The sequence below is a fragment of the Lytechinus pictus genome, chromosome 10, assembly GCF_037042905.1.
Source record: "Lytechinus pictus isolate F3 Inbred chromosome 10, Lp3.0, whole genome shotgun sequence".
In the NCBI taxonomy this organism is placed as follows: domain Eukaryota; kingdom Metazoa; phylum Echinodermata; class Echinoidea; order Temnopleuroida; family Toxopneustidae; genus Lytechinus; species Lytechinus pictus.
Window position 1 is genome coordinate 36615696 of NC_087254.1, and position 144179 is coordinate 36759874.

General features: G+C 35.9%; 7 protein-coding genes and 1 long non-coding RNA gene across 11 annotated transcripts in view; 2 read left to right on the top strand and 6 right to left on the bottom strand.

Moving 5' to 3' along the window:
* Positions 1 to 5193: 5193 nt before the first annotated feature.
* Positions 5194 to 13859, bottom strand: LOC129270582 (uncharacterized). The gene is made up of 3 exons (XM_054907941.2): positions 13564 to 13859; positions 8510 to 8902; positions 5194 to 7993 (listed from the first exon to the last, which is right to left on the bottom strand). The coding sequence occupies exons 1-3, from the start codon at positions 13745 to 13747 to the stop codon at positions 7917 to 7919; spliced, it is 654 nt and encodes a 217-aa protein (XP_054763916.2). The 5' UTR covers positions 13748 to 13859; the 3' UTR covers positions 5194 to 7916.
* Positions 13860 to 17066: 3207 nt separating this feature from the next.
* Positions 17067 to 28698, bottom strand: LOC129270624 (uncharacterized). Of its 2 annotated transcripts, none has more exons than XM_064105994.1 (4): positions 28397 to 28698; positions 20642 to 20857; positions 19175 to 19819; positions 17067 to 18467 (listed from the first exon to the last, which is right to left on the bottom strand). In XM_064105994.1, exons 2-4 carry the CDS (start codon positions 20835 to 20837, stop codon positions 18364 to 18366), a joined length of 945 nt encoding a protein of 314 aa, XP_063962064.1. In that variant the 5' UTR covers positions 20838 to 20857; positions 28397 to 28698; the 3' UTR covers positions 17067 to 18363. The 2 variants fall into 2 exon arrangements, with proteins under 2 accessions (XP_063962064.1, XP_054763952.2); XM_054907977.2 differs by lacking the exon at positions 28397 to 28698 and adding an exon at positions 20995 to 21394.
* On the top strand, positions 24678 to 66211 carry LOC135155770 (uncharacterized). The gene is made up of 4 exons (XR_010294956.1): positions 24678 to 24867; positions 27302 to 27463; positions 61285 to 62097; positions 62884 to 66211. It is a non-coding gene; the product is annotated as an uncharacterized LOC135155770 (long non-coding RNA).
* LOC129270584 (uncharacterized) lies at positions 31295 to 45178 on the bottom strand. 3 transcript variants are annotated; one of them, XM_064105993.1, is made up of 4 exons: positions 44944 to 45178; positions 38359 to 38580; positions 36338 to 37192; positions 31295 to 34754 (listed from the first exon to the last, which is right to left on the bottom strand). In XM_064105993.1, exons 2-4 carry the CDS (start codon positions 38555 to 38557, stop codon positions 34651 to 34653), a joined length of 1158 nt encoding a protein of 385 aa, XP_063962063.1. In that variant the 5' UTR covers positions 38558 to 38580; positions 44944 to 45178; the 3' UTR covers positions 31295 to 34650. The 3 variants fall into 3 exon arrangements, with proteins under 3 accessions (XP_063962063.1, XP_063962062.1, XP_063962061.1); XM_064105992.1 differs by lacking the exon at positions 44944 to 45178 and adding an exon at positions 38837 to 39295; XM_064105991.1 differs by lacking the exon at positions 44944 to 45178 and adding an exon at positions 38760 to 38809.
* On the bottom strand, positions 56368 to 73434 carry LOC129270585 (uncharacterized). The gene is made up of 13 exons (XM_064105990.1): positions 73326 to 73434; positions 68473 to 68815; positions 67406 to 67663; positions 65788 to 65897; positions 64894 to 64985; positions 63546 to 63575; positions 62876 to 62971; positions 61978 to 62085; positions 60455 to 60481; positions 59377 to 59471; positions 58571 to 58715; positions 57894 to 58142; positions 56368 to 57243 (listed from the first exon to the last, which is right to left on the bottom strand). Exons 2-13 carry the CDS (start codon positions 68803 to 68805, stop codon positions 57125 to 57127), a joined length of 1662 nt encoding a protein of 553 aa, XP_063962060.1. The 5' UTR covers positions 68806 to 68815; positions 73326 to 73434; the 3' UTR covers positions 56368 to 57124.
* Positions 73435 to 101069: 27635 nt separating this feature from the next.
* On the top strand, positions 101070 to 132640 carry LOC129270575 (uncharacterized). The gene is made up of 22 exons (XM_054907935.2): positions 101070 to 101142; positions 101685 to 101749; positions 103504 to 103574; positions 104359 to 104516; positions 105440 to 105546; positions 106225 to 106288; positions 106938 to 107113; positions 107708 to 107911; positions 110076 to 110132; positions 113895 to 114078; positions 114490 to 114517; positions 114901 to 115004; positions 115520 to 115707; positions 116538 to 116773; positions 118441 to 118603; positions 119176 to 119403; positions 119933 to 120070; positions 122231 to 123110; positions 123906 to 124059; positions 125090 to 125164; positions 126004 to 126047; positions 132540 to 132640. Exons 1-22 carry the CDS (start codon positions 101070 to 101072, stop codon positions 132638 to 132640), a joined length of 3498 nt encoding a protein of 1165 aa, XP_054763910.2.
* Positions 132641 to 136004: 3364 nt separating this feature from the next.
* Positions 136005 to 137209, bottom strand: LOC129270619 (uncharacterized). Its single transcript, XM_054907973.2, has one exon. The coding sequence runs from the start codon at positions 137108 to 137110 to the stop codon at positions 136088 to 136090; it is 1023 nt and encodes a 340-aa protein (XP_054763948.2). The 5' UTR covers positions 137111 to 137209; the 3' UTR covers positions 136005 to 136087.
* A 5533-nt stretch (positions 137210 to 142742) lies between these two features.
* LOC135155827 (uncharacterized) overlaps positions 142743 to 144179 on the bottom strand; it is a 2934-nt gene continuing 1497 nt past the window's right edge. Inside the window, exon 2 of the mRNA XM_064106099.1 lies at positions 142743 to 144179. This exon is cut by the window's right edge and continues 473 nt beyond it. Coding sequence (XP_063962169.1) covers positions 142743 to 144179 — 1437 coding nt within the window.

A 144179-nucleotide genomic window follows, 5' to 3' on the forward strand; every position in this document is an offset into this window, starting at 1 on the left:
TGAAGTAGTGAAAACATTTACATTTTTCAGCGCCTTTGATTGATTTTATTTTATAATTTTTTTTTACAGATAACTGGCGGTATACAAATGAATGCTGTTCACTAGCGTACCTACGGGGGGGGGGGGGGGGGGGCACGAGCCACAACCCATGCAAAGGACGTATCCCTGCCCCCCTGACGAGCTTGAAATACCTTTTTTGCCACCCCTGACGAGCTTGAAGACCTTTATTGTTCCCCCTGACGAGCTTGAAGACCTTTTTTTTTTTTTTTTTTTTTTTTTGCTTGTCAAATTTTTTTTCTGGTACAAATGCCTTTATTTGTGATTGAAGACCTTTTTTTTTTTTTTTTTTTTTTTGCTTGTCAAATTTTTTGGCGGACGGTTTTGCCCCCCCTGTGGAAAATCCTAGGTACGCCACTGATGCTGTTCATCATAAATTACCAATATATATATATGAAAAGGACGGTTCTGGCTCATATAAATCTATATTACCCCCACTGGCAGATCCAGGGGGCACAGCCGACCTGTGCCCCCCCCCTTGAGAGGCACAATTAAAATTGGTAATGTCCAAATGCCTTTAAAACAGAAGTGTGCCCCCTCCCTTGAAAATGAAGACTTTTTTTTTTTGCTTGTCAAATTTTCTTTGGGGAAAATGTGCCCCCCCCCCCTTCGAAAAATCCTGGATCCGCCCTGAAAATCCTTGTAATTAAATCGAGAAATAATCACGTCATAATTAGGTCTCTTGCCACTCCCACTCCCCCCCCCCCCCCCCCCCCCCCATTTAAATACCCTGGCACTGCAGTTATGCAACCAATACAGGCCCGGGAGATGTGTGCATAATGGTAAGCCTATGGAGTCTTGTAGAGAGAGAAAAACAATTGCATTGCGAAACACCAGTAACGCCTCATATTCATTGTTAATTTGGCTTTAGCCATATATACAGTAAAAGGCACGAGGGGCAGAATTTGCACACTACCCCAGTGCAGATATGCAAAATGTCATAACTTTCTTATTTCACATCCGATAATCAAGGATTGTGTCCTGGCTCATCATGAAGACAATACTTTAGCAATATATGAGACCGTGAACATAAACTTTTTGTATTATTCGTTTCTTATAGTCCCCATGCAAGTTTTCATAGTTGTAATAATGATATTAATAATATTGAAGTAGAGTTTCTAAGCGCTCTTTATACGAGATTGAAGAAAGAATCATTACACGAGGATGAAAAATACAAACAAGAAATACATTACCTATTGCAATACAACAAACTATCTCGAAAACCTATAGATAGTCAGATAACGTAAGATAACAACCCTAAAACTGTGATTTACCACTGCGAATCCACTAGTTTCATATCAAGGTATTGTTACATTCACTGTCATAAATGTCCATGTGATATTTTGATAAGTCTTTTCAATTTAATAGTGAATAAAACTCCTATGCACAGAATCAAAAACTATTTTCCCCTTTGATGTGATACAAGATATACATATTTGAACTTTGATTATGGGTGGGAGTTAAATAATCTTTGTTCGCATCGTTTCTATTATTGAAATTCGTTCGACCTGAAACAAATTTTTAAGGACACCTGGTACATTTTTGTGGATTACACATAAAGAAATTGTTGAATATGATTTATTCAAATACAACTTATCCAAATTTTGCATTGTAGGATATAGAATAAAAGAAATCACTTTTTACAAATGAATTAGTGAAATAAAAATTAGGAAACTCTTTCGTAAGAGACTGATAAAAAGAAAAGTGGAATGTATGCAAGTGTGAATTCATTTATTATTATTATTAAATCAATATCGATATAGTTCAGTAAACCTTTGTGAGTATATACAAAAACTTTTAAGCAAGAAAACAAAAAATGACCTTCAGATCCTCTGCCCCACGTTTGCAGATTTCTTTTCAGCCCTCAATTATTGATATACTGTGTTTACAGTAATGTTTCCATGGTTACACACCAATCTAGTGATTGACAAATCCGACATTGTCGTGTTTTGTACTTTACTTATTTTTATGTTGCGAGTTCCGCATATGCAAAAAGGACTTTTTATTGAAGATAATGCTAAAATACTTGGCTTATATAGCGGGTTTAATGCATTTGTGCTACCTTTGGATATGTACGACCAAACAGCTCATTTCTAAACAGTTTCACCGAACAAAAAACTTTGCCTTAAATTTCACCTTAAGTAACTATTTGATTTAATTTAGATATATACCTTTTTTAAAATGACAATGTGATCTTTATTTCATCATGTCACCTGAAATGGGTATTGGAGAAAAACCATAAGTTTACTCTTACAATCAGAACAATAATTTGAATGTTTACAGTTTCATATACAGATTTTACACTTATTCAGTAACAATTGTTAAATAGATATATGAAGACAAAAATAATTATAATAAATAAATAAATAAAAATAGGAAATGAAACAAAAATAAATGAATTGACAAAAAAGTAGCCATTCACAAAAACTACACCAAATATTATCTCAAGGTCCGAACATTTTAGTGTACATCTGGTATAAACTAACTTACGTACACTAAAAAAAGTGAAAAATTATTTAATGTTAAAATAAACATTAGACATCGCATACTATAAAATCGTGATGTCATACTCATGATTGTTGCATTCACTATGATACAATTATGTACAAATCGAATAAACCTGTCTATACGTTGAACTGAATTGAAGCATCATTATTCTACAAAACTTTGCTAAATTCGCTAAATCTTTAACATTACCAGTATAAATAATTTATTAAACTTCAACGTGTTCGGCCTATTTCTGAAATACATTTCAGGTATTTCTTCTTTCATGTTTTAAAAATATTCCAATGGTGCTTTATTGATACTTTCAATAAAACATGATATAGATTAATAAGGATACATCCATACTCTTTGTGTTTATACATAGTTATGTATAGGCGGGGTAAGTTGTGACACTTTTTGCATTTTGCATGTTAGAATTGATATGACTAATAATATTGTAGAAATAAGAACCTAGCCTTAAAATTTGATTCTTGGGAAATATTTTTCACCTATGTATAACTTTCTACCCCCACACTGAAAGTCATTGTGACCTTTGAAAAAAAAAAAACATTGTCAAATGGCTCAACTTATATTGTGCTCTGATACTTCCATATTTCTCGTATTGTAATATTATTTGGGCCAACTCCTGTAAGTCTAGCATCCTAAAGCTTATAATACTGCATAAGAGGATTGTTCGTATTATATATGGATTACATTTTCAATCTCACACAAATCCTATATTCAAAGAGTTAAAATTATTGAAATTTAGCGATATTAATTTGCATCAGCAAAGTATTTTTATGTACAAAAGCATAAACAACATTTTCCCCTCTCAATTTAGCAATCTCTGTCATTTTAACTGCAATTCGGATATTCATAAGTATAGCACGAGAAGCGCTACCCAAATTCATTTACCAAAACATAGAACCCGAAGATTTCAATACGATATTCGCTACTCTGGGCCAAAATTTTGGAACAGTTTACCAGCCCGCCTACAAAACTATCGTTCTTTGCAATCTTTCTCTTATAAAATGAAACTTTATTTAAATGCTCGCACTGACAGAGATCATTGACATGTTGACATGCTTGAACTACCTTCCATTTCTAATGTTAATTAATGCACATGCCTTACCTGTTGCTCTGCTAGACAAATGTCACTCAAGCTCTTTATACATGTACCAATGTTACGTAATTGCGACCAGTTTACTCTGTTATTCAAATGAACTTATCTTCTAATGCCTACATTTCTTCTCCCTCTTCTCCATCTGTGTTTCTTTTTCTACTCTTAACTTTCTTATTTATATGCAATTACATATGATGTCATTACAGTACGTAACTTGTTATTTATTTGTATCTGGCGACCCCAACTCAAGCTCTGCTTTCCGGGTTTTCGCCTCCTTCAAAATTGTGTCGAAATATATACTGTATTCGTTACTATGTCAAATATTATTTTGTATCTGTTTGAAGGAAATAAATGTGATTTTCAATCAATCAATCAATCAAAACTTGCCCCATCTATGGGGTAAATTGTGCCACCTTCTGGGGTAAGTTGAGCCACAAAAAATATGTACAAAATGTATGCGGGAAGAACCAGCATGTCAATTTTTTTATCTAAAGTCTTTTTACTTGCTAATTCTCTATGAATACTTACATCCTCTAATAGTAAAAGAACTGTCATGTGAATTTGCTCCTTTCTGCCTGCATATCAATGATTTTTTAAAGATTTGTTTGTTTTTTATCATACATTACCATAAGAATTACTATGGCTCAACTTACCCCATGTTCGATGGCTCAAATTACCCCAGTCCGAACTTAATGCGATATTTTCACATCCACACATTTCTTATGCATCCGTCATGTAAAAGACTATGACAAGAATGTGAATCCATACCTGGACTAACAATATTGTTCTTATTTCTTAATCATATTTAAAGACGTGTGCGGGTAAAAAGCACTTATCTATTTCACGCCCTTTTTTACTTTTTTTGCTGAAATTTGTATTTTTCCCTCTAAAAAAATACTTTATGTTTCAAAGTTTAAAACAAAGTGGTGTTGATAAGAGTTATGCAATGGGCCATCAATTCATGACACCACTACATTGTCTGACTCATTCATTATTGGCCTGGGGGTGGTGGCTCAACTTGCCCCTATGCTCAACTTACCCCGCCTTCCCCTACACACAGTAAGTACAAGTAAGTTGTGTCCAATTGCATATGTCATATAAAAGGTAAGTATATATAAAAAAAAAAGAGTATGGACCCCAAAAGTCACAATTTTTTAGCAGTGATTAGAAGTAAATAGTGGTATAATACATTTCCATTTTCTTTGGTGAAGATTCATCTTTCCCTTCTTTTTAGCGAGGTGCATTTCTTCTATGTACGAAGAAAACACAGCATTCTTTTAAAAAAGTCACTTTTTGGCTTATTACCAATTATACTTGTGTAAACACACCTCTTTGCTATAAGTATAACAAAGATAGGATTTTTTTTATTTTAGCATCCTGTTGTTTTTCTAAAAATCCAACAATTCGTCTCGTGTAGAAAAATCCATTAGGCCTACTATATATTGTCTTTAAAAAAATTAATTTTGTGTACATGAAATTAAATTACATTTTGATCACTATTTAAATATATACCAGTCAAATTACATGTTCCATTTGCAAATGATTTTTATTTCAATCAGACATTGTGTTCTAAACGTCATCCCTTTATAGTGGGGTACAAATTCCAAACGCCATTCCAATTGATTCTTTGAACTATCTGTGTACGATTCCCGTTTAATACGTACAGGCATTTTCTTGGGACCATATTTTTGCCTCGTTCCTCCGTTCCTACAAATTGAGTTTGCGACCATGCACACCTATCAAAAGTAAGTAAAGTTTGTGCGAACTTATATATTCAATTATCAAATAACTCGGGGAATCACAGGTGTGTATTTCGCAAGTCTTTAACTTTAGGGACTTTTTGGCTGGGGGTTGCGAAATGTCAGTAGGTTGGCGCTTTTCTGCACACAGAGAACATTAGTGCATAAAGACTCTGCACAAAATACCGTACAACACCACCGATATAAGCTGGAGTGATGGTGTCCGATCATGCTATATCCAAGTAATGGCCTGGTCATGCACGTTTAACTTTATGGTCAGGTTCTAAAGATGTTTATGTAATCGAGGAATATTTTTTTAAAATGTATAAGTAAAGAACCGACACTTTTCTCTTTTACATTACAATTTAAGGGGACGTTCACTCTGAAGAAGATTTTGTTATAAAAAAAATTGACGAAAAAATAATGAAAAATATTGTTGAAGGATTGAGGGAAATAGTCATCAATGCTTAGTAAAGTTGTAGAATTTGAAGTTTTTTATTTTTACGTCATTTTCGAGCACCTACTCCATAGTTATAATATAAAATCATACATTTCCATTTTAATGGTTTATGATGACTAAAACATCAGGAGCTGGTGTGAAATTATTTGTCTGTTGATATACTGGAAGTGCAATAAGAAATATTTTCACCTTTTTTAAAATGAAATTTCATTTATATTTTTTTTCATTACAGGATATATGGGAAACATTGTCGCATATGACGTCACAAACAAACAAAAATGAATAAAATGCTTAAAGCTTTTAAATCTTTGATGGATTTTCCACAAACCTTCACCATTTTAAAAATATTTTATTCTGCGAAATTATTATCAATAGACATTTCGTCAGAGTGAACTTCCCCTTTAATGCAGCTATACTCTATTTTTCTTGTATTACCAATATTAATTTCATTATTGGGCCTATCATTATTAGCATTGGTATCATTAAGCCTTATGATTATAATCAATTTGCCATCGTTCTATATTATCATTATTCTCATTCATAATGTTATCGTTATTCAGGAATGTCACTTTTCAGACCTAAGTCTTTTTCAATATATTTAAGGCCACTGAAAACCTCCTTTTTTCATGTAGGAAAGGGGTAATTCCAGATATTTTATTTTATCAAGCCTATAAGAGGCATCCCTGATTATGATAATTAATATCATCACCATCATCATCACCACCCTCCAACATGAAATGTTTCCAGATTGTGCTACTCTTAACCATGTTAACCCAGGGGAGATGAATGGGTACTCAGCACTGTTGATGAAGCGGTAGCTCGAGCTAAAGCCGGGGTAATGATAGTTGCGATTTGTGTACTCTGGTAAAAGGCACTACATAAATCCAACTGTGATTTATGTATCTGTTTATTTATTTATTTATTCATGTATGTCCACAGAGTATTCACATGGTCGACTATGTGATTTACAGTGAATATGTAATTCACACCGTTGAAATGCTCAAATTTCACAGTGTGAAGGTGATTTCACACTGTGTTCCATATATTGTGAGCACACTGCGGCAAGCATTGTGTTCTATCGAGTAAGGATACAGAAATAACAGAAATAAAAATATCTATGGATGGCTGTATGTTCAAATACAAGGGTAGCAAATCAAGGTCACCAATTACATGTTGGGATTTTCTGTCTTTTTTTTTTTCTCGCTTGTTATGTATAATTTGCTCACAAAAGATAGTAACTGTTTTATTTCTTTGTACTGGGTTTATAATAAAATATATTTTATTCTATTTCATTATAATGAATCACGACTTGCTTTACTTTGCAATTTTGTTGACAATTGAAATTAAAAATTCGTTATCAATCACTCAATAAAAATATCTAAGTTATGCTATAAGTATTAATTTAACCCAAATCACCTTTATTTGTAGTGAAGACTTCTCTTTTTGCTTGTCAAATTTGCATTCCAAGCCAGCACTCCCAGCCAAAAATTGTTCCCAGGGCCCTGGAGGACCATAATGAACTTTGTCATTTGACATTTCATATCTTAATTTTGGATGCGAAAAGACGAAAATTTAAGATTGTCTGAAATTCATATCTGTATTGAAATATTGCACGGTAGATATTACTTGCAATGTAAAATTCCAAAAGTTCCTTGCATTTGTATAAGGAAATTAAGGTAAACTAATCGGCTCTACTCGCATATACATGTTCAAAAATGTGATTTGTAATGATAGACCGATGTTCATTTTATAAGTGAAATCTGTATCATATCATAAAATTATGGCTCATAAACTGTGTAAAATGGGGTTTACATCGGTCAAAATCAAAGATATTCGAACATTTACCCAAATATTGAGCGTTTCTGGAAAATTTAGGGGTGAGTTGAGAATAGACCAAAAGCTAACAGCGGTTGTTCCGCTGAACTACGTTGGCTACACTTAAAGATGTCAGAGATTGTTAATAAATCCAAGAAAAGACACATATTCCTGTCTAGGTTAGAAGTAGTCTTTGGAGTCAAAGTTCATGGTGTTTAATTACACCATAGAGCATAGATTAAACTGTTGACTTTGTGCAGGCATCTGTTTGTATGGTATACTGTAACGGGGCCTTCGTCATTGGTTCATCGTTTTCTGCATAGATCAAATCATATGAAAAAGGAAAATAAATATCGTTAAGATTTTACTTTTTTCTTCAAAATTTCTATTAGAAACCGCAGGTTAAATAATCAAGGGAAATACACTATTTAACAAAGTAAAAGGGCGTCCTTTTTATATGACAGTGTGATCAACTGTTTTTTTTTTTTATTGTCAGAAGATCATTAAGAAATTGATAAAATTCCTCCACCTCCCCCCCCCCCCCATCCTTGATATCTAGATCCGAACCTGCTCGTACTTTCATACTACGACTGCGTTTATTCTGCTATTACCATCCTCTTCTTTAAACATCTTCTCATACTTTTTAGGGGGCAAATTGCGTCATTTTGGGGAATAATTCAGATAAACTGTATTTTTATTAATTTTTTTTCATCGTCGAATCATTAAGAAATTGAAAAAAAACTCGTCCAACCCACCCCCCCCCCCCCTTGAAAGCTTATATCCGAGACTGCTCATACTTTTGTAATCTTGATAATATGTTTGCCTTTTTACCTTTTTGGTATATTCCTTTTGAATAAATCCCCGCCATTTCGTCTAGTTCTCTCATAATCCTCTGTGACCGACAGCCGAGTGGATGGCAGACATAGATGTAAGCCCCCACACAGATCACCAAGATGCCTCCACATAGAGCAAGGGTTGCGGGAAGACTATCCTCCTCCTTCTCCCGTTCCGGCTTCTTTGTTTTATTGTCGATTTGGTGAGAAGTGGATGGCCACCGTGTCTCGGATATCTCGGTGACCATTGGTATCTGACCAAGTTCGCTGGTTGCGTCAGTATTGCTCAAACCGTTGTTTCCTGTGGATATCTTGGTTGCCATTGTTGTCTGATCAAGTTCGCTGGTTGCATCAGTATTGCTCAAACCGTTGTTTCCTGTGGAAAGAAACACTGTGGAAAGAAACATAAATTTTATCTTCAAAACATACATCTGTTTATACATCGCTGTTTACTGTGAACCTTTCAGTAGTCGTTTAACAGTTTAAACAACCATACTTAATTGATTGAGAATTAGATAATGAAAATTAAACTTTGTTGTTTAAAATTCCATACTCTTGTTTAATCCGTTAAAAAAAACTACTGTAAGGTTCATATAGTTAACAGCGTTATCAAAAAATTAATCAGAATTTTCACTGTGTATGTAATTTCAAGTTTAATATATATGGGCCTGATAGGTCAAGCGTAATTTTTCATCATTTGATATTTATCTTGGTATGGATTTTGATTCATAACATGTAGACCTTTATAGTAAATGTGACAGTTTGCTGCAACAGAAGAAAACATATTTTAACACAATGTATGTCAGATCAACTAGAAAAGTTTCTTTTAATCAACACTCTCACTTCCATACGTTCTTTAATTCATATTCTTACATACCGGCCCTTATATCCTATCAAACAGTATTACCCACAATTTGGTAAAGACAGTACATACATTTTCGTAAGATAAAATGCCGCCAAGTGTTGCATGAATTTTTACACAACGTTGTATACAAATTCAAAATATAAAACACGTTTTCTACCCAATACTCTGCCTACGAAACATATTCCTTTTTAACCATGATTTTGGTAAGGTTTTATTCAACCTTCATTATAATGTTGGTTAAAATTATCCTGCACCTCCCATGAGTTAAATACACAGCAAAAAAAAATTATGCAACGCTGTTACTATATGAACCTTACAGTTTAAACTAGTGTTTAAATCTTAAGCAACAAAGTTTAACTTTCAATATCTAATCTTCAATAAATTAAACATGATTGTTTAAACAGTTAAACAAATATCTTAAGGTTCATATAGTAAACAGCGTTGTATAAAATCTTAAACAACATTTTTTTCTGTGTAGTGAGTCCTTTTTACAATATAAAACATGAATTAGTCTCAACAAATTTCGAACCTTTGTTCATCCATGACAAATCGAACTTTAATTTGATTATAATCCGATGACTTTACAAAATAAATTATGCAGTGCAACATTTAAAAATACAGCCACAGCTTCTGCTCTACCTATACCATGATTTTCTGGGACTTTTTACTTCCTATACAATAAAACAGGTTTATTTAATATTTCTACAGGTTCCCGAATAAAATAAAACAAGAAAATGCTTATTGGGTAAGAAAATATGGTAACTTCGTTCTTTACTTTATTTAATATAATTTATTGGCAATTGACAAGCAAAGTATAGTTATCCTCCTACATGTCTTTTTTTAGCCATTTTTCTCCGATCAGCCGCTCGAACATGATTTTTTTTTCTTTGAAGGGGTAGTCGTAATAGTTACTTCTTTGCTTTGTTCTTACAAATCAACATAAGCATGATAAGTATACTTCATAATCCTTATTTACATAATGCGATCGCGAAGCGCGAGCAATTTTTTTGAAATTTTATGTATTTTTTCCTAAAATTTTGACATTCTGGCAATGTTTGTTAATCCTGATTTTTTTTCAGCCATATTTTCCCCGATCGGCCACTCGAACATGATTTTTGTTTTGTGTTTTGAAGGGGTATTCGTAATAGTTACTTTTTCACTTTATTCTTCTAAATCAACATTAATATATATTATAATCCATATTTACATGATGCGAGCGCGAAGCGCGAGCAAACAAATTTTATGTATTGTTTCCTAAAATGTGGACATTCTAGGCAATGTTTGTTATCCTGAAAAAGGTGCATATGCAACTATATATGAAAAATTTGATATTCCGATCTTAAAAAATAAGGATTAATTTCAGCTCTATATCTTAAGCTTTGTAGGAAAATTGTGAGGTGGATACGGATCGCACTTAATAAAGAGCTGATATTTTCCATTAATATTATTTTGAGTTTTGACATAGGACCGGGACATCCTTAGGACATGTCATCGTATGAAAATGATGACTATCTTTCTATTCCTCTTGCTAAGCCCGAGATGAAACAAAAGGGACAATTTTATTATTAAATTGATATCTTATTTATTAATGCATAATAAGGGCGCGGAATGAATGCGAGTGCAAATCGTGAGCCGAAGTTTTTTTTAACTGCCATGAAAAAGGGAATTTTAAGTAGTTTGTTGTGTAATCAATATTGACACATACATAACTCCTCAATCAAAATGCGAGCGTGCAGCGCTAGCTGATACGTTTAGACAATCAGACCTTAAAAGGATATTTTGAAAACTTTATGGAATACACAAAATATAATAAGTACCTGAAAAATCAAAATTTGCGAACGCACAGGGCGAGCAGAAAATGTAAATATTCAGACCATATAACTGACATTTTTACAGAGCACTTTATAAAAATCAATTCGTAAATCACACAAGATAATGAAAGTTCGATTTCCAAGGTGAAATATATTTTGTATATATAAACTTCCAAACTTGATATTTAAGCTCCATTTTGAACAAGTTATGTAAATCACCTAACAGGCAATGCGAGTGCGAAGCGCGAGCGAAAATTGTATATAGTGACATGAAAGATTCTTTTTATTTTCCAAGTCTTCCCCTCATTTTAATATTTTTTTCACTCGTCTTCCTCCTATTTTTTTTCTCCTCTCTTTTTCCTTTTTTTCCCCCTTTCTTTCATATTTTTTATGGGGCTCCGCCAATAGGGGGGGGGGGGCGGGCCCCTCGCCCCCTGGATCCGCCTATGCAGATTAGATCAGGGGCGGATCCAGGATTTTCCCAGGGGAGCAAATTTTCCCGAGGAAAATTGACAAGCAAAAAAAAAAAAAAGATTTTCACCTAAAATTGAAATTGATGGTCATTTCGAGAAGAAGAAGGGGAAGGGTTTTCACCTTCAATAAAATTGGCAGTAATTTCGTCCGCCGGGAAATTTTGACAAGTAAAAAAAAAGGAATGGTCCTGAATTTCATTTAAGAAGGGGCACAATTTTTTATTGGGTATTTTTTGTTCATTACGGCTCTCAAGGGGGGGGGGGGGGGCACGTTGATCCCCTGCATGGATCCACCACTGGATTAGATACAAATGTGGGTAGAGCTTTGGGTTTGTGTTATTATGCTTATGCTGTGAATTGTTGATATTCCATCACCTAAGCAAGATTAAAGTGATTTTGAAATGAAAATTCCATAATTTGATTCTGTTTCATAGCATAAATTAATGCCAAAAGATACAGTGCATCGATTATACATCATGTAAAATGAGAGTTGAAAAGAACTCTACTGAAGTATTAGTGCACATGTTTTTTGGTGAATCTCAAAGGAAGTTCACCACGAAGAAACGTTTCTTGTAAAAATACCAGTTAGTAATAAAAAATAACGGTAAAGATTAAAAACCGTCAAATATTTATACAGTTATAATAACGTCAAATTGTTGATCTGTGACGTCATATACATGTACGTGCTGCTGACCCCCCCCCAAAAAAAAAAAATAATAATAATAATATCAATTTTGTAATTGTTCATAATGACTAAAGAATATCAGTGTTGATATACTGAAAGTGCAATAAAAACCATTATATATATATATATATTTTTTTTTTTTAAAGAAAATAACATTACTTTGATTTTTTACTACGCAATATATGGCGAAGCTTCTATCAGATAACGTCACAAATCAAACACATTTCGGTTCTAAAAACTTTTTACATCTTGTATGGATTTTCCTCTAACCTTCACCAATATTTTTAAAATATTTTCTTGCTGTTATTTTCACCATAAGAAGTTCACCCTGAAGAAAGATTTGTTGTAAAAATAGGTGAAAATTAATAAAAAATATTACCGAAAGTTTGAGAAATTTTCCATCAAAGAATAAAAAAGTTATTTGAATTTTAATTACTTGATTTGTGACCTCATATGCAAGCAGTTTCCCTACATATCGTATGGTGAAAAATTCAATGAAATGTCATTTTCTCCGAAAAATGAAAATGTTTTTTTTACTGTACCTTCAGTATATCAATAGACAACACCCGTTGCAAAAAAGAAAACAAAATATAAAGTAATCATGAACCATGAAAAAATTGAAATTTATGCATTTTATATTACATAACCTATGGGGCAGCTGCTCGTTTATGAGGTCACAAATCCAAAAAGTAAAATTCTAATAACTTTCTAATCTGTAATGAAATTTCCTCAACCCTTCACCAATATTTTTTTTCCTGCTATTTTTGCAATGATTTTTTTCAGGGCGAACTTCCCCTTTATCTTAGTGCGATACGGTTTATGTGTGGTTTGTTTGGAGGTTGATGGCGTTTTTCTGCGCCTTGCAGATTGCATGCATATGACACACCCAATCATCAATATTCCCATATTTCATAGAGAAATGTCTTCATAAACTGAATCGTAACAAATTCCGATTTGAATCGAAATGTTTGCCACAAACAATGAAGGATAAAATGTGTACTTTATGTTGGTTATATATGATTATGCCAACCTAACCATATAGGGTGGTTGTAGACTGGATTATAGTAAAAGTTTGCCATAAGATTTTGACTAAAAGAACAAAGGTCTCAAACATACAACAGAATCACGTTGAGAACTTAGGTACAGCAATATTAGGCTATACACAAACATACCACCCACCCCCAAAACACATATAGACTCACAGTTATGGAAAATTACCTTGGCAATCTTGTATTGCGCAATCCAAACAGACCCCTTTGTCCTCATCGCAGAATTCATTGACGTCACACGTCTTGTTTCCACAGCCACGGACACCTACTTCGTGGTCGCTTTCAGGCAAGGAACTTACAACGACCACCATGAGAATGAAGAGAACAAAATGTAGTGTGGTTCCTACCGCCATTTTACATCGTGTGAAGTTACTAAGTGTGGATCTTTGTTAGTTATAATGCATGACACTTAAAATCACTGAAACAAAACCGATCTTTTGCCAGAGCTTATAAGCACACAATAGTGTCGTAGTTTCATTTTTTTTTGTTCCGTCTGTTTACAAGTTATACAGTCATTACGTTATGCATTTCAATACATATTAATTTGGAATTGTGCCAAGTATTTAAAGTTTTTGACATCAATTCTTACTCTTGAAACCGCGTTTGAGTTACAAGCAACATCTAAGGAAAATGGTTATATAACCAGTTGTCAGTGTATGCATTTTAGTTTACACAGGGCTCTCGAACTTCATTTTTTCTAATTACAGAAGAGACCATTCTGACTAAAGAAAACAGAGATTAATATTTAATAAATAAACAAGTAATTATTATGATGCTTATTTAAATAGTCATTACATTTTATATTCAGTATTTAGTAGTCGAAGTAGCATCAGTCATTATTGTTATTATCATAATTATTGATATTATTATTATTGTTATTGTTGTTGCTGTTATCATCATCATCATCACCTCCATTATGGATATCATCATTTTTTACACGAATGTAAGTAAAGTCTATCAAAGACATAGGCGTAATTTCATTTTTTTTTCTTCAAGATTAGTTGGCAAACAATATACTCATGTTCAATGCTTTAAAAAGACTATAATTGATTACTCACTTATTAAAAAACTCACTTCTGGAAAAAAAATATAACCAGAAAGAGTAATAATATTCATTTTATGAACGCCGTTGAACTACAACAACATCTACTTCTCTTTCAATCAATATTTATAGTAGCTGAGTTCTTTCCATGCCTTGAGGAGTTTAAAAATATTTCATTTAAGAATGTGACCACGCCAAAGCAAATATCGGGAAATACATGAAGATAAGACTGTCGTATCAATAAAGGATTTTTTTCTCGTCTTGAATTTTATACTGATGTAAACTGCTTGATGTGATCCTCTGTAAACACCTGTGGTGTAGTTTTAACACCACCGTTTTTATAGTTTTAAGTCTACCAGAGGGGACTGAATCGAGAGGAGGAGACAATAGATGAGAGAAAAGGGGGTGATAAGATGTCGGATTTGGGTAGATAGATGGAGTCTTGATATTTATAAGGAACAATCAGAAATTGAAAAAAAAATAGGGTATGAAAACAAACTTATATCGTAATAACTCCGTGGCATTCGTGATATTTAATTTGTGTTACGTTAAAATTGTACATATAATATGATAAGCGAGGAGGTGGGCAAAAGGCCAAAATGCCTTTGTTAATGACAAGCCAAACTGCGAAATAGAGGCGTATAGCCCGCAATGTTACTTTTCACGAAGATTAAGTGATTTTCCATGGAAAAGTACTGCATTCATTATAAAGGCATATTTCATGATGAGGGTAAAAAGGGAGAAAGAGAGAAGAGGAGAACAGAGACGGGAGAAAATAAAAATCCAAAAGAGGGGGGGGGGGGGGGGCTAGAGAGAGAGAGAGAGAGAGAGAGAGGGAGAGATTGTGGGGGGGGGAGAGAAAGGATGCGGAAATAGACACAGGGGCATTGAGAAATAAAGGAGACAGTGGCTGATATACACAATGCTAACAGAGGATTTACGCAGACACACATACACAAAGATACAGTAATTTTCCATGACGTTATGTTATTCCCTACGTCATAATATGTTAAAATGAAAATTTTGCATGTCGTTGAGACACAATAGTATACAAGAGAGAAAGAGAACAAACAGCAAGAAAGAAAGAAAAAAGAAAGAAAGAAAGAAAGAAAGAACGGAAAAAGAAGAATTAACATGTATTGTGCATTTTTTTATTCGTTAATGATCGAAATAATTAGTCGTTATAAGAAAAGAATAAGTTTTCTTTTGTTAATTTGAAGATCATGAAACCAAATAAAAAAGTGGAATGTGTGCGGTTGTGTGTGAAGGTGTATGGGAGGGTGTGTATGTGTGATGGTTTGTGCGGTTTGTTTATTACCCTTTTAGATGAAAATTTCCTCCCACTGTTTTTATATGCTTCTGAATATAAACCTGACATTATTCAAATGTGGAATAGTCTAACGGCCATGTCTACACTAAAAACAACTTGATTTGAATTTTTTTTTTATACTACTACTACTACCACGGCTATTTTTTACTACTACTACTACTACTACTACTACTACTACTACTACTACTAGAACTCAAAGAATAATGCCGAATTTAGCACCTTTTTTTATCTTATACAATCATGTAGTGCAACAGCATTCCCTCTTTGTTACCAAATTTATAGTTTTAAATGTTTTTCACGGAGTTAAGAGTCAGTTATATTAATTTTAAAGGGGGTACTCCAGGCCAAAAATAGTATGATTTGAAGAGATTTAGGGCCTTTTCACACGTGAATCTTGAATCATCATTGTAATGATGATTGCTATTGTTATCGTGACTGTGATTAGCGTTGTGTGATTCTAATCCATTTCTATTTTGTTTTTACACGTGCTAAATATTCGTCATTAGCCGCCGTATTTTTCACTGGAATCATCATTCAAATTACGATCTTTAACCGTTTGAAGGGCGTGAAGTAAAATCAGACAAACAAAACACTGAAAATTTGATCAAAATCGGACTAAGAATACCAAAGTGATGACAACTTAAAAATTTGCATTATTTCAGTTAAACGGTTTTGTGAAGTCTTCATGAATATTCAATGAGCAAACTGATGATGTCACATCCCCACTTATTCTTTTTGTTTTTGATTATACGATATTATGTTTATTCACACTTTCCCCCCAGAACTAAAAAAGTTGGATTGACAACTGATTTAATGCATTATAGATAGCAACTGCTGCAACTTTCGTTGCAGCAATTGCAACGAAAGGGACATATATCATTCATACATAATGTGCAAAAATGAAATAATTAGGATTTCATGTAATAACGTATATAAGAAAAAGAAAGTGGGGATGTTCACAAAACATTGTTCAATTTCAAAATTCATTGACTTTATTTGTTATGAGATTTTGATAAAATTCTCAGCATTTTGCTCGGTAAATTTTACTCTATTTATTTACATATAAATATTTTCAGCCCGGAGTACTCCTTCAAAGGTATTTTAAAGGCATTTTAAGCACAGTTTTATAGGGCTTGATAAAAAAATGATAGGCAATACAATGGTAAGGAGGTTTGGTGGACCCTTACTCATGTCTTCTTTTTACGTTTATTGAGACAAAGATAATGACCACACTTTTTTTTTACAGTATACACACCAACAAAAATATACTTTTACTCAAACAGAATACCATAAATACATATTAAAGGTTTTTTAATTAATATATTTTAGCAATATTGTTATCGTTGTAATGTAGAGATAATCCATAAAGCTTATCCAATCCAATCTAATAAATATTTGATAAAGTGCATTTTCCTTTCGGTTTAAATCACTGCACACACACACTACTCCATGTTTGGGCCACTGAAACAATAATTCAACACCTCAGAAGAATCAGCTTAGTACATGCAATACACTTTCCTATAGCTCAATGCTGTAAGCAGTTAACAATAGATAGATAGGATTTATTGGTTTTCTTGAAATGGTCAACAGATGAGGCAGTCTTGGCTGCAGCTGGTAGATGATCCCATAGTTTTGGATTACTTTCCACAAATTCTGCAACACACTTGATTAACAATATTTACATTGTCATACAGACTGCTTCTGCCCACTTATTTATCTTGCCTTCGAATTTGCCATTATATAGTAATTTCATGTGGGGAAAACTGAAAAATTCAACATATGTTAATGAACAAATAAAGAAGTAATGAAATATTAAATTCACACTGGAAATCCGTGTGATGACAGTAAATCAACTATATACAATTAAACCTCCTATACCAACTTCAGTGAATTGAATGAAATCCCCCCCACACACACACACACACATACACCTTTCTAAATCGTAATCACTGGGCAACACCGTACTGAAAGTAGGTTTGGTCCATTTCGTCTCGGCTACGATGGTGTGAAAGTTACATTGTGGGTAATGTTGCGTTGTAATGGTAAATAATTGTGATTTCTAATCATCCACACACAGAACATTGAAAACACAAAAACTCGTCCAAATATGAATGGAATAATAACCTCTTACAGCTTCTTAAAAAAAAAAAGTGGCTTATGTAGCCGACTTTGACAGCTCGTATGTCAGATAAACTCTTTCCATCGTGTTGACTTTCAGTGCACTACACAATGCAGAACATTTTTTAAGAAGTGGCAATAGTACAGTAACAAATTGTCAATTTCGATTACCAAATTCCTCTATTTCATTTTGAAGAAAGGACATAAGATCTATCCTAACAGAAACGTTCAGATTTCGTTCATTTGATCATTGTAATCTATAATAAAGGCATAATTTGCCGCTCTCATTGTTTTGATTATAATTAGCTTATAATTAGCCATTGATATACCATATAGTTGCAAGACATCATTGCTATTCTTTCTTTCGATCGATGTCCTGATCACTTGTATTCTTCTTGGCGGTCTTCGTCGTGGTCATCTTCGGCATCGACGTGCTACTATCAGCTTCTAACAAGAAGCCATCTCGTTTTAAGATACTGTCAGTCCCCGTGTTCCGATTGGTGATTCCATTGGATATCTTGAACCATGTTGCATGGTGGATGGAAACAAGAGGCTCCAATAGTCACCACCCCAACTGTACCATCTGGAACAGGAAGATGAAAAATAAAATTTACTCAACTTATAATAATCTATCGATAATGACAGAAGTGAACACTAGCTTGATCACATTTTTGCGAAATAAAAAAGTTTGAAAATATGTTTTAAAACACATGTATCAAAATAACACGCTTTATAGTCCAACAAACACACATGGTCACATTTTGCCTAAAATGTAAATGCCTACACGTGCCAATGTGTTTGACGGTATCGAATAGGGAAATTCACTCTGATGATTAGTTGGTTTAATAAAAGAAAAATCGAGAAAATAAAAATGAAGGTTTAATGAAAATCCATAAAAAGAATAATGGAGTTATGATTTGTTTTATTGACTATGTGACGTTAGAGAGCGACGAGAAGCCCCTCAACATGTCATGTTATAAATTCCACAAAATTCCATTTTCTCAGACCTAACATAATTTTGCTGTTTTCTATCGGATAATTCCAAATTAATGTCGTTCAGAAGAGAACTGAATCAAATTCTTTTTCGTCTGTTTGAAATAGAAATTTGTATCACTATTATCAGGGATATTGTCATTTCTTTTTTTATCATGTTTGAATCATTTAGAATACATCACATTATTTGAAATATGGTGAGGTAAGTCGGTTCATTTCCCAAATAGCATGAAAACCTTTTAATTCGTGCTATTTTTGGTATATTTGAATGCGAAATGGGTATCTCTATTTGCTCACCGGTTATTTTCCTGAGGGTCTCCGGAGTTTTCTGTGAGGATGATTGTTGATGAGACCCCTGATCAGATGGACGTGCTCCTCTGTATGTTTCGCATTCCCGTACAGCTGTACCGGATGGTTGTATGGTTGCCGACTGGAAGGGGCGGACCTCAGGAAGGCCTGTGCCAACCTCTTGAGAACATTCTGTGGAAATAAGGCTTTGTCTTGAGAGTCCTGGTTCATCCAGGCCATGAACTTGGACAAGGTCATCCTCGTCAAGGTGGGATTGCTGGACTAGGTCCAACATGTCCAAGGGGTTTGTCCTAATGGTCATTTCACCTAGCTCTATATCATGTATATCGGCTGACCTACTAGAAGACCGGAAGCAGCACAATTCCGGCATCTTCATTTTCTTATGATAACGTAGACATACGTAGAGTAAAATACTCAAGACAGTTAGAATAATGAAGATAACTAGAACAAGCCAGAAAGGAAGTTCGTAATGTTCTTCACCTATCTTTGGGAAAGTGATGTCCATTCCTGGTGTTGCCTTTGAGTTACTGGTTTGTAGAACAAAATTGGTAGAAGGTAGGACTGTCTCACTGGACTGTGGTGGAGGGGTCGTGTTAACAGCCAATGTTGGCGCCGGTGACAAAACGTCCGTTTCTGGTAAAGAATAAGATAAGATAATATAAGATAAGATTGATTTTATGTATACACGGTTAAAAAGCTCAAGCAGTTTTCACTGATTTCCATTGGGGCCGTGTGGGCCCTTCAATGGTGGGCATATCAAATACAATAAAAAAAGAAATTGAAATTGCGATTCAGCATCTTTCCAAGAAATATCCGGTGACATTCCTTTAACTGTTGTTGCTGGTAAGCTGTGGTACAAACTACCAACCTTCCTGAAATTGTTACATCTGTCATGTCTGTGGAACAGCTGAAAAAAAAAGCTCTTGAAAGGTCATCTTCATTTCTCCACTAGTCTCTTCAAAAATGTTATAGTTGTTGGGTGGCCAATTTTGTAATGGAGCAAAAACAGTAAAGCGGGGTTTTTTTTAACAAGGAAAAGCATATCAAGATATCTCCTGAACTGGATTTGATTAATTAAAGGTGGATCTCCATGTTTACATACATGTATGAAACGTCAATGAATGAGAATACAAGTGTATTTAAGACAATTAATTCAACATGTTCAAAGGAGATAAGGTCTGTTAATCATACCCCTCATATTCCCATATGAATTATCATAAAGTAATTTCGATAGCCTTATGGTTATGCCATATTTGAGAAATAATTACCATTGGATTTTCGTTATGCTTGATCATAGATGTTTGCACAGCGGAAGATAACTCTCTTTACAAAGAGTGTCACATCCCAAGACCATTACATCTTTTTTTTTTTTTTTTTGTCTTTGTCTGTGTGTGAGAGTGCGCGCGCGTTTGTGTGTTTATCAATAACCAACATAACCAATAATTTGAAACTCACCAGTAGGCGTATAAGGACATGATGTTAGGCACTCATCAGCGCCTGGGCAGTACCTTGAGCATGGCAAGCACAGCCCCATGAAATTGCTGAAGAACTCTCCTTGTTCACAATTCTCCACTGCTGACGAACACATTTTCAAGATACTACAGAAAATCAGCATGCCCGGTGGGAGATGCTTGAACGAAATTACGGCCATTTTGAATGGTACTTTTTCACCTGCATGAAATAAACACAAAGTAATGGAAACAAAATGTCGGCAAATGTAGAAATTGAAGGCAAAAAGGGTGCTTAATAACCCGTTTAATTATCATGTGAAAAAATGCAGTTAATCAATTAAAAACAAAGGGACATACCCAGCATGATAAACATTTTACAGAGACACGTGCACGCACCAAGCAGAACTATAAACACCTGATAGGCCTAATCGTATAACCATGCAAGCGCAATTGAGAAATAGACATCAATGGCGGGCTTCAGTGCGATGAATTCCGATCCAAAGGAGAATCTAAACCAATCACAAACAGGTAATGAATTCTGAGCGGATGTAAAACGAACTTGTCACAGATTAAGCCAATCAAAATGCAAGAAATCAAGTCAACAACCGCTATTACGCAAGGATGATTGAAAAAACGCGGGAAGTCAAAGTACAGGCCAGCTCAAGTACACAATTTCTTTCCAACAGTATAAACCAATCATAATCGAGTATGCACGCCTGTACCCGTGTAATCGAACGTTGGATATGAAGGAAAGTACAGAGAGGAAGGGAATTTACACACACTAACGTGAGCCATCTATTGTAGCTAACTCACTTATTTCTATGAATAAAGCAAACAATTGTATACCGACAAAAAGGGACTTCTCGCCCCCAAAATGTTCATTTGTTCATTGTGTGGTATTAAATACAAACCAGTGGTCCACCACCATACACACAATCACCCCTTCACACACACACACCGTCCAAAAAGATTTGACAGGCTAGTATTTTATTCAAAGATTTTTTTAAAAGGAATTGGAACAAACATTCTTATAACTCATGTACTACAATTCATTTTTGTTTACATTGGCTGAGCAATCTTAGTTTAAGATTAGATCACTCTTCACGATTTGAATACGACAAATTCAGATTATGCGTTATGCTGGAATAACTTCATTGTCCAAGAAAGATGGTGAAAATGAATACAATTTGAGAGATCGCTTTCATTTCCAGTATAGACATTGGAATTGGGAGAGACATTCCTTTTAATATTTATATTTCACTTGTTCTTTCTTCGTTACGTCGTATAAATCAAAAATATTTTACAAGTCCAATGGAGAGGAAATTTTCATAAGCCGTGCATGGTGGCTCAGTGGTAATGTGTCCGCCCTCTAAACGGGAAGTAGTGGGTTCGATCCCCAACCCTAGTCACGACAAAGATTACAAGCAAAGCTCAGGGACCTGGGAACGATTTTTTCAGTGGGGGTGCTGAAATCTCTCCTCAGAGGTGGGGGGGGGGGGGGGGGAGGACAGACACAATTGAGTTTTCCATAATTACACACACATCACACACACACCCCAACACACACACATATATATATATATATTATATGACAGTCACTTCTTAGCTTTCTTCTTATAAAAGAACACAAATATATAATTAGATAATTGGAGCGCGAAGCGCGAGCTTTTTTTGGTATAAATTTCATGTATTTTGTCCTGAAAATTGAACATTTTGAGCAATGTTTGTGGTCCAAGATGCGTATTTAACAATTTATGTAATAATAATTGTGAGCGCGATCAGCGCGAGTAGATATTTTTATATACGCTCTGGCCTGATCGAAAGGGACGTGTTATAAGGACTGTTTGCAGTTACCCATGAAGACGATACATATATCAACAATCAAATAATGCGAGCGCGAAGCGCGAGCTGAAAAATTTGACATTCCGACCTAAATACTGGACATTCTAAGCACGTTTTTTAATTATGAACAGGATAGGTATATATACAATTGATGCGAGCGCAAAGCGCGAGCGGAAACAAAAGTAAGATTTCAGACCAAAAAAACGAGAGATTCTAAGTACTTTTCTAATCATGATGAGGATAGGTATAAAACTATACAATTGATGCGAGCGCGAAGCGCGAGCGGAAATAAAAATGAGATTTCAAACCTAAAACGAGACATCTTATGCACTTTTCTAATCATGAACAGGATAGGTAAATAACTATACAATTGATGCGAGCGGAAACAAAGTTGAGATTTCAGACCTGAAAACGGGACATTCTATTCATGTTTTGTAAATCAAGAAAATTATGGGTAATTGGATATATTCTTAAATTAATAATGTGAGCGCAAAGCGCGAGCAGAAAATTTTTGATATTCCGATCTGAAAGAGGGTGAATTTAAACACTATTTCAAGTAATGTGTCGGAAAATTCTGAAGTGGGGGGGGGGGGGGTTCTACAAAACGTCGTTCATTTTCATTACATTTCTGTCATTTATCATACCTACCACTAGATTTCCAGGAGGTGCGCTGCCTATGGAAAATAACACACAGCACCCCCCAAATTTTGGGGGTGCTTCACCCCCAGCACCCCCGCTTCCCAGCCCGTTGGGACATGGGGCAGGGCGAAAAAGACTGTAAAGTTTGATTTCTATTGTCTGACTTATAATTATAAGTATACATTACACGGGCGGTCGGGCGCCCGCTCACTTAATTGATTCGAACCTGGAAGTTTCAAGTCCAACCATCCCATGTCCCTCCCTGCTATCGAAGAGTGTGTATGGTTATCACGTATTGCGCGCGACCACGTCTGTATCGGAGTGCTGCCCCGCTTGAGCTTGATTGAGTCGCGTTATAGGAGGGATGTTATTGGAATATGTGAAAGACTATTAAATGATTTGCGATTGTCGGATGTGATAATTATGTACATTATAACATATTTAAAAAAATACAGGGGGAACCTGGTTTCGTGGGGGTGCTGTCAATGGAAAATAATACACGCAGCACCCCCAGGATAATTTCTGGGGGTGCTTCAGCACCCCCAGCACCCCCGCTTCCCAGGTCCCTGGCAAAGCTATATGCAGCGCATTATTGGGGAAGCTAATTAAAACGTCATAATTTGCAGTGATTTGTTATAATGCTAATGCTAATGTATAGGGCAGAAAGGCAGATTCATATTAAAGGAAACCAAAATCTAAGAAGAGGAGCAATCTTATTGGAAAGAGTAAAATGAGAGGAACAATTTAAAACAAGTTTCATCAAAATCGGTTGTGAAATAAGCAAGTTATGGAAGTTTGAAAAGTCTTGTTGTACTTTCTATGGGGATCCTCAAATTGGCAAACGTGCTTCAAAATTGCTGATTTTGTGGACAACTCTCCATTTGTTTTGTACACAAATTTTCAGATTTTCCTCATTATCTTTCAAATTGCATCTTGCCTCCTTCTGAGCACAACATATGTCATGGGAATATATAATTCACAGGAGGAGATAATGTGAAATATGTAAAATAAAGGGGGAAATCTGAAAATTTGTGTACAAAATAAATGGAGCGTTGTCCACAAAATCAGCCATTTTGAAGCACGTTTGCCAATTTGAGGATCCCCATAGAGAGTACAACAAGACTTTTTAAACATCCATAACTTGCTTATTTTATAACCAATTTTGATGAAACTTGTTTTAAATTGTTCCTCTCATTTTACTCTTTCCAATAAGATAACTTCTCTTCTTGGGTTTTGGTTTCCTTTAAATATATTATTGTATAATTACAGAACTATTTTTTGTTTTGGTAATTATCATACATGATTACTGTATGCATCTTTATTTTTATCTTCCGATTGAATAACAAGTTTTTGCTTTTGACATCATTGAGTCTTTATATTAATTTCATGGTTTCCATGTTGCCTCTCGCATGTCTCGTTTGCACATAAAACAGGAGAGCAAATGTATTTTTAAATACCGAAGATGATGCCCATTAAAAAGAATGAATCAATACCATAGTGATTTAATACACCCAATTTGTAAAAAGAATGCTGTGTCATTTTAAAAATTCGGTTTATTTTTTCTTATCTGATTTATTCCATTCCCAGATCACTGGACTAACTTAAATATGCATTGATATCTACTCAAAAGACCATTACGTCCATCTGAAAATGACTTATACTAAAGCATCTCAGGGCCAGTCAATGGTCAGAGCATATTGATTATTGTCGGAAACTGAAGATGAGGGAAAACATCGAAGGCCTGATTCAGTAAGTGCGAACTCGTCATGAGCATTTATGTTTGTCTTTACATTATTGTCAATATAGTTCTTGTGTACGGCTCATGAATCATTTTTCTTGATAAAGCAAAAGTAGAATTAACTGCAATGGAGAGAAAAAAAGCAAATATGGTAAACGAGTCATTGGCAAAACAGGAGGGGGGTGGGGTAGGCTTTTATATGCATGACCGAAAGGGAACAACAGGGTTGCTTTCCAGGACTCCAAACGCAACTTTCTTTTTAAAATTCGGATGATTTTTTTTTCATATAATTTTTTCTTTTGGAATAATATAATATTCAAAATTTATTTTAGTCATCATTTTGATGGACCTACATTATAAAAGATAGTACTTTCTCGTGGATCCATCTCTTTTAAAATGATATATGAATTAGCAATGTTCTTGTACTTTTTATATGAACTTTGCTTTGCCTCTCAAATTGAAACCGAAGCTAAAGTCAAAACTCACTTGTAACCACGGTATGAACTGCCCTAATAAAGTCGATACTGACGATTATTATAAGGTGTCTGAACAAGACAGTGTATGCGCAGAGTGACAACTAATCACTGAAATCACTTCAAACACGTAGTAGTGGGTCCATGCTTCAAAGAAGCAACAAATATGGCCGATAATACTTCGGAAGCTGTATCGCGATCTTTCTCTATCTCTCTCCTCTCTATCTCTTTATCTCTATTACACGCCTGTACCCGTGTAATCGAACGTTGGATATGAAGGAAAGTACAGAGAGGAAGGGAATTTACACACAGTAACGTGAGCCATCTATTGTAGCTAACTCACTTATTTCTATGAATAAAGCAAACAATTGTATACCGACAAAAAGGGACTTCTCGCCCCCAAAATGTTCATTTGTTCATTGTGTGGTATTAAATACAAACCAGTGGTCCACCACCATACACACAATCACCCCTTCACACACACACACCGTCCAAAAAGATTTGACAGGCTAGTATTTTATTCAAAGATTTTTTTAAAAGGAATTGGAACAAACATTCTTATAACTCATGTACTACAATTCATTTTTGTTTACATTGGCTGAGCAATCTTAGTTTAAGATTAGATCACTCTTCACGATTTGAATACGACAAATTCAGATTATGCGTTATGCTGGAATAACTTCATTGTCCAAGAAAGATGGTGAAAATGAATACAATTTGAGAGATCGCTTTCATTTCCAGTATAGACATTGGAATTGGGAGAGACATTCCTTTTAATATTTATATTTCACTTGTTCTTTCTTCGTTACGTCGTATAAATCAAAAATATTTTACAAGTCCAATGGAGAGGAAATTTTCATAAGCCGTGCATGGTGGCTCAGTGGTAATGTGTCCGCCCTCTAAACGGGAAGTAGTGGGTTCGATCCCCAACCCTAGTCACGACAAAGATTACAAGCAAAGCTATATGCAGCGCATTATTGGGGAAGCTAATTAAAACGTCATAATTTGCAGTGATTTGTTATAATGCTAATGCTAATGTATAGGGCAGAAAGGCAGATTCATATTAAAGGAAACCAAAATCTAAGAAGAGGAGCAATCTTATTGGAAAGAGTAAAATGAGAGGAACAATTTAAAACAAGTTTCATCAAAATCGGTTGTGAAATAAGCAAGTTATGGAAGTTTGAAAAGTCTTGTTGTACTTTCTATGGGGATCCTCAAATTGGCAAACGTGCTTCAAAATTGCTGATTTTGTGGACAACTCTCCATTTGTTTTGTACACAAATTTTCAGATTTTCCTCATTATCTTTCAAATTGCATCTTGCCTCCTTCTGAGCACAACATATGTCATGGGAATATATAATTCACAGGAGGAGATAATGTGAAATATGTAAAATAAAGGGGGAAATCTGAAAATTTGTGTACAAAATAAATGGAGCGTTGTCCACAAAATCAGCCATTTTGAAGCACGTTTGCCAATTTGAGGATCCCCATAGAGAGTACAACAAGACTTTTTAAACATCCATAACTTGCTTATTTTATAACCAATTTTGATGAAACTTGTTTTAAATTGTTCCTCTCATTTTACTCTTTCCAATAAGATAACTTCTCTTCTTGGGTTTTGGTTTCCTTTAAATATATTATTGTATAATTACAGAACTATTTTTTGTTTTGGTAATTATCATACATGATTACTGTATGCATCTTTATTTTTATCTTCCGATTGAATAACAAGTTTTTGCTTTTGACATCATTGAGTCTTTATATTAATTTCATGGTTTCCATGTTGCCTCTCGCATGTCTCGTTTGCACATAAAACAGGAGAGCAAATGTATTTTTAAATACCGAATATGATGCCCATTAAAAAGAATGAATCAATACCATAGTGATTTAATACACCCAATTTGTAAAAAGAATGCTGTGTCATTTTAAAAATTCGGTTTATTTTTTCTTATCTGATTTATTCCATTCCCAGATCACTGGACTAACTTAAATATGCATTGATATCTACTCAAAAGACCATTACGTCCATCTGAAAATGACTTATACTAAAGCATCTCAGGGCCAGTCAATGGTCAGAGCATATTGATTATTGTCGGAAACTGAAGATGAGGGAAAACATCGAAGGCCTGATTCAGTAAGTGCGAACTCGTCATGAGCATTTATGTTTGTCTTTACATTATTGTCAATATAGTTCTTGTGTACGGCTCATGAATCATTTTTCTTGATAAAGCAAAAGTAGAATTAACTGCAATGGAGAGAAAAAAAGCAAATATGGTAAACGAGTCATTGGCAAAACAGGAGGGGGGTGGGGTAGGCTTTTATATGCATGACCGAAAGGGAACAACAGGGTTGCTTTCCAGGACTCCAAACGCAACTTTCTTTTTAAAATTCGGATGATTTTTTTTTCATATAATTTTTTCTTTTGGAATAATATAATATTCAAAATTTATTTTAGTCATCATTTTGATGGACCTACATTATAAAAGATAGTACTTTCTCGTGGATCCATCTCTTTTAAAATGATATATGAATTAGCAATGTTCTTGTACTTTTTATATGAACTTTGCTTTGCCTCTCAAATTGAAACCGAAGCTAAAGTCAAAACTCACTTGTAACCACGGTATGAACTGCCCTAATAAAGTCGATACTGACGATTATTATAAGGTGTCTGAACAAGACAGTGTATGCGCAGAGTGACAACTAATCACTGAAATCACTTCAAACACGTAGTAGTGGGTCCATGCTTCAAAGAAGCAACAAATATGGCCGATAATACTTCGGAAGCTGTATCGCGATCTTTCTCTATCTCTCTCCTCTCTATCTCTTTATCTCTCACCCTTTCTTTCTCTTTCTCACTTTATCCCCCCTCTCTGTCCGTCCATCCTTTTCAGCGTTAACCTCCATCATGATTTCTGTAGTGCATTGATGTGATTACCACTTTTTAAAGTTCATTATCCGATATTGTTTTAATTCAAACTTGGAGAAGAATATGATAACCTGGAACTAACAGCAAATTGCGAAACGTATAAAATCATTGGTCTCACTGAAAAATACTATGTCTTCTCACCTTGAATAAAACCTTCCAAACATTCGGTACATGTACAATGGATATGATGTGTAATCCTCTATTTGGAAATAGGTCCTCCGCTTTCGTAGTTACAATCGGCCTCACAATAATTCCAAAATACAATCTCTGCTCATTTTGAGTCCGGTGTTTTTTCGCTTCATCAAATTATTTTTGCGCCAAAAGTCTAGCATTCCAGTTCCTACCCATTTACCTGCATACCAGCACTGAGCTCTGAGCTAGGTACCACCATGGACCTACTAGCAAATTGTAGGTCCATGGTACCATAAAGGCTTCAGGTAGGTGAATCCCCATTACATCATCCGTCTATAACAAGGTATGAAATAGTCGGCTTCTATTTGATGAGCACCCGCCCTTTATCTTTGTCGATGTTTACACATACATGAAAACCGGATCTAAGTATTTTTGGTGTGTGTGTGTGTTTGTTTAAATTTATTTACTCAACGTGCGTTCGAGAGGTAATTGAACTTCTCATTGTCTGCTACAGGGACAGCTCATGAGCGAGCTGGACCACGAAACCGATTTTCCTCGTATCGCAATTATTTAAGTTTGTCAGTGTCAAAGGAAGACTTTCCCCATAGTTTTTACTGCAGACTGGGATGTATCGTCATGGATCATTTAACATGTTGTGGTTGGTTAAAATAGACACTAGTTATTGCTATCAGGGAAGTATAGGAACCTCCCACTTCCCTGTTGGGAGTATCATACATTCCACAGAGTACATAACTTTTTTAAAAAGATATGCACTCCAGGGCTGTGGCTGGCGACCAATGTGAAGTTAAAGGTTAAGTCCACCCCAGAAAAATGTTGATTTAAATAAATAGAGAAAAATCAAACTAGCATAACGCTGAAAATTTCATCAAAATCGGATGAAAAATAAGAAAGTTATGACATTTTAAAGTTTAACTTATTTTTCACAAAACAATGCTATGCACAACTCAGTGGCATGCAAATGAGACAGTCAATGATGTCCGTCACTCACTATTTTTTTTATTTTTATTGTTTGAATTATACAATATTTCATTTTTTACAGATTTGACAATAGGGACCAACTTGACTGAATCATATATGAAGCTGTTAGAGTCGTGTACCCGTGATGATGATGAGTTTTAAGCAATGCTAGTTCCACATGTTCATGGAGGAATCAATCGTTGTTTCACTTGACAATGAGGAGAAAATTAGAATATTTCATATTTCATGTAATAGAATACAAAAGAAATAGTGAGTGGATGACGTCATCAGTCTCCTCATTTGCATACCGACCAGAATGTGCGTACAACTGTTTTGTGAAATTAAGCAAAACTTTAAAATGTCATAACTTTCTTATTTTACATCCGATTTTGATGAAGTTTTCAGTGTTTTGCTTGTTGGATTTTTCTCTTTTTATTCAAATCAACTTTCTGATGGGGTGGACTTGTCCTTTAAATCCTAAAGATTTCTTTCTAAATATCAAATTATTTATGTAGATTATTAATTTTAGAATATGACACATCACAATGCACAGCCCACTGGATAAAATACAGGGGATATCGCACAGTTTCTTTTTTTTTTGGTGGGGGGGGGGGGCACCCCCCTATACACATTTTTTATTACAGAAACGTTAGTTTCTCACTATCAAATGATTAATATCACAATTTCGATTGCTTTAAGCCATGAGTGAATGCCGGTGAAATGCTTAGACTGGAAAAATTCTGCATTATAAAACCGCAAATCATTTATATCATTTGTAATTGTTATTAAAATGCTAAAATGTGCCAAATAAAAAGGCTACAAGATTTATTACTGAGTTCGCATTCCATTCAGAGCACGATCGATGCGTAACAGTACCTCTTCATCAATTTTGTTTTGTGCCAAAACTAGCATTATATTTGCAAGTCATCACCTATTACTTCACATCACTGGCAGGTATAAGGGGAATCTCAGTTTCACAACTGAGTATTGTGTTAATTTTTTGTTAATATCGTGAACCATCCGAGGAAACTCATTTATAATTTTCATGGACCAATATTTGAACTGCCCTGATGATAAAAGGGATGGTTCGGGCTAAGAATATTTATATCTAAATAAATAGAATAAAATTTTCCCGAAGCAAAATGCTGAAAATTTCATTAAAATCGGATAACAAATAACGAAGTTATTGAAATTCAAAGTTTATCAATATTTTCTGAAAACAGCTATATGAACACCGCCATGAATATTCATTAGGTGGGCTGATGATGTCATATTCCCACTTTTCTTTTTCTTATGTTATTACATGAAATCGTAATTGTTTCATTTTTTCATACATGTGTAAATGATGTGTCTCCATTATGATAAAATAAGTTTCAGCAATAAATAACTAATGCACTTAATCAGTTGCCAATCCAATTGTTTTAGTTCTTGGTAGAAATTTTTTGAATAAACCTAATTTCATATGATAAAGTACAAAGAACAAGTGGGGATATGACATCAGCCCACCTAATGAATATTCATGAAGACACAGGGATTATCGAGAACCGTTTTACCGGCATAATGCAAATATTTAAAATTCAATAACTTCGTTTTTTGTTATCCGACATTGATCAAATTTTCAGCATTTTGCTTTGTGAATTTTACTCTATTTATTAAGATATAAGTATATGTCTCCAGCCTGGACTATCCCTTTACGTCATCCACTCCTCCCTTTATCGCAGCATACACATACTATTGTTGATAGTTGTGTTGTGCATTAAAAAAACGATCGTTACGAAATGAACTTTAATCAAGTGTTTACTATCTTAAAGTTTGATTTCGAAATATTTATTATTCAATAAATATTTTTATTAAGCGATTGTTAAACTGTTAAACATCGAGGGCCTACTACAGTAAAACGCGTTATAATAAAGTCTTGGGTCTCGGGTGTTTATTTTCTTCGCACTAGGTTTAATCATGGACTATTAATAAAAATATGTTATGCTTGACATTTCTTTTCGATGCTTCCGTAAAGTAATCATTGAAACGAAAACAAAATCTTTTGTCAAAACTTAAGCACAGCGCACACTATGCGATTCGTTGCGATCCGAATTTTAAAGAAATTGTAATAACATTTGAGATGAACATTCCAGCCAATGAAATCTTAGCGATCAGAGTTTAGAATAGTGGCAAATGAAATGGAAATTAATTCTAGTTCGGGCCTCCCTGTAGGAATAGGCCTAAAAGCAAATTCACTTCCAAATCGTAATGACGACATCATCAGCTGCGACTTGAAGCCGATTTTGATTTTACTTGCCAAAAAGCAAAATTATGATTTTATTATGCCAAAATTCAAATAAAATGATTTTACTTCTTGGAATCTTCAATTATTTATTTAAAAAATCGCGTTGCATCAAATGCATAGTGTGCGCTGGGCTTTTTGTGTGCTCTGTTACCAGTCATTCATTCATTGATTACGAACTGCGTGTCAATTTATTAGTTTGGATGCGTGCCAATTCTTCTTCCTCTTGAAATTACACATCGGTAGCAGCAGAGGAGAAACGGGGTCTGTATAGTTGTGTAGGTTTATTGATGATGATTGAACTGTGAGTCTGTCATCATTGTCGATATTATTTAGTTTCTTATTACTACAATTGCTGTTTAGGTTGACGTTACTTTCATTATCATTATCATCACCATCATTATGGATATTATAATTTTTATGTCTATTATGTTTGTAACGTCTATGTAAGACATATTTGCATGGTACGTAAGGGCGTAAGTTGCTACACGTATTTCTACCCGGTCTGAAGAATAACGAAAAATGTACTCTTGTATAAAAAAAAATATAAAAGTCAAAATGTAGGCCTTTCACCGATACCATCACCAATACCGCTTCTCTTTCATTTTAATTTTTGACTTCTGTTATGAATGTTCTATCATTGCAATTGGAGGCATTGAGGCCTTTAAAAAATTTCGCAGCCTGCATTTTCCTTCTCATTATCACTTGTAAATTACTAGATACAGCGCTAAACATCATTTGGGTGTATGAAATAGAATCCAAACAAGATGATACACGTGACCAACACCGCATTCAGACGAGAGTTTACGTAGGCATTTGATGCTTCTGAATACGTCCATAAATTGTTTTGTTTTTCTAGGTGCGTGTATGAGGGTTTGTGGGTGGGTTCGCGCGTGTGTGGGAGAGGATGGGGTGAGGGTGTGTGTGTGTGTGTGTGTGTGTGTATGGCAAGAAGTATGTCTTGGGGATGACGGTTTGTGAGGCATGTGTGTGATGGACCCGGCAAGCGTTTACCCCTTTCCCCGAGCAATTTCGATACACTCATCATATTTAGTCACGCTTCTATTAGTTTATGATTAATCAGTACTTCAGTTCAAGCTGATTTTTTTCTATAAACAAATCTAACATGCTTACAACCACATGTATTGCTCTCTTTTTTATGAAGGGGCTTTAAAAGGGAGTGTTAAAAATAGGTTACATGGGCCTTGCCAATCATTGTCTACAAAGTTGTATCAGCAATCAGGCAATTGGGACAAAGACATTTATCGTACTCTTGTTTACCTACCAAAGAGAATTACAGTTTATTCATACAGGATCCAGAAAAGGAAACATTCTAAACATTACATGATTAAACATAAATTATAACAAAAAGATAACATAATACATATTCTGATAATTAATGTGAGAATAATCATATACAAACAGTTTAATTAATTTCTAGTGCTTACCCAATGACAAAAAAAGAATACACATTACAGGTAATTTCCTTTCATTTTCAGTGAATAAATCCTTCATATATTTTTTCATATATATTTCAAAAAATACCTGCTGCAAACTAGAGGTATCTAAATTATCATAGAGGTGTGTTTATTAAATGAAAAGAAAGTCCTAAACATCCAATCCCTCAGCATTGATCTTAGGCTATGAAGATGTCACATTTGGGGACTAACAGCAATACTGAACTATTAACTGCAAAACAATGGTCTTAAAACTACACCACCAGAGAATCACACCAACCATTTTACACCATTGCATAAAAGGTGTTCGTTCAACACCCCGTAATATAACACATTATGTTTGTTATTTTAACACTAATCATTATTTGTTATTATGTTAAAACTCCATAGTGTATTTTAACACCTGACCGTATTGTTCTCTCAGAACACTGACTGGTGCTGTTGTTATAAGACTATAGTTTATACATACAGTGTATAATAATAATATCAATAACTATAATACTCATAATTCTTATTGACTCAGGGTAGCCACTTCAGCTCTAATGAAGTGTTCTTCCAATGGGCCCTGTATAACATCATACATGTTATTATTATCCTTTTCCAATGTAATACGTCGAGCTCCAGACAAGGCAGAAGATCTCATCTTTAAAGTCTTTGGTATGACCCGGCCTGGGATCAAACCTACCCTGACATTTTGAATAATTGAAATATGCAAGATTGTTTCTCAGTCATTATGGGATTAAGCAACATTGAATTAAGCTGCAAAATATTTAACACACAATCAAGAAAGCATGATGATTGCTTGTAAGCAAGCAACCAGAGGACCAACGGCTTATGGTCACTACCTTAGATAAGATTATTCATTACATTCTGTTTACCTCAAGAAATTAAAGACTTAAGGTTTTAATTTGGCACTTCATGATCAACATGAGTTTCGTTCAAAAGATCATGCATTATCTCGCGGGAGGATGTGTGAAGCAATTCCTCAGGTTTGTTTTCGGTAGAGGTGCCAAGAATATTGATGTGAAAACAATAAAGGTTTCTGGGCGTCTCTTGTAATCTTTTGCAAATGTATTTGTAATCTACAGTTTAATTACCTTCATTCTTTCTGTTCTGAACTGTTTGAATAAAAAATCATGAAATAAAACAAACTGTAATTAATCATAAATGCAAAAGGCATAGTAATGATAATTATTTACAACAAAAATACAACATTACACAAAAGGCACTTTTGATCACGTCCAAAAAATTACAACTTTACACAGGACAAATTTACATGGGATTTTGTAGAAAGGGTTGGTGTTGGTAGCTTAACCAATGCTTTGAAAGACTCGCTTTGCATTCACCACCGGCATAGTCGCAAGCCATCACTGTTTGGATTTATTTCTCGAGTTTCCCTTTCCGATGCAATGTCCAGAATCCCACCATGCGCGTACTTCAAGGCGGCCATTATCTTCGTTGGCATTATGTTGATATTACCACTAATAATCAGCAAGAACGCTTTCTCACCAGGCGCCATTTATGCGTTGCTTTGACTCTTAAAATAGTCAGTCCCCATGTCCAGACTGCCTTTTCCGTTGAATGTCCTCTACCATGTCGCTGGGTGGATCGAAAATCGACGCCCCGATAGACACCTTCCCATAGGTCCCATCTGAAAAAAAAATGAAACACAATGAAAACAAACACGATGAAAAATAACCAACATGAAATCTCGATCGACATTTTCAAAGATGAATACTCTTTAGCTGATATTTGATTGGAATCGTGGATAGGTAACACTATTGTAAAAGTTCGTCCTGCTTTGAATGGATAGAGGCTGCATGATTGTTATATAAAAACAGATGATCCTAAAGCAGTCAGTTAGTAATACTAACTCCCAATGATGAAAGATTGAGATTTCGAATAAATGTCTTTTAAAGGGGTCAAATCAAATCAATTTTCATTCGTATGTTATATACCTAGCTATTGAAGATTTATCATTTTCATCATTCGTCTCCTTGGTGAGCTTAGGATACATCAGTTAGAAATAAACACAATGGTCTGTATTCTGAACTGAAGGTTTAAATTAAATCCTGGCTGTGGTTTAACTATGGAGAGCCAATTGGGGCACAAATCCCGAACAGTGCACATCCAATTTATTGACTCATTTGACATACAAATTGTTCATACTTGTCTGGGAGTGATAACTGAAGTGCTTTGAGGTATTTTTCTTCAATATGAAAGCAACAGGAAACAAAATAGTAAACATTAAGAGATATACAATATAAACAGATTTTTTTTGCTCCCCATAATTCTAGCAGAGTTAGACTGTGGTCTAAGTTAACCCTAAAAAGACTGGGGGGGGGGGGCGGGCTGATTCAGCCCCCCCCCCCCCCCTCGACATTTTTCGCGATAAATCCGCCGCTTGAAATTTTTTGACCGCGTCGCTCGCTGACTTTTTATTTTTAAGTCTCGCGCAACTTTTGAGACCAAGATTGTGACCCCCGGGTACGCGGTTCCGAAATTACGCAACATTTTGTAAGTGCATGCAGACCCAAAATTACTCAAAAACGTGAATTTGTGTACAAATCCAATGCAAATATTGTTTTTAGCCAAAATTCATAAATGTATCTTTATTTTTCCTTTTACTGCTTAAAATCAATTAATTTTATCTTTTTAATGGTCAAAATAAAGTCCCTGACAATTTCCATTGAAAAAACAATTAAAAACAAAAAGTCGAAAAACAGAGAAATACATAAGAAATTTAGAAAACAATGAAATACATAAGAAAATAAATGTGATGTTGACATTTTTTAAATATGAATTTGATCAGATGCCTATCTAGAGTATGTGAAACAAAAATTAGCATTTTAGGGGCATTATTTTATTAATTAGAGCAAACTTATGATTTTACGCATAAATTAGCATAATTAATGAGCAATGAGATTTTTTGCAGAATTTGATATTATGGTTTTGTAGATAATGCCATGGGTAATGCGCGTGCCAATTTTCGTCGCGATCGCGCGGTCGACGGCCGGGATCATAGGGGGGGGGGGCTGAATCCGCCCCCCCCGTCTTCTTAGGCGTCGAAATAGCCCAGTCTATTTAGGGTTAAACCTGACTTCAGAATACGGGCCAATATCCTGGTATTCTAACCAATAATAATCGGAATTTTTATATTATGTTCTCAAAGTCCAATGCCATTATCAGTTGGATAAGAGATGTATACGTAAGATCCAAAAATTCTCTGCTTACCTGTTATTTTTCGCAGAGTTTCTGGGGTTTTCTCCGGGGGAGGCGATCGATAAGTTGTTGGACGAGCTTGTTGATTCCTTTCAAATTCCAGAATAGGGGCACTTTGTGACACACTTGCTGATTGATATATGGAACCTGATGTAGATTGGGCAGGGGCAGCTGTAGTTTCTCTAGAGGGCCGTTGAGATCGACGTGCTGTTTGCCTGGAGGGGCCAGGTTCTTCTGGGTCTAGAATGCCATCTTCTGGAGTCTCCTGGCAACCTGTTGTGAATTGGGCATGGGCAGCCGGGGCTTCTCTAGAGGGTCTTTGTCTGGGGGGTCCTGGTTGTTCTGGGTCTGGAATGTCATCTTCTGGATACTCCTGGCAGCCTGGTGTAGAATAGGCAGGGGAAGCAGTGGCTTCTCTAGAGGGACGTTGGGGTCGAAGTGCTCTTTGCCTGGAGGGGCCAGGTTGATCTGGGTCAGGAATGCCATCAACATCTTCAACCTGTACAGCCGAATATGTCCCAGACGTACGACGTTGTATGACACGTAGCTCGATGTCTCTGTTGTTACTATCGCCCCTCCTAAAGAAGCAGCATATCTCGGGTATCTTCAGTGTCTTATAATACTTACGACATAAGCAGGTCAACAGTAATGTAAAACACAAGCTAATCAAGAGCCCGAAGACGAGTTCTGCAGACAATATCAAATATTCGTCACCATTCGTGTTGGCCACTCCGGACGGTCCTTTTGTGTTGCTCGATAGTGAAAAAGTGATGTCTGAGGAATTTGAGATGGGTGGCTGATACGTGGTGTAAACCGTTGTCGTTGTTGTGGTGGAGATGGTTGTCGTTACCAATGGTGTTGAAATATCTGACAATAAAAGGGAATGGCTGTAATTAATTGGAATTCATACATTGGATTTGACTATGTATCCATTATTCTCACATGCAAATAAGGAACGTGGTATATTCGAATTTCACAATCACATACACAAATACTTACATGAATATCAAAACTGCATAAGCCTATCATATAACACATGAGAGACACACATACATTATTGTACCATTCAAAGCGTTTTGAAAAAACCCCACATTTCCAGAGTGGTGAGATTTTTCATGACTATCATTTTTGTCATCGTCACAACTAATTTACAATTATCATTATCAATTGTCATGTTCATTATTGGTGATTGGTGGGGATTTTTAACCTGATTGCTAAGAAAGCAAGAATGCTTGTAAGCACAAACCAGAGGACCGGCGGCTTAAGGTCCTTTTCGAAGGACCTAGTAGTGAGGATTGATGCGTTACCAAAGGGCACTAGCGCACCAAGTGGGAATCGAACCCTGTGGAGTGTTTCATCAACATTTTCATCCGACAAGTTGTCAGATCTGACATCTTTCTCTGATGTTGATTGGCTGAGAGGTACTGTTACTGTGGTAACTGTCGGATATAATGGGACTTGTCGGATAAAACGTCTGACAAGTCTTTTCATGAAACGCCCCCCTGGTCACCGGAATCTGAAACCCCCGCTCTATACCGACTGAGCTTTAGCGCCTGCTATTATTACTACCATCTATGTAATTATCATCGATGCTGTTACCACAGTTACTATTCAGTGAGTGGGGGGGGGGGGGGGGGGGGGAGGTGTCCTTTATACTCAATGAAAGTACAGGCGTAATATAATATATATTTACAAGACCAATAACTACATTTGTATGCTCTACTTATACCATCTTTCCTTCTCTTCCTATTTTCTTTTTGTTTCCTCTTTCTGTTCTTTTGGGGTTTTTTTTCACTTGATAAATCAGAGGGAGGCGATCATCCCCTGCCCCCCCCCTCCCCTGTAGCGCCGTTAGTATTATTATCATCGTCATAACCACTAATAAAGAATAACAATGAAAATGATTTATTACAATAATTAGTGTGGAACGTTTGCCCAAATCAAACCCCCAAAATGATTTTATCGCTTGACTTGTCCAATGATGTTCCATCAGAATACCAAATAAAAAACAAATTCGAAGAACTGAAACTCACCTGCAGCCGAACATTCGGCGGGGCAGTTGGATCCTCCGGGGCAGTATTCACTACAAACTAAGCAGACACCAAAGAACTTGCTGCAGTACTTGCCAGGATCACACGGGGGACAGTCCTCCACTGCCGAAAAGCCTTTTTGCAAGATACTTGCGAAACTTGCGAGCAACAGGTATTTGTTCACCATCTTCACAATGGCCATTTTGTTGAAGAATTGCTTTCTACCTGCAAGCCAAAAACAATACAATAATAATTGTAAAACAGTTTTCAAGCAGCATCATTATGACATTTTCTATTCAAAAGAAGTTTCTTGTGTCATGAGATTGATCATTGATTTTAGGATATTAAAATCATTCACTGATTTAACGTAATAGCCACGAATTAACAATTCCGATTTCATGTACTTGTCAAAGTGCCTATGTTTGAATCACCCATCCGTAAAACAGATCCAGATATATATACAAGTAAATAGCAGACTCACATCATTCACTGTAGAGTTTCAACCAATTACCAATCACATGTTAAAGTCTGGTACAAGAAGATTTACCGAAACAGAACACAATATACATGTATACCACCATTTATTCTGCAAAATGGTAGAATATATGAAGGCGAAGTCTTTTGGGGGCACATGTTTCAATATTCTATTGTTATAGTTTCGACCAATCAAAACCTTAACCATGTTATAAGCGGACTATGCTTCATAGCATCCCTCTCAGGGTTTGGTAAAAACCCAATGTGTTTGTTACTGCTTTAGTTCTCAAACATAGAATGGACTGCAAATAGGCCTAAGATATGTTTTACATGATATCGTCAAATCATAAGGACGATACTTGCTAAACTGCCCTTTAATGACAAATGGCAATACTTCTTTCCGATATTCCTGGCTCTTAAATACATTTCGTTTTAAGTGAGTTTACGTATCATAGCTTTTATTTGCATAAAAAAATCATGAAACCCGGAGCGAGCGCATTTCAAAAGCTCTTATCAAGTGCAGAAAAAGGTACAATCAAAGGATACGTAAATAACCGAATCGCAATATGTAGAAACCAATGTTTGTCGGCTATGTAATCGTTAATTCTAGTACTGATATGATTCTCTTCTTAAAACCAATGTTTGTCGGCTATGTAATCGTTAATTCTAGTATTGATATGATTCTCTTCTTATTCCCTCATTTTAAGATCACTGGACCAACTGCTTAAAGGATCAGTTATTTTACGACAAAATGGCTGACACTGTGAGGTTGCATCGCCAAGAGAGGCTGCATATAGGTAAGCATAGTGATTCCGACCTAAAGAAGCATGTAATCTTATTCCTTGGAATCTCTCTATATATTCTTTCGATTCATTTCAGATTCTATGAATATGACATGTCATAGTTACCGGGGACCAGTGCTAATAATAAATTGCTATCGTGTAAAAAGAACATCATAAAAACTTAATGCCGGGTTAAGGCTGGTCTGCAAGTAGAGGTTCGTATTTGACACTTAACCATAGAGCTTATGGCTCCATGGATAGTTCTATGCTTTAACCATTGATACCATAGTCTAGTTCTAGACGATTTTAATCGAATCTATTTTTTTGCGCGCACACTAGGCTGGGGGTACGCAAGGGATAGTACGTATATATCGGTGAAAATAGATTCGATTAAAATTGTCTAGAACTAGACTATTGATACTTAGGGAACTTATTTTACAGGGCCACATGGCCTTATTTTAGTTTCCCTTTTTTTCATTTTCAAATAATTTAACATGTATTTACCCTTTCTTGTTTTCATTGAAAGGCATTCTGTAAACTGTTATATGTATTTTACTTTTATCTTATGAATGTATATTATTGCATGTATTTAATTTGTATTGTAATGAACTGTTTTTTTTATGATTATGGAAAATAAATGATCAAACAAAAATACCATGGCTAGAGTCAAGACTAAAATCCAAATTCTCTGTAGCCAGCCACTAGTGAATCTAGTCTCACTGCTTCAGACTCTGCATTGTGCACTATGCGAATAGCGAAAACCAAGGGTCTGTACCTGCAGACTAGAACAAGGCTGTTGTTTGGGACAGGTATCGACCGGGTCGTACAAAAAGCAGCTCGGCAATGATTTGGTCTATTCTTCCTTTTGTTCAACGCGTTTTCGGTCATGTGGAATAAAGATATAAGTAGAGTTGAGGCTTTAAAGGTCAAGTCCACCCCAGGAAAATGCTGACTTGAATAAATAGAGAAAAATCAAACTAGCATAGTGCTGAAAATTTCATCAAAATTGGATGTAAAATAAGAAAGTTATGACATTTTAAAGTTTCGCTTATTTTTCACAAAACAGTGATATGCACAACTCAAATGAGAAAGTTGATGATGTCCCTCACTCACTATTTCTTTTGTTTTTTATTGTTTGAATTATACAATATTTCATTTTTTATAGATTTGACAATAAGGACCAACTTGACTGAACCATATAGTATTAAACAATGCTAATTCCACATGTTCAGGGAGGAATTAATCGTTGTATCACTTGACAATGAGGAGAAAATTAGAATATTTCATATTTCCTATAATAAAATACAAAAGAAATAGTGAGTGGATGACATCATCAGTCTCTTCATTTGCATACAGACCAGGATGTGCATATAACTGTTCTGTGAAATTAAGCGAAACTTTAAAATGTCATAACTTTCTTATTTTTCATCCGATTTTGATGAAATTTTCAGTGTTATGCTTGTTGGATTTTTCTCTTTTCATTCAAATCAACTTTTTGTTGGGGTGGACTTGTCTTTAAGGAGGGATAGTTTTGGCGGGAATTGTTATTGCAAAATTAATTTAACTATTACATCAGCTAATAAATGGTGTTTCATCAGCCAGGACAAAAACAGGCGAATAGTTGTAACACTTTGGATTCTTAAGAATACACTGTGCATTTTGTATTGTTATTTATATGAAATATTAAGAATCTAATAATTACCAATGATTTATCTACCTTACATGTTCCACTTCATTATTCAATTCTTCTCCATTCTACTTTGTAAAAAGAAAGACGTATATATTTTTATAGGATTTAATATTTTCAAATCAGTTTTTGAAAAAGCCTTCATATAAAACCATCTTGAAATATATTTTGCAATACCTTCCAACAAGCTAAAGTATCTGCCTCATTGAGAACGGTGCATGTACCTGCCAAGATGGTAAAGGAGGTCAGGAAACTCTTTTTTCTATTTTAATTGATTCATGCAAAACAAATCAACATTTAGGTAATATCAATATTTGGGAAGCAGTATCTTACGCTTTCTGCAGGCACCAACAAGGCTGATGGATTGGGAATTTTTTTTTCATATGACCGAATCAAAAAAAAAAACTCAAGGTAAAAGGTTTGCTTTTCATGACTCCAAAATCTCAAAAATCTTTTAAACTTCAGATTCATTCAATTCAATTCAAATTCAATAATGGTATTTATTTGACAAGTTCAATTGCATACATGGCAGCCAAATTGCTGAAATTTTAGCATGCTTACAAATACAATAATTGTCTACCACATTACATTTCAAATGAAAAGACAGTATACAGATAATAATTATAGCATGATACCATTATATACACACAAACATTATGAGGAAAATAAATTTCATTATAAATTCTAAAAATCAAATTAAATTTGATTTATTTTAGCTGATTTATTTTAGCTCCAGAGCTACTATTATGTGGAATAATACCTCTTCAAAATTAACTTAAGGATCCTCATAAAAATAGTAGTTTTGGTGGATCAGGTGGACCTTCCCTTCCTTATACTCTAAAAATTATAGGATATTCTTATAGCGTCTACGTCTGAAATCGAAAATGAAACTGACACATTATAATCATGATAATGGTAGACCTGCAAGAAATATAGAAAATCAATTGATGCTCAAACAAATCACTGAAATATATTATGCAAATTAAAGTAAGCGTGAACATGTTCGTGTTATATTTCAATGTCATTATAATAAGGTAGTTCTTTTTTATTTGATTTATTATTCTCAAAATAAATCAGAGGCAAATATCCAATATTCAAAATAAACATAAACAAATTCTCGTGACCAGTTGGCATGACAATAGAATCATCCATTGAAGCATCCATTGACTAAAAATGAAAATAGCGAACACTTAATATGGTTCATTGTTTAAAATCTTTCCGAAGTACATGTATCACCCCCTACTCTTCACTCTCAATATTTCCGTTATCCTCTCCAGGTTATTTCATGGGGAGGGCACCAGACGCCACTTTATTCAAACACTATTAAATGATAATAATAATCATCCGCTTTATGTAGCGCATAATGCATCGGAACGACGTGTCTAAGCGCTTTAGAGATATATTATTACCCCAGTCATCGCATTCATTCCCGCACACAGTGTGTGTGTGTGTGTGTGTGCACATCCTCCACTCCCTGGGGAGTATTCCAGTCAGTCGCCGGTGAGGCACACATAGTACTGGACAAGCTACAATGATTTTCGCATCCTACCCGGTACCCATTTAGTACCTGGGTCGAGAGAGGAAGTGTGGATTAACGCATTGCCAAATGACGCCAGACAGTGGTGGGATTCGAACACACGACCCTCTGTTTACAAGGCGAGAGTCAAAACCACTACACCACGGCTCCTATTGTGAAATCTTTTCTTGGAAATCCGCGGCTCCTATTAGTTAGGTAGATAATATTTAGGGCTTGTCTGCAGTGAAGAAATGGGGTCATGGGGCGTAGTAGATATTATATCTTACCATTTTAAAGTGGAGAATGAGTAATAAACATTCGCTGCTTTGAAACATTTCTCGGCTGTATTGACACAATCCCCCCCCCCCCCACACACACACATTTTTTCCCTTGTCTCTCTCTACATCTAACTGAGGCAAGGGAACGATGTTTTAACAAGGGGGTGCTGATTATAATTTATGCTGGTTTAGGGAGGCAGCGTTGCTCAGTCGGTTAGAGTGCATGTTTCGGATAAGATCGTAGATCTCAACGTGAGGGGTTCGAGTCCCGCTTATGCCGAAACGCGTCTAACAAAGCATCTAATTGCACCTGTCGGTCCCGGCACAATTCAGGTCAAGTCAATTTTGACGTTCAAATGCCATAATAATAAAAAAGACAACAAGATATGCAGGTAATTTTGGTCCAGGAAAAAATTGACAAGCAAAGAAAACAAAAATATTTCACTACAAAGCCTATGGTGAATATTAAACTCGCGCAGCACCTCCAGGTATATCTTGGGAGGGGGGGGGGTAATTCTGCACCCCAGTACCTCCGCTTTCCAGGGCCACTCCATCCCTCGATCTGGCCTCTCATATATATTGTCATATATTGTCCTTGATAGACGAGGGGGATATTTCAATATTTCACAGTGCTTGGTTAGGTCATGGACCTATTAGGTGGAGATGAATGTTTCCCCGATGGAGTAGTAGCGAAATGACGTCATCAGTTGGAATTGTCCTATCCACGGCCATGCAACCATCATTTTCACAGGGACATGAATGTAAGCTGGCAACGAGCCATTATCAAGTAGCATAGCTTCCATTTTTGCTTATCCGTCAACGTGTTAACGACAATAAAACAAGAATCACATTATCACTGGCGGATCCAGGGGGGGGGGGTCACATCCGGCCCACGCCCCCCCCCCCTTGAGAGGGATAAAAAAATGTAATTTAAATAAATATGTCGTTTTACCCAAGTGTGCCCCCCCCCCCTTGTAAGTGACTGGACCTTTGAGGCTATGCTATAGCCATGCTACCTTTGTCATGATGAAAACGTGTTCGTTTTAGTAGAAACAGGGGTGATATACATTGGGTAATGAGGCGATTGATTATCCCCTATAATTTCTCAAGTATGGTGAAAAGGGAAAGAGCAAGAAAACGGGATTTAAGGGAATAAACACAAAAGAGCAGCAAAAACTGAGAAAATTACTCCTGTCATTTTGATTGAGTAAAAATAGGTCGTCCTGAACCCCCCCCCCCCCCCCCATAAAAATGCCACGACGCCGCCCCGGACAGAAGAAGTCATGTAATAACACACATCGGAAATAAATAAGTTCCACTTTCGACCCACCCTGTACGTACCCAACCAATCAAATGCTAAGGGCTCCGTAACACGATTAGTCTAAAACTAGCTAATCAATACTAATGTGTGCAAAAGTCCAAGGATATGGGCTGACTAAACAGCATTGTTGAATGGATTTACGATTGAATTATAGAATTTGTGTAATTGGGACCTAGGAGGCTATACTGGCGAGACTCTGCATTGATATCAATATAAACTCACTTGACTGCATTGATAAGAAGAACGTCACTGAACGTGATTTGTGAAATCTCATGTATATAGAATTATAGGCATGAAGTAGATTTCCATTGAAAAGATTTGTTTCACTGAATAATACGCGTGTCTCATCACCATAATTGAAACCTTTCAAATATTCAGTATTATGTATAATCAGAGACGTGAGAGGGTTTCCTACATCTGTTTATAGCTCAAGAGAAATGCCTATTGGTTCGTTTCTCAAGGTAAAATAATTATGTCAAAATAAACACCGAGTATCCTCAATTGTTGCTTCCCCCGCAATGATAGCTTACCTTCTTATTCCTCTCGTACTGAGCCTATCCTTTTAGGTCCATGGTATATCCTTTACTGCAATTCATTTTCGCGCCAAAACTGAAGCATTCCATGCAGTCTCGGTCCCCACCCATCTACAAGTGCACTCTATAGCCAAGTATAAGTGAACCCCAATTACATCATCCGTCTATTAATATAGGAGGGTTTTATATCCTTTATCTGTAATGATTTGACAGTGTTCTCAAATCAAGTGTCTGAAGTACGTTTAAACGGATGGATTTGTTTACACAACGTTCTACCGTTCTAGGGGCAATGAAACTTCTGAAATAAGAGTTGTTTATAAATTATGGGCAATAATATAATAATATCTTATGTTCCCTCAATATACTAAAATAATACGTTTTTTTTATTAATGTACTCTTTAAATCCACTATTTTCTTTCTCGGTATGATCAATGACCCCCCCCCCCCGTCTCTCTCTCTCTCATTGTCATGCATTCTCACGGTTCGATTGTTGCATTATTTTTTTATCTATCACAATGATATTTTGAAATCATCTACCTTTCTGAAGACGATAGCAATTTTCTATATTTCATTCATTCTAATTATGCAACAAATTCTTTGTCAATGATATTATGTTTTTTTTATAAAAACTAGCTCCATTACATGTCCTCCCATTCGTGCCATTGAAGAAAAAAAAAACACCTGATCTATACGGATAGACTTGATAGAAGTGACAAGTAAAATATGTTGAAAAGTAATGAGGGCGTTGTACAAGTCTAACATCAGACATGTTGGTCGTATTGCCAAGAGGAGAATGTCCACATCATTAGTGATCTCAACGTTCAAATGTTAATTTCTACCAAAAGTTTGATATAAGTGCTTTAATAACACTTGTCTACGTAGAACCTGTAACCAAAAGACACCTTACGACTGATCCACGATCCGATTTCAGAACAAATCGCATTTTGCTCATTATCTGAAAACGTGAATGAAAAGTAGGTCCATCTTTTTATTTACGGTTTCAAATTAACTGTAAGAATGCTAGTATATAACAAAATTTTGATGATTGCAAGCCTTTATTTTCAGTAAAGGCAAAATTAGTTTCATATCGTAGCCCATTGTACGATTGCTATGTCGTCATTACGACTAGATATCAAATTCACTTTTATTCTCAAAAAGGATATTAACATAGTCACAGATTTGAACATTATGTATACGTGTAGAATATCACCCATAAAAATATTCCATGTCTCAATATTAAAATCAAATTCTACCGCTTTATTAAAAAATCGGGCCGCAAACCAATCGTAAGGTGTATAGGTTGCCTTAAAACTCCTGGTACACCTTTGAAGCAAAGCCAGGAGGAACGCGTACGAAATTAACCGGTTTGTTAATACGGGACTCGTGTAACCAGTATAAACCGGTATCCGTGGCTGTTTCACCAGTATTTGGTATTTCTTCAGTTCACCCGCCATAGCGTATGCAAAGATCCCTTCATCAATTCATTTCCCGCCCAAAACGCTATTCAAATTTTACACCCATACCAGCGCACCGTTTGCAGGCAATATACTTAGGGGAATCCCGTTACGCAATTCAATTGATTGCATTTTTAACTGTTTTTATCTCACTATTGCGGATAGATGTAACAAATCGATACCATTCTACATTTACACCCTCGTGTCTTGGGTTTATTTGATGGTGTTTCTCTGTCGATACCCACAATAGTTCCAGCTCCTGGTGTTACTGTAATATATTGATGGAAAGTTCAACGCTCATCGACTTGACCGCGGAGAACATAAATGCCAATGAACAATAGAAAATCGCTAAATGTAAAGTGGATAAAGAGCTCTCACTTTAAAACCTCACTTTCACTGACAATACACATGCCCATCTAAAATGTCAAACATTTGGTGTACATGTAATCCTACCTTTGTAAATCTGGAAAAGAATTACTCCTATATGCGCATGCGCATTTAGGTACTTACATGCTTCATCAATTTATTTTCGCGCCAAAAGCTTCTATTCTTTTTACTCCACAATTTTTTACGCACTCACTGCTCTGGCTTTCTATAGGTAGAAGGGGAATCTCGATAACATCATTATTGAACTATTTATACAGTAGAACGTCTTCTTTACTTTTGACTTTTGTATCAACCTCAATGTGTTCAGAGGAATCGAGTATTTGTCGGGAGTAGCGATATAGGCCGATATACAATATAATTTAGAGTAATGACCTATTCAGTACAGGCTCAATGTGTAAATTGCAAAGAATTATTTACATCAAAATATATGACACAGATTGACTTGAATACTGGTGATATAATAAAAAAAAAACATTTATCTTCGGGAGTTTATGGGGTTCAACATTCGATTTGTCTACCTGTCTTAACCTCTGACAGAAAAAAAAAACCACGGAAGTGGAAAGATGTTCTTAACATGTAAAAAACATGAAAATCTAAGAACTTTTTAAAGTTCTGAACATTACACTCTTAAAACAAATCAGATTGTACACTCTTTATATAATATACGCCAATCAGGGAGAAAAACACTTCAAATTACTATTGTCTGGTTGGTAACTGTCGCCTGTGGAAAATTTGTATACATACCTTTTTCCTCAAAATCACCCGGGCAAAATCATTGGTTTTTAGTCATTCATTCACTTCAGTATTAATTTCATAAGTCGCTCATACATCCGTTCATATTCTCAGAAATACAAAATAACTCTCATGGTTCATTCTCTCTTCTATAGCAAAAACTTTGATATCAAATTTCATATGATGGTTGTTAAATGTCACTGTAATGTAATTTCATTCCATAACATGGAAAAGGGAGACAGTGAAGGTCAAAAAGTCAAAAGTTAACTTTTAATCAATTTAAATTATACGAGAGAAGAATTTTAACAATAAAGTGTGGTATGCCTATGTACATGTGTAATTAATGTTCAGGTAGAATAGGATAGAAGTATAAGATCACAGTTATATCCTCCCAACTCCAACTCCCTGGTTATATCCAGTACAGACTACAAAAACAATTACAATGGTGATTCACCACCCATTCAAAGCTCGACGCACATGAATAGTTCTTCTTCAATCTCTTTTTTCCCAGAAATAAACCATCACACCAAAAGAATATTCAATACCGTATTCACACAAACCATCAGGGGATCTCCAATTACTAAAATTATTGATATTAATAACCTATAAGGGGAATCACAGTGACCCTGAAAATAAATATTTGTTCAAAATTCTAGGCCTTCAGAAAATATGAGTGTTGAACTTTGGGACACTGCATGCTGGAATGCTCTGTTTAAATACCTCTGTGATAAAATTCACTTCAGTTCCGATGACTTGTGTATTGGTATCAAAATAAATCAACAGGGTATTTACACAACACCATTAACATTCTTGGGAAGTAAAATAAATAATTCTATAACGAGTGACAGTCAGGTGGAAATCCTGAAGGATAAAAAATGACCATTATGGGCTCTTGGATCAAGTCTATTATGTACGTCAACATTTTTTTGTGTAAACTCTGATGCCAACTCATTTTCAAATCACCATGTACATGTTGTAATGCTTTTATGAAAAGAGATCATTCACGACTTCAGTTTTATTTACTAAGATTTTATCAAAGTGCAAGCCCTTTAGAATCAAATTATGTGTTGCTGAATACTCAGTGGTTTAATACACAATTGTACCGATATTATAGTTGTCGAGTGCAAGATCAGGATTAGCAACATCAAAACAACGGCTGTAAAATAGAACAGAGAACCAAATGAGAGGAAACAGTATATTTCAATTTCAATTTTTTTTTTATCATTTCAATAAACTTCTCTGTAGCAAGATAAATAGAGACTCCGTCAGGTTTTGCAATTAGTGCAAGTGGTGCTTAAAATGACAAATTCAAGTTCAAGAAAGCCATTAAATCCCATCTACTTTGCTAAGCGAACAATGGATTGCATGGATTAAGCTGATTATTCTGAGGTGTTGGATTATTGTTTTAGTGGCCCAAACATGGATGTGCAGCGCTTTGTCACCATAATGAAAAGGCGTTATATAAAATGGTTATTAGATTGGATTAGAAATTAAATTTTGCATGCTTTAAGCCTCATGAAGACTAATTCTCTTTCTTTCATTCTCAAACTTTCCAAAGGTGGAGAGATCATGATCCCATCCGCTAATATTGTGTTATTCTATCATGGATCACGGGTGTCCACAAGCGATTACAAGCCGATGAAACTGCCATTCTCGTCATCATTGTTGGTGAGTTTTGTTTGTTCATTTAAAATACTAATTTTCTTCTCATTCATAATAAAAACAACTATTGGTATCTCTTCGACAAAATAGACCTCATTTAAGTTAATATCTCTGTTAATAATAGTAATGAAGTCTTATCGGGTAGACACTCCATTTCTGAAAACTGTTCTCCCAGTGTGCCTTGCTTGACATCATGTTATTACTAGTTAGTTATGTAGTTACATACAGACATGGTCTTTAAGTGCATGGGCTTCAAATAATAGGCATTTAAAACGTATAATGTTCTATAATAGAATACCATATATACATGTGGAAAAGGTGACTTTTTATTAACTAGTACCTCTTGAAAGGATATGCATTTAGCACTAACTGTAATGTATAAAATTCTGTTTTTTTATCTTAAAAGAAGGTTTTATATATATATATATATCAAATATATATATATATATATATATCAAATATATATATATATATATATACATATATATATCATATATTTTTTCAGTTTACTTTATTTCCATTATTCATATACAGACATTTACATGCTTGACATGAGTATAACATAATTATCTTGAGTTGAAATAAATCGTTATTGAGACAGAAATTATACGCAATAAGAATTTAAATCAGTGAAAAATGGAGGGGCCTAAGTTGAAAGCAGAGCTTGTGAGTTATAGGCCCCAATGGAAGGAGGTGATAAGATATAAGGCTATATAGCTATTAAAATAACAAGGTAAAAGAAAAGCAAAAGTTTATGAACCAATTGGTTTAATCACATCTGTGGCACGCCCTGGAAGGAAAGTAATGTTTTAAAGGGAGGTATGAAGGTAAAATGGAGCTGCTGAAAGGTTTATATCTAGCGCCCTGTCTTGCAAAATGTATATCATGGCAAGTCTGCTTCCAACTCCCTGGTTATACACTACTCTGGAGAGACGATTCTTTGACTGGGAAGAATTAAAAACATTTCGATTCGAATCATCAACTGGGTTGATGAAACCACTCAGATAAGCAGGGGCGCTTAATATAAGGATTCAAACAAAATGCGAGATTTTATCATCTAGCATAATTTGAGTGATTTTGCTTTTATGTCAAGGTGACTTTGGTTTACCACGACGAGCTTCTCTTCCATATCTGTCCCCAACAAAGGGGTTATTTTTTTTACTCGCACCCCCCTAAAAAGGTACAGTTCAAAACAAGTCCAAACATGCTTGGAAACACGTTCTACACAATACATACATACTTAGATCCAAAACCCATTCATTAAATAATTTGAGATGACGTATTACTACAAAGAGCTAGAGATAAAGCCCCATACAGTCCCACGTGGGATATCTTGCATGGTTAACAGAACAAAAGCGAATTGAGAATAAATATACCTAATATTAACTGACTGAATAATAAATGACTTCTCAATTCTTGTATAGGCCCGGCCGACACTTGTTGGAAGTGTCATGACCTTGATTATTTTCAGAATGATGCTCTGAAAAATTGATGTCAGGGTCCCAGCATCTCGGGAACGAAAAAAAAACACCTAAATTTAAGTGGAAATTAGTCACATTCAGTCTCGTACTGTACATTCATCGGACACCAATACACACATACGTACACGTCTCACGTAATTCTAGAAACATGCATAGATTATTACCACGTAGAAAGTTTAAATTTCCGTCCCAAATAAAGTGAAAACCTTTAAAATTCATCTTAGAGCGGAAATCAAAACAAATAATTTCCTTCAATTTCAGATTTACATAGAAGAAATGGTTTCTTACCTTACAGAATGATTAGTAGACGAATGAACAAGGATGAAGGGCAAAATCTATAACTCCGAACGGGCGAACGTCTCAATTTGGTACTGCGGATGGCACGCGGTACTGATCGTGATAAATCAAGGGCATACGTCCTATGAGCGAACTGCATTTTGAGTCACGGATTGTGACGTCATCGTCATCCATTCATAAATTCTAGGGGAATCCTCTGTAGTAAACAAACACACCCGCCTGCACTCCGTACTCTCATATGTTGGAGCGGATGGGATGTAGCCTCTTGTCGAGTCCCTGGCGGCTGCTTCCCGAGCGAAGCGAGGGATTCTCTAATTCGCGAAGCGAATTAGGCCTGGCGCGAGCTTCGCTCTCTCTCTTGCCGCTTTGCCATGTTCGCTCGGAAAGCAGCCGACAGGGCCTCGACAAGAGGCTAATGGGGTGGGACTTAATTGGTAGGGTGTCCTGAGTTGGGGGGGGGGGGGTGTAATTAGAATGAGAACTCACCTTAGATCGGGCATGGAGTAGGATCCATGGATCATGTGGATAGGGGTACATTGAGCAATAGGCAATATAATCACGGTATACACATGGATAAGTAGTTTTTTGTGTGTGTTTCTGTCATGAAGGAAAACAAAATTTTCCTTTGTCATTTCATTAATTTTGAAAACACATAAACAAGATCGCAATACGGTTTTAGCTATGTGATTTTGTTTTTTGCACAACAGAAAGGCTTACTCCAGTCGATGTAGCATGCCATTTTTACCAGGCGCGGTTCTAGACTACATTTTTGGGGGACTTTAATGGTACCCACCTCCTTTAGAATATTGCGAGGGAATGCGGAGAAAATTTTCGAAGTGAAACTTATCATTTAGAGCACTTTCTTACAAACTTCCTTATAAATCTACATCTTTCAATGTCTGTATGGGATACTCAGCATGCAGAAATAGGCTGCAAAAAGTATAATCGTTGCCATGTGAAACACAGTCACAATTGTAAAGAAGTAGAGTTAAATCATTCTAAGCAGAGGCGTCGTTCCTTTGGAGGGAGTGATCGCCCACAGGAATATATTAGGGGAACATATAGATTTGCCCAAAAATATAATTTATGCAATGTTAAAATATGTTTGAAAAGCATCGGAAGCACTTGACATTAAAACTGAATTTCAAACATTATACAAACATTTTTGCGCTCTTCACGTGCAAAATGAAGTAGAGCGCACCTTAACTTATGGATATTTCCCACCACATCTTAAAGGTCAAGTCCACCTCAGGAAAATGCTGACTTGATTAAATAGAGAAAAATCAAATTAGCATAGTGCTGAAAATTTCATCAAAATCGGGTGTAAAATAAGAAAGTTGTGACATTTGAAAGTTTCGCTTATTTTTCACAAAACGGTGATATGTACAACTAGGTGAGTTTGTCGATGATGTCCATCACTCCCTATATCTTTAGTTTTTTTTATTATTTGAATTATACAATATTTCATTTTTTATATATTTGACAATAAGGACCAACTTGACCGAACCATATACAGTAGTATTAAACAATGCTAATTCCACATGTTCACGGAAGAATTAATCGTTGTATCACTTGACATTGAGGAGAAAATTATAATATTTCATATTTCATATAATAAATACAAAAGAAATAGTGAGTGGATGACGTCATATAGTCTCCTTATTTGCATACCAGCCAGGATGTGCATATAACTGGTTTGTGAAATTAAGCGAAACTTTAAAATGGCATTACTTTCTTATTTTAAATCCGATTTTGATGAAATTTTCAACGTTATGCTTGTTGGATTTTCCTAATTTTATTCAAATCAACTTTTTGTTGGGGTGGACTTGTCCTCTAAATATGGATCGACATCTCAGACTATATATACATGTACGTTTCAAAGAAACCTGAGCCTCGGTCAGAGAGAAGTAGCAACCGAGCCGTTTTCTCAACAAAGAAATCATTGTACAATTGTACGGTATAAGTATTGTTATATTCGTGGTGGTTTAAGTAGGGAGATTAATAAAAAAAAAGGATACAAGGCAGTCTATTTCCGATTGCAGAGGATCATTGATTTTCTGATTACCCGCAGTAATGTATTCTGCATTTAGATTATGTTATATTGAGAGAGAGCGTGTAGCGACCTAGCAAGAAAATTTTCTAATTTGAATAGTAAAGGCTTTAATTTTAGGGCACCTAGCTGACATGGAATACTGCATTACTCAATACATTATAAACGTATAGGGCCTTCATATAATTATGTGTTCTTTGTGGTCGAAAATATCAAACAGATTATAGCGATTTTTTTATTTTTTATTTTTTTTTTTTTTTTGGGGGGGGGGGGGCTGGAGCTTCAGTCCCAAAAGCTCCCCCAAGTACCGCACCTGATTTTTACCTCTGCCATTATACCTCTGCCAGTTTTACCTCTGTTATAAGTTACCGCTGCCATTTTTACCTCTGCCATTTTTACATCGAACCAACCCATATCCAGTCAGACGGCAGGTCCCAAGAAAGTGGCTTCTTTCATCCAAGTGATATTCATGACTTGAGATGCTTTGTATATTTAATGAGCTTGATGCGGACCAAAACACCTCCTTTCATCCGGTCATTGCTGCTCTAATTGTGCATCGAATTTCATGGTTTTGGTATCATTGTAAAGAAGAAGAATTATTCTTTCAGGTCAGTTGTTTAAATTTATTCAAAGATTTTGTAATATAGGTTAAAATTTTTATCTAAAATGTGCTACAAAATAATTATTTTCACCTAAAAAGCTGCTATTTTCACACTTTATTTTTGTTTGAGCCCAAATGATTTTTTGATCATAATAAAAGCTGAATATGTATGCTTTAAAATGGTATAGGTTTCAAAATAAGAATTGGTTTAATCGGGTCAAGATCACACTTTTCATAGGCCAAGTACATGAAGCAGCTTGAAAACAAGAATACTGCACTCTGATTGGTCAAAGAGACCACAAACTGGCAAATTCCAAGGTTCCAGTGCCTGGGTTCATGGGAAGGTCACACTTCCTATGTGGAAATCTCCTCAAATTACCCGCGCCTGTTGTTGTGTAAGCCTTATCCAGCCAATCAGAACTCTGGATTTCATGCAACTACAAAATTTCAGAAATCTCGTCTGTACCTTGGTGGGAAAAAGTGTGATCTTGACCCGATCAAAAGGTGCCGCATATCAAGAGTGGCATTGTGAGAAAGATAAGATAAGATAAAGATAAATCCATGATTTATTGTTCGAAATAGACATGAAATGAAATACTCCGAAAATTTGCTTTGCCCAATTGATCGTGGGCCCGGCAGCCGCTGTGCAGCGCCAGATCGACGAGGCTCTATCCCTTTTATCGTTGAACGCCAAACAGGGTAGCAGCAACTCCCATCTTTTAACGTCTTTTGGTCTGACGCGGCCAGGGTTTGAACCCCCAACCTCCCGGTTGTGAGACGGACGCTCTACCAACTGAGCCAACACACCGGTTATACAGAAGTACAGAAGTTCAGCTTTATGGTGATATATATATCATTGAGGCTCAAAATAAAAAGTTTTGCACAATTTGCAAAAGAAAACAGAGGAAGAAAATTCAGTTTTGAGGCACATTTTTAGGCCAGAAATTCACTTATTTATCAAAATATTGTATACAAAATAAATGACCAATATGAAAGAGTAACATTTACTCTATCTGATGGTGCAATGATATTTCATTTGACTTGAGGTTAAAGCAGGTAAATCCTTAGAGAAAAAAAATCTCACGAATCACGAGATTTTGCAAGGAGGATTCAGCCACGAGATGATTTGGATGAATCTGGCCTTTTTGCTCATTAGCATAGGGACCTGCGGTGGCATGCAGACAGGGGAGGGGGCCTACCTTGGCTATTCTGAGCGGTGATAGTAAAGAGAACAGAAACAGTTGATAGGAATAATTCAAATTTTATTGAAGGAAGTCCACACAAATATGAATGGTATCAGTTATGAAAATATCATACAGATATATATATTATAATAACATCATTTCACTCAAGTCTGTATTCTCCAATTCCGAGTCAACATGTCAAAATAGTATTTCTGATCGGGCAAAATCTCAAAACCAACATTTTGTTTTCTGACGAGTTGTCAGATCCGACAATTAGACAACTGCCCTTGATTGGCTAAAAAGCACAGATTCACGACGGTTGCTATGGTAATGCTCGCATAAAACATCTGACTAGTCCTTCACGAAATATTCCCCGATCAAAACAGACTTTCAGACTTTTATTGCCTGATGACCAATTTCCATAACATGGATAAAAAAGACTACATTTACGAAGACAAAATATACAATGCATACACAAGTATCGAGACAAAAGTATAGCTAATGTACAATATATAGGTGATTAATCAGGCAGTGCATGCTTGGCAAAAAATGCATAAAAGAGTTTGACTGGATTATTATTGAGTACTTGTGTTTAACCACAGGATTGCAAACGGCTATGGAAACATAATCAATGGGCAACAATAATGTCGGCCAGGGGAAGCGGAAGGAAAGTAAAGATTCCTTGAATGTGACAATATTATGTGCTCGACACAACAATAATGGTAGAAAATAGTCATAATTTCGGATTCTTTTCTCACCAACACACTGGTGTAGAGAGAGGGAGAGAGAGTTGGGAATATTGTCTCGAATCCGGGGGGGGGGGGGGCACTTCCATTGACGAGTGGATACCATGCGCGACCAAGGGGTCTCGAAAAGCACCTTAAATGGATGGTCCGGGCTGAAAGTATTTATAGCTTAATAAATAGAGTAGAATTCACTGAGCAAAATGCTGAAAATTTCATCGAAATCGGATAACAAATAACAAAGATATTGAATTTTAAAGTTTAGCGATATTTTGTGAAAACAGTCATCATGAATATTCATTATGTGGGCTGATGATGTCACAACCCCACTTGTTCTTTTGTATTTTATTATGTGAAATTAGGTTTATTCAAATTTTAAATTTCATTAAAGGGAGACATATTATTCACACAAGTATAAAATAAAGAAAAAAATATAATTTTATGTAATAACATAAGAAAACGGAAAGTGGAGATGTGACATCATCAGCCCAATTGAATTTTAAAGTTTAGCAATATTTTGTGAAAACAGTCATCATGAATATTCATTATGTGGGCTGATGATGTCACATCTCCACTTTCCGTTTTCTTATGTTATTACATAAAATTATATTTTTTTCTTTATTTTATACTTGTGTGAATAATATGTCTCCCTTTAATGAAATTTAAAATTTGAATAAACCTAATTTCACATAATAAAATACAAAAGAACAAGTGGGGTTGTGACATCATCAGCCCACCTAATGAATATTCATGACGACTGTTTTCACAAAATATTGCTAAATTTTAAACTTCAATAACTTTATTATTTGTTATCCGATTTTGATGAAATTTTCGTCATTTTGCTCAGTGAATTCTACTCTATGTATAAAGATATAAATATTTTCAGCCCGGACCATTCCTTTAAACACGTATTTTCCATATTCTGAAAATGCACCCCTTAACAAGTATTGGCGTGTGAAACCCTACCCTTAACAGGTATTGGAAACAAAGCGATACTCTTGGCAAGTATTCCCTGAATTGACCCCCTAAACAAGTACAACGATATTTTTATTGTTATGTCACTGTCGTCGGTCGTCGGTTATACCTTTACCTGATTGGGTTTATAGTACAGCCCCACCTCCATGCACATGCATCTCGCGCAAAATCGTACTCTAAACACGTAGTGTTGACTCTTGGGGCAAAAAGTACATCCTTTATCATTATTTTAGTGTTAATGTTTTACACCCTCGCAAATTTGACCCTGAACACATAGCTTTCCTAGCGAAAATAGATACCCTTTTTTTCATTATTTTAGTGTTTTGGACACCCTTATTACGTTACGTACGTACGTAACGTGCCCTATCTTGAAAAAGACATCCTTTTTACGTGTTTTTTGGTCGCGCATGGTATCCACTCGTCAATATAAGTGCCCCCCCCCCCCGAGTCTCGAATATATAGCCAAGGAATACATGGATGAAGTAAAACGACTGGTCATTTTGACTAGCGCATAATATCACGCCCAAGTACTTATTGTGCTTGCCGCCAAGGGATCCGGTAATCTGGCTCGTCAGTTTTGGAATGTTTAAATGTGAGAACTGTCGTCTATGTTTAATGTGCACACACATTAATGAAGACTTCAGTCAAGAACTTAGGATACCCTCTGTCCACTGACTGACCACCACTGCTGATCTTGAAAACCTTCTTCGATCGAACAAAATACATGTTACCTATTAAGAAAGAAGAAAAAGAATAGTCATTTTTATTTTTTAAATTTGTTGTCGGGAATTAGCTGCTCTTTTGTGGTCTCGGGGTAACTACTTAGCATGGGCGACTGGCAACAAATTAAGGTCTTGCAAGGGCCGCGGAACGGTTTTGAAAGTGGAGGGCAGACCATGCAAAAAATCACACTCAGACGGCCATTTTCACGTTTTTGTTCACGATTTGGGAAAAAAGTGGGGGGGGGGGGGCTGAAGCCCACCCAGCCCCCCCCCCCCCCCCAGCTTGGAACCGCGGTCCCTGTCTTTGGAGTTGCGAACTAACTCTATATAAAATGATATACTATCCCATTTGTTCAAGTTGTTCAAGATGACGTCATCATCAGATCACCCCTTTCAAAATACCACGGCACCGCCCCTGATATTTGGTTAACTTTTTGCGATCATTATATTTTTCATGTTTCCTATTATGCATGCATTTTCTTTTCTTTTTACGATTATATGCATTATTTGATTTTCCTTTGTATAATACATTTGTGTGCGTTTTAGCTAAAAAAATAGAGCTAATCAAAAAGTAATACAACATTGATTAGTGGTCGCCCCATGATTATTCAAAGTCTTGTATAATTATAAGAAAGGGCTCAATTAAGAAAGCCTCTTACCACTCGCATCTGAGAATGCATTCGTTAGTTTGGTTGGCACACCAGGGAAAACATCAGAAATTGGTCTTGGGTATGTGTTGTCAACCTGGCCTGATCTTTCGTTGTAGAGGTATGTCTTTGAGCCTTTGAGAAAGTGTGTATTCCCTTCTGACGCAATGTATATTGCACCAGTAGGTCCCTTGGGAATTCCTGTGGGTAGCGTACTACGCCCCGTTCGTACGGTGCCCATGTACATGAACAGCTTTTTTCCTGAAGAACGAAGATAAAGTTAGATTCCGTATTACCATCAAAGTCATTTGAAATGTTTAAAAAGTGCCTAAAAACACAGGGCAATTGAAAAGATTTTTTACAGGGGGAGCTGATGTAAATTTGTCGAGAAAAAAAAGGGTTTCACCACAAAATGAAGGTCATTTGGGCCCCGAGAAATTTGACAAGCAAAAAAAACCGGGGGGTTTCATTACAAAATCTACGTCATTTTGGATACATTGCTCCATTTTACATTGCTCCATTTTCCCCCACACCTATCAGAATTCCTGGAGTGTTGCCTATGGAGAATAACACACGCATCACCACCCAGGAAAACAGTACCCCCGCTTCCCAGGGCCACTTAAAAACCTACATGTGGGGCAATGACTAAAATACTGTATATCAAAGTTGTATCATCCATCAGATCTTACCTCTGGCAAATACGACTTCTCCCGTAGGAAGCTCGTAGGCGGCACTCACTTTGTTGGGTAAATTTGTGAAGAAATCATTGATCAAATCACCGGATTCTGGAGAGAGTAGCTCACCATTAGTTCGAACTCGCCAAACTTTGTCATCCTAAGAAAAAGGGAAGAAAAAATAATTGGAGAAGTAGAAATCGGTTTAGAGTTTTACAGTTAGCATGTATGGTTAGTCCCATATACTATCCCGCATTAGGCTGTTGTATCTGGGTGTTTTTTTCCATCAGTTATATTTGATATTTCTATATTTATTGATTTGGTAATTTATTTATTCATTCATGGAGTAATTTAATTCTTCCATTGATTTTCATTGGTCCGGCACCAAATGACATATACAAAGTTATATTCTTGACCAGAAGCGTACGCAGGATTTTTGAAAAAAGGGGGTTCAAGCTGAATGAAATTTTGACACCTCACCCCCCCCCCTCCCCTAAAAAAGGTCTACACCACAAATTTTAGGTCATTTTTTAGGGGGGTAATCCTTAGGGGGGTTGGGTACGCCGCTGTTCTTGACAGATGAAATATGAGAAACAGTAAAAAAAAATATATTAAACTGAAGACATCAGAAATGATGACATTGGTGAGGGAAGCTTGTATCATGTTAGTGATCTATATTATAGAAAAGAACTTGTCTGATTTTGGTTTGATTTAGAGTTTGTATATAGGCTATATCTTCTTTAAAAGGGAAAATAGAAAATAATTGCCTATGAATTTGATTAATTCGTAACTGAACTGAATTGAAAAAAAAATAGTCATACCCTAAAAAGATGGAGGATTCCCCGGATATAAGCTGCTGCTGTAAATTTCATGTTGCATACTTCAGGTTTGGTGGGTGGATCAGGTGGACCTGGTCCTAAACAAAACAAAAAAGTTGAGAAAGTATAAAATACGGTTTATATTTCTCGATCCTGGTTTAAGTCGTAATAGAAGGCATATGGGCCAAAGGGGAGGCCAATCGTTTCTTCATAAGTAATCTGACAGGCAAAAAAGGTCTCTACATTATCTGTGGAAGCGCCGTGGTACAGCGATTCTGACTCTCGCCTTGTAATCAGAGGGTCGTGTGTTCGAATCCCACCGTGGCCTAGCGTCATTTGGCAAGGCTCCAATCCACAATTTGCCACTCTCCACCCAGGCGTTAAATGGGTACCTGGTACGATGCGAAAGCCTATGTAGTATGTCTAGCAATTGAGTCTTGGAACTCTTGTTGGAATGCTCCGCAGGGAGTGGAGAAGGTGCATACATTGTATGCGGTCATGCAAGGGTCCGATGACCGGGGTAATAATATATCTGTAAAGCGCTTAGAGACGTCGTTCCGATGTGTTAAGCGCTGTGTAAATGCGGAATATTATTATTACTATTATCTGACTTTTCCTCCCTTTTCTACAAGCAAAAAAAAAAAAAAAAAAGGGTTATCTCTTTAATGTAATAACATTATTTTTTTTTAAAGAGCAAGATATGGACATGACATCATCAGTTTGTTCATTGGATATTCATTAATACGTGCCTAGAACTGTTTTGCTGAAATAATGCGTAAAAATATGTCAAATCTTTGGTATTCCTTTTTCCGAGTTTGATCGAATTTTAAGTGTTCTATTTGTCTGGGTTTTTTTTTTACATGTTCAAATGATATTATTTTCATCATGGAGTATCCCTTCTGGAGTTTTTCACCAATACATTGGTGTAGAGAGAGGGGATGAGGATAATGGACCTCTCTTGCTAGATACAATGATCTATATCAAATCCCGGGGTTTGGCTCTTCAGGTTTATACCTCCACTTGACATGTGTGAGTGGTTATCATAATTCAAAAGTATATAGTGATTTAATGTTCTACTTACGACAAACAAAGTCTGGATCTGCTGCATCTATATGACAAGTTGGGAAAGATTTAGAAATCAAACATAAACACAAAATGAATAGCTTTCATTTCATATCTTTAGCGAAAAAATGCAACAGATTATAGAAAATTAATGATAATTTAGTGTAAACATTGCTAACATTGTAAGTTTACCATGCAAAAAAGGAATGATTATTGCACACATGGCATATGAAATCAATAAGATGTTTATTTACCTTCATCTTTTAATTATTTCCTTTTTTTTATAAAAGGAAGCACAAATGTATTGATTTTCTGTCGTATATTTCGAAATATTGTTTTTACTCATCCACAATTTCCTTTCATTTCTCTTGCTAATAACATGAATAAAAGATAATAATTAGATGTGATGTGAAATTGAAACGAGGAAGTGAAGATTGCAATTGACAACCACCATGACCACAATAGCAATGAAGACAATTTTGCGGTTGCCTTTGTTATGAATTTAGGAAATATGTATAGATCATTTGAGATGACCACATTAGTTCATTTTCCAGTTTTGTCCCCACAACTCGCTAAGCTCGAAATCGTAATCAGATATAGGGCAGTATTTGTGGGTTCATCCTAAACGGGACAGTCACTGGCCTAAATCCTTGCGTTACACCCAGGGGCGGGGGTGGAACAATAGACCATTCCCCCAGAACAATAGGTGTGGACAAGGATTTACGCCAGTGCCGACAGCCCAAGAGTCAGACATCCAATTAAATAGAAATCATGTCAGCGAAAAAATATATTATTTGTTCCATTATTATAATCTGATATTTTTGTCCTCTCTCGCTCTTTTTAATGCAGATCAACAAACGAGATCGACAGATCAGGTGCAATAAAACGTCTATTCTTAGCCTCTGATAGAGGTGTTGGCTTCCTCCTTTAGAAGTGGTATAAGAGTTAGTTTGGAAATGGCTGGAGTGGATCGATCAGTTTTATCAGTAGAATCAATGACGAGGCATAGAAAAGTGGGTCAATTTCTTCAGGATTCCTAACAAACAAAACACAAAATACTTATCACTTCAAAAAGGGATACATTTCTTTAAAAAAAAAAAAAAATCACAAATGGATAAACAATCCCAGTGTGCCCCCTCCTCATGGACCTGCTTTGGGTTTACAATAATTATCGAAACCTCCGCTCCAAATAGTCTATTCAAATATTAATTTTGGGGCATTTGATTTCCAAATACAAAGGAAAGGCTATAGGCCACACCCCCTTTTGATTTTTTTTTCTTCAAAGTAACACTACTAAGAGTGGGGTGAAGAAAAAAGGAAGAAAGTTAAAGACAAGGAAAAAAGGGCGTTTTCGATAGTTTTGCTGTAAAATCCGCCTATCACTTAACTTTTATGAAAGGAATGTCATGTTTTGGTCATCACCCCCCCCCCTTCCCACATCGAAAAGAAAAATCCTGCATGGTACCGCGCCATGCACATATCCCTTCCTAAAGAACGCTGATCCAGTCACCGCCCTTTTACAGATAACTCCAGAGGACTTACTGCATAATCCACACATCTGAGGACATCCTTCTCTAACCTGCGCGTAACCGTCACAGAATTGTGGCCACCATGTATTATAACACCGACTGGATGTGTCTACACATCGTTCTGTGATTATAGGTAAGACAAAAGTAGTTATCATCGCTATTTTATCTTCTTCTTTTTTCTTTTTTATTTGTTTTTCTGTTTATGCCTTTTCGAGTCATTATAACTTACAATCATTATGTTTCTGTATATGCTTCAAAAGATTATATGGCCTATATTGGAACAATAATATGTAATGTCGATTATAGAATATATTAATCATGGAGCTATATTCTATTCTTTCAATGAGTTTCATTAATCATAATAATAATAATCACGTTCCACATTATTTCCTTTAACGAAATGATCCTGCAAACTGATTTAGAAGCTATGTAGAATTTAGAAAAAATCATATAAAAATCGGGCACAAAAGTAAATATTCTTCATGCTTTTCTGGCATTTTTTTCTAAATCACATTTGTTTATAATTAATTCAGGACTGATAATTCAGTTTTGGTTGAGTTTATTTCTTGTAACAATAAGTCATAATAACCGAACATCTTGACAAAAATTATTTTATAGAATGAAATGAAAACGCTGTTATCAATAAAAGGACCGCGAATAAACGATAGATAGAGCAAATGATTGATTTCGACGAACCTGACAGAATATAAACTCGCGAGTTCAACTACTGGTCAATATGGTGTGAACATTCTGAAAATGTGATTGTATATATATATATATATTATATATATATATATATATGAAGAATGTATATTTTTTGCCACTTTACGATCTTTTATAGCGACATTGCAATGTTGCTGATAATGTTTTTGAAGAAAATTACCTGTTTTTTATTCCTTTTTCTATCTTACCTTGACAGGTCGCACCGTAGAAGCCATCCTTGCAATTACATGTACAGGTAGATCGATCCAACACACCACAGTTATCACAGGAATCAATAGCACATTCTACTCAAGGAATAAATGAATAAGATAAGGGAGAAGATAAAGGAATTGAAGAAGGAAATAAAGGAGGAGTAAACGAAGAAGGGAAATAAAAATGATAATAAGAAAATGATGATGATGATGATGATGATTATGATGATGATGATGATGATGATGATGATGATGAAGAGGAAGAAGAAGAATGTGAAGGAAGAGAGAAAGATACAAAGAGGAATAAGAAAATGGATTAAATGACTGGCAACAAAAATTGTAAATAATTTTATATTATGATGACGATATGATATAAGTTCATATTTGAGTATCTGACGGCAACTCAAATTCATATTTTTTATTCTTAACTTAAAAGCATCTTCACCAGTCAATGGGAGTTGGTCAGAAAAAAAAGTTTTGTTTAATACGTAGTTAACTGATTTGCATGATTTGATGACAGAGAATCGAAGATAATTGATAATAACATAATTATGAGACTACTGTTTAGTTCAAAATATATAACAATATTTGCAATTGAGCATCTTCCAGTCGTAAAAAGGTCAAGAACATAAATGAAAGAATAAAAAAAGAAAGAATTTGCACTCACCACAGACTTCGTTATGCTCTGCACAAGGCCCTGAGTGGTGTAAAAATAAAAGAAAGAATAAAAAAGATTATATACGAATTGAATTTGATTAGATTTGATTTGAGTTGATTTATTGTTATCTTCTGCATTCATATCATTCGTATAATACATTTTTCACAACATAACAAACATGACATATTGATAACCGTTTTGGGCATGAATCATAGAAAAAAAATACTGAAAAAGAGTCTACCTTTAAAAGTATAATTTTTTTTTGCCTACTTTACATGATATACTTCTGAAACTAATTTTATTTAAACATTAATTTGTTTTAAAAAGTTACAACAAAGAGACATACTCATTAGCTACACTGATCGAATTATCACATGTAATCATAATTATATTAGTCGAATAGTAGAGCTGAGTATAAAAGCATGCTGAAGCTTTATTTTTACCTGTAGGCTGCCCTGTCAGGGCAAAACGCAATCATGACCGTTTCATAAATACTATCGAACAAAATGGTAACTTTGTCGTTTTTATTTAACTGCCATGAAAACCTTGATAGTGATTGGCTAAAAACTGATCCTTTGTTACCATGGTAGTTGCCATGATGGCAAAGTTACTGTAGTTGTAATCGGGCCCCTGAAGTCAGCTTCAATGAATAGATACAGGAAAAACCGAGCCAAAAGGAAAAACGGCGCGACAACAAAATAAATCAGGACTCTACTTCGCTTTGCTTCAATTCCGAGTCGAAATTCTTCAGAATGTGTAGATTTCACAGTGAAATAAAACTCTTTATACAATCTGGTTTATAATATGAATTGATCAAGACTTGTAAAGATTTGATACTCAAATAGCAACCTTTGTTATCATTACTGTTAAAATTTGTAAAATATCTATATTAATTTCTCTAAATGATCCTTCCTTCATAACAGTAGACAAAGTTTAAACAATATTTTTTTACTAATTGTATTGAGCCCGACGGTTCGCGCTATTTTGGTGAAAATCATGTTTACGCGAATATGGCATTGTGTCCGAAAAAAATTAAGGTCAAAATTAATCAATAAATTGGTAGATTCTATCCAATGATTTGGATAGTTTTCACCCCTTTTTTATGGGGGGGGGGGTCAGACACTTCTTTCCACCAACAAATTTCCTAAGGTTTCATACTATACGTATGTTGTTGTTTTTTATTCTAGGAATTTCATTTACTAACAGTACCCGAAATGAATTTAATAAAATGAACCAAACTCCCATTGGACATAATTATACAAAATCAGTCCGTTTATCTTGATTTTTTTTTTAATGAGCTATCATTCATTTGGGTTGATCTTATATTCATGTAATCAATTAATCCTTGTTATCTTACTGCACAGTCCATTGTAACATTGTCCTGAACCGCTGGTACATTGGGTACATGGTGTCCCAATAGAATACGGTTGTACGCCTTGGTAATTCCCTCTAAAAAGTAAAAGTAAAAAAAATATTTAAAAAATTAGTAGGCCTAACATTAGTTTTACCAATAATATCTAGCATTTGAACCACGCGTTTCAGTATTTTGTGACAGTTAGGAAAATGCCTGATCAACTCTTACTCGACCAAACACAAGCTGGCACTTTCCAATTACTAAAAACATGATTTGAGATCATAATGGTCTCCATGCACATTAAAATAAATGATTTTATATTATACAAGAATGGCAAAAAAAGAATAGCGTGCCCTGCATTGTAGTTATTTTGTAGTTTACTTCAAGGTGATATTTATGTATGAGTGAATGTGATCTAATGATATTTCACTTTTCATTAAAAATTTGATTTTTTTCCTATATGCAGTGTATTGGGTAATGAAGGGGAATGCATATTTGCTTGGGTAAAATATCACAGGCACCAGCTGACAGACACGCTCTGAACATGGATTGAATCCTTTTATATTCATTTTTTTTTAATTATTTTTTTATAGATTTATGGGTTATAAAGGGAGCATATACCTGCAGGTCATGTTTGTTGGGTAAACTAATTAGGGTACGTGCCTCATAGCAAATATTCAATTGGCAATAATTACGCATTATTTTCCGTCATTTTACTCAATAAACCTGCGTATTATGGATCCTCACAGTCATGCCAGTATTAGGTCATCAGTTGGGAGTGTTTTAGACATGATTTTGTGGCTAATTTTTCACAGTACACAATTACACAACATTTGGCGGCATTTAATCAAGTAAATTAGTATTTACGCATTTCAAGAATTTGATGGAAATACTTACGCAGGGGCGTAATTGCAGACGACATACCATGCGTTTCTCAGGGAAGTGCGGCTGAGACTGGGACAGAACATTCGGCCACAACCGACCCTGTTCGTAGCGGCCCAAACAATCTACATGGAAAACAGAAATATTGCATATTTTTACGTGTGTGTTTAGTTTGTTTTTGTTTTGTGTGTTCAAGATAGTTCTAAATTCGACAAGACAAATGCAGGTGATTAATACTTAGATAACATGATTCTGAATATATCCTGCACTAGACTATTAAGTTGGGTTAATTTCATTTTTGCTCAGCGACCTACGAATGAATACAAAAACAAAATAAATGTAGGCCTATTGAAAATGCCCGTCAAATGACAAAGAACAATTCAAAGGCTTTGGCGAAAATTGGTGAACCGGAACAGCAGTTTCAAAGCTGACGGAAAATTGTAAATATGTCGTTTCGCCAGAATCAAGAACTAAATTGATTTTTTGATTCGCCAATTACCGACAAAAACTTCTCTTTGATGTGCCTTGTCAAGACGGGCATTTTCAAAATCATTTCCTGTGTTCTTCCGTACGTTGCTGAGTGAAAACTCCCTATTTTCTTTGTATCACCAACGTTAAAGCCAGTCTGAAGCTTGGAGAAATGTCCAATAGGCCTAACAAGAATATTGGTAGACACCTACTATTGCTTATTACAGTTTCAAGATCGTCAAATCCCCCCCCCCCTTTGACTTTCATAATTAGTGCCCTCTGTCGGCGATTTTTTTTTTCTCGTTTTCAAATACCGTTTCAGACACCGGGTGGTCGGTTTTCTGATATAGGGTATAATTCTGAATGCCATTCCCAAGATATTTAATTTGATTAAGCTGATAGACAAAGGATGCATATGATTCGCCACCTAACACTTATTCTAGAAAGGGCAATCATTGAACTTCCTTTGCCTAAGGCTTTGTGAAGAAATATCACTTTCCTTTTGGAACTATATATTACTTGCGGAAAAACTCGGGCTATTTTATTGTTTCAGAAGATGAATGATATCGTCACGAGATGTTTCCATATATGTTGATTTAAAAAAAAAAAATGAGCCGGTCAACGTACCCTTTGATGGTCAGATATGAAATCTCAGATATATTTCCTGTCTACTACAATATTTACTGGTGTGAAACCTTTACATCGAAAAGCTTTAAAAAAAAGATTTCATTATGTATTTTACAGCCCATTCCATGCTTGAGGATAACGGGTTTATACCGAAAAGAATAATAATTAATAACAGATGTGGGGAGTGGAGGGGGGGGGGGGGGGAGGGGTATCATATTATTTGGGTCGGAATCCCGTACAAAATATATTCTAACTGATAAAATCGGAAATATTCTGAAGGCAAATGAAGCTTTCCCCACGAAATTAATGGGTTTGTACAAACATCTGTGAGAACTCAGTCGGTAGAGCGGGGGTTTCGGATTCCGGTGACCCGGGTTCGATTCCCAAGTGGTGCGCTAGTGCCCTTTGGTAAGGCATTTATCCTCATTACCAGGTCCCTCGGAGAGGACCTTAAGCCGTTGGTCCCCTGGTTGCTTGCTCACAGGCATTCGTACTTTCTTAGCAGTCGGGTAAAACAACCTCGGTATAACAACTTTACCTGTGTATAATGACCACACACTCGACCACAGTACCCTCCGCTACCGGCCTGATAGGTATAGTCCACTACCTCGTCATACCAGTCCTGGGTTGCTTTAGTACCAGAACGTGGACTGTCTCTAGTCCCTGTATAAGCCCAAATATTCTGGCCTATCGTTTCGTATGGGGAGACATTTTGCATTTCCCCAGGCTGAGGGTGGTGGAAGCTGCAGCCTCTGGCCCAGGCCAAGGCCATGTAGGCCAGATCATCGTCCCATGTCTATCAGGAAGATATGAAAGAGAAAGTACAGTCACGTACTAATTTGGGGTAGTATTTTACCCAATGCGGGAAGCATATATTGTTCAGTAAGGTTAAACAAAAAAGCAACAATTACTTTAGAATGGGCAAAATTTTCACCACCCTGGATAAATAAAAATGCCCAAAAAGAAATGCCCAATGTTGGCTTGGACTCATAATTACCTTCATGGAGCATTTTTACCCGATATTTTTAGAGTGTATAGGCACTTTCTATGATGTGTGAGTTTGGTGTTGATGGGTGCATGCTATAACATGGGTCATCTTTAAACCAGCCATAACTCTGAACTTGGGACCAGTGCTTGATTTGAAGTGTATGTTGAGCTGTCAGTGTTATGATCGACTTCAAAAAGGAGCCGCGGGACTGGGGGCACGAGCCCCCCCCCCCCCCTCCCACCACTTTATTAAAATAATCCGTAATGACCATCTGATTGTTTTTTTTATGGTCAGCCCTCGCCCAGTACCGAACTTTCAAAAACCGTTCCTTGGTGAGGCTAGGTTAGGCAACGGATTTCCTGTTCTGAATACCAACACTAACACATTGTTAATGTACAAAACAAATTATTAAGTGTATTACATTTTCTTTCTGAGTAGAAATAATGATATTTGCGAATGTGGGGAAGTCATTAAGTTAGGTAATTTAATTATATACTAAATATTGAAGCAGAACAATGTCAATAACCATGACAGAGAAATAGCTACATGCAAGATCAAGAGTAAGATAGAAAGGGAAAACAAAATACGTAAATTGTACTTTTTTTTTTCAAAAGTACCATGTGCTCCATATCTGAAGCCGTAATTGCGTTTGGGTCGTTTCTTTCAAAGTCGTTTCTCGCCGCGGGTTGTCGACGGAGTAGGTTGTGTCTGTCGACGATTTCGTCCGCTTCGTACACTGCGAAGTTATAGTCGCCGAAGCCAGCGGGTAGTTCCTCCTTCTCGGACTCGTTGGGGGTCATGTTGAAGCTCTGGTAGGACTTGAGCGGGCCCGTGGTCGTCGATGAGGAAGTTTCCTCATTGGTCTGACGTTTGGTAAGCTCACGACCTTGAGACGACAAAATGAGGATGGTGGTGATGATGTATACCGTAGCGTAGTTGCCAAGAGCCATGGTGTTTTTCCTTGTTATAGGATTAAAAAAAGTGGCAAAGAAGACAGACTTGACAGAAGAGTTATAGAAAAAGAGAGGGAAATAATCATGTGTCAACAAGCGAGAGAAGGGGAAACAAGTGAAGAGGGGGGGGGGGAGATCTTGGTTGAAATAACACATATTTCACTTCATATATGAGAAGAATAAAGATGGTAAGAAAATGATAAGAATGAAGAAAATGGGCACCGAGAGAGATGAGAAAGGAATGATAGAGACAGAAACATCGAAATATGAGAAGGGAATGAAAAGAATGAAAGACAGAGGGTTAGACAGAATGGCAGAGACCTAGATGAAAATGAATAAACGTATCGAGGCGAGGTAAAGTAATGGCGAACGTTCATTTGCTCATGCAGCCCCTGTTTTATGGAACAAACTCCCAAATTCCCTGAAAACAATCGATTCAGTTAAAAAATTCAAAACAGCTCTTAAAACATACTTATTTAAATTGTACCTAGCCTCAACAAATGAATTCATTAACACTTCTCTTTCTCTCCTTTGTCCTCTCAATCGCATTATTTGTGTTATGCGCTATACAAAAACTGACAATCATTAGTAGCTCCATGGTATTAATGAATTCGGAAAATACAAAATATAATGTGCAATGTAGAACTTTTTCTTCATGAAAGTGAAAATAACTCAGAATGAAGGAAAGAAAGAAATGAAAACGATTACACAGTATTGAATTAGGTGTGCCAAATAATAAAATAAGTCATAAGTGAATAGACAATGGAAGCTACATGAATGGAAGTGGACAGATTGTTCCAGAGTCGTATAGTCTCCCGAGTGTGTCTTCAGCAAAAAATAATCTTCAACGAGATTTCATTCCACTCAACATCTCCTGTAACCCTATGGGCTTTTGAAAAATGTGTCACAGTGCTCAGTTTGATATCCACGGTGGATTATACCATAATAATCTGATTTTTGATTGGGTCATCCCATCACCTCTTAACGTCAAATACGATGAAATGCATGCTGAGAGCAAATGCTTTAAACTCATACGAACAAAAAAAAATCCAGCTTGCACCCAACAACAATGCCAGCATGATCTTTTGGGTGCAATCTTGCACTATATGGCGCAAAATTGTTCCTTCTTGTTCATTATTGCACCCGGAATGCCAGTTGATATAGGCCAGGCGCGTAGCCAGGGGGGGGGGGCGGTGGGGGCGGTCGCCCCCCCCCAAAACGTCCCCAAAAAGAAAAAAAAGAAGGGAAAAAGAGAGGAGAAAAGGAAAAGGAAAGGGAGGAAAGGGAAGAAAGGTAGCTTTGTGTTTTTTTTTTCTTTTTTTTTCTCAAAAGAGAAACTCCTTCACTCTTGCTCTAAATTTATGATTATGAATTTTGCTTCCGCGCTGCGCGCGGTTAAATGAAAATATTGAAGATCTCCATTGTTTCCCCCACCCTTTCTCTACCCCTGTTTTTCTACCTCAGCTTTATGTGTTTATTGCCAGTTAAAGTTCAAATGTATACATTAGGGCATGGAATTAGAGTAAGGTTAGGCCGAAGTATATGAAGTTATCTTTTTTTTTATTGATCGCGCAACTTCTGGTCGGGTCGGCTCCGGGCGGGTAAAATCTTTATATCAATTTCTGCCGTCACCTCCATAAAGTCAACTTCTCCGCTTTTCAGCTCATTACTAAACAACCATAATTTTGGGGGCAAACGGGTTCCTAATCCAAAAAGAGGAAGGTATAAAATTCGTATCGTATAAGGGTATTAAATAAAAAAGTACAATATTTTTTATCAAATTCTATTCAACTTCATGTAATTTCCCTGTACATTCATCTCCTGTCCTGTTTTTCGCCCTCAGTTTGAAATTTTGAATGACTCTTAAGTTTCTTTATAATTCAAAATGAAGCGCTTCAGGATAAGTCAAAGAAATTAGGCATCCTTTTTATATAATTTCAATAAATCACAGAAGTTTCAACTTTTTGCGCACTATTTTCCTTTTAATGAAGTTCAATAATCTTAGAAAATTAATTGAATTAGAGCCGATGGGGTATTGGAGATATCTGCATTATTTTGATGAAACATCCGCCCTTTGAAATTTCAGAGTTTCGTTGCTCTGCGCGGGGAGGAATATCTTCCTCCTGGCATATACACTTCTTCTCGTCTGTTTTGCGAGTTAAAGATGTGCACTGTCGCTAAATTGTTTGTAATCAAATCTGATCTTTCCAAGGGAAGTATTCAATATATGTTTGAGAATATCCTTTTCTCGGGACCCTTTTCATGGCAAAAAAATTGATAAAACGCTTTAGCTTCCGCGCTTCACAATCTTTTTTGAAAACAAGGTTCATGAAAACCAGGTTCAAAATCACAATATAGTCAACTGAATTGGAGCTGATATAGATACTAGAGACAAGAGAGACGACTCCTTTTCATTTTAATTTATGAAACACCAAAAGCTTCGCGCTTCGCAAGGGAGGGGGAAACTCCCCCTCCCTGCACCCACCCCCTAGGGAGCGCGCTTCGCGCGCTCTGTAAGCGTTGGCACGCTTCGCGTGCATTTACCGCCCCCTCCAAAATGAAATCCTGGCTACGCGGTTGATATAGGCCTACATTCTGCATCTGTTTCGGACGCATACATTTATGTGTTCCGAAACATTGCACCATTCATACAACTTTGCCGCAAAATGCAGTTAACTGTATCGTAAATTATGTAAACAAGCGTCTAGGGCAAGTACGGTGCAAAGTTGCACTCAAGAAATAAAGGGATGGTCCAGTCTGGAAATATTTATATCTCAATAAATAGAGTAAAATTAACAAAGCAAAATGCTGAAAATTTGATCAGAATTGGATAACAAATAACGAAGTTGTTGAATTTTAAAGATTTGCATTATTCCGATGAAACAGTTCTAGGCATGTCTTTATGAATATTCATTAGTTGGTCTGATGATGTAATATCCCCACATGTTCTTTTGTATTTTATTATATGAAATTTGGTTAATTCATACTTTTTTTTACCAAGAATTAAAACAATTGGATGGACAACTGATTAAGTTCATTACTTATTTATTGCCGCAACTTATTTCATCATAATGGAGACACATCATTTAACACATGTATGACAAAATGAAACCTTTTTTGATTTGATGTAATAACAATGCATAAGAAAAGGGAAAGTGGGGATGTGACATCATCAGCCCATCTAATGAATATTCATGACGATGTGCACAGAAACTGTTTTCACAAAATATTGACAAATTTTAAAATTCAATAAATTTGTTATCCGATTTTGATGAAATTTTCAGCATTTTGCTTTGTGAATTTTACTCTATTTATTTAGATATAAATATTTTCAACCCGGACCATCCCTTTAAGGATCTCCCAATGTTTAATTTGAAGGGTGCAAATAGGTTTTTACGATGGTTACCGTTGCTCGAGATTTAGCAAACAGCGGTATTAGTCAGATTTCATTCAGAACATATTGTAACAAGCGCGTTTTTTTTATCATTTACATTATAACAGAGAACCATGATAACGCAGAACTAGTTTTTTTAAAGAAAGACATTTATTGGTGATTTATGGAATGATATCAACGATAGTCTTGTCCTCCAAACATCACGAAACATCTTTCAGCTTCAAATTATGTGTTCCTTACATTTACAGAAGAATTAAGTTTGATCATTGTTATTGTGCCATTGTCATGAAACCCGTTTTATTCATCAACTAATGGCCATGTTTTTATTTCCATGTCAATAGGCCTGGTTATTTTGGCTCTTTTCCAGTATTCTTACTTACAACTTATATCATCATAATTATAATTTATGAATAAAAATGGGGAGGAGGAGTGAATGATGGGGGAAGGAGGAGGAGGATGCAGATTACGACGACGACGGCCATAACAATGATGACGACGATGAGGATCATAGGAATGATAATGATGATGATGACATGGATGATGATGGTGGTGATGATGATGATGATGATGATAATGATGGTAGTGGTGGTGGTGGTCGTGGTGATGATGATAATGATGATGATGATGGTGATGAAGTTATGTATTAGGTTACTATGACATCGTCATATTCCTCATTTGACGAAGATTAGATGGGAAAGAATTTATCAGTAGTATCAAGCAATGATTATCTTAATACAAAGTCACAAAGATATGAAGTTGTCTCTATCATCAAGGATTGACGGTTCAAGCACAATTAAATTGTCTGTCTCAGATTTTAATTCAATTTTTAACCCCTGTAGAAAAATCTCAAAGTAAAAGGGAAAAAATTGGTTTCATTTCTAGAAGAGGCTGTGTAAAAGAAGGCAGAGTACTTCGAACAAGCAAATCCCCTTTGCATGCTTTGCACTGCAACTTAAAGAGTTAAAATGATAAAGAAAATTTCATATAACTATTTATTCGCCTCTATTTTTTCTTATACTGTAAATATACTGTAAGATGTAATCTGTAAATAAGCCTTATAGAAATATATCTTTAAAAAGAGAGATTTGATGATAATGATATCGAAATTAGAATTAAAACTTACCTTGTTGGACCCTCGAAGAGATGCTCCTTACTCGTTCGATGATGAGAGAATTTATGATCACTCACATCCAGATCGAAAAGGATGGAATGCTTAATGATGACAGGAGATACAAGGTCGCACGCAATCACCTGGGTTCATTCAGACCAGGGGATTTTTTTATACGAATTATGTTGTTAAAATAAGCTGAAAATTCCGAGGTCAAATTTAGAAAACAAAATATGAAAGAATGGACAGAAACAAATCTCATGTAGCAATGAACATCGACGTCTCCCGTGATTATATTACAATTTTCTATATCTGATTCGTGTTACTTTTTCTTTTTTGTGTCCGCCACCAGCCCCCCCCCCCCCCCCCCTCCTCACAGCGATACCCTTTCGCCCCATATACGATATCGACCGCCCGCCAAAATAACAATTTTGTCATGTAAACTTAGGGCATCCAGGTTTTTTTTCCATCCTGGATAGTTAAAAAAAAGGTAAAGCGTTCAAAATGTAATATTGAGAGCGAAGCGACCTAGTCGATCAAATTTGTATGGGAATCCAAAACATTTTTTCCACCCCTAAGATAGCAAAACAGGTAAAACTTTCAAACAGTGTGTACATTTCAGGTGGGTTGAATTTTCGTGCAAAACTTTATGTTTTAAAAGTATTGAAAAAGTCAAGAGGAATACCCCCTCCGTTTGCCTTTCACCCTGGGCATGTCATATACCCTGACGATCATTACATTTAGGGGAAAAGGAGAGGAAGGCATATTATTGTTTTTCATGGGCTAGAGCTACTTCATAATTTTTCTTCCCAATACAAGGATTCTTTGTGGTCTGAAAGAGGAGACCCTACCTGACCTGTGTTTGTTGTCCTAGGTCCGATTTGTATCATCACAGTTGGAAATGATCGGAACGGAATGATAAATGTCAATGCTAAAAAGTGATGACTACGGATGTAAGTTTTAAACAGGTAAATAGTGGAAGTTCGCGAAAACATGTGGTTGATATACAAAGTTAACCAGAATATTATAATTATAATATAACTTTGAAAGTTGCATCTATATTTTTGGTAGAAACATGGACCTACTCCATAATAGAAATAAATACATTCCTAGGTTTGGTGTTGGATTATGCGAGTTCAGGCATTTTATCTTCTTTTTTTTAATACTTATTTCTGTTTATATTTGTTTCCTTTCTTTACAAGTTCTTTAGTTTTTCTCTCATTATTTTCATTTTTTCACTCTCTCTTTTCCTTTTCGTTGTCTTTACTTTTATTTCTTTTTTTTCCCTGTCATGTTACTAATTAACTTTCTTTTTCTTTCTTTTTCCAGGGGGTAGGTATTTTGTTATTGCATTTTCTTACCAAGCTCCTCTTTCTTTCTTTCTAGATTTTCATTATACGATTGACTATTTACTATCTAAACCTGGGCGAGACTGTGGTGATGTTAAAAAAAACACAGAGGCGTCGATCGTGGGAAGGGGGGGGGGCAGGGGGCAATCACTCTTCTGGCAATATTAAGGGCGAACATATCGATTTGCTGCCCCCCTCCCATTAAATTTCGACAACTTTGATAGCTAAAAAATATTACACAAATTTTGCCCCCCCCCCTCAAACCGAAACATCCCCTTCAGTCTCCTCTCCTCCCCCCCCCTCTCTCCCCCTCTCTCTCACTTTCTCACTCTGCTCACTTTTCACCCCGATAATTAAAAAGCGCTTAATATAATTGTGTTAATGACAGTAATAGTACGGGAACTTTCGTTTATATTTGTAGACTTGAACTTGAATTATAACCGTGTTGTCGGTTGCATTGACCTCTTAAACACGTTTTCCATTAAAGGATATATCCGTTATGTATCTGGTTTGTCCCTTAAACAAAAAATCGTATTCAGGGTTTCGTTTACAAAATCTAAAACAATAATTAACATAAAATCACCCCAAGATGCTACAGTTCATTTAATTCTTTATGTGCAAGGACACCCCCCCCCTCGTTGAAGTGATACGATTGGAGTGGATTTGGGGGAGATGAGTAAGTCCCTTTGTTCCTTTTGCACCGCAAAACTCCGGTAATGATTTAATAGCCCGGAATCTATTATGTCCACACCACAGAAGTATTGAAACAATACCTGTTTGGAATCAGACCGATGCTGTTTTAATATACTAATTGGTATAAACACCTATCTGGTGTTAAAACCAAACCGATGTTGTTTAACACTTTTCTGGTGTATACATATATATTCCGAGCTTGTGTTAAATCAACACCGAAGTTTTTTGCAGTCTGTCTTAGAATGAGAGTTTTATATGGGGTGGGGCTTATTAAATATCTTTGATTAAATTGGCCCGAAATCTGTTCCCCGTCTATTATAAAACCCTCGATCTACCCCTATGAATCGGCACGTAATATTAATTGTCGCTCATGAAACATGTTGAAAAGAATTGCATCGACAAATGAAGAGTTTTGTTCCAAAAGGAGCTAAATCCACTTTTGGCATTTTTCTGTACATCAAGGTTTTTTAATTCACCACTTTCCCTTAGCCACTGCTGTTTTATTTTGATATACAGTGCGTATAAAAAAAAACCGGGACAGTTTTGAAGTCTATAAAAAATTTGTGTCAAATTATGATATCTATATTTTGATGTTAATAGATGCTCTGAAATCTTATCTTTGAAATGCCATTTTAAAAATAAATTTTGTTCATGCTTGAGCGAACACGGGAAGTTTTGTCGGGGGTTCAACAAGAGGCTTGCGCCAAAATGGAAGAAATGAAAAATTTGATGATAGACGTCTTGCTAATCAGCAGACTTCCTTTTAACCTTTTCATTATCTTTGTCATGATTTTCAAATTATGCTGTCAAATTTCATTTATTTATTTACTTAATTATTTTGTTTTTTCATTAAAACTTCTTTAACCTTTGATTTTTCCTTCATAAGTAAGAAAAGAAGACTTTCTGTCAACCCAAGCAAGAAGATTTGCATTATTAATTGGGAGAACTTGTAATTATTCAAATCATATTTTATTATGTGAAACAAATTATGTTATGGTACCTTAAAAAACATTAATCCTATTTTCAAGGGTTTATTGATTCATTGACCAAGTTTAATTATGTGCTTGACAGGACAAACAGGAAAGGATTCATGCCTTTCAATGGCAATGGTGTATTGAGTAAATTTTGAAGGGGCTAGATAAGGCAGATCGGATACAATGTATTAAAAAGTTGTGAGCGAGCGACGTGAGCATAATAAATTTCCACTTTCTATTAAAATTTCAATTTTTTTTTGTGATAGATTTTGACATAATATTCAGAAAATAAATCCTATTTCATTTTCTATCTTTCCTTTTATTTCCTTTCCACTTTTTTTTGGGGGGGACACCCCGAGCCCCTGCCCATCTGTATGCCACTGTTCAAAGGCACCATAACCTTATAGCACACAATGAAAGGATTCGAAAAAAAACCACGCTTTCCCATACTTCGGTTGAATTTTTTTTGTTTTTGCTTAAAGAAGGAATATTGAAAGCTAAAAGAGAACATATTAAAAAGAAACAACAACAGAACAATTCAAGCAAATAAACTGATTTGAAAATGAATTTTGACCGTATAATTCGAAAATTATGGCAAGGATCATGAAAAGGTTAAGATGAAGTCTGCTGATTAGCAAGAAGTCCGATCATCATATTTATCATTTTATGCCATTTTGGCGCAAGCCTCCTTTTTAACCCCAGACAAAAACATGCCATGTTCGCTAAAGCAAGAACAAAACTAAAAAAATTTAATGGCATTTGAAAGATAAGACTTCAGAGCACCTAATAACACCAAAATATAGACATCTGTCCCGTTTTTTTATACGCACTGTATATGAGTAATATCATATTAGATTAATTAAATCATGATTTCAAAATTTTAGCATTCATTGTCAATTTTTAACGAATTTTTGAAATTTATTTTTCATGGATTTAGCTCCTTTTGGAACAAACCTTAGTAAAATGTCAATTTTTGCCAATTTAAACATGTTTGTGATATTGGAAATTGAACACGAAACACATAAATATGGCTAGCAAAATACATTTCACATCTTTTCTGATGTTTATCCATTGAAAATTACAAAAAAGAAAAAAAATGATATTTTGTCATCTTTTCTAAGGACGGTGATTTTTTTATATCTAATTCCAAAAGGAGCTAAATCCAAAAATATTCATAAAAATTGTAAAATTCTTTTTATTTCAGCAAAATTTGAACTGATAATGTAAACTTATATCCACAACATGTACCTAAATGTTTGAATGCATAACTTTATGTAAAGTAGGAAAAATAACCGATTTTAAATAACCGTATAGTTGATTTAGCTCCTTTTGGAACAAAACTATTTCGGATTTAGCTCCTTTTTGAACAAAACTCAAATTTGCAATAAATTTTTACCAACCTTTCCAAAACAAAAAATCAAATGCAATATGTCGCATTTGATTCCCACGTCAAAGATACATATGTGTCAAAAAATCAATTTTCTTCAAAAGTGGATTTAGCTCCTTTTGGAATCAAGCTCTTCAAATTTAATCACGTTCTCTCGACGTGTTTGATTAGATTAAATCACTAATCATCGAAAGTAAAGACGATTAATGTATCCTCGGCCTTCAACGACAACAAAAATATCAGCGAAATAAAACCCAACATCACGTCTCTCGTGCACTTTGAAAAGTGCATGGAAATGACGAATCTGATTGGTTTCCCTACATAGTGAATACAGGAAATATATAAGTTGGCAAAGTAAATGCAATAACATTTTTAAAAGGTTATTTATACAATTACTGTGCTACTATAAACCATTTTGAACATCGTATAATAATAAAGAAGTTGCTTGATATAATTATTAAATGAAAAAATAATATTTATGCTGGGATATATGGCAGCTTATACAGAGCCGATGCCACACTGGGGGCAGAGGTGACCGCCGCCCCAAAAACATAAATGAATAAATAAATAAGTATATGAATAAATAGATACATAAATTGATAAATACATAGATAATAAATGAATGATTAAATTAAAAATGAATGAATAAATAAATAAATAAATATTTTTTTTAATAATGTAAAATAACAAAACAGAAAATACAAAGACCAAAACTTCATAACAAGAGAGAAAAGGGAAGTGGATGGAATATGATATCGTTTCCATATTTATTTGCATTAGTCTACGTGTCTTTATAGGACTGAATACAGTAGAATAGGCCTATGTGTTTGTTTTTGTTTTTGTTTGTTTGTTTGTTGTTGTTGTTTTTTTTTTGTGGGGGGGGGGTGTTGCATGGAAGCAATGCCTTTAGACCTACCCACACTCTAAAGTGCTTATCCATGCATGACTTGTATTCAGTGTCTGGTTTCTGCGCGGCGTGTGGTGCTCAATGTAACAGTCACTTTTGTGTTAAAGGGGAATCCAACCCAAATAAAAACTTGTTTTTTATAAGAAAAAGACAAATCAGACAAGTTGATAGGTGAAAGTTTGAACAATATTGGACAAACAACAAGAACGTTATGACTTTTTTAAAGTTGTAAATATTGGTAATCACTATACCCATGGAGACTTCAAATTGGCCGCATATGGGATATCATAGTGATGTAAGGCAAGGACTACTCTTCCATGTACTCCAATAAATATTATGACTAATATGTCATTTTTCCCAAAAGTTTTATTTCAAATTATACTTTTCTTTCATAAGGACATAAAACAATATACTACCTGGATTATATTTAAATTACTGCTCCAGGGGAATGGGTACTTAGGAGAAAACCACAAATTCCTGATAATAAAGTACATGGCCTATGGGAAAGTTGTCCTTGCCCCTTGTCATAATTTACTTACCCAGTTGCCAATTTGAAATATACATACTATTAGTGATCTCAATTTTAAAGCAGCTATAATTTTCTTATTGCTTGTCTGATTTCTTTCAAACTTTCGCCATTCTGTTTAATTTATTTTTCTCCTTCCCAACACAACATGTTATGGCAATAATACCTTGGTCACATTTGCTCTATACGGCGGCCGTACGGCGAGTCGAAAACAGTCGTTTTAACATTGTTTGTACCAACTTCATATAGGTGGTTTGAATTAAGATTAATAAAACGGCTGTTTTCGACTCGCCGTACGGCCGCCGTATAGAGCAAATGTGACCAAGGTATTAGGAGTGCAGTCATTACGAATTCCTATATGTGTGATGATTTTACTGAAATGTCTGATATAATTTATTATCCACTCAAGCACAGATAAGATGTCCATGCCCATGCCCCCCCCCCCTATAAAAGGGTTTCACGCCAACAAAAAAGGAGAATGAAAGAAAATGGAAGGGAAAGAGTGAAATATGTAAAAATCTATATATATAAAAAAAAGTATAAAAAAGGTCAAAGGTTTTTACTCATTCCGCCCCTAGTCATAGTTGACAACTTTCCTCGAGTTTGACTGGGCTGGTTTTAAATTTGTTTGTTTGTTTTAAAATCTATATATAAAAAAATATTTGTATAAAAAAGGTCAAAGGTTTTTACTCATTCCGCCCCTAGTCATAGTTGACAACTTTCCTCGAGTTTGACTGGGCTGGTTTTAAATCAACACCGACATTTTTATTTAAAAAAAAAATATCATAGGCCTACCATTTTCTGTATGTATCATTATTTTAAAAGATATTTAGAATGAAAATTACCAGGTGTGTCGCACGGGTTTTGTGGTAAACTTTCACTAGATCGTTTGATTTGTATAACCTTTTATATAATTTCCTCTTTAAAGGGCAGATCTATCTAGATCAAATGTGAATAGATTTTGTAGGGCATCATTGGGAAACGAACTTTCCTGATCAGTTCATGTTGCCTCATTAATGCTGCAGTTGCATTCCCCCCGTATGGGGAGTCGAAAACAGCAGTTTCATTTATTTTTTATTCAAACTATCTATATAAAGCTGGTTAAAACGGTTAAAACGGTTAAAACGGCTGTTTTCGACTCGCCGTACGGCCGCTTTAGGGGAAATGTGACTGAGGTATTACTACATGAAGTCTTACTCTGAATTCGCAGCCGACGAAGATTTGTGCACAGAAGCCTCATAATTGTGCTAGTCTTGTGTGATGACCAATTCGTTGATCAATCAAAGTTTCAATCCGGGTCTGCGCATGCAGACTACACTGGCGTAAATCCGTGTTGATGGGTGGGGGGATGACTGAAATATTTTGGCATTTTTTTGCAATCATGTTTTTAGATATGCAAGGAATTGTCATTGATATGTCCATAGTGGCGTATCGTGGGTCACGGCATGGGGGGGGGCACCAGCGCTAGTGAGCGCGCTTCGCGCGCTCAGTTGCCAGTTATACTGACCTTATAGAGACCGGATATGTATCTCACTGATCAAATAATGCGAGCGCGAAGCGCGAGCTGAAATTTTGTTATATTCACACCTAAAAAGGGACATTATAATCAAATTTGTGTAATCATGATAGGTAACTGTCTCGCTAAACAATGCGAGCGCGAAGCGCGAGCTGAAAACTTAGATAATTCAGACCTGAAGTGGGGCATTCTAAGGTTTCTTTGTAGGAATTTACTAGGACCATAGTACAACCGCGTAGCCAAGATTTCATTTTGGAGGGGGCGGTAAATGCAAGCGAAGCATGCCAACACTTACAGAGCGCGCAAAGCGCGCTCCCTGTTAAAGTTTCAAATCATGACCTTCGCGAAGCGCGAAGCTTTTGGTGTTTCATAAATTAAGATGAAAAGGAGCCGTCTCTCTTGTCTCTAGTACCTATATCAGCTCCAATTCAGTTGACTTTATTGTGATTTTGAACCTTGTTTTCAAAAGTGATTGTGAACGCACAAAAAGGAATACAATGGAGGAAATTAAAATCATTATAACCCCGCGCGAAGCGCGGAAGCTAAAGCGTTTTATCAATTTTTTTGCCATGAAAAGGGTCCCGAGAAAAGGGTATTCTCAAAGATATATTGAATACTTCCCTTGGAAATATCAGAATTGATTAAAAACAATTTAGCGACAGTGCATATCTTTAAAACGCAAAACAGAGGAGAAGAAGTGTATATGCCGGGAGGAAGATATTCCTCCCCGCGCAGAGCAATAAAACTCTGAAATTTCAAAGGGCGGACGTTTCATCAAATGCAGATATATCTAATACCCCATCGGCTCTAATTCAATTGATTTCCTAAGATTATTGAACTTCATTACAAGGAAAATAGTGCGCAAAAAGTTGAAACTTCTGTGATTTATTAAAATAATATAAAAAAGGATGCCTAATTTCTTTGACTTATCCTGAAGCGCTTCATTTTGAATTACAAAGAAACCTAAGTGTCATTCAAAATTTCAAACTGAGGGCGCAAAACAGGACAGGAGATGAATGTGCAGGGAAATAACATGAAGATTAATAGAATTTGAAAAAAATATTGTACTTTTTTATTTAATACGACACGAATTTTATACATTCCTCTTTTTAAATTAGGAACCTGTTTGCCCCAAATTATGGTTGTTTAGTAATGAGCTGAAAAGCGGGAGAAGTTGACTTTATGGAGGTGACGGCAGAAATTGATATAAAGATTTTACCCGCCCGGAGCCGACCCGACCAGAAGTTGCGCGATCAAAAAAAAAAAAGATAACTTCATATACTTCGGCCTAACCTTACTCTAATTCCATGCCCTAATCTATACATTTGAACTTTAACTGGCAAGAAACACATATAGCTGAGGTGGAAAAGCAGAGTTAGAGAAAGGGTGGGGGAAACAATGGAGAACTTCAATATTTTCATTTAACCGCGCGCAGCGCGGAAGCAAAATTCATAAATAAATTTAAAGCAAGAGTGAAGGAGTTTCTCTTTTGAGAAAAAAAATAAAGAATAAAAAGAAAAAAAAACGACAAAGCTACCTTTCTTCCCTTTCCTCCCTTCCCTTTTCCTTTTTTCCTCCCTTTTTTCCCTTCTTTTTTTTCTTTTTGGGGACGTTTTGGGGGGGCGACCGCCCCCACCGCCCCCCCCTGGCTACGCGCCTGCCATAGTATTTCATTAACCAAATGATGCGAGCGCGAAGCGCGAGCTGAACATTTTTGATATTCAGATTAGAAGGGACATTTTAAGGACTGATTTTAGGAATTCATGAAGAGCAGACATATCTCACCAATCCACTCATGCGAACGTAATCACGGACAGGAAATGTTTCATATATACGAAGACCTTAACATGGGGCAATCACTTTTTTGAGTCATGAAAAAGAAGCATATGTCATTACATAAAACAATGATAACTCAAGTGCTGGGAAATATATTTGGTTTATATTGACTTGAAAACGGAATGTTTTAGTACAACAGGATTATATATCTCGTTAAACAGACAATGCGAGCACCAGGAACAATGAAGACGTATACGGCTAAAACGTACTGGTTGGCAGGTCTGTTAATCCCTTCCCAAAGACCCCAACATTGATGAATTGGAAGAAACGGGAATTTCTCTTCAATGTTATAATAAGGACATAAGTATTTCGTTTGGAAATGGTGAACTGGCTCTTTATTTGCATTTTATGATTCAATAATATTGTTTTACTTGTTCAGCGGTATTTCAGGAAGAATCTTCACCAATAAAACAATTATCTCTTGTGATTTTAGGGGGGATGTTTGTACAGGCCATCCCCCCCTCCTCGAAAAGTGGGGGGGGGGGGGGATATATCCCCCCACCCCCCCGGGATTTACGCCAGTGCCAAAAAGCAACCTCCGTCACTAGTCACACTAGAGATAGAGATACCGACTTCAATGCGCTCGCTAGCTTGCCTTTCAAAAGAGTACAATATACTCAATCATGATATTTGCAGATTTTTCCATAAATATGACAAGGCAGCAACACATTTTCTTGACCACTGATATCATGCCAACATGTTGGGGGAACCTTATGTACCCGATCAGCTGAATAAACTCCCCCAGCCCCCGGATTTGTCGTGTTGTTTTTGTTTTAGATTTTAAGGCTTTGTGGCTACTATATCATAGTTTTCGCCCGGATTTTTCGATTAAAAATAATACTTCAGAAAAATTCAACTCCACACAATTAACGCTTCAAACTTTAATTTATATCAGCTTGAGATGAGGCTACCGATTGCATTGCTGGGGACGCTTTTCACTGAAACAAGGTACGGCGATCAGAATGTTCCGAATGAAACAGCCTGTTAAATATTTAACAAATAATCATGGATAGTAAGTACTTCTTAGTCATTTTCCTGCCTGAAAATAACAATTTCACTGTAGATTGTTATCATGTGACGCTATATGACTGTGCTAACTATTGGGGAGAAACGATAACATTTTAATATTAATCCCACGTGTATACAATCGCGTTTGTTTTCCATCGAGACAAACTTGCAGTTGCAAGCGAGCACGAATCAGGGACAACTCGGACCACGGGACAACTCGGACCGTGGGCCGAGTTGTCCCACCCGTTTCGTGATTTTTTCCCCACAAATTTGCGTCTATTTTTCTGTCATTTCGAAATTTGGCCCGAAATTTCTTGTAAAGATTTTCTAGAGATATGGTCTGATGGTAATGTTCTTCACTTTCTATTACTTTTTTTTCGCTGAAATAAATAAAAAAGTGTAATTTTAGGCGTTTTTCGACAGCTCGCGATTCCCATAGGCGCGCGTGTATTAACTGTGACCTGTGTAGGTACTCGGCTCGGCCCCGCTCAACAACTGACTTGATTTTGTGATCATTTCTCCTCAAGTTACCATTTTATCGCAGAAGATGGACATTCTTGTATTCCATTAACTCAATTTTCTCATCAAAATGATAAAATTTGGAGTATTTGCACGATTTCCTTAAACTTTGTTAAAGTTTTTCACCTTTTCTCTCTGGTCGTAAGAAGCGAACAACCGATGAACGGTCCGCTGCTCTTCATCGCAATTCTACGTAGCTCGGCCGCCTAAACTGGCGGGGTGGGATTCAGCCCGAATCCCCAATGGAAGTGGGCGTGCACAGTCAAAGAGCTGAGCTTGACTGAGTGAGAGAGTGAACTACAGCTTGAAGCTTGGCAGTGTCGTATAGGCTCTGCCTTTTTTGTGTGTAAATATATATATATATTTTTTTATTTTTTCTATATTGATTTTCCCTGGTGTAGAGCTTTAAGATTGTAAATGTAATAATTTAATATGCTTTAATTTCTTTGACTGAGTGTGACTGTGGTGTGGATATTTGAGTCGCACAAAAAATACTTTTACGTGGGTGGGGGCTCGGGGCGATTTCACTCCTGCCCCCGAAATGTGAAAAAATATTTGTGTTGTAAATGTGTTGGCATGCCGGGCTGAGGGTAGCCATCAATGAAAAAAAATTATTTTGGGGGCTTAATTTTTTAATCAAATTGATTATTTTTAGGCCTATTAATTTTTTTTTTACATTTTATTTTTATTTTTTTATATTGAGTTTCCCTGGTGTAGAGAGCTGAGTTTTAAGTTGCAATAATCAATATGCTTCAAATTCTTTGACTCTTGAGTGTGACTATGGTGTGGATTTTTGAGTTGCACAAAAAATACTTTTATGTGCATGGGTGGGGGCTCGGGGCGATTTCACTCCTGCCCCCGAAATGTGAAAAAATATTCGGGTTGTAGCTGTGTGGGCATGCTGGGCCGTGCTGAGGGTAGCCATCAATAAAAAAAATGTTTCATTGGGGCTTTCTTTTTTAATGGAACCATAATTATTTTTAGGCCTATTTAATTGTTATATACATTTCATTTTTATATTGAGTTTCCCTGGTGTAGAGAGCTGAGTTTTGGAGATGACGAGAGGGACGAGGAGGTGAGGGATGGCGATGGTGAGAGGGATGAGGATCTTTGATGAGAGGGGTGCATGGAGATGGTGAGAGGGATTGAGAGGGATGAGGATGTGAGGATGGGGATGATCATGGGAGGAAATCCCAGGGGGGGACATGTCCCCCTACCAGAAATAGTAAGGGGTACACAATATCAAATGTCCACCCTACTATTTTTCTTCTTGAATAATGGAGAACAAATACATCATTCACAATCGAAATAATACATGTATTTAGGACTAAATTACCTTATATTTTTGAAAACCCTTTTCTTTTTCTTGTCAATTATTTTGGGGTTAAAAAATGACCCTATATTTTGGGCGATAACCTTTTTTTTAATGCTTAATTGTCAAATTTTCCAGCCCTTGATCCCCCCCTACCTTTGGGGACAGATTTCCGCCCATGGGGATGATGATAGGGACGAGGATGATGATAGGGATGAGGATGATGGGGAGGGATGGGGATGATAAGGTGAAAAGCCGGCAGAGATAGATTTAAGAAGAAAAATCCGTCCGACGAATGCCGTCATGTAGATTCCGTCCCACATGATAACCCAAAACTTCACATATGGCTTGATTTTTGTTTTAAATCATGTTATGTGATGAAAAATCATACTAGGCCCTACAAGTATTTGGGTTACATTGAAAGAAAATAAGGGTAATCTTTTTTTCCAATTATCAATAAATTAAATTCTTTATTCAATAAAAATGACGAATTTATGATTTTGAATTTCATTTCTTTTACATATTATGTGGTTTTTCTTTTTGATTAAATTTATTTTATTACTTTTTTTTCATCACTGCATCATGATTTTTGTCTCACCTGGATAGCAGAGTGAGACTATATAGGCGCCGCTTTTCCGACGGCAGCGTCAACATCAAATCTTAAAGGGATGGTCCGGGCTGAAAGTATTTAAGCTAAATAAACTTAGTATGCACTGAGCAAAATTCCGAAAATTTCATCAAAATCGGATAACAATTAACAAAGTTATTGAATTTTAAAGTTAAACAATATTTTGTGAAAACAGTCGTCATGAATATTCATTAGGTGGGCTGATGATGTCACATCCCCACTTGTTCTTTTGTATTTTATTATATGAAATCAAGGTTTATTAAAATGTTTTCCTCCAAGAACTAGAAAAATTGGATTGACAACTGATTTAGTGCATTAGATATTTATTGCTGCAACTTATTTCATTATAAGGGAGACATATTATTCACACAAGTATGAAATAATGAAAAAAAAAATGATTTATGTAATAACATAAGAAAACGGAAAGTGGGGATGTGACATCATCAGCCCACCTTATGAATATTCATGACGACTGTTTTTACAAAATATTGCTAAACTTTAAACTTCAATAACTTTATTATTTGTTAACCGATTTTGATGAAATTTTTGGCATTTTGCTCAGTGAATTCTACTCTATGTATTAAGATATAAATATTTTCAGCCCGGTCCATCCCTTTAACCGAAGGTTGTAAGTTTCTGAAATGACAGCATAACTTAGAAAGTATTTGGACATAGTTCATGAAACTTGGACAATCAAGTATCACTGAACATCCTGCAGCAAGTTTCAGGTCACATGATCAAGGTCAAAGGTCATTCAAGGTCAATGAACTTTGGCCATGTGGGGGTATTTGTTGAATAACTAATTTTGAATAACAATTTTTTTTATAGTAGTTTTCAAAGTCAGCACTGCTCCCGGGCACTGCTGCTATATTGAATGGTGTAATGCAGGTGAGACTGCCAGAGACGTTCCACTTGTTGTATGTACAGGGCTCTCTTTTAACTCAGTTTTTTTTTATTGAAGAGACCACTCTTTCTCTAGAAATCAGAAATAATAAATAAATCATTTAAAGGGATGCTCCGGGATGAAAATATTTATATATAAATAGATATAGTAACATCACATATTAAAGTGCTTATTTCATAAAAATCTGATAACAAATAGGGGGGTTATTGAATTGAACGTTTAAAAATCAATCAATCTAATTTCCTATAATAAAATATAAAGAAAAAGTGAGGATATGACGTCATGAGCTTGCTTATTGAATATCCATGAAGACACGCCAGACCTGTTTCACCAGAATAATTTTTGCAGAACTGCAAAAATTATTTGATAAAAACAAAACCCTCTTCATAGTTGCTCTTTGCAATATCGTATTGACCACCCTTCTCCCGTATTTAAAACCCAGACAAGCATGATTTGTTGCTACCCCCCCCTTCCATGTACCTGTCATTTCTTTGTATTTTCCCTCTTTTTCTTTGTTTTTTCTATCGATCGATGTATCAGTGTTTAGTATTGTCTTTTTTTTATACTAGTAATAGAATATAAATTCAATTGAAATGAGAGTGATGAACATAATGAGAAAGGGAGACAATGATAAGATAAGAATGGAGATAAAATATTATAATTTACAGAATATAACATATAAATGTATATTTCTATTTATTCAAAGTTCACAATTCATTTTTATTCAGGTTTACATTTAAAATTTAATCAAGTTAATTAAGTGATTAAGTGATGCATTTTGGAACAATACTAAATTAAATACATTTTATATTGAATAAACAATAATTGGTAAAAATACAAAACACAAAACTTCTAACTCTATTCTTTCCTCCTGTAAAAAATTACAAACTAAATGAAATGGACATTAGTTCCAGTGGCAAATCGGGGGGGGGGGGGGGGCACATTCCGCCCCCCCCCCCTTGAGAGGTACTCAAAAGGCAACTGCTTGTCAAATTTTTCCTGGGAAAAAATTATGATTTGGTAGTGAAGACCTTTTGTCAAAAAATTCCTATACAAAATGCCCTCCGGCCCTGTAGGGAAATTTTGGATCCGCCCTTGATTATATTTCAAATGGGAATAAGACCGAGTGGCCCTAAAACTTGATTGAAAAAAATATTCACAACTGCAGGGCAAGGCTTCAGTCTCCAAGCTCACGACTGTGCAAGTACATCCACTTCCATTGGCAATTCCGGCTGAATTCCACCCTGGCAGCCTGACATCCACCCTTACCAAGAAATAAAATTAAAAAAGTCAAGCTCAGCTCTTTGACTGTGCACGCCCACTTCCATTGGGGATTCGGGCTGAATCCCACCCCGCCAGTTTAGGTGGCCGAGCTACGTAGAATTGCGATGAAGAGCAGCGGACCGTTCATCGGTTGTTCGCTTCTTACGACCAGAGAGAAAAGGTGAAAAACTTTAACAAAGTTTAAGGAAATCGTGCAAATACTCCAAATTTTATCCTTTTGATGAGAAAATGGAGTTAATGGAATACAAGAAAGTCCATCTTCTGCGATAAAAGTGGTAACTTGAGGAGAAATGATCACAAAATCAAGTCAGTTGTTGAGCGGGGCCGAGCCGAGCACCTACACAGTTAATACACGCGCGCCTATGGGAATCGCGAGCTGTGGAAAAACGCCTATAATTACACTTTTTTATTTATTTCAGCGAAAAAAAAGTAATAGAAAGTGAAGAACATTACCATCAGACCATATCTCTAGAAAATCTTTACAAGAAATTTCGAAATGACGGAAAAATAGACGCAAATTTGTGAAAAAAATATATCGTAATGGGTGGGACAACTCGGCCCGCGGTCCGAGATGTCCCGTGGTCCGAGTTGTCCCGACCCTGCGAGCACGCACCTAACCCAACCCACTCACACTAGTACGAGGTTAGTATTGTATACTAACCTCGTACACCGGACCGCGTTTGACCCTGGATTTCGAAGTAGTCGGCAAACATCGCTTCATTGCTGAAGTAATATTTGCCGAAACTCCTTCTCGCTACCCACCGGGGCTCTTTCCGGTTAGTAGCAATACACAAAAAAAATTTAGTCATTATTTGGAAATCATAATACTATATGCCTAGTACAAAAAGAACAAATTCGCTTACCTCGGCCTGGAAAGTGATTTCGCTTGTCTCTTCTACGGAAATACAAGGAAGCCCGTTGGTGGCGCTAATAAATTTCACAACCTTGATTCAGCTCCTCTGTAATTTTATAAGTTTTATATAACCGTGTCCAAATTCTTTGAATGCGCTATTCTTATGATTACTTGACTAATTATGGACACAAATAAATGGAATAACTTCATAAACATAGTTCAAGATTATTATTGGCGATGATAACACTTTATTGCAAATAATTTAAAACGATGACTAATAAACAAAAATAGAAAAAAAAATCTACGTACCTGGAACGAAACCAGCAGTACAAGCTATAAACAAACGTCAACAATACGGTCTGCCGAAGTCTATACGATGAAAAGATTGGTCACTTTACGGACTTCGCGAAGTGCTTTGCGTCGATTTGTGTGTAAAATAATTTAGGTGCCTAGTCTTTTCCTTGTCATGTCTTTGATATGAATATAAATCGCGCGCCCTCTTTAGGCCAAAAATTGATGTTGTCGTTTATCCGCGATCATACAGCCGCGCGATCGTCAAGAACAAGAAAAGACGAGGAACAAAGGGGAATAGAGTACTCAAATAAGTCTCCAAATGGACTTCATATGGATTGGTAAGTGAAATGAAATAATTTTATGGAATATTTATAATAATAGCAATATCGATTCGGCTATGTGCATGCAAGTACTTAATCTGGTCTCCAGGAATCTCCAAATTCTGTGGAAGGATCAGCTCATAGAGTGAGATGCATGCGACATGCCTTGATTTTACTGTGCACGGCGGCAGTATTGAAACCATGGGTGAACCCAACCTGTAGTCGACCGTGCAAAACGAGGAAGACACGGGACTGGGGCACTCACACTAATACGAGGTTAGTATATATATACACTACTCAAAAAAAGTTAAGGACCACTTTTTAATGTGTGTATACAATTTTCAAACCGGGTGTTGTATTTCTAGAAATACCCGAATATGGCTGTCTTGAATCTCCTCAAACACCCTGTAACAATTTCACACATGGGTGGTTTCAGTTGTTGCATGATGTCTCTCGCATTATTGCATATCCTGAAAAGTGGGCCCATTGTGAAGTGGTACAAATGTGGATTCAAATGCATTTTCTGTCTTTAGTCTCTACAATCAACAAATTGCTGACAACAGCAATGCCAAGATACAGCTGTCCAGGATGCCATCAAACACAATGAAATCAATTTCACACATGCAGTTCTTTCATGTCTCTTGCATCATTGCAATGTGCCCGTACAAAAGTGGCTTCCAAAGCATTTTCTGTCTTTAGTCTCTACAATCAACAACTTGCTGACAATAGCAATGCCAAGATACAGCTGTCCAGAATGCCATCAAACACAATGACATCAATTTCACACATGCAGTTCTTTCATGATGTCTCTGGCATCATTGCAGTGGGCCATAAGACAAGTGTCTTCCAAAGCATTTTCCGTCTTTAGTCTGTACAATCAACAACTTGCCTACAACAGCAATGCCAAGACACCACCTAAGTGAAACAGATGTAGCCAGAGCCCTAGGGATGCTGGAAGCTGGCCTCAGTCAGCGAAGAGTAGCCAGAATGATGGGCGTGTCACACAGTGTCATTAGCAGAGCAAATCAAAGACACCGAGAGACAGGGCTATACTCCGAGAGACCCCGCAGTGGCCGACCAGTTTCGACAACCCCTAGAGATGATCGCTACTTGACGAATCTCAGCCTCCGCAACCGCTTTCACAGTGCACGCCGCCTCAACAATGACTTCGCTGCAGCAACTGGAGTGATTGTTTCCACTCAAACAATCCGTAACCGACTTCACAGAGCCAATATGCATGCCAGACGGCCAGCTCAGTGTGTCCCACTCACCCCTGCTCACAGAAGAATTCGTCTCAACTGGGCCCGGGAGCATGTCAGATGGACCAGACAGCAATGGCGTAGAGTTCTGTTCACAGATGAGAGCAGATTTTCCCTTGACCACAATGATGGACGTTTGAGAGTCTGGAGGCGACCAGGAGAGAGATTTGCAGACCCCTGTATTGCAGAACATGACCGTTATGGGGGAGGCAGCGTCATGGTGTGGGGAGGCATCACCTACGCCAACCGTACTCGTCTCTACGTGGTCCCAGGGGGAGCAATGACAGGAGTGAGGTACAGGGATGAGGTCCTTGAACCTATAGTGGTGCCATTTGCAGAAAATGTGGGACAAAACATCATTTTCATGGATGACAATGCCCGTGCCCACCGAGCTAGGGTGGTGACCGAGTTCCTTGAGGGCCAGGGGATTGAGCGTATGGAGTGGCCAGCGAGGTCCCCGGACTTAAACCCGATAGAGCACGTCTGGGACATGATGGGGAGGAGTCTCGACCAGCTCGAAGCCCATCCACTTGGACTGCAGCAGCTGGGTGTGGCTCTGGAGGCTGCATGGGATGCACTGGACGTCAGAGACATCAATCGCCTCATCAGCTCCATGAGACAGCGCTGTGAAGCCGTTATTGCTGCAGGAGGTGGTCACACTCGTTACTGAACTGCCTGAAAGACACTCAGACATTCGTTTTTACCACTTCATGTCGGTAGCTGATACCCCTCGGGGCCCACTTTTCAGGATGTGCAGTGATGCGAGAGACATTGTGCAACAACTGAAACCACCCATGCGTGAAATTGATTACAGCGTGTTTAAGGACATTTAGGACAGTTGTACTGAGGTATTTCCAGAAATAAAACACCTTGTATAAAATCTTTATGTACGTTTTAAAAAGTGGTCCTTAACTTTTTTTGAGTAGTGTATATATATATATACTAACCTCGTACAAGGGACCGTGTTTGACCCTGGATTTCGAAGTAGTCGGCAAACATCGCTTCATTTAATTGCTGAAGTAATCATCAGTAGAGGCGCACGGCCAATATGGGAGACTCTCTCCAATAGGGGAGACAATCTCCCACATTGGAGACTTGCTTTGCAAAAGGACAAAAGAAACAACACCAACAAAAGCATGATTTTTTCCACCCAAAATTTTGTCTCACTGAGGTCAGAAGCCCATTTGTTTTGTGTGTGATTGACAACAAAAATCATTATCAAAACAAAAGTAGACGGTGAATTTTCAAAGTAGACGGTGAAAAGAGGTAATTTTTCATGAGGAATCTGCTTATCACATTTTTATTTGCCGCCAAGTTAATCCTTCTGCAGCAAATGTAAACAAAGGAAATTGGACTAAAAAACTGGAGACTGTCTCTGAATTGGATACCCAAATTCTTTACAAAAGTCTCTGATATTGGAGATAATCTCCCACATTGGAGACAGTCTCCAATATTGGCCGTGCGCCTCTACTGATCATGGTAACTAATATTTGCCGAAACTCCTTCTCGCTACGCACCGGGGCTCTTTCCGGTAAGTAGCAATACATAAAAAATTATAGTTATACATATGATTTGGAAATAATTTCATTACAAAAAGAGCAAATTTCGCTTACCTCGGCCTAGCAAGTGACTTCGTTTGTCTCGTCTACGGAAATACAAGGAAGCCCGTTGGTGGCGCTAATAATAGACACTTCAGCCGGGCGGGCGATCGCGCGGACACAGCGCTAGACGTAGATTTTTGCATTGCAGTGAATGGCGAGCGCATATCTAACTCACACAGTTCGCTCCGCTCGGCACTTTGGCCGAGCGCTGGAGTTGCATTCGGCATTGCTCGAAAAGACAGAGTCAGTTTCTTCCTTTATTCCGCTGATTTTGATTGGTAAAAAATTCCCGCGGTTGCTTCGTACATCTTCGGTAAACATCGGAAATATACAAGACGGAGTATCACTTACCTTTATGCGAGGGAAGGACCTTATTAAGGTATTTATTTTTCTTTGCTTGAAATCACCTTCTTGTAATCATCAGATCCCATGTAAACTTGGTCAGTAATAAAATTGTATATTTGAGAATATTTTGTTAAATTCGAATCAAATTTGGTCCGTAGAGAGCCAGCGGATATGAACTTCAATTTTGTGAGGTGTTTGTGATCTGACTCGGCCGATCGAGCAGGGTTGTTTTGAGCGTATACGAACAGCTGTGAGTGACGTCATCCCCACTGCGTTGGGCCTGAGATTAGTCTTGGTATTCAGACACAGTATGTTTCAGCCGTTGTATATTTTTTTAAATTACGATTTGAGCTCTGTTAATTATGAAAATCAAATTGTTATTTTGAAAATAATTTTGTAGAATTCGTGTGAAATAAGTATTAAGAGCAAAACTGCAAGTAAACTTCAAGAATTTTGTTTGATAAGTGATTTTTTTTGTTGGAATGCGTCTGAATGTCTAGAATATGGTATTGTTAATGAAAGTCGTATTTTTGAATGGCACAGAAAGCTCCTTTCATGAATTTAATTTAGAAATAGGTCTACATACATGAGATGTGTTTCATGAATTTGATATCTGATTTATGGACCTTTGTTATGGTGTTAATTATTATTTTGAAGATATTATGAAAAAATAAGAGAAGACAATGATGAGGCAACAGTGATGATGAGACATTAATAATATGAGACAATAAATATTGAGACAATTATAATAATTATTATTACAATAATAATTATTATGATTATAATAATAACAATGATAATTATAATGATAATAATTATAATAATTATTGAGACAATGTTAATGAGACATCAATTCTAGTATTTATTGACAATAATAATTATTACAGTAATCATTATTATAATAAAATAATTGTAATGATAACAATTATAATGATGTAATTTGAATTGTAATAATTACTGAGACAATAATATTAATGAGATATCAATAATAATCATTATAATAATACTTATTTATAATTAAAATAAATATAAGTGTAGAAATAATTATAATTATAGTAATTATAATTATTGAGACAATAATAACTATTATTACAATAATAATAATTATTATAAAATAATTATGATGATAACAATTATAATGAAAGTAATTATAATTGTAATACTTACTGAGACAGTAATATTGAAAGGTCATCAATAATTATTATAAAAATTATTATGGTTATAAAAATAATCATAATTCTAATTAAAGGCCTTATAATTATTGAGACAATAATAACTATTATTACAATAATAATAATTATCATAAAATAATTATAATGATAACAATTATAATGAAAGTAATTGTACTTGTAATAATTACTGAGACAGTAATATTGATAAGTCATCAATAATGATTATTATTATAAAATTGATTATTATTATAAAAATTATTATAATTATAATTATAAAAATAATCATAATTATAATTAAAGGCCTTATAATTATTGAGACAATAATAATTATTATTTCAATAATAATTATTATTATGAAACAATTATAACAATAATTACTATAATGATAGTAATTGTAATTTCTAATTATTTAGAAAATAATATTAATGAAACAAAAATGATTATCATGATAATAATAATTATTATAATTATAATAATAATTGGGACAATAATGAAACGATGATGAGACAATAATAATATCAACAATTTTATTGAGACCACAATAACAAGACAATAATGAGATAATAGTTATTGATTTTTTGATAGAAATCCTAAGATTATTATTTTAATTCTCTTTCTTTGATTACAAATAATATTCATTGAAAACTTAATTTCTAATGTTCAAGCAAAGAAAATCAAGTCATGTTTACCCTGTGCACAAACCTACCACAGGGCAATTACCCCCGAAATAGGGTTAGGTTAGGTGTAGATTTTTGGATAGGGGTACAGACTACAGTGTAGTTGTCTGGGGGGGGGGTAATTGTCCAGGGTGGGGGGTGGGGGAGGGGAATTGTCCGGGGGTGGGGGTGGGGGGTTATCGTCCAGGGGTAGTTGCCCTTGAACCAAAGAAATCATATGCCAATATGTCAAATCAATCTGAGTACTTTAAGATTTAAATAAAAGGCTTGTACAATTCCCCATAAGCTATGTATTATAAATGTGCCATGCCCAAAACAAAGAGAATAATAAGATTTCCCAATCTTCTCTTGTCCACAAAAAGCCCTGTTTTTTCATCACAAAGATGACAATAACTTGACTTCTACATATCGGAATTTGAAAATTCAAACAGTTTTGTGAATCGTAGATATTGAGCCTCATTGTGAGCCTATCAAATATGCTGGAACAGCCTTTCCTAATTTTCACCTGAAGTGCCTACTAATAAATTTCACAACCTTAATTCAGCTCCTCTGTAATTTTATAACTGTCTAAATTCTTTGAATGCGCAATTCTTATGATTAATTTACTAATTATGGGCACCAATAAATGAAATACCTTCAAAAACATAATTCAAGATTACTATTGGCGATGATAACACTTTTTTGCAATAATGTAAAACGATGACTAATAAAAAAAATTGAAAAAAATACACATGCCTGGAACGAAACCAGCAGTACAAGCTTTAACGAACGTCAATAATACGGTATACCAAAGTCTATACAATGAAAAGATTGGACACGGACTTCGCGTAATGCCTTGCGTGTAAAATAGTGTAGGTGCCTAGTCTTTCCCTTGTCGTGTCTTTGATATGAATATAAATCGCGCGCCCTCATTAGGCGAAAATTGATATCCACGCTGACCAATTTTTATCTCCGTGAAATCTTCACTAAAGATCAAGAAATATACATATTTTTCAAAAGAAACTTCAAGGAGAAGTCACGGAAGGATCTAAATGATTCGGTAAGTGTCATAGCAGAATGTGAAATACCAGATTATGCGTGATATTTTATGTGGGCAAAAGCCCAGTATATTTTGGATGTGTCGTGTGTGTCGCGTGCATATGACTGATATTCCTTCGCACGCGAGATGATATGAACCCATGGGTGGGACTGGGGTAGATTGGGGTCTCAATAATATATTAATAGTAATCTTATTAAAATGTGGAAACAGAAATTATGCGCTTACCACGATTATATTGGATTGAAGGTCTTTCACTAGTATCAGCTAGCTATCGTGACACAAATCCTGACATCGAGGCACAGCCCCCGAGGGGGGTCACTCTCCACATGGCCTGCTACGCACCGGCGTCCAGAAAAAGCATCGAAAAGGGTCCCGTTTCAGGCACTCAGGCGTCGTCGACGTCTTTGGCAAAAAGGGTTGCATTTCAGCACCATTCGCTGATAAATCGCGATTAGGGCACTCGTCATCCCCGACCATTCGCCATACAGCAAAAGGTAGAGTATGGGACTGTACGGTGTTTAGGCCTGCTTCCTGGCAATTTTTTAACTTATGAAGAAAAGAGTAAAAGAGTTGGACTTACCAATGATTGTCAAGAACCAAACAAAGATTTTGGTTCCACTGTAGCTCTGTTGTAACTTCGCATCCAAGAAATATTATCCCTTCTATTATTTCTTTCGAAATCGTATGAAATTGTCAGGAAATTCTTCTTTATCCTCGTCTGTCCATAGAATCCTATGTAGAGTGCCGTAACGCCCTCTTGTGCTGAATAAAAGAAAGCTAATGGGAGCGCGACCACAGAGCTGGATTATTCATGCTTCTGATAAATACCCGTTTCCGTAAGCCTGTTCCTGCGAAGGTAGTCTTTTTATCACCTGACACTAAATTTTTTTTTCACTATTTTTGTACATCAGAATTATATTTTTGTCACAGGTGGCGGAAGCGGGAGGGCGAGAGGGGACACGTCCCCCTAAATTTTAGATAGAGGGAATAGTTTCCCCTAAAAAAGAAAAAGAAAAAAAAGACTGAGGAAGACAGAAAGAAAAAAGAATGGAGGAAAGGAAGGAAGCAAGCGATTTTCGTCAGAAAAAAAAAATTGTATCCAAATGAGGGGATTTGGGTCAAATATTTGAACCTTATTTCCAGAAAAATCTTAGCTATAATTGACAGGGCCCTGGGAACTATTTTTTGAATGGGGGCGCTCAATTAAATATGCAAAGCCAAAAAAAAAAAGGTTTTCACAACCAAAATGGAGAATAAATTATTCCAGATAAATTTGAAAAGCAAAGGGAAAAAAAATCCTGAAGGTACACAGCTTTAGAGTGCGGCAAATATTTCTTAGTAAAATTCAATATCAAGAAAATTTCGTTCCCTTTTCATAAGAATCTTAAATAGTAATAGAACATAGCATAATATATTACACTTTTCCTTTCCTTTTCTTTCTTTCACATTTTTTAAAATTTCTTGATCGTATCCTATAGCCTTTCCATTCTACCATTATTTCCCGTTTCTCTTTTTTTTAAATTATAGATTCCATTTTGCTATCTCTTAATTCTTTCCCCTTTATCACTCATTTATTAGCATTTCGGGATGAGTTTCTCACATTATGTTATCCTTTCCTTCCTTTTCACTCTTTCCTCGCGTTGGACTTTTTATATCTATATTCTTTCTTTCCCTTCATCTACTTTTCTCTTTTACCCTTTCCATTTTGCTTTCTTGCCCCCCCCCTCAAGTTCTTTTTCTTCTCATTCTTTCCCTTTCCCTTTCTCTCTTCTCCTTTTCCCCTTTTCCATTTTTTAAATGTCATTTACACTGTTTTATTCTTTAAATATGTTTATCGAGACGAAACAAGATTGCCAATTTGTCTTGATAGAGGCTATCGAATATTCCTTACCAGAATGCATCACGAGCTGAGTTTCATCCAAACGGGTGGATAAACCTCTCTGGTTTCGTGAGATTTTTTTTCTTTTTCAATTTGTCACTGTTGAACACCATAGTAGCAACCCAGAGGATCAATCGCCATCACGCATAAATTTCGGTGAGTTTTTATTCATTTTTTCAATGTTGTAAGGTCAGTAAGAATGATCTTCTTTTGAAAAGATGTTAGGCTAAGTATTTATAAAATTGCATGAGTTCGTGATACTTTGAATGATGGATGGGGGGAAAATGAGCAATGTATATTTGCACAATAGCACTGTATGCTGCCGAGAACGAGGTTATATTATAACCTCGTTCGTAGGATGAGTGGATTAGGGTAGCCTTTTCTCTCTCTTCACGCCATTAAGGGTTGCTAATTAAAAGTAATTTGGTTATGAAGATAACGCCATTTAGGGGTGCAAATTTGAGGAAACCTGGGAGCAGACCTAAGCTAAGCCATAAACACCATGAAGGGCATGATTTTAAGGGATATAAAATAATCCTCGCACACGCCGCGCGCCAGCGCAGCACTTATGAGAGTTACCCCCGTACAGTCCTAGCCAGTCTCTTACACCTGCCTCTATAATAGGCAGCTACCTCGGGCGAAGTTTGTGCAGGCTCCACTTCACTACCGCTACACTACGCTCCACCTACCCGAACTTCGGGACGGTGAACTCGATCTGATATTCCGAGTGACAAAGGTGGGATGGAAATGTTATTTGTTGTAAAAATTATTTAAAAAAATATAACGAGAAAGTAAAATAGCTTAATTTCTTACTCTTCACCCGTATTTCACTCCGCGTCCATCCTCAAAATTGGTGATTTTGGACCAGTATCTTTTTCCTCAAACGTATTATTCACGGCTGATTTCAAAACATCGCATGCGATCGGTTTGACCTGCGACCTGTTGTACCTGTTGTATTTAACATCAATATTTAACATATCAGTATGGTATCAAATTGATCTATTTCGATGTTTACGCCACTTAGGGTATCAAATTGGTGGATTTCCCTGTTCACGCCACTTAGGGTTGCAAATTTAGTTAAAGGGGAATGAAACCTTTGGAATAAGTAGGCTTGTGTCGAAACAGAAAAATCAAAGAAAAAGAACAAAGAAAGTTTTGAGAAAAATCGGACAAATAATGAGAAAGTATGAGCATTTGAATATTGCAATCACTAATGCTATGGAGATCCTCCCATTGGCAATTCGACAAGGATGTGTGATGTCACATGTGAACAACTTTCCCTTTGATGGACTATAAAATAGCCTCAAAATGGCTCTTTCTGCTTTTTCTTGTGGTGATACAAACTCCATGATGTATTCTTTAAAAATCTGTATTACATACCCTCCGATAGAAAGAACATATGATCTACTGATAGATGTGATAATAGAGGCAATTTAAGTAAAATATATACTAAAGTAATGGGGAGAGTTGTTCACAAGTGACATCACACATCTTTGTCGCATTGCCAATTTGAGGATCTCCATAGCATTAGTGATCGCAATATTCAAATGCTCATAACTTTCTCATTATTTGTCCGATTTTTCTCAAACTTTCGTTGATCTGTTTCTTTGATTTTTCTGTTTTCACACAAGCTATCTTGTTTCAAAGGTTTCATTCTCCTTTAATGGAGTTACGCCATTTAGGGTGCATTTTTGAGGTTGTTGGACACGGGTGGGTAGCAGTCCATGTGGAGAGTGACCCCCCCGGACCCGCACAGCCACAGACTGGAACCTCAAAAAAACAAACTATAGCCTCGGTCTCGATCGGCCATTTTGTTTTGAATTTTGAAAGAAGGAGAGGTATCACGACAGAACTCTAAGTTTTTTTGAGGTTCCAGTCTGTGCCTCGATGTCAGGATTTGTTTGTCACGATAGACCTTCATCCATATATTATAATCGTGGTAAGTGCTTAATTTGTGTTTCTACATTTTATTAAGATTACTATTGAGACCCCAATCTACCCCAGTGTCTCCCTCGTTTTGCACGGTCGACTCCTGGGCCCCGCGGGCCGGAGCTCCCTGGGTTAGCACGCACCTTGTAATGAGCGTTGTTGCGCTGAGAAACCTTGTTCTGTTGTTAAGCAGATTTACATTCCTCTTTGTAGAGTATATTCATGAAAGTCGGGCCTTATCATGACATTAGTCTCCTCTATTGTGTGATGGCATCCAGTGGACGTGATGTATTTAGATCTTGCCAAAGCCTTTGACACTGTCCCTCACAAAAGACTGATTGCTAAAATAAAAGCTCATGTCATGGAATTGATGGAAAGGTGTAAGTTAGGCTGGATCGAGGCTTGGCTTTCTGGAAGGATACAAAAAGTCATCACCCAGGGAGCAGAATCCGAGTGGGAAAAGCTCTGTTGTGCAAGGCTCTGTTTTGGGACCAGTCTGTTTCTTGATGCATGATGTACATCACTCACACAAGTGCGAGGTTAGTATTATAACCTCGCACAAAGAACCGCGTTTGGCCATGAATTTCTTACTAGTGGGTCGTGCGTGCTGCGACGCCACTTCTGGCGTCCACAACACACGACTTCTATGGCTTGATTTGTCTGTACGCGGCGGCATCTAATGGACCCTTGACTTGAGTGGATGTACATGAACGTTATGGAATGCTACATTGACAACGGATCAACCATCAGCATGTTTGCAGACGACACAAAACTTGTCCATCCAGTGGTCAAAGGAGAAGATATTGATAGCTTGCAAATGGACATAAACCACTTAAATATTTGGGCAGAAATGTGGCAGATGAAGTACAATGCTGATAAGTGTGGTGTTATGCATCTAGGATTCCACAACCCACATCATACATATCATGGGAAATGACAGTCTTTGAGAAACTGAAGAAGAAAAGGATCTTGGTGTATGGATACATAAGTCTCAAGGTTTCAACCCAATGTGCCGCAGCTGCCAAGAAAGCTAATAGAGTTTTGGGAATGATGAAGAGGAACTTTACTTACAGAAGTAGAGATGTAATCCTAAAACTCTACAAATCCCTTGTCAGGCCACATTTGGACTACTGTATGTATTAAAGCTTGGTGCCCATATCTATCTAAAGACATTCAAGTCCTTGAAAAGGTGCAGGCTAGGGCTACCAAACTCATACCCCAATTAAGAGATCTACCCTATGAATCCAGATTGAAAAGACTAAACCTCACAACATTGGAACATAGGCGGAAGAGGGGTGATCTTATTGAAGCCTACCGTATAATGTCACAGATCGATAACATCAATCCTGACTTCATGTTCCAGAAAGCAACATAACAGAGTACCAGAGGTCATTCTCAAAAGCTCAAAAAAACTCATTCCAGACTGGACATAAGGAAACATTTCTTTAGCAAAAGAGTAATTGATAGCTGGAATAAACTCCCTGAAGAGGCTATCATATCGTCCACACTCCTCAACTTTAAACAGAGACTATCAAAATTGGGTTATTAATGGGCTATAAAGCCCCCAAACCCTGCCACACTAATATCTACCTACGTGAAGATGGAAGTGTGGCACTTCAAGGTATGTTCAATGTATGTCAGTGTGTTTTCTGCGCACTCGTCATACTCGCTGTGAACAATTAACGTAAATTGTCCATAGACTGTGTACAACAGATAGACTGTCTCGGCTCAGCGAATCGGAGACCGCTGATTGGCCAATGACGCAGATGACGTCATGACTATGTGGTCGCCAAAATAATTCCTTTGGACTGCGTGTGAAAGTATCGATAGCGATAACAATATCCGGTCACATTGTCTACGCGGGAAATGGTCTTGGTTCGTGATCGGATCGCTCCAGTATCGATCGAAAATTATCGAGACTCCGCAATTTCATGCATATTCACGCTCCGAAACCTGGAAATCATTTGACTTTGTACACGTTGCGATAGACTCTACAAACTCCAATAAACACGATGCCATATCGACGCTAATTCGTAAGATTTTGACGGAAAAGCAGAAATGCACACAAATCATATGAAAGTGAATGTACATGTGGTTGAAGAGAGATCTTGAAAATAGAATTAGAATTTGAAATTAATCACTTGAATTTTTTTAACTTTACAGGGGGTCGGCGCAAACAGTGGCAGAAAGAAGCTGTTAGTCCACCAAAAATAGCTGATGCAAACCAGGTAAATAGGCAAGAGCTTTTTAAAAATAATAATGCAGTATGATTAACTAATCAACTTTTCCAGTTTGAGTCAATGTGCTTGGTTACTTTCATCTGAAAAAACTCGAAGATTAATTCAAGTGTCCATTTACGTTGGTTTTGCCAACTCTTCTAAACAGAAAAGTGTTAGTAAGGAAATGTTTGAGTAAAAATGGTAGCTTATATTAATATTCTTTTCATATTTTGAAGTGTTATTTCCATTTTAATTGGATGTGCAATGATGAGAATTGCAATGATGTGAATTACCATTGATTGGCAATCATTTTGTTAAGTGTTCAAGGGCTAACTCTGTTTTTGTCTCACCTGCATAGCAGAGTGAGACTATAGGCGCCGCTTTTCCGACGGCGGCGGCGACGGCGGCGGCGGCGTCAACACCAAATCTTAACCTGAGGTTAAGTTTTTGAAATGACAGCATAACTTAGAAAGTCTAGTTCATGAAACTTGGCCATAAGGTTAATCAAGTATTACTGAACATCCTGCCTGAGTTTCATGTCACATGACCAAGGTCAAATGTCATTTAGGGTCAATGAACTTAGACCATGTTGGGGGAATCAACATCAAAATCTTAACCTAAGGTTAAGTTTTTGAAATGTCATCATAAATTAGAAAATATATGGACCTAGTTCATGAAACTTATACATAAGGTTAATCAAGTATCACTGAACATCCTGCATGAGTTTCACGACACATGACCAAGGTCAAAGGTCATTTAGGGTCAATGAACTTTGGCCGAATTGGGGGTATCTGTTGAATTACCATCATAACTTTGAAAGTTTATGGATCTGATTCATGAAACTTGGACATAATAGTAATCAAGTATTACTGAACATCCTGTGCAAGTTTCAGGTCACATGATCAAGGTCAAAGGTCATTTAGGGTCAATGAACTTTGGCCAAATTGGGGTATTTGTTGAATTACAGCCATAAATTTGAAAGTGTGTTGGTCTAGTTCATAAAACTTGGACATAAGAGTAATCAAGTATCACTGAACATCCTGTGCGAGTTTCAGGTCACATGATCAAGGTCAAAGGTCATGTAAGGTCAAAGAACTTTGGCCATGTTGGGGGTATTTGTTGAATTGCCATCATATCTCTATAAGTGTATTGGTCTAATTCATAAAACGTGGAAATACGAGTAACCAAGTATCACTGAACATCTTGTGCGAGTTATAGTAGTTTTCAAAATCAGCACTGCTGCTATATTGAATCGCGTGATGCAGGTGAGACGGCCAGAGGCATTCCACTTGTTTGTTCTACTCATCAGAGTGAATGTTATCCTTAGAAATCAAATCCCAAGGATAGGATAAATCTTATTGGAAAGGTAAAAACAAGAGTAACAGTTAAAACAAGTTTCAGTTTTTGTTTTAGTACACAAATTTTAAGATTTTCCCCTTTACTTTTAGATAGTTCTGATTATCTCCTCTTGACATTGACATTGACATTGACAAATGTGTGAATTTTATTTCTCATGATATATGTTTTCCTCAGAAGGATAGGATTTTGAAATACGACCTGAAATCTGAAGATTTGTGTACAAAATAAATGGAGAGTTGTCCATAGAAATGCAATAAGAAATTTTTTAAACTTCCATAATTCTCTTTGATAATTTATAACCATTTTTATAAAACTTGCTTTAAATTGCTTCTCTCATTTTACTCTTTCTAAGGCATACTAACATGTACTCATCATCTGGCCTATGTAACTAATTTCATTTACAGACCCCACGTGGAGCTTATGAGGGACCGGATAAATACGATGAATACTTGATACAGCTACAGTATAAGAATAGGTACATATTTCCTCACCAAGAATGCATATGTGTAGTTTTAAAAGTGTTTTTGGGGTAATTTTGTCAATATTTATGAAAATTGAAATCTATTTCCATAAAGATGACCTTATCAGTTTCAACTTATTTCATTTAAAACAACTTTACCTTTTATTTGATAATGGGAATATCCTTCTTGCCTTTTAACTAGCGTTAAGCTATGAAGGGCATGTATTAAAAAAGAAAAATTATGTAATATATTCTTACTTCCTATGAAAATGCATTTATTAAGGTACCACTCTACACATTGGTTTAGGTAATACATGAAGTTCCTGGTGTGTGCTGTATGCCTAAGTATCATGTAGCTGTAGCCAGTAAACTATAGGAATGAAAAAGGGGAATAAAATTGCTACCATTACCCTTGACTTTTTAGGTAAAGTAATTTGAAATTAATAATAATAATAATCCGCTTTTGTATAGTGCTGAATACATCGGAGCGATGTGTCTAAGTGCTTTACAGATATATTATTGGCCCGGTAATAATCATGTTTTTCCAGATAACACAAGCAGTTGAGTGCCAAAACTGAAAAACGTCTACAGAGAAAAAGTTGTGCAATCCGGGCTATACATTGAATTTAAAATCCCTGAGATTTGACACATGAAAGCACATGAAAATTTCATGTCATTTTATATTGATTCAACGGCAACCATTTTTAAATACATATAAAAATTTACAGTAATATTGAAAGAACAATACATGAAAAAAATACAAATTAAAAAAAAATTATGATTCCCCCCTTTTTTACAGGTTACTGAAGCAGTTGAAAGCCAAAGATGAAAAACAGATAGCCTTAGAGAGGAAAGAGCAAGGATTTTCTTTGTATGTCAATGGAGCTCATACCAACCTAGCAGGAGCAAAGCATTCCCCTCGAAAACCAACCACAAAGAAACCTAAAACTGCTGGAGGTAAGAAAATAAAAAGTTATATATTTAGAAAAAGCCTTATCAAGTCATTGATTGGTTTATTTCATCAGTAATTGGTGAAATTGGCATGTCTTTATATTATTTCATTGAAAGCATTCTTTTGAAGACTGTACGTCAGGTAAATGCATGTAAGTTGAACATGGCGAGATCATTAGTGATAATAAAAGTAGCACTTGGATTCTTTTTTTCTCCTTAATTCTTTTGTCAACCGTTATTTGGTGATAATGATGTGTTTTCTGTTTTCTTCATGGTGATACCTATTGGTGTGAAGCTGTATCATTTCATTTTGCTTTCATTATCAATTGAAATTATATAGAATCCATTATGCTTTTTACACAGGATTTTCTTAAACCTGGACTATCGCTAACCTTGTATTATCCTTAACCCTGTACTACATTTTTTTCCTTTTCACACATGCCCAATTTTTCTGCCTAACCCGGCCAAGGAAATGTCATTCATGATTGCTTATCTTTGATTGGACAAAAGTGCTGACTTTGTTGCCCCTAGCACATAAATCGAGCAACGTCCTTGGCTTAGCCGGGTTTCAATTTTACGCTAGCGATCTTAACCTCGGACTATCATTCTTAGCACCGCAATTGCTTGGCTAATCCTGCTATTTTGCAGGGCCAAATAATCCCGTACTACATTGGTGGGGTTAGACCACTTTGCAAAAACCTGTGTAAAAAGAAAGTGGGCTAAGTTTAACCCTGTACTATAGGTGGGGCTAAATGGCAATATAGTCCCACCTAGAGTACGAGGCTAAGGACATTTTTGTGTGTGTGTAAAGCACATTCACACTATTGTAAAGTGTGAATGTAGCTGACAATACGGTTGGAAGCAAGCTGTGGAGGGCACTGTCATTATAGATACAGGTATTGAGTCATTCATGTCGTTTTCTTCCATAGATTACCCACGAAGAGCTCTGATTGGTCAGATAAATGTTCATGACGATCGTGACTTAGACAGAGCCAAGACAGCACCAGAGAAGGTTCAAAGAAAGAATTGGACAAAGGTATGACATTTTCATTGTCCACTCACCAAACAATCAAAATTTGAATGGGGTGTTTGGAACAGTGTTTGATATAGCCGTCTGTCCATCATAATAAATGAAATGCTTCCTCATTTTTCAAGCATAATTCATCAATTGGGTGAATTTTATTTAGAGAATTTTATATAGCACCAAAGAACAGCGGCCCATCATAACTTTTAAACTTAAATGAAATCTGAAAATGTAACGATATCTAACAAGGTATGAGTTTTGTATTGTTGGTTTTTATAGCCTTTTACATGCACTTCGTAGTGGGGCCTTCTTGGGGTATAGTTGTTTGACTCTCGTCTTTTAATATGAGGGACGTGGGTTTGATTCCAAGCTCTAGCGTGTTTTCTTTCAGCAAGAAACTTAGCCACATTGTGCTGCACTCAACCCAGGTGAGGCAAATAAGTACCTGGTAGGGATGTATTCTACGATAATGCAGCGCGCATAACAGCTGCTCTGCTAAAGCCAGGGTAATTATGCTGTAGAGCGATTTGAGACTTTTGATAAAGTGAGTGTTGGGTGCTATATAAGCAAGTATAATTATTATTATATTAGTGTGTCTTCTATGTTTTAAGCTAATATTACTTTGATACGTTTTTTGCCTTTTGATACGCAATCAATTACACAATATCAATTGTCTTTTATTTAATTTAGGCCTCTGTTGATATAAAGACAGATCAAGGAGAGAGATTAAAATTGAAATCCAGACTTGCCCAAGGTAAGCGTTACAGCTAAAGACTGTTTAAAAAGTTGTCATTTTCCACAATAAACATGTATTTCCAATCACTCATGCAGCCCAAATATAAAAATTGAAAATTTGTTGTTGGTTTTGTTTTTCATGTACGGGTTCATCATCACAGAATTACCAATTTTATATTAATCACCAGCTTAACAATTAATTTTTTTTCTGCATTTCCATTTTGCTTCTTAATCAATTTCTTCACCATACAAGTCTACAGTTTGTCATAATATTCATCTAATTGTATACTACATAAGACTCTGAAGATTTTTTTTGTTTTTTTTTGTATAGATTGATGTAAATAGATCTGACACAAATTAATTCTTCACAACTATAATAATGATTGTATGGTCATATACCTGTAACTAGACTTACAAATTTTACACATTTGAAGAATATTGGTAGTTCATCAGAGGGAAAAAATACGAACTGAGAGGGATTCATGTAAACTTTAAGTAGTTATAGAAGAATTCTGAATAAGCCCAAATAATAAGCCAAGTTTTTTACTTAGCCGAAGAAGCTGACATTAATATGTCCTATTCATCAACAAGGTTTTTAACTTTTGCCAAAAATCCTGATTGAAATTGATGAAAAAGTATGATTTTTATAAATATTTATTATTTTGTAGCCACAGAGTATTCTGAAGACTTTGAGGTTTACGAGAGTATTGCTTCACAAGCCGACCACGGAGGTGATGAGGATGATGGTGAAAATGATGAAGAAAGGAATGATGAAGGGGAAGAAGTTGAAGAAGAAGATGAGAAAAGAGATAGAAATGATGAGGATGAAGAGGATTATTCACAGGTTTGTGGAATGATTATTTTTGTTAGTAACAGACTGTCGTTAAAGTGTTCACATACGAGAAAGACAGAAATGATTATTATATATTGTGTTCTGTAATCAGTAACCCAAGCAGTTGAACATTATCATATATGCTGCAGTTATAAAGGGAACTCCTCTACTTGAAAAAAAAATCGTACTCCGCTGATGAAGCAAATTACCATTATCGTATAGGCACCCTACAGTTTTTTGTATTCCTATAATCATTTGTCATACAGGGAATTCTTCTACTTGAAAAAATTGTACTTCGCTGATGAAGCAAATTATTGTCTAGGAACCATAATTTTTTGTATTCCTATAATAATTTATCATATAAGGAACTCCTCTACTTTCAATATTAGTACCCTGCTGACAAAGCAAACTATCATTATCGTTTAGGATCCTATAGTTTTTTGTATTCCTGTAGTCATTTTTCATATAGGAAACTCCTCTACTTGCAATATTTGTACTCTGCTGATGAAGCAAATTACCATTATCATCTAAGAATCGTACTGTTTTTGTATGCCTGTAATCAATTATCATATAGGGATTTTTTCCATTTTCATTTCTTGTCTTCAGTTGACAAAGCAAATGACTGTAATCTTAGAAGGTGCATCAGATGGTGACAGTGATCTTGAAATCGATGCTAGCCATTATACCAAAGAAACATCCTCACATCAGACAAGGAGAAAGAAAGGTGGAAAAACTGACGAGGTAGAGGAGGATGAAGAGGATGATGATATCGTAAACCAACAACTGCTCCTCAGCATTGAAGATGTTAAGGTAAGCACCCAGTTCCACATTCAAGAAGATGGTTTGTGATCCTTGGTTTGGAATAATGGTTTATGCAGGTATCAAGTATTAATTTTGCTTAATTCAGCCCAGATATTGATAGAAATTGCAATGGTTAATGGGCAATTTATTCTCAGGGGGCTAAATTTATGGTAGTACTAAAACCAGGTCCACTAATAAGCCTACTCTTGAAATGATTGGGCCCACTATTTATTTTAATTAATATTGATTCAGTAACCTTTATGTAACTAGTGACAATTTTGTCTCCTGTGACAAAGTGTGCATTTATTATTGGCCTCTTTCCAATAATTTGTTATTATGAGCATGGTTAATGTATGAAATCTGCATAAACCAAAGTTTCAAATCCTGCACTAAAAAAACTTTTTTTTATTGGTGTTTAATGGTTTCAATGCTTATGGTGACAATCCTCCTGCAAATTGTGAATGTTATAATGATTTTGGTGTAGATCATTTTTGTTTGGAACGACATAATTTAGTACACACTATGTATGATTCATGTTCAAAACAGTAATCAATAGTGTGTTTTGTTATGAAAAACATAATTTATAGGAATTATATGAATGTAGAAGAAAAGAAATCAAATCATATCAATTGTATCCCTAATTCATATTGTTGTTATTGCATGTATGCTTACATTTTTTCATGAAACTGGTATTGATGTTCACAGTGTGATTCCACTCTATTGTCCATTTCTTTTCTCTTAAAAAAATAATTTCTATGCTTTCTGGATTAACTTGTGAAGTGAGAGTATTGAAGTGATACTGTAATACACAGCTAAGTTCTTGATTCTTGGGCTGGTTTGTGCACTTGATCACGTATGTCAATATGTGCAGTCAAGCTTAATACCTCAACCATACTATCAACTGCTAAGTTTGTGTTTCTGACCCCTGGTGGGTGTTTCCTAAAGCTGTTTTGTAAGTTAAGAGCAACTTTGAGAACGACTGGTGAACTTTTTTTTTACGAGCTAAATCACCACCAGTGAACATTTAATGGTGAATATCATTTACCACAAGAAACGATCACCATTCATTCTGAAAGTCACTAGTAACTTACGAACAGTTTTATGAAACGGCCCCTGGGAACCATAACACTAGGTATTGATACCAGAAATTATCAAGAATGGTTGGTGTAGATTGTTCCAGAGTTGAGGGGATGGTGGATAAAAAAAACCTTTCTTACATACTAAATAATCACCAATGAACATTTAATGGTGAATATCGTTTACTACAAAAAGGATCACCAGTCGTTCTTACAGTCACTCGTAACTTACAAACAGCTTTATGAAACACCAACCTGGTTCTTATTCTAAAGGTATCACTTGCTCACTCAATATAATTTTTCCTGACACGATGGAAAATCAAACCAATTGTTATGATTGCTCAATTTGGTTGAGACTTAGCGTCAGATAAACCCAGCACAAATATCAGAAATAAGTACCAGGGTAGGAAGTAATTTTTATTTTTAGGGGTTATAATTTTTTTCCACATTGGGGTAATTGCTGAATTTTGGGGGCTTTTTTTTTTAATTTCAAGGGCTACTACTTTGTGTGACAAACAATTATGCTGTAAAAGAATTGCTCATTATTCTGCTACATGTATATATGGAGAAATTTGATTTTCTATACTTTTTTAATACCGTATTGTTTTTGTCTGATCTTTGAGCAAAATTAGAAAAGATGGTCACCCAAACCATTCAATTTTTTGAGCTTTCAAGGTGATTTGAGGGTGAAATCTCCACTGCATTTCTTATATTGATAAATACAGACTTCCTTTTCTACCTGTATGTATGCAAAGTTAATTCAGGGGCCCGTCTTACAAAGAGTTGCGATTGATCCGATCAGTCCTAACTATGGAAAGCCAGCAAAGTCAACATATAAATCGCATGTTTGTTCAAAAAATTTCTAGATATGAATCTATATCCATAAATTTATTGATTTCTTGACAATTTGGTGTGTTCTCCTTTGTTTACAAAGGATATTTTGCAAATTTCCTGAAGAAAAAAATTATGACATTGATAGATTTTCATAGAATTATGATTGATTGGATCAATCATAACTCTTTGTAAGATGGGGCTCTGATGTTAATAGTATTGTGTCCCAAATTGACACTGCTCCATTATGTTGCTTTTGTTTACAGACACTTAGGAGAAGTTTGGAGGCAAATCCTCACATAAGGAGAAGCATTTGCAGAAAGGTAATTGATTACAGTATATGCAAATCCAACATGAAAAAGTGGAGATGCATAGATGATGACAACATAAATTGTGATTGCATTCCACAAACTGTGTCACACCTCTCCCAATGCCTTAACATCAATAAGCAAACAGACCTGATGGCTGCAAATAGGAAGGCTGTACAATGTGCCAATTTTGGGCCAGATATCTGACAATCGTTTGTAGTTGTAGATGATGAAAACAAAGATGAAGTCTTTCATTTGTGGATACAAAATGCTATGTCTATCCATCACCATTTCTGCACTTTATGACACTCCTTCCAGTGGCTCACTTTATTCATCATCCCTGTATAGCTTCCTGTATGAGCTGTCAAATGGATTACTCCATCAAGAATCAAGTACCAATGAATGCATCACACTTGTTTTATGAGATTGATGGGCAAAAGTGTGTTTTACTATGTGATGATGTCTTTGATTTTGCAGCAATATCTTCTTTATGGAGAATTAAAATGAGAAATACACTTTATTATGAATTTAGGCAAATGCTTGGCTGTCAGTTCTAATAGATAACTGTGCATGCATTTGGCAAGTGTTTAAAATCAAAATCATTTTGAGAAAAAGAAATGTATTTCTTTGACATGCATTAAAATTAATAAATTTTTAAAAAGAAATTCTTAGATAATGTGGGATTTGGGACTGCCTGATTTTCACATTCAAGGTTTACGACTGAGCCACCCCTATACGCAAGTGATTTCTATGTAATAATATCCCTTCTAAATTTATCCAATAGTATAACATCATGCCTCTTGGCAACTTGTTTAAAAAATATATATATAGAGAGAGAGTTGCCACAAACAATTATTTCATGAGATTGTCTTTCAAATCAAAATTAATTGTTGCCATATTATCAAAGATCTAGATCTGGTGCATTAATGTAAACTTAACTTGTCAAATCATGACATCTTAGCTGAAACCAATTAAACTCTGAAGATCACTAGCACAGAAAACCATATTTTGGGCAGTGTAATAATATTGCTTGGAAAGAGACCAGACATTTTGATGTAATGCCATGCTTACTTTGTGCATTTCTCAGCAATTACACATTTTCTTCCAATGCAGTTCATCATACATTTTTAATTTATCCATACAAACACTTGGGTGATTATTAGGTGGTCTGTCAACGACAGATCACCTTTTATGTTTGTCCGAATTTTCTTTCTTTATTATTTATTATTTCTTATTTTTATTTCCTCCATTTCTTGTGGACAGCAAATCTCAGAAAGTTCATATTCAATAATCATCAAAATATCACCACATATCAACATCAATAAGACCTCAATTCTGCAAGAATCTTAATGTCATGACGTCATCATGACGTCATCTAGACGCCATTTTGTAAAATCACATTATCAATCATATCTCCATTATCAATTATCAAAAATAAATCAAATTCACATGACATAAACTTCAGATCAAGGGTCATCAGGTCATGTCATCAAAGGTCACCTGAAGGTCACGACGCGCGCGTACGCGCGCGTCAAAATTTTAAAATGCTAAAAATCACTTTTTGACCAAAACAGAGTACGTTTTAGGTCATTTTAAGCATTTCAAAAAATTGCGCGCGCAAACGTATGCGCGCGCGTTTCCGCGCGTAACGCCTCAATGCAACTCAGAAACACCGTTTTTTTTATTTCATTGCATTGATCATATAATTTTGAGCAATTTGATACCTTGATCAACCTTCTACGACCATTAATAAGGAAATTAACACCCGTTAAAGTTTGCAGCACGTGTGCGCGCGAGCTCTCACTATAGGCCATATATGGGCAAAAACATGCCTATAGAAAATCCGCTGTAGCTCTTCAGAACGCATGGGGACCCCCAATTTTTTTTTCATATTTTGATAGAGTATGAACTAGAGATATAATTTCATGTCTCATTTGACCCTCAATTATATTATGACGTCATCAAAATGGCGTCGGAAGTCAAAAAATCCATTTTGCCTATTATGACGTCATTATAATTATGCAAATCTTGCTCTAACTCCGTGAATATTGGTCAATTTTCACCCAATTTTTGATATGTTGTAGCTTAGTTCTTACTCTTTCTGAGTTATTGCCTTTATTTTTCATTTTGATAGACAAATCATCCTCAAAAATTGCAAATAATAATGGCATGTCATTTTTACTCATTTTGCGTGTAATCTCTATGGGACATGACTTTTTCTCAAAACTAGATTCTACATTCTTCTATTTCGTAAGCCATATCTCCAATTTTTGTTGGTAGTTATCCCTGAGCTTTTAGTATGTTGTAGCTGAGATTCTAAGCTTTCGGTTGCGTTTCCTTCATTTTCCGATCAGATGTCGGGATCATGCCCGTAATTCACTTGCAAGATTGGATTTGAGATTCTGGTGTTTTGCTTACGTGTTAAGTCTATGGGAAATATTCTAGCTCAATCGGTTAGGCGTCAGACTTACTTCTCATTCCATCATGCAGGCAGGGGTTCGAGTCCGCGGGTGAACATGATTTTTTTTTTTTTTAGCTATCTTGCCCCCGATCAATTATAAGAATTCTAACAAATAATAGCTAAAATATTGCAAAATAAAACAGATTATAATTACTTTTTATATCATATCTATTTATCTGTCTGTCTATCTACCTACATCACATCTCTCTGTCTAATATATATTTTTCTGTTTGAATACGTCCCTCTCTCTCTATCTATCCATATGTCTGTCTGTCTATCTACCTACATTGTATATCTATTCTGTCTGTTTATCTATCTATCTCTCTCTCTCTGTGTCTAATACGCTATATTTATTATTTATTTATTTATTTATTAACAATATTTCAACAGGATACCCAATCAACAAAAAATTGCTCTCCCTTGGGGTCCTGCATATTAAAAAAACAATCACAATATATCTTGTTATAAACATAAAATTAACATGAGAAAATGTACATACATTATGATATATAAATGATGTTAATTATTATTATTATTATATATATGTATCTATCTGTTTAGATATGTCTATCTATCTAGCCATCTATATATCTGCCTGTCTCTATCTATCTATCTATCTATCTATATATCTGTCTGTCTGTCTCTCTATCTAGCTATCTATCTATTCATCTATATGTCTGTCTCTCTATCTATCTCTGTCTCTCTATCAATCTATATGTCTGTCTCTTACGAGATAGCTCGTAATAGCTTCATGATATGTCTGTCTCTCTATCTATATGTCTGTCTAGATCTATCTGTCTATCTATCTATCTATCTGTCTGTCTCTCTTTCTATCTATATGTTTATCTATGTTTTATTAATATAACCACCAATCATCTCTCTCTCTCTCTATCTATCTATATATCTATCAATCAATCTATCGATCTATAAGTCTGTCTCTCTATCTATCTATATGTCTGTGTCTCTATCTATCTATATGTCTATGTTTTATTAATATAACCACCTATAATTGATCTCTCCATCCATCACTCCATCCATCTACTATAATTATATATCTTTCTTGTATGTATCTGTTTGATTATGTAAATCTGTTTGTCTATCTATTTTTCAATCTAATATCTGTTTAAATATTTTTTTCCTGTTTATCTATCTATACGACAGACCACCTAATTCGTCCGCATGACGAATTAAAATCTAGTTTTTTAATATTCTTATTAAACCCACTTTAAGATCATTACCACAACTTGCATGCGTCTTTAACTAAGCCCTTGAAGCAGTCAATGTCTGTACAATATATCGCTTTTGTATTTAACCAGGGCACCGATTCTGATGATGAATCAAGCTCTGAAGAGGATATTGAAGAAGAAGATGAGGATGAGATTGAGGAAGAACTTGATGTTGCTGATGACAGCCTCGAAGCGGGGAGGAGAGATAGCGGGGAGATGATGAAGATCGAGCCTGGTGATATGATAGTACTTGACTTCGCATCACACATGAAACGTAATGATCATATTATCGTAGGATTAGATTATCTATGGGTTATCTTTATATAATTGTTGAGTGTTGTGCACAGGGGCGGATCCAGGATTATCCAAAAGGGGGTCACATTTTCCGAGGAAAAATTTGGCAAGAAAAAAAAAGGGTCTTCATTTTCAAAAGGGGGGGGGGGGGCACACATCTATTTAAACGGTATTTTTACATTAAAAATTTGAACTGTGCCTCTCAAAAGAGGGGGGGGGGGGCACGGGCCGGCTTTGCCCCCCCCCCCCCCCTTGGATTCGCCAGTGGTTGTGCATTTGTTTATTTAGGATAATGTACTGTACTCCCCTGAAAATTCATTCTTTTTTTGTAAAATAATTTTAGTCGTAATTCATTAAACATCTGTATTTTGTTTCAATTTCTCATGTGCAGCTAAATCCAGGGAACTTGTAACTGCAAAGTAAGTAACAATATTTCTTAAATGATTGATTTTACAGACAGATTTTTTACCCAAGAATTACTTGTAACCTGTTAACCAATTATTCAATAAAAATATGGCTGTCTTTAAATATTTCTATTTTGTATTGGGTAATTGTGGATTTTAAGTTTTAGATTAAATAAAGAATATCTGAGGACTTTTCATTCAATTTGGAAAGCTGTTACATGTAATTCACGGATAATGCTGTGGAATTGGTGCTTCAGAAATATGCTTTATTTTTATTTTCATTTTATTGTTCAAGTCTTTCTCACATTCACATCTAGTCTATAATTTAACTAAAATTACTTTAACTGAAATTAGAAATTATGATTGGTCCAACTTTACTTTCAATTCCATGTTTGCAGAAGGAAAGAAAATGCTGATGATGTCTATTTCCCTTCAAGATCAAGTCAAGATGATTTTAAGAAACAAGGAACTCCAAAACATAAGGATATTGTTATGGATTCAGGTAAGAAATATCAATGAAAGATTTCACTTTCTTTCTTTAGTTTCTGTATATATGTTTGGTGTTTTTTTCTTCTTCTCTCCTACATTTTCTCTGTCTCTGTCTCCGTCTCCTGCTTCTTCTTCTCCTCTTTCTCCTTCTTCCCCTCCTCCTCCCTTATCTTCTCCTCCTCTGTCTTCACCTCCTCATTCATGTTCTTAATATATATTTTGTTTTCTCTTCTCCTCCCTCCCCTCTATTTCTAAAAAAAAATGTGATCAACTACCATAATCTTTTTGATTGTGTAATATATTGTGAATCCTATAATGATGCATTTTCAATGTCTCTTGCTTGATATTGCTCCATACATGTACATCCACATCACTACCATGTTTGAGACTTTATCACCCTTGTCAGGCACTGTCTAATGGTGAAAATAAATACTCAATAGAATTCAAAATAAGAAACAAATAATAGTGACTGTTTTTATTTGTTTGGAATATAAATGCTTTTTTTATGCATTGTGCATATACTTGTAGGTCCTGTTGTGCGAAAATCCACTCCCTTACAAACTCAGAAGAAGAAGGATGAAGAGACTCACAAGTGGGCCAGCACTCCAAAGGATGACGTCTCGGCCATCCAGAAAGCTATGGCAGCAGAGAACAGGGTTGCTACGGCAACGCGAACCCAGAGTGGTGCCAGGACTGCCCCTAAGGAAGAGACCAAGGTAGATTGGCCTAGAGTAATCTGTCATAGATTGCTTTCTGTCTTTTTGCAATGATAATACATTGAAATAAGGATGATGTATGATTTAAAGACCTAGGGCTTGGTTGGAATTAGAAAAAAATCAAAATGCACCATCTCTGAGAATTGTGATCTTTTCACTTGGTTTATTTTTTTTTGCTTATTTTGGATATGTTTCTTGTGTACTTTTTATGGGTTTTACAATATAATTATTATGTACAGTGTAGAATATTATATCATACTCCAGTGTCATGTTTTGTGTGTACACTTATAGTATTTTCTTTTCAGTGCTCATTTGAAATTCCTTAATACCACCTCAAATCTCCAAGGGTGTGTTTTTTAGGGGTAATAAGTTATAAACAGGTCCTTTTGAATCAGGATAGATATGAAGATGTTCATCATTCCTGAGTTGATGATTAGTGTATTTATGATGAGTAGAAGTATCTGGGGCCTGTTTTACAAAACATGTTGAATTATTTGCATATTACAAGTCAATGTTCAAAGCTTCTGAAATGATGCAATTAAATTGTTTGAAAGTGGTAGAATTCTACCATTGGTAATTGATCGCAAGTTTATGAAAATTGCCAACAAGCTTAGGATATTTATAGCCATTATTTCTAATTATGCCAAAGAGAACAATTGCAATTTCTTTGTAATGTAATAGTAATTGTTTTCCACATCTTCTATTCTAGCCATTGTCACCATAAGCCCCAAAGATCAAAACCCATTTCTTTTTTTCCATATTTGATAGCCATTTTCACCATATGTCCGAGAGACAGGTGACCATATCTTTGTTTTTTTCTCATCTTGTAGCCATTATCTACATGTACATCACCTGATGATATGCCCAAAAGACCGGTGACTGTTATTCTACATCGCGGCGACGAGAACAAACCTGAGACCGATGATAGCAATGAAATTGAAAAGACTGCTAAAGTGTCCAGCACTTCGATTGAATCCTCGAGCCATGACCCGTTGCTTAATTCACAGAATCTGGATGACCTCAAGCTAGCCATGGCCCTGGAGAAAGTCAAAGACATGGATGCAAAGTGAGTAGATCAATCCTTTAACCCTACCTAGGCCAGGGGGGGGGGGGCCTCAGAGCCCCCCCTCAACGATTCACACAATATTTTTCGTCGCAGGAATTTTTTGACCGTGCAGCTCGCTGACTTTTTACTTTCAAGTCTTGCCCAACTTTTGAGACCAATTTTGCGTCACATTATATAAGTGCATGTCAGACCAAAATTACTCAAAAACGTGATTTTGTGTACAAAGTCAATGCAAATTGTGTTTTCAACCCAAAATTGTAAATGTAGGATTATTTTTAGTTTTGCTGGTCTAAATGTACTTATTTTATGATCTCAGAAGAGTCCCCAACAAATTTCATTGAAAAAACAATGAAAAACAAAAGGTAAAAAAAACACAGAAATATATAAGAAATTGCAAAAAAAAAAATATAAGAAAATTATTTGATATCGCAATTTGTTCATGTACACTTGCTAGGAACACCACAAAAGAGTTTCTATACCAAAAATTAGAACATTTGGAGCTTTAATTAGGGAGTTAGAGGAAAAAGTATGATTTCGCATACTAATTACGCATAACTTGCAATTGTTACCAATTTAATGCAACATTCTGAGCAATATAGTCTTATAAAGGCCCACGTGAATGAAAATACTCTGATTAACTTCTTAATATCATACCGCAATTTATCGCCAAGTAGCAAAACAAGTACCTTCCTCTCAAAATTATTTTAGTTTCTTTATACAAATGAAATTACAAGCCATTTTATTCTTAGTTTTAGAATTTCATCATAACTTTGAAAGTATAGGGATCTAGTTCATGAAACTTGGACATAAGAGTAATCAAGTATCACTAAACATCCTGCACGAGTTTAAGGTCACATGACCAAGGTTAAAGGTCATTTAAGGTGAATGAACTTTGGCCATGTTGGGGTATTTGTTGAATTGGCATTATAACTTTGAAAGTATATGGATCTAGTTCATGAATCTTGGACATAAGATTAATCAAGTATCATTGAATGTCCTGTGTGAGTTTCAGGTCACATACATGTAACTAAGGTCAGAGATCATGTAAGGTCAGTTATGTGTTTCCATCCATCGACATCTACAGACATTTTTGTAAAGTAATATAGATGTGAAATGCGATTCGTAAATCCGTTCATAAATTACTAATGCCTTTACAAAGACTTGTGTCCGTTAACTATCATTCAAATCAGCACCAATGAAATTTAGCACAACAGAGGATCACTGATTAAGGTAAGTCATGCATGACTTACTGACAATTGTTTTTTTAAATGGCTCTAATGGTAACTTTTATCAACTCTTGTCATCTGACAAGGTGTCAGATCTGATGACATATGATCATTATTTTGATTGACTTAGAAGCATAGGTATCTACATGTAACTGTTTCTACAGAAACTTTCAGAAAATGATAACTTGACAGCAGGCAAACAATTATTGTTTTTTTTTTTATTATTTTGGGGGCTTGTATTCGCAACTTACTGCCTAAATCTGCAACATTTAATTAGTTTTAATATTTCAATGAATCAGAAGTTTCCAGGGCTCTCTTGAGCATTTCTGGGCAAAGTTGCCCAAAGCCATGTGTATTTTCCCCCCTGGTTGATAGCTTTGAAAGGTATCATGAAATGGTCCCTCGGAAGCTAAAAATTGTCATCTCCCTTTTCTCATCTAGGTCACAGAGGAGACTCCTGAAGGTTCTTGGGAGACTAGAGGATTCAACAAGCCCAAGATCATCCAGGAACACACCTCGTCAACACCCTTTAGGAAATTTGTCTACAGAGGGCGCTTCTGAGAGTGATATCTTCAAGGGACCCAAGCTAGCTCCTCGCTCAAAGGTAAGAACATGGATTGCAAAACTGAGTGTGCACCACATAGTTAGTAATCCTACTGCATCTCATTATCAATGCTTAGGCAGTCATGTCAAATGTGCCTCTCTCTACCCAGGTTAAGAATATGAGATAACCCAGCTCCCAATTAACAATCAGTTTTCATTCAGGTTTCTATGTTTGTTTGTTTTTAAGTTGAAATATGCATTTACATGTACATATAGTCCCCCTGACATGTGAGCTGTTTTTACCCACACTTCAAAAGTTGCATGAGAGTAGATAGAGAAAGGGCATGGAAGTTTTACATTGTGGGTTTATAGCAAAAAATACAGCACTTTCTCTCTGGAATAATTTGCCATTAAATTTCAGAAATATATAATCAGGGACTTTCAAATCTAAACTAAAGTTTTATAACATCTGATATCAGCTCTTGTCACTATGAAGCTCATCCAAACTCTCTAATTCTTTTTCTATTTTTTGTTGTGAATCTTGAAATAGAAAATTTAGATAAAGAACACTATATATTTATATGCACAGTGTATATTATGATTTTATCACTACAATCATAATCACTTTTACAGAGCGCATCAAGTTCAAAGTCAAGTTCACTTGAAGCATCATCACCTGACCTCGAGGTTGTCATTGAGATCAACTCTAATTGGGGTCATCCTTCAAGGGTAGGGGTCACAGAGGTACAGTTCTTTGACCTCCAAGGTCAAAGGTTAACACTGCAGCCATCGAGCATTGAAGCTAGGAATGCAGAGGAAAGCAAAGGAGAGCTTGCTAATATTATCAACGCCAAAATGAAGGTATGTATGCAATTCTCTGCATTGAAAAATTATTTTTATTTGAAGTAGACATTAGAAGGGACAAAAAGTATTTATAAATTTTGTTTCTCATTGGGGTAATCCTGGGGGGAAAAAACACTGTCATTTTTATGTTTCTTTAGGATTAACAATTTGAAAGGATAATGATCATAGATATAAGGCATGTAATTATAATCATGATAATGATACTTATAATTTATTTTTTACATGGAATTTTGAAGGTTTACCTCAATTCTAACCTGCTGTTGTTACAGATGTAAGGTTCATGTAGTTCAATTTAATTCTCCTGCACATTGTTTGTCACTGAAAAATAAAATCAAAGTAAAAATGGGAGGGGCAAAAAATCTTGAAATAAAACCATGTTGTTCATGTGTATTAATTTATTTTTGGCCAAGATTGAATTTTGATTCTATGGAAGACAGATGCAATTTTTTCTCCATAATTTGAAAGGACTTTGTGATAAAAATTGCTTGTTGAAGTATGAATGCTGTGACCTTTTTGTGTTTTACAGACTACAAAAGAAAGGAATATGTGGAGCTGTGAATATGAGAAGGGGTCACCAATCTTACTTTTGTTTAGAATCCTATTCTCTCCCGCTGGCAGTGGGATCTCTAGGATGAAGATATGGAACTTCAACAAAACTCTGAAGGTCAGTACTGGGGAGAGTTTCCATGAAATATATAGTCAGTGATGTTTACTGAAAACTGTTCCAAGCTGCTGAAATCCTCGCATCTGATTGGATGAGAACAAATTGGTCGGTGAAAATCACTGACTTTTTGCTTCATAAAATACTCCCATGACATAAATAGACTCGGTGAGTGTCTTAACCCTTATTAAACTGGGGGGGGGGGGTCAATTTGACCCCCCCTTGACAAATTTCATCACTACGCCGTCGCGCAAAGTTTTTTTATCGCGCCGCTCTCTGACTTTTTACTTTCAAGTCTTGCGCAGCTTTTGAGACCAAAATTGCGACACCCGGGGACACGGTTCTGAAATTACGCAACATTTTGTAAGTACATGTCAGACCCGAAATTGCTAAAAAAAAGTGATTCCGTGTACAAAGTCAATGCAAATTGTGTTTTTCCACCAAAAATCATAGATGTATGATTATTTTTACTTTTGTTGGTTTAAATGGTTTTATTTTATGCTATTTATGATCGCAGAAGGGTCCCGACAAAGTTCATTGGAAAAAACAATAAAAAACAAAGGTTTGAAAAAACAAAGAAATACATAAGAATTTAAGAAACAATAAAGTACATAAGAAATTAATTATATTTTTTGAATTTTTTTGTAGATATTTGTTAGAAATGTTATTATACTCTAACCAAAAATTAGCATTCTACTAGTTATGTAAATTGAGTTAAAGGCAAAAACATACACAAAAAACAAAAATTTAGGGCAAATTTCATATGCTTATTTGCATAATTAATTAATTAAAAATATAAAGAATTAATTTTTTAAAAATTTTACCATACAGTGCACGCCGACCCGATCGTTCCCGGCCCCGAGCAAGGGACCGCTCAGCTAGTCAACCCCCACCCACGGGAAACTAGCGAGCACGCCAATTTTGTCTTATTTGCATGTTGCCGACTCACGGCGTATTTGCATATACATGTACCTCCGGCTTATTTGCATACACAGATCACCGGCCGCACCGCACATCGACGCACTGATTGGTGAAACGCCCGATCACACAACGGATCAGTGCCCACCTATTGTTCCCGCATTCGTGCGTACGGTCCTGAGGATTGGTATAAATAGACTACGTTATCAGATAATTTTCGTCACTTGATAAAGAGCTGCAGCGGCACTCGAAAGCTCGTGAACTTGTAAGTTAGTGAACACTTTTTGCGAGAGTGATCACGAATTTCATTGTTGACCATAGTAGATTGCGAGACAAATGAATACCCTCTCGCGATTATTTCAGTCCGCAATAATGAACCTATTTAGTATACAGTCTTTGCGGTGATCGCGCGATCAGCGGCCAAGATCTGAGGGGGGGGGGGTCAAATCCATCTTCAGAAGTCATGCGTGACTCATAGAGACAGACACCGCCACTCACTCTATCGATGCCAGGGCGGGCAAAAAATGGGTGCACTTTTGTCTTGATCACACTCCCCAAAAAATACACCCTTTCCCCTCTTCTACTTTTTTCAAATTGACCCCCCCCCCACCCCAGTATATACTGGTCTGAAATAACCCAGTTAAGGTTAATGTTTCTCTCATGGAGATTTAATAACTACCAATGATGGTTTCATGGTTGAGCTCTCAATATATGGTATAATTGTGTATTAATTAGTTGTTGCTATTTCAGACTATCCTTGGGAAATTTTTCACTTTGACAAGATGAATACTTTTGTCCCCATGAGTACTAAAATAGAATATGTTGGTAAATATGATGGTTGTGCAGGGATGTTGAATTGATTAGATAGTTCATGAGTATTTTTTTGTCTCAATATTTCTTCAAGATTCTAGGCTAATCCTCCCCCCCCCAAAAAAAAAAAAAAACTGCCCCACTACTAGGTGAACTCTTTGGCTTTGGGAAATTTTCATAAAGGAGTTGTTATCTTGGGAGGGGTTTTGGTGGAAGAGTTGAAGGAGCTGCTGTCAACGGGCAAGATGCTTTATAGGGGAGTTGTTAGATGAGAATAGTATCTGAGCAAGTTGTCCTAACATGCCTCTGCAATATGGAATTTAGAGATATGTTTTTATCAACTTGTTCATTTATAGAATTTTATTCAGATATGGAAGTGATTAATAATCAATCTTGGATTATTAATTATGTGCCTTCTTTCTATCCTGCCCACAGGATTTAAACATTGGTGTCAAAGAAGCCAGAGTACTTCTTGGAGATAAGGCAATATGGGAAGGAACAGTAGACAAAGGCTGTGGGAATCAAGTCTTTGATTACAGTACAACCATCATGATTCCTACGGAGAGTGCAAAGGAGATTGCAAGTAACAGTATTCCACCTGATGCAGTGAATAAGGAGAAACAAACTGCAATTGTGAATCCAAGCATACAAAGAACTGAGCTCTCAGAACAAAGGAAAAATGTGGAGCAGAGGTTGCATGATGCTGGAGACAAGGTCTTGGAGATCAATCAGCCCCAGGGGAAATCTGTGGAAGGGAGGTTGTCCAATCCTAACAAAAGCAACTCAAACAGTAATGGGAATGAGGATAGGGATGATGATGGGAGCGGAGAGCTGCGGAGGAGCATAGCCTTTGAGATAGATCTGGATCTGTTCCCGTCCAAACCAGACCAAGATCCAAAGGTGGACCAGACCAAGCGCAAGGACTTGACTCAGAAGCCCATTGAAAAGAACAAGACTAAAGGTCAAACCCCTGCTATTCCAAAACCAAGTGCCACTAATCCTCCCATATCACTCTCTAGTCCATCTTCAGCCCAGAAAGGTCAGGTCCCAAAGATCAGTGTAGACCCCAAACATACTGCTACATCTTCTTCTGCGTCTCTAGAAGCCTCGGTCAAGGACTCTATAGGGTTGAGCCAGGACCTTGGACTGAGACCAAGTGTCTCAGAGAGCTTTAGTCCAGAAGACCCGAGACAGACTATTAGATGTGAGACCAGGGTGCTGATGAGATCAACGGACACTACCCTTGATCTGCCAGTGGTTGATGACTCCATTCAGATCTATGCTACACCAAGGTCCTCTCTGGATGCAAGCAGGGGTAGGTTCATTGATTTCTATGAGAAAATTGGATCTAATTCAAAGTAGTTGATTGACTGATAATTTGGTTGTTGTGGTTGTGCCATTCAGGCAAAATAGTTTTTTCATATTTTTATTTTATTTTTAGGGATGGGCACTTTCAACACCTTACTGTACTACCTAAATGTGCAACATTTGATAATCTTTAATATTGCATTGAATCGGGATTTCCAGGTCTCCTTTTTCAGTTTCCAGTGCTCATTTGAGCATTTTGGCTTGAGCCCCTGTGTAGTTTTTTTTTCCCTGGTGCCATTGTATTAGTTGATCTTTATGTTTTTTATTGTTGTGATATCTCTACCAATCATAGGTGGTTGCTGGAGGCATTATCCTTTAGGGTCATCCTCTGCATGAAATAAGATACTGTGTTCAGATAATAAAAGGTTCCCATTCATATTATAATTTAGAAATGCAGTTTTTTTCTTCTGAGCAGTGCTCATTTAAAAAAAAAAATTTCATGTCAGGTTTTAACAACAAAGAACAAACTAAAATATTATATTGTAAAAACAATTTTTGGCTTTCCACCCAGATTGCATTGATCGATCTATCTGATAAGTCAGAAAAAAATCTAGGAACTAGCAGGATTTGAACCTCTCAAGAACTGATTGCAGGTCAGCGACTGTACCACCGGGCCTTCACTGGTCCATGGCAAAGTCACAATGAAATAAGAACAAAGCCCTCAGTTCCCCTGATTTAAATTATAATACAAAGAGCAATAAATTATTTTATATTTCATTTGCATGTACTGTATCTCACTCAGAGAAAACTCCCATTGCTGATGATGATGTGACTCCCAGAGCCATTCCCATGGGATTAGAATCCTCACCAAACAAGACAATCACTACCAGTGAGCAGGACACAAGCTTTGACAAGGGAGAACCTTCTATGATTGATCAGCTCAAAGAATTGACAGGGTGAGTTAATATTGAATGTTGTATGTCAGTCTGCAAAGTGTGTTACCGTACATGGATATCGATCAGTACCAGCCTCACAGGAACTTTGTTAGTGCTAACAATGTGCTAATAGATGCCTCTGTTACAAGATCTTGGATCAAAATTTGTGACTTGGCCTACTGGTAGGGCTCTATTAGTACTAACAAATTTCCTATGCTGTATTACAGTTTCATAATGCTTTTATTCTTTTGAGTTATGTGAGAATACTCTGTACAAGGTCTTTGATATTTTCCATGTTTTATATTACCTTTACCTAATTCATACATTCATTATAGTTGTGCCATAACTGTGCTCTGTCTATATTTTATGATTATATAACTCTGCTGTTCCTTTCCTTTCCTACATGTGAATGGACTTAGATAACTATATCTTTCATAAATGAATTTGCTGTGAAATTATAATTTCTCTTCTTTATTTTTTTTGTATTTATGTTATTGCCCAATTTTTTCTTTCCTTCAATATTATATTTATCTATTTTATCTACCTTGATATATTTGAGAAGAAACAATGTGATTTTCTATTCTATTTGACTGTATCATCTCTCAATATAGATTTCCTCTATAAGTCAAGTAGACATTAGTCCCCTTCTTTTATAAGTAAATATGAGCAAACTTATTGTCTTCCAGCCTGTACACCTTACAATGCAAATATGACTAGACATTGAACATAAATCATATTTAATTTTTCTCGGACACAATTTATGTTATTGGTTAAAAACTCAATTTGCACATGAAAAGATTTCAAGCCTCCCTGCTCGAAATAAGAGTTGCAAGTTTTTAAAGTAACTTTTTCCAACATATTGAATTCTGGTATTGATTCGGTACCTATAAATCCGTTCTAATCCAGAACCAGATTTCAATCATATTTTTAAAAATTGTTTCTTTTGGAATTTTTACTTCAATCTATTCTTAGTTGCATTGTGGAATGTACAGTGGCCATATTCTTCTACACTTTCAGTATTTTCTGAATGTTGTCTTCTCTATCTTAACAGCGAACAAGCTAAGAGCGAACGTCCTCACACTGATAAGCCTTCATGGCTGAAAGGGGATGCAAAGAAAAAGCGGGTGTAAGTCACAATATTACCTCCCTTCCCCCTTTCTTGCTTAAAGTTTGGTACACTACTATTGTTAGGAATGTTATAGAGAGAAAGAGAGACAGACAAAGAGAGAGAAAGGTAGAGGTGGACAGGCAGAGAGACATAGAGACAGAGAGATATAGGCAGACACAGAGAGAGGGGGATTAAAGCGAGATAAAGTGAGAAATACTGAAATTGAGAGAGATAAGAAGGGAAGAGTGATTGAATGTATGAATGAATGAACGAATGAAAGAATGAACAAATGATTAGGGAGTGAATGAATGACTTGGTGAGTGAATGAAAGTATTAATTATTCAATTAATTTTGAATGGAAAACTCACAAAAATGGTATTACCCATGAAATATTATCTATTTTAATATTTCACTTTTTGAATTTTGAGGTTACTTTTGTATTCTATTAAATCCTATGCTTTCAGTTTACTTCAGCTATATGACTTTCAAAATACTCTGTTTGTTAGTAGTCATTCAATCAGTTTTCCCTTTTTAATATATTGTTGTACTGTCTTTTTTTTCTCATCATGTATAGTACTTCTCATTATAGAGTAGACTTGAAGAAATTGAATTAGAAATAGAATTAGAAATAGAATTAGAGATAGAACTAGAAGCTGGTATAGAGTTGATTATATGCCTCTTTGGCATTGTACCTGCATGTGAAGCTGCATGTATGTGAAGTGAATATTTAATTAAATTTTTCATATACTTATATTCCATCTTCTCATTTTCTTTCAATGCATGTTAATATTTTTGTTGTGCCCAGTTAATAGTGTTTATTGTTTAACAATATTTCTATGTCTCTTCCACTCCTGTAGATCCAAGCCTAAGCAGAAGAAACCACCTTGGCTGAATATATTAGGTAAGATTTATGTACATCTTGTTACATATTCATATTATCTGAATTGTTACTTAATTTGGGGTTTATGAAATGTTGTGACATTTTAATGTCATTAAGTTGGGAATGTTGCCAGTGTCTGCATTCACATCAGTCTCTGCCTAAAGTAGAATTCCCAACACCTCGCAGAACTCCTCTGATATCCTCCAATCAGAACGTTCGTTGATAACTCTTCTTCCCTGCCTCGTATTGAGGGGTTGAACCTATTTAATGGGTTATTTTAGGCCATGATATACCGGGGGGGGGGGGGGTCAAATTGACCACCCTCCTTCAGATCTTGGCGGCTGATTCCGCGATCGCCGCAAAAATTTGCACATGCAGAGAGCTGGATGTACATGTAAACTAATTAATTAATGCAAATAAGCGTATGAAATTTGCCCAAAATTTGTGTTTTGTATTATGTTGTTTTTGCCTTTAACTCACTTTATATAGCTAGGAAAATGCTAATTTTTAGTGGAATTATCAATTTTTACATTTCTAACAAATATCTACAAAAGAATTGCCAAAACATAATTATTTTTTAAATGTATTTTATTGTTTTTGAATTATTATGTATTATTTGTTTTTTCAAACCTTTGTTTTTTATTGGTTTTTTTTTTTTGGGGGGGGGGGTGGGGGATGAACTTTGTGTAAGAGCTCAAACTGAGTTGGGAATACCCCTTTTCCCCAAAAAATATAACAATGAAAGAATGATAAAAGAGATCTGAATAAAGGGAGACCGAATTCAGACTGTATTATTGACATAGGCTGGCAATAAAATCATTCAGGTGTGTCAGCCCTTTGAAGTCATGGCTGAACGTGGCCTAGACTTTTGTTCGCTTACCTACATGTACCTTACAGGTAATTTTACTATTGAATGTTTTTGAATGATGAAATACATGTTATAAATAGAATTAAGGATCATTCACTGTTCCATTTTGCTGAACTACAAGCAACAACAAAGAAAATAGAGCCACATGTACATGTATGTGTCTGTATATACAGTGTACATATAATGCCAGGTTTTTTTTATATAATGGAGGGGGGCTACACAATTTACATGTACGTGACATTAGGTGACATAAACTATTAAGATATTTTTCCCTCAAAGAAGTGATAGGGTTATTATCTACTTTCAGGCAAACCCAATCTTTTCAATACACCTCTTTTATCAATTTTCCCCTTATTCTCCTATTCCTTATTTATCTACATGTACTTAAAAAAAAATTCTACTCCTTATTCTCCTTTGTCTTCTCTTTTCTCTCTATTTTTTTTTCTCCTCAACCTCCTTTTTCTCCTCTCCCCATTTTCCTCTTCCCTCTTTCTCTCATTTTTCTCATGTCATGTCAAGGTTAACTCCCCATATGGATAAGCTTGAACATTGCAGTGAATTGGGATATGGGGGTGGCTCTTTTTAATTTACAGTGATCTTTTGACCATTTCAAGGGCAAAATCACCCCAGACCCCATGTATTCCCCACCCCTCCTGGTTGCACAGCACTATCTGTCTTGCATCTTCCATTTAAGCAACACAAGTATTAGTTCTTACATATAATCCATCTCCTTTTGACTTATCAGTGAACAGATTATCAAAGAAAAATAATACTAGGAAATGATACAAAGTCAACTCTGAATTTTCAGACAATCTGTTGTTTATTAGTGTGAGGATTAGTGTCTTATTAAAATCAAAAGTATTATTTCATACACATTGTACATTGCAGCTTAGAAGACAAAACTTTATTAGAAACTATAAAATATGTTGAACATTCATGGGAAATTCCCTTGGTGTATGCCAACTCGTGAACTCAACTTTACATCTCCTCTGGAATGACAATAAATTAGTGGTGATAACTATAAACAGGGGTGTGAGAGTTCAGATTTTTTTTGTTTTGATTTTCAGCTGAATTTCAGCTTATATTTGGCTTTCCTCTGTACAAAAAGTATGGGAGCTCTTTCTATTTCATACTTTTTCAATACTCTTCAGCTTTTTTCAGATCTTTTTATTTGTGACCACTCACACCCCTGTATAAAAATGATAGAATAAAAGTTACATTTATATTATGCCTAATACTTTGTGTTTCTAAGTATTAAAAAACAATGAATTGCATGTTCTATGAGGTCTGAATTTGACAAACCCGACAAAAAATACATACATGTATATACAAAAAAAATTGGTGACGCCTGGATACATAGGTAAAATTGCTCCAAAATGTAATTTGAGTTTTCTCATCTTATTCATAATGATATGATTATTTTTACTTTCATGAACTGAAATTAATTGATTTTGCATAATTATGCTTAAAAAATGTTCTAAAATAAATTTGGTCTGAAACAAAGAAATACAAAAGGTTTAAAAACAAAGAAATACATAAATTAAGAAAAACAATGCATTTATGAGAAATTGATTTTCAAACCTATATTTTTTTTTATTTGTAATGGTTTGGAATGGTATAAAAATGTTTTTACAAAAAATTTGCATTTTAGGAGCTTTTTTTCACATGTAAGAGCAAAAAGTATGGTTTATGCATAAATTAGCATAATTAATTCATGTAAAAAAATCTACTTATTTAAGAAGAATTAACCATACAGCTATTAAAGCCTTGGTCCCACTGCACTTACGGATGGAGAGATAATGTTAAACGGAAAAGAATCATGCCATCCGTTGAAAATGTATCAGTTGTGTACTCTTTGCATGCATGTTTCATATGCTTTATATGGATCCATCAAGCATCCGTTCACTGTAATTTCATTGTTCGCCCATTTTGTCCATTGTTTAGAGCGGATGAAAATGGATGGAACCACCCTGACATTTGCTTGTCCGCTGTATCCGTCATGAATACGTTTTGTGTCCGTCGGCCAGTGGGACCAACCCTTAACCATACAGTAGATGACATCACGCACTACTATTTTGCCAATTTTTGCGGTGCAATTGGCGGTCAAGATCTCATGGGGGGGGGGGTGATTTAACCCCCCCCCCAGCCAACTAACTCCCCAAAAAAGCATGGCCTGGTTTGTGTTAATCAACAGAAAATTTGTGTGTTTTCTTTTAATACATGATCATACTCTAAGCCCTTGCTTCATTTTTAACTGAGCTTTGAAACTGTCGACACAACTGTGATTTATTATTTATTTGATTTGCAATCTTATGTTTAATAGTTTAGTAAGAAAATAAGTAAGTTGTCACCTTTTAAACCCATATATTTTCTGAAAAGTCAATATACATGTACAGTGTACTCTGGCAACAGGCCTAGTATGGTATTTCATAATTAGCTATTGAGCATCTTTTTTTGCAAATGACCTTTCCCTTTTTTCAATTGGATAGATTTGTGTAAATACAAGCAATGTACTCAATCATGGTATATTATTACCGCTTCTGTCATTATTGGCTGTCATTATTGGCTCAAAGCCAAGGGTATATCCAAGATTTCATAATAATAATAATAATAATACAGAGTATTTATAAATTCATAAGGGGGGGGGGTGTTTATCTTACTATGTTTGTATGATAAAGGCACACTCAGGCATAATATGATATACATGTACAAACTAGTTATACCTTTAACTGTTACACTTTATTCCAATCTCTTCAACTCCATGATGATACAATCTGTCGCCAGATGGCGCTATTCCAAATACAACCATTGTGCGTCCATTGCCCAACACCTTTCCTTCTGTAATGGACAACTGCACCCTAACAAAAAGTTGATTTGCATAAAAAAAAAGGAAAAATCCAACAAAGCATAACACTGAAAATTTCATCAAAATCAGATGTTAAAAAAAAAAAAGTTATGACATTTTAAAGTTCCACTTACTTTCACAAAACAGTTCTTGAACAATTTTGATGTGTTCATTTTCCGATGCGGTTTACTGACTTTTGAGTACCTCTATATATTATTCATTTATTTATTGCAAATCTTTATTCAGAGTAGCCTGTTCATCTTTATACAAAAGTATGTCAAATTACACAATATATACTGACATGTACAGTTAAGTTCATAAAAATCACTGGTCTTCCACAGGGCTCTGCATTATTATCTACATTCATAAAACACATAATTCATAACATAAAGAAAACTAAAACATTTCATTATAACAATCATCACAACAAAATAAACGAAAATAAGACATCAAAGTAAGACTCAGAATAAGTACATGTAAGAAAAAAAAATGATAGGAGAGAGAGTGGGAGAGTAATACAGAGAGAGAGAGAGAGAGAATGTAAGAGAGAGTTGAGGAGTAAAGAAATGATATAATGTCTGACCAATTAACCATAATCTATTCTTATATAATAACAAAGGAGACAGACTAAATTGAAGAGGTAATTTTGCATTCATAATAAAACAAATAGCATGGGCTGTAAGTATGGGAAGCAATGTCATATCCCTGATTGCATTTAGATTATTGTGTGGCACCAGAATGGAGGAAAGAGTTTTGGTAGAAAGAAGTGGAACATTTTGGGAGTTTTTAAATCATTTTATTGGACCATCTGGAATTTCTCATCATTACTGTGTCTAGAAGTACAACTCTGTATGAAAGTATAGTTGGAGCAAGTTTATGAAAAATTTTGAACATTGTGCATCAGGCAGTTTTCCAAAAGAGTTTGTCCAATGTTGGCGAGGATAATTCATTTAGTACTTCATTGGACGGGGTTTCCTAGGTTAAGCGTGAAATTAAGTATGCTGCTCTTTTATGTTGGCAATTAAGGATAATTGACATCACTTCTTCCTGTCCATACATTACAATAGTAGAGAAAGCGGGGCATTACATATCCCCAGTAAAGCTGTGATAATTGTTCTGCAGAAAAGGTAGATCTCAAACTCCTCAAAATACCTAACTTTTGCTTGACATCTTTCGCAAAGTTGTTTGTATGGCTTTTGAAGTCTAGATTTAAATTAATAATGACCCCAAGACAATCATATTCATTTACACATGCTTTCGATTTTCTGTTTATAATATTTACATTTTTGTCTCCCAAAGTGCAAATTATTTGTCGTGAACCAAGTAGCATTGACTTTGTATTATCACCATTGTATATACACATGATTGAATAGAGTAAAAGTAAAACACCATAAGAAAATTCCAATGTTCTTGGATAAGTGAATAAGTAGTCACATAGTCCTTGAGATATGACGGCTCATGACGATGTCAAAGCTTCTGTGAACCATAGGATTTTTGGCGTGGATGTAATTGTGTTCGCTATGATCATCGCGTTAGGGACCGTAATTATCTATAAAACGTTTGCTCGTACATGTAAGTTTCAGCGCTCTTCTGTTTCTTGAAACTCTACTCCAGCCTCAGTGACGACTCTGTAATATCGTATTCTGACCTTGCCAAGAACTTTTGCTTCTTGCCAAGAACTTTTCTTTTGTCCTAGATTGACCATCACAAAATTGCAGACAGACTATCACTGCTTCTCAGGTCTGGAAGATCTTTTGCGCTACGATCATGAACTTTAGCTTGACGATCTTGCATAACATGCTTTTTCTCATTGACATTTCATAATTGATCAATGAATGTGACTCTCTCTGTGGCTTTCGAAGAAAGAACACGCATCCATTGTAATCGCACAATATCTCATTGCGAATAGCATAGTAGGACTTTGCTTCCGGTTTGCATTTACGAATTAAGTCAAGCCAACCAGATTTGACATAGTCGCAACTATTTGAAGCCCTACTACATCTCTTTGTATTGCTTAACGTATTTTGACTTCTGTTGGCTGCGAGTCCAGTATGGCGTCCATTAGATGGATTGTCTCCACCTCGCTTTCCGTTGCTGACCGGTCCAGAAACTCCAGATATGCTCTAGAGTATTTGCGATCAAGTCTTTACCAAATTAGAGTACACTCACCAACAGTTGTGATCTTTGCGTTATCCTATACAGAGATAGTTCCTTCTTACATTCATGCATTTTTATAGCTTTACCTGGCAATTTCTTCTTGTGCAGACCATTTCAAGTTGCCCCACTACAAGTTTGCATCTGCATCTTTTTCCTTAAATAACAGATATCACATGATCACCTGCTTCTGACATCCTGTTAATGTTACTACATGTACGTATGTATATTTTGATAAAGGCACACTTACGGCATACATGTATATGCAAACTAGTTATGTCTTTAACTGTTACTCTATATTCTAATTTCTTCAACCCCTGCATCTTCAAAATATATACAGTGCATCCTAGAAAAAAATTAAACCGAATTCAACGTAATCTTTTCCTATCATGACCATAAATTTGCTTCATAAAATGTACATGAATGAAAAGATATGCTTCTCTTCTTTCATTTGAGACCCATCTCAACGTTCATACTGCACACATGACTGAGTTAGAACAATTGAGAGTGGTGCTACCAACTTTCATTTGCACAAGCAAATTTCAAAACTTGAATACCAGTCTTTCTCTTGCATGGTCAATAAAAAGTTGCTTGAAGACATACATGATATTCATCTATTTGGCAATTTTTTTCTCTCCTAAAATAGTGGACAATAGGCTAATGGTGAATGCTGTTCGGGCCAAGGAAGGAAAGCCCTTCATTGTTGCCGGAGCTGGAATCTATGGCTATGGAAATTCAATGTTGTAATTTTTGTCATTTTTATCTCAAACTTCTCTCAGTCGTTTGATTTGTCACTACAGGGGCAGCAGAACATGTTTGAATGACCCAGGCAAAGCAGAAAAAAGGGTACATCACTTTGTAAAACTGGTGTACTTGAGAAAGCCATTTTTTACTCTGAAGGGTAATTCCATAGGTTGGTGAACATGAGCTTAAAAATTCAAATTCAATATTTTCTTGAATATTTAAATACTTTAAGTCCTTCATACATGATAGTTTCCGGAACAAAAAATAAAAAGTTTATTTTCATATGTATACTTTGGAAAAAATGGTCAAAAGTTGTGTCTTCCATTCTGTACCGAAGTACAAGAAAAATAGTGAAAAATGAAATATGCCTTATTTCCATTTTGTTATTGCAACATCATACCACTTTATATATTTCTGAAGTTTAGAAGAGTCAAATTACTTAAAATACACAACAGCTTTTCAAGTAAATTTGTAGTACTCATTCGAAATATAAATATTGCAGCCTGCTCAGGTGATGTAACGTGAGTAACCAAAAAAAATGACTTTTTTCTGAGCGAAAAATTCTTCACAGTTAATTGGTGGGATTTTAAATTCTCTTCCTTCAAACAATCTTTAACACGGTGATGACTATGAAAATCATTAAAAAATACAATTTTTTATAAAAATGATGAAGAAAATTGTACCGTGAGTAACTGTGTAAAATGAGTAACCAGTAAAAATTATGCAGTTAGGTAACATTTTCTGTGGGATATCAAGTTTTAAGTCTCATGGTGAGTTGTGAAGTTATTCTTTATTAATTAAAAGCAAAATGAGGGTACACCTCTTTGATGTGACTCTTTTGTCATCAAAATATCAGTGGTCATACAATCACACAAAAAATTGAATACTAGTAGAAGTATTCACAATGCTAGAGTGCATTAGTAAGACTTAAAGTTTCGATTAACCAAACTTTAAAGACTGTTTGAACAATATATTGAATGCCCTTACCTGTATTACTATCTAGGCCGGGGTATTTTGGGAGTTGTTATGGCCGGGGGGGGGGCCTCCCAGGCCCCCCTTGAGATCTCGGCCATTGGCCGTGCGATCGCGCCGAAAATTTGCACGCAGGTTGTCTTGGACATAATCTACAAAACTGTACAGTAATTCATTTCATGCAAATTGGTATTAAGCGATTATGCTAATTTATGCATAATTAGTAAGCGAAATCATACTTTTCCCTCTTACTTCCCCCCAAAAAGCTCCAATTGTTCCAATTTTTGGTATAAAAACTCTTTTTGGTGTTCCTAGCAATGATTTTCACACACATTATTGAATTTTTAGTGACATTTTTGTTAACCATACATGGACAAAATTTAACGTGAGTAACCGTAATGTGAGAAACCACTTTATCTGCACCCCGAGTAAAAACCATGTGTTCTTTATTTTTTTAATTATATACAAAGTTTGTCTCCCTAATATACTTCTCTGAAATGGATATAATCAACTTTAATAAAAGCCTTGTATGAGGACACTTTTCACTTATGTCGACTTTTCATTTTATGCATGTCTAAATCATGTAATGTGAGTAACCGACACATTTCAAAGATTTGCCAGGAGCATAATAAAATTTCCCAAGTTTTGTTTTTATACAAAGGATAGTCAGACGGTGTACTTTGGTGTGATAAGATGTTTAGTTCCTATCAATAATAATGGAGTTACAGCGCCAATTATGAGTCAAGGTGTCTCCAAATGTAACGTGGGTAACCGTGGAATAGCCCTGAAGGTTGTTTTTTTAGTGGGTCAACCCTCCCCCCCCTCCAACATTCTGCTGCCCCTGCCTCGTCTTATCATTTCAAGCAATTTTTTACAAGATAGAAAGAATTCAAACATATTCAAGCCAACCACAAAATCACTATTATCGCACTAACCACGTATTCACCGGTAGCCCATTGTCTGACGCTTCATTGGAAATGCTTGTTTTTCAATGTTTCATCCAATATGTAGAAAGCAAGCATGTTTTCATGCAACTTTTTCTCAACCATGTGTCAATCATATTTTACGCGCAAGGTCTCATATAAAAGATGAAAAACAATGGATATGTAAGTTACGAACTTTGTTTTCCTAATAGATAGCATAAAAAACAGAAAAACTCACTTAAAATTGTAATTTGCTCATGCAAATGGAAATTTGTTAGCACCTTTTTCCATTGTTCTTTTAATACTCATTCATGCATGCATTGATGAAGATCTCATGAATCAAATATATTATGATGGCAAAAAATTACATTGAATTACGTTTTCCTTTTTTTGGGACGCACTGTACTGGGTTAAATACAGCTCTTTCTGACTGTCTTCAATTTTTTTTAAATACAAGGTTTTAGTACCCACAAATAATACGCTGTATGTATATTTCAACTAAGAAATATGTTTAGAGATCCATTTAGTCACCATCAGACTTATTCATGTATTTATCTTCGTCACTCTGCAGAGTATATTATACATCATCTTCAGAGTTTAGTCACCATCAGACTTACTCATGTATTTATCTTCGTCACTCTGCAGAGTATATTATACATCATCTTCAGAGTTTAGTCACCATCAGACTTACTCATGTATTTATCTTCGTCACTTTGCAGAGTATATTATACATCATCTTCAGAGTAAGCTTGTAACCAATTTTGCAATCGGCAACTGATTCCATCCGATTTCACAACAATCGGCGATCACTTGCCACTTCGATCATGCCCCTTGAAGGAAAAAATCGAATATAAAAAATCGTCGTAGATCTAGTTACATTGCGTGATCATTCAGAACATATTTCAAGATTGTTTTTGAGGTGCTAGCTATTTAGAGGTCGCATTATTCAGGGAGAAAGAGGCGGTATTATCTCTGATGATGTTTACGAGGATAGATATCATCTCCTCCAACTCATGGTGATAGCGGATGCCGCTGTGAAATTTTTAAAGATAGTATTACTGACGGAGATCACTGCGCTACTTTCTACATCGTTTATGATGATAGACATCTTCTCTTCAACCTCGTGGTGATAGCAGACGCCGCCGTGAACTTTTAAAGATCGTACTACTGACAGAGCTCGTTGCGTTACTCTCTTACATCGTTTATGATGATTTACATCTTCTCTTCAACCTCGTAGTGATAGCGGACGCCGCCGTGAACTTTTAAAGATCGTACTTCTGACGAACATCACTGCGCTACTCTCTTACATCGTTTATGATGATAGACATTTTCTCTTCAACCTCGTGGTGATAGCGTACCCCGCCGTAAACTTTTAAAAGTCGTATTATCGACATCACTGCACTACTCTCTTACATCGTATCACCAGACTTTAGTCACCATCAGACTTGTGTATTTTTCTTCGTCACTGGGCAGAGTATCATCTTACCATCAGACTTACTCATGTATTTATCTTTGTAATCTGAAGCTATAGATTTGAATAATTCAGCTGGTATACTCATATGAAAGATTCTGTTTGTTCCATTCCACAAGGTCCTTCAGGATCTGGATGATTTTTCTCATTCTGATTTCCTGCATTACACAGAATATTTGAAAAATATTCACACGCATGTCTTTTAGTATTTTTCTTTGTGCAATATAAAGAAAGCAGAAAAAAACCAAGTAGCAATAACTGCAATAAAAATGCAATAAAAATGTAAAGTGACCATATTTTCACCTGATCAGTATTCCTGTATTTTTCAGTTGGTATTGAGGCAGTTGAAGTGGAGTGTTCATTACTTTGATTGTATTGTATGACAGTAGTTTGCTCTGTTGTCATTTCTACTGGTGTTGGACAAGGGTCATTAATATCACCATCTGATAGATACAAACTAGTATCATTACATTGACATCTTTCTTTATATTCACCAAATGAAAATGAACAACAAAATGTTGATTGTGCTTTTCTGATGAGAAAAGTCTGATTCAATGGTGCATCAATCTCAGTAGGATAGGGATGTATCCAGACACCATTTTGATAGCATTCAATGGCCCCTGGTAGACTTCCAGCACTGGCTGTGCAGTCTATTGAAACCCATCCTCTACCCTTTTCTTCACCCACAACGCATGTCGCCTTACCGGGAGGATAATCAACATAAAGATGAATCTTTTTAATTGCATTGTTTAATACAAGCCCGTCCTTGTATACAAATACAATATATGTCCCTTGGTCATATCTTTTAAGATCACATATTGTAAGTTCCAGAGAGCATCTCCCGTCATCGTTTCTATTTTGCACTCTGAATCTTCCAACCTGACTGCCGTGTAAAGACAGAGATAGATTATCTGTTGATCTATAAAATGGGGTTTGGATTGATTGCTGTAATGTGATTTCATTACTATCACATGGGTAAAAGAAAGTCAAGGTTGCTTCCTGCCCTTGTAGTTTAGATACATATGCATCTACTTGTGCTGAACATCCTGCTAAATTCATTAGAAAAATGAGAATAAAAACTTTTGCTTGACAGCAAGTTTTTGACATTTTGAGTGAAAATGGGATTAAAAGTAAAAATATTTTCTTAGTGTATTTATTCAGTAACACATGATTTTCATTTATTTATGTATTTATATGTAATTTTTTTATTTACAAAAAAATAATGTTCCTCCTTTGACATCAGGTGCTATCGAATCCAGTAAATCATTCCATGCAGTTCCAGTGTACAGTGTAAACAATCTTCGTATGTTATCTTTAATACACGATGTGTCTTTCTGAGCTCTGTAACATAAGAAATTGTCCACTTTGGATGAAAAATCGATAACTTGCGCTGGATGGTTGATAACTACCATTTGCAGCCACGTGCAATTGCATTCATGTACACGTACATGTATGGTGATACCCATCATAATCACTGTTTGAACTCCAATTTAACTGAATCGCGAATGTCGTCTTCTTCTTCACGCTTGATTCTTGTTTAGTCATTGATCAAAGATGAAAAGTGTAGATTGCAATTAATGAGACTGAAAATACCCAGGTACATCTTCAATAGGCAGGTTCTTTCAGTTCTCCCCCTGTTTGAGAAAAAAGAAGAGGACAAGTCTAACCCAACTAAACATTGATTTGAATAAAAAGAGATAAATCCAATGAGCTTTTTGACATTTTGAATTTTTGCTTAATTTCACAAAACCCTTATATGCACATCCTGATCGGTTTGCAATTACTTTTTCTTTTATATTTAATTATATGAAGTATGATAAATCTAACTTTCTCCTTGATCATTGTCAAGTGAAACAAAGATAAATTCCTCCCTGAACATGTGGAATTAGCATTATTTTAATACTCTATGGTTCAGTCAAGTTTGCCCTTATTGTTAAATCTGTAGAAAATGAAATATTGTATTATTCAAAAACTAAAAAACAAAAGAAATAGTGAGTGAGGGACATTATTGGCTGTCTCATTTGCATGTCACCGAGATGCGCATATTTTGACTGTTTTGTGAAAATTAAGTGAAAATTTATAATGTCATAACTTTTTAAATTTTACATTTAATTTTGATGAAATTTTCAGCACTATGCTATGCTAGTTTAATTTTTCTATATTTATTCAAAACAACATTTTTCTGACCTTTAAAGATGTGCAGGTGATGAATGCATGTATCTATATGTAGAATTTATAAGTAATGTGAATTAATCAGAAACTCAACTTTTACCACTTACAACAAGCCATTAAAGCTATTTTATGTTACCCTCCATAGGGTGCGTTTATGCGCCACTTTTTTACCCTAGAATCATGATCAGAATTCTGGAGAATCATGATTGCCTTTAGTCAAAATTGAAAATAAACGTCTTTCAAATCACAAAAAAATGTGGCGTTTGGAATGACGTTTCTGTAGAATCAGGAACGAAAAATGTTGTATAAACGCAATCGTGATTTGAATCATGATTCTATGACGTCACTGTGTCGGATTACTTTCGGTTTGACTCATGCCAAGCTGAAGGTGTGTGCTCTACTCAGTGTATGTACATGTACATACGTGTTACGCATTTCTTGTCACATGCTTTTAACTTCAAGTTCTGTGTTGGTTATCACATCATGTTTTTTTTGTCATATTACATGTATCTTCAACTTCAACTTTTAGTAAATGAACTAACTGGACAGACAATGATATCTTGTTGTTGAGTTAACAATGTCAAAATTAAATTGGAGCTAAGCTAAAATTTACTTCCGAACACCATTTTCGATAAACCTAATATAAGATGAATAAAATTAAAAAAAGAAAAGAAAAAAAGAGGTATTATAGACTGAATTATAAAAGCAAAAGATTGATATTTCGAGAGCCGACACGCGTGCAAAATTTCCGCTGTCAAACTGCGTACTGTGTGATGCGCACTGGATTGGCCCGAATCCGAGGAGAAACAGCATTGGAATGAAGATCGTCTAAACGCTGATTCTGTGGTATTGTGATTCATGTTTGTGTTTTGAATCGTGATACAGATCATGATTCTGGCTTGAGGTCGCATTAACGCAGCCATACTCACCTCGTGTGTGCATATATACACCTTTTCCCCAGAAGGAAAATCATATATAAAGGTCAAATCCACCCCAAAAAATCTCTATTTGAATAAATAGAGAAAAATCAAACAAGCACAACACTAAAATATCATCAAAATCGGATGTAAAATAAGAAAGTTATGACATTTTAATAAATTTTAAGTTACACTTATTTTTCACAAAACAGTATGCATGACTCATATGAATAACCTGCCCCTGCTGGTTTGAAACCTTATTCAACCAATCAGAACTCTGGATTTAATGCTACTCAGAAATTAAAAAAATATTGTATTATATCTTGATGGGGAAAAGTTGGATCCCGACGAAAGGTGGCACATATCAAGAGTGACATTGTGAGCAGATATGAATATTGTTTGCACAATTTGCAAAAGAAAACGTAGAGGAAAATCAGTTTTAATTCATTTTTTCATGCCTGTAATTCACTTTGATATCTTTCAAAATAGTTTATACAAAATAAGTTACTGGTTTTCCACTTTACAGTGATTCAAAAATATTCAGTTTTACTTTTGGATAGAGTTGATAAATTCTTATAAAAAAAAATTATCACAATTTACAAGATTTTGCGGAAGAGGATTCAGTCACGAGAGGATTTGGATAAATCCATCCACTTTATCCTAAAGTAAAATTTAATATTTTCTCTTTAGGTGACCTGTGATCTGATTCTGACTTTGACCGATTAGATTCTGATTGGATTTTAATCATGACAGTGGAGACCAGCTAGAGACCGATTGGTCAAAAATGGTCAATTGGGACTTATTAAAGATGACCCTTAAAAGTAAATGTCTTAAAATTAATTTTTTTTTTTTTACAGATTTCATATCCAAATTTATTTTGATTGGGTGTCCAATTAAGATGAAATATCTGCATATCTGTTTTGTTTGTATAAAAACCCGTAGGCATGGAATTGGCTGAAAATTTTAGGATATAATAGTTTTCTAGCCTTTTAATAAAGTAGAAATGCCTATATATACATACCTTCTGGCTCTTTTTTTGTGATAGGAGTTGAGTAAACACCAAAGCAAATAACACTTATCACACAGACACTGAGGTCAACAAAAAGTGTATAGAACAAAAAAAAAGGCAAACGCAAGTAGATGTCAAAAACAGCTTAGAATTTTGCCACCTCACAAACGGGTTGGACAAATCTCTTGACGACAGTGTGTTGTTGGAAATTCGTCCCTACCCCCCACCCCAACAATAGTCTCACCGCTTGGATTTGTGCCAGCGAGGAAGAACCTATTCCCAAGTCTTTTGAATATAAAAGCAATAACATGTATATTGATATATTCACCCATGAGTGATATATAATACAAGAATGTTCTTTTTGTACCATGCACATCATCTGTCTCATGAAATATTTGTTTTTTTTTGTGCATGAACTCCCACTAGTCTGCAAGCACAGACTCTATTTGACTCTTTATATTATACCATGTCTAGAATGAAGACGAGACTCCAAACTATCTGTCTGTGTCAGTAGAGGCAGCCACAATACATAGTCAAGACTCGTCTATTCAATGCTTCTTACTCTTAATTGTTCCTGAATCTATTACTTTTATATTTGTACTTTTCTCTTTCTTTCTTTCACTGCACCTTGGGCGCTCTGCTGAGTGTATCTGTCGCATTACCAATCACATATATTATTATTATTATAGTGAATCTAGTGTCACTACCTCAGACTGCATTATGCACTATACGCAAATTTTTGAAAAAAAACTAAAGTCTGTGTCTGCAGACTAATCTCCCACATGCTAAGAATCTTTTTTATACTATCAATCATTTGATAAAGTGTGGTTTCCCGCCCGTGAAAGGGGAATAACTTTGACATAACACTCGAATGCCTGCGTGCATGAATCCTTTTCAATGTTTTTTTACCTTTTTTTAAGGACGCAGCTGATGAAACGTGTGCAAAACATTGCAGGTATTTCCATAGACCGCACTATGGAAACAACATTGGCAACAATGCTAGGCCTACTGTACACTCATGAGTGAATAATTTCAATAGCTCCATGAACATGTAGATTTTGTTTTGTTCCTTAATTGTCATCCCCAAACATAGCTATTGTTGACAAATATATCAGGCTTTGAGAAAGTATAGTGGGAATTATTTATTTGAGGTTGGACTGGCAATAACTATTTTATATTGCCAGTCAAACCGAGGATTAATAATTCCTACTATGGTTTCGTAGGAAACACCTGATATATTTGTTTTATATCCCTCTTTATAACTTGTAGACCTAGTCCTTGTCGATGTTTAATCAATCTAGACCAGTTTTAACATTGCCGGACCTAGTCCTATTCTGGGCCTGTTGAGCTCATGCTAAACATTTCCTGGGTAAGCTGCACACAGCTTCAACCCGACAGTTAATGAGATGTATGAATAAATACGCACAGGCTAATTATTAACATTATTATAGAATCTATAGTATTGGATATTGACTCGCCTTATTAGGTATGCTTATTCAAAATTTTAGGATCCTGTATGAATGACCATCATGGAATTATATTTTCTGCATTATATTCTAGACCCAATTCCATACTCACTTTTCAGATTGTCGGAAAGTAATTTGAGCGCCAGAGTTTGTATTTTGTTTGATTTATTTATTTGCGCGGATAACGATTTGGATCTGGATCCTGTCAAGTCAGGGAGTTGAGAAATGTAACATTGGGAGAACATATCGAGCACGAGCATGCGCAGTTCTGCCCATGAAAGTACATGTATATAAAAAATATACGGAGCTATAAAAAAAACTATACGGAGCTATTTGCAGCGATGTGTTTTCCTATTGAAATTACACTTTGTCACATGATAACGAATTGACCAATCGTTTATCTTGAATATACATAAATATTCAAGAGGGGAATATAGTTATATAATGACTGGCCTTGAGGGGAACATCAAATATGTCGCCAGCAAAAGAATCATATTGGCCTGAGCCTTTATAAGAGGGCAATATGATTCTTATAAGGGCAACATATTTGATGTTTCCCAAAAGAAGATCCAATCAATATTATTATTACCGAAGGCTGTATAATGTGTAATTCAAGCAATTGTTTAGAACAATTTATAAGCCTGTTTGCTTATCACTACTTCTGATTTCAGGTGATTCATGAACGTAGTGAAGTAACCCTTAATATGCAATTGTGACATCAATTATTACCTTGCAGTCGCGCATCATGCATGCATACATGTACAATTAACGCATATAAATCTTGTGCTTGGTTTTTCGTATGCACTGGCCGCACTGTATATTATCTACAATTCGTTGGTTATAACTGGTTCCAGCCAGATTTCTTAATACTGAAATTAGCGATCAAAATCGGCTCCTACTGCACAAGTGCACTAGCAGAAATACAGCCAATAATGCCCTCTGTTTTGTAAAGGATTCCTATGGGCAAAGCCCCCCGGGGGGGGGGGGGGGCCACTTCCATTGACGAGTGGATACCATGCGCGACCATGGGGTCTCGAAAAGCACCCTAAACACGTATTTTCCATACGATTATGAAAGTTCATCTGTGTTGGTAAAAGATTACGATTTTGTTGAACTTTAGTTCACAACACAAAAAAACAGAAAATAACGAAGAGTTACCTCGAAATTTTCGGCTGCTAACTGCAACCTTCGTCAGCGATGTGACCCGATTTGACCTTAGTGACGTAATGATCGATGATCGGGTCGTAGACATTCGGAAGCTTGTATCGCCCCCCGTCTCTGTTGAGAGAAGGTCTGAACGCCCGGATGTAGATGGCCTCTTTCACACCTCTCTCGAAGTACCGCGGCTCCCTGTCCAGCACTTGTACCTTGTTGATGTCAACACAATGGCCAGGGGATTCGATGTGGATGTGCTGAGATACCTCGGAGGAAGTGGAGCTAGGGCGTCGGTGTTCAAGGAATCTTGTCCTAAGGGAACGTTCTGTTTCTCCTATATAAGATTCCTGACATAGACCCTTAGTCGTCTGTCCTTGACAAGGAATCAAATAAATAGGACCGGTGATATCCTTCTTCTCTGTCTTATCTTTCGGCGCAACCAAGTACTGTCTAAGGGTCCTTGTTGGTTTGTAACACACCCTAATGCCAAATTGACTGAAATTCCTACGAAGGGCTTCCGATAATCCTTTAACGTACGGAAGTACAATCTGTCCTTTGGGTGGCTTGGGGTTGTCCTTTCTAGGCGGAGACTTTCCTTTAGCTGAGTTATCGATCTTGTTGAAGACCCAACTAGGATAGCCGCACTTGGAGAGAGCCCGTTTAACGTGTGCTTTTTCCTCAGAAACGGTGACTGGATCTGTGATAACCGCTTCCGCTCGATGGAAAAGAGTCTTGATCACACCAAGCTTATGTTCAAGTGGGTGATTAGAGGAAAAGTTCAGGTATTGGTCGGTGTGCGTAGGTTTACGGTAAACTTTGATATCCAAGTTGCCGTCTGGTTGAATAACCGTCAAAGTGTCAAGAAATGCCAGCGACCGTCCTTCCTCACCTTCAGTGGTGAATTGAATGTCCGGATCAATCAAGTTCAGATGATCAGTAAATTCCTGCGAGAATTCTTTCTTGAGTTTAGTGTGTGTATCATCAACATATCGAAACCACCATATTGGAGGATGAGGTGCTGACTCAAGAGCTAATTGTTCAAAATGTTCCATGTACAGATTACAAACAATGGGGGAAATTGGCGATCCCATCGCTGCTCCATGGATCTGCTGATAATATATGCCATTGTGAACAAAATAAGTACATCGCAGGCAAACATCCAACAGTTTCACAATGTGGTCCACTGATAGGCGAGTCCTATCTTTCCAAGTGTTCACGCTCTGAAGTTTGGATTGGATAATCTTCAGGGCCTTGTCAATAGGAACTGAAGTGAAAAGAGCTGTCACGTCATATGATCTCAGTTCCTCGTCTTCCTCAACACGCGCATTCTTAATACATTCAGCAAAAGATTGAGAATCAGTTACATGGTGACAGGTCTGACCAACTAAAGGTGACAGAATGTAGGCAAGATGCTTGGCACAGTTATAAGTAATTGATCCAATACTACTTACAATCGG

What these genes read in the sequence shown, in the direction of transcription:
- LOC129270584 (XM_064105991.1), bottom strand. Translation starts at nt 38,790, where the DNA reads ATGGGTGATTCAAACATAGGCACTTTGACAA. An exon ending in AAACATAGGCACTTTGACAA is followed by an intron (nt 38,581 to 38,759) that starts GTACATGAAATC and finishes TTTGGCTTGCAG; the next exon opens with GTAGAAAGCAATTCTTCAAC. An exon ending in AACTCTGCGAAAAATAACAG is followed by an intron (nt 34,755 to 36,337) that starts GTAAGCAGAGAA and finishes TTTTTTTTTCAG; the next exon opens with ATGGGACCTATGGGAAGGTG.
- LOC129270619 (XM_054907973.2), bottom strand. Translation starts at nt 137,110, where the DNA reads ATGTCAAAAACTTGCTGTCAAGCAAAAGTTTTTATTCTCATTTTTCTA.
- LOC129270624 (XM_054907977.2), bottom strand. An exon ending in ATGTCCTTATACGCCTACTG is followed by an intron (nt 19,820 to 20,641) that starts GTGAGTTTCAAA and finishes ATTCTTTACCAG; the next exon opens with AAACGGACGTTTTGTCACCG. An exon ending in GACCCTCAGGAAAATAACCG is followed by an intron (nt 18,468 to 19,174) that starts GTGAGCAAATAG and finishes TTCCTGTTCCAG; the next exon opens with ATGGTACAGTTGGGGTGGTG.
- LOC129270575 (XM_054907935.2), top strand. Translation starts at nt 101,070, where the DNA reads ATGGGCTATAAAGCCCCCAAACCCTGCCACACTAATATCTACCTACGT. An exon ending in GAAATCCAGACTTGCCCAAG is followed by an intron (nt 106,289 to 106,937) that starts GTAAGCGTTACA and finishes ATTATTTTGTAG; the next exon opens with CCACAGAGTATTCTGAAGAC. An exon ending in TCAGCATTGAAGATGTTAAG is followed by an intron (nt 107,912 to 110,075) that starts GTAAGCACCCAG and finishes TTTTGTTTACAG; the next exon opens with ACACTTAGGAGAAGTTTGGA.
- LOC129270585 (XM_064105990.1), bottom strand. Translation starts at nt 68,805, where the DNA reads ATGGCTCTTGGCAACTACGCTACGGTATACATCATCACCACCATCCTC. An exon ending in AGATCCAGACTTTGTTTGTC is followed by an intron (nt 59,472 to 60,454) that starts GTAAGTAGAACA and finishes TGTTTTGTTTAG; the next exon opens with GACCAGGTCCACCTGATCCA. An exon ending in TGCATTCTCAGATGCGAGTG is followed by an intron (nt 57,244 to 57,893) that starts GTAAGAGGCTTT and finishes CTTTCTTAATAG; the next exon opens with GTAACATGTATTTTGTTCGA.
- LOC129270582 (XM_054907941.2), bottom strand. Translation starts at nt 13,747, where the DNA reads ATGGCGGTAGGAACCACACTACATTTTGTTCTCTTCATTCTCATGGTG. An exon ending in CGCAATACAAGATTGCCAAG is followed by an intron (nt 8,903 to 13,563) that starts GTAATTTTCCAT and finishes TTCTTTCCACAG; the next exon opens with TGTTTCTTTCCACAGGAAAC. An exon ending in AAAAGGAATATACCAAAAAG is followed by an intron (nt 7,994 to 8,509) that starts GTAAAAAGGCAA and finishes TGATCTATGCAG; the next exon opens with AAAACGATGAACCAATGACG.